At 37.8% G+C, this 112,565-nt stretch overlaps 2 protein-coding genes, 1 long non-coding RNA gene, 1 pseudogene and 10 gene segments (V, D, J or C); 6 read left to right on the plus strand and 8 right to left on the minus strand.

The window, feature by feature from the left end:
• Positions 1–3,244: 3,244 nt before the first annotated feature.
• Positions 3,245–12,155, minus strand: LOC137198169 (uncharacterized). 2 transcript variants are annotated; one of them, XM_067611833.1, is made up of 6 exons: positions 9,589–12,155; positions 8,691–8,939; positions 5,125–5,184; positions 4,680–4,775; positions 3,858–3,933; positions 3,245–3,603 (listed from the first exon to the last, which is right to left on the minus strand). In XM_067611833.1, exons 1-5 carry the CDS (start codon positions 9,860–9,862, stop codon positions 3,884–3,886), a joined length of 729 nt encoding a protein of 242 aa, XP_067467934.1. In that variant the 5' UTR covers positions 9,863–12,155; the 3' UTR covers positions 3,245–3,603; positions 3,858–3,883. The 2 variants fall into 2 exon arrangements, with proteins under 2 accessions (XP_067467934.1, XP_067467935.1); XM_067611834.1 differs by lacking the exon at positions 5,125–5,184.
• Positions 12,156–12,252: 97 nt separating this feature from the next.
• atf6b (activating transcription factor 6 beta) lies at positions 12,253–35,991 on the plus strand. Its single transcript, XM_067611832.1, has 17 exons — positions 12,253–12,555; positions 16,963–17,042; positions 20,460–20,541; positions 21,474–21,533; positions 21,716–21,795; positions 22,606–22,816; positions 23,320–23,481; positions 23,645–23,814; positions 25,009–25,188; positions 25,928–26,010; positions 26,903–27,124; positions 28,105–28,212; positions 28,314–28,413; positions 28,575–28,642; positions 29,302–29,401; positions 30,082–30,166; positions 30,917–35,991. Exons 1-17 carry the CDS (start codon positions 12,483–12,485, stop codon positions 31,222–31,224), a joined length of 2,172 nt encoding a protein of 723 aa, XP_067467933.1. The 5' UTR covers positions 12,253–12,482; the 3' UTR covers positions 31,225–35,991.
• A 12,607-nt stretch (positions 35,992–48,598) lies between these two features.
• On the minus strand, positions 48,599–53,171 carry LOC137198541 (immunoglobulin kappa variable 3-20-like; the record flags this gene model as incomplete). The annotated part of the segment is given in 3 exon segments: positions 48,599–48,795; positions 52,793–52,903; positions 53,120–53,171. Coding segments are annotated over 3 exon segments (360 nt in total), but the record flags the coding sequence as incomplete, so codon positions are not given.
• Positions 49,612–51,387, plus strand: LOC137199090 (Ig kappa-b4 chain C region-like). The segment is given in 2 exon segments: positions 49,612–49,682; positions 50,944–51,387. A coding segment is annotated over 1 exon segment (255 nt).
• Positions 53,172–55,798: 2,627 nt separating the features above from the next.
• Positions 55,799–57,651, plus strand: LOC137198542 (Ig kappa-b4 chain C region-like). The segment is given in 3 exon segments: positions 55,799–55,837; positions 56,122–56,197; positions 57,218–57,651. Coding segments are annotated over 3 exon segments (441 nt in total).
• Positions 57,652–58,861: 1,210 nt separating this feature from the next.
• Positions 58,862–59,434, minus strand: LOC137198543 (Ig kappa chain V-III region MOPC 63-like). The segment is given in 2 exon segments: positions 58,862–59,166; positions 59,383–59,434. Coding segments are annotated over 2 exon segments (357 nt in total).
• A 10,962-nt stretch (positions 59,435–70,396) lies between these two features.
• LOC137198544 (Ig kappa-b4 chain C region-like) lies at positions 70,397–70,887 on the plus strand (the record flags this gene model as incomplete). The annotated part of the segment is given in 1 exon segment: positions 70,397–70,887. A coding segment is annotated over 1 exon segment (345 nt), but the record flags the coding sequence as incomplete, so codon positions are not given.
• Positions 70,888–72,013: 1,126 nt separating this feature from the next.
• LOC137198545 (immunoglobulin kappa variable 1-39-like) lies at positions 72,014–72,655 on the minus strand (annotated as a pseudogene).
• Positions 72,656–76,484: 3,829 nt separating this feature from the next.
• On the plus strand, positions 76,485–78,155 carry LOC137198546 (Ig kappa-b4 chain C region-like). The segment is given in 3 exon segments: positions 76,485–76,493; positions 76,804–76,879; positions 77,731–78,155. Coding segments are annotated over 3 exon segments (411 nt in total).
• A 1,223-nt stretch (positions 78,156–79,378) lies between these two features.
• On the minus strand, positions 79,379–79,945 carry LOC137198547 (immunoglobulin kappa variable 1-39-like). The segment is given in 2 exon segments: positions 79,379–79,683; positions 79,900–79,945. Coding segments are annotated over 2 exon segments (351 nt in total).
• Positions 79,946–95,864: 15,919 nt separating this feature from the next.
• On the minus strand, positions 95,865–96,458 carry LOC137199096 (immunoglobulin kappa variable 4-1-like). The segment is given in 2 exon segments: positions 95,865–96,208; positions 96,334–96,458. Coding segments are annotated over 2 exon segments (384 nt in total).
• A 3,346-nt stretch (positions 96,459–99,804) lies between these two features.
• Positions 99,805–100,377, minus strand: LOC137198548 (immunoglobulin kappa variable 2-28-like). The segment is given in 2 exon segments: positions 99,805–100,109; positions 100,326–100,377. Coding segments are annotated over 2 exon segments (357 nt in total).
• Positions 100,378–105,457: 5,080 nt separating this feature from the next.
• Positions 105,458–106,006, minus strand: LOC137198182 (uncharacterized). Its single transcript, XR_010931603.1, has 2 exons — positions 105,735–106,006; positions 105,458–105,642 (listed from the first exon to the last, which is right to left on the minus strand). It is a non-coding gene; the product is annotated as an uncharacterized lncRNA (long non-coding RNA).
• Positions 106,007–106,321: 315 nt separating this feature from the next.
• LOC137199095 (Ig kappa-b4 chain C region-like) lies at positions 106,322–108,094 on the plus strand. The segment is given in 2 exon segments: positions 106,322–106,379; positions 107,636–108,094. A coding segment is annotated over 1 exon segment (249 nt).
• Positions 108,095–112,565: the final 4,471 nt, after the last annotated feature.

Below are 112,565 nucleotides of genomic sequence, written 5' to 3' on the forward strand. Positions count from 1 at the left end.
TGTACACCATCTTGCCACCCACCCCCACACACATACATACACACACACTCTCACCTTCATAGCTGTTATGTATGTTTGCTTTGGCAGGATTAGATTTTACTCCTCACAGACCCAACAGTTGGTGCCCTGTGTGAGGCTCCCAATATATCAGCCTTTTTTGCATATATACAGTGTAGTTTTGTATTGTATACAGTGTGCACTAGTGGTTGGTTAGCAGAGAGTTGTTAGCATTTTGCATGCTAGTTTTTTAGTCCCCTACCACATTACCCAACTATTACTCCCCAGAGGTGCTGAAGCCACCTTATGAACATCCTAATAGGATAGGCTGTAGGGTAGAGTAGGTAAGTTAGAATAAATCCTTAGATCTGCTACTACCACTGTTATGCAACCTTCACCAACACATCTGACATATGGTCTTGGCAGTGCACCTCAAATCCAGTTATGACCAGGATTCACACATCACTTACAGGTACATTCAAACACACACAGGCCAGACTGGACTCCCTCCACTCCCTCCTTCCCATTCAGCACACCAGTCTGCGCCATTCCACTGGCAATCTCTTTTCAGGAGTTAACCTAACCACCTTTCCTTCTTTCTTTTTCCTTTTTCTTTTTTATGATTTTGTGTTGTGTTATGGGTGATAACCAAAGACCAGCAAAAGTATTTGTGCTGATTAATGCTTTGTGTACCTGGAGATAGTTAGAACACTACCCAGATACTGCCTGAGTAACTGCCCAGACAAACCTGTTGGGCCGTAACCAGGGTCACACAAAGAAAGGCCTGCATGCAAGCCACAGAGCCTGATAAGGCTCCCATCGTTAGGACACAATGGGAGTCCATTTTGGACTCCATATCCCACAATGCACCCAATTCACACCTAGGTGTTTTGTATCAAATTGTTGCAGAAAAAGGTACCAGAGCAAAAAACTCTCTCTTTGAAAATAAAAGGGAGTCAGAGGTCCAAGCAGCAAAGTGTTCTTTAATGCCGGCAAAAAAGGGGAGCAATCAGCACTTTACAACGAACCAAATCGCTCCAAAGGTTTTTCTTTGGGGCATTGTTTTTATGCCCTTGGGTCGGCTTAGGTCACACCTTATCATCCACCCTCCCTAATTTTTGACCAATTATTATGTTACTTTTATCTCCGTCACTCGTTGTTGGTCAAAACTCTTCAAAACAGGTTTTGAGGTGTTTGAGGATATGTACTGGCATATTCAATTCTACCTGATTATATCCAATTTTTATATAAGTATTGGGAATCATTTTACACCATTATTGCCAAGTTGTCTTCTGGCCAGTTATTTTTTTTTATAAGTTATTCTAGTCATTTTACACCCTTATTTCTTGATCTCCTCCAGAGAGTATTTTTTGAAAGGTGAAGACTTTAGCAGACCCAAGCAAAGTGACATGTAATACAAACACACTCAAATTTCTCCAGTGTATGATTATGATTCTTCTACCGTGCCTCTATACGTACAGTGTGATTAAATATGGCTCATGAGATTATAACTACACCAATACAAATTGTATCACACTAGCCCTTATTGCTTATAAACTTATAAAATCAATCTGCATAGCCTAATATTGTCTTTAAGCACACCAATGACTTTTAATGAAAATACACCACAGGTGCTAATCAGGAAGTGTCAGGCTACTGTCTCTGATTGGCAGAGACACATCAACATTACCGGCAGCCATGGCAACACAGCAGTGACGTAACGGCCCCATAAATAGGGGCGGAAAGAAGTCTCTGTCTCTTTCAGTATTATCCATGCTCAGGAGAAGGCTTGCTTTTTCCATCAGCCAGATTTCCAACAAAAGTAACTTGTACACGTGTTTCCCCACTGAAGTCTTTCCCCTCGCCGGACGAGACAAGATTTCACCCGTGTTCACCCAAACACCATCTCTGGATCCAAGAGAGATCGCTGCTGCAACCAGCTCTCTCACTACCTGCAGAAGGAAGAAATGGAGTTTCCTCATAAAGACACGGTTAACGTCTCTGCCCCGCTCTTCTTTAACTGAGTTGACTCCACTGTTTTCTCCGCTACACCGCCAAGAATCAGCCTGCCATGAAACCCGCACAGCGCAAGGATAGCATCCGTCAGCATCCGAGCCGAGGAACCGAGCCGGACCGAAAGACGGAGTTAACACACACACCCTGCTCGCTTTCTGAAGCGACCAAGTAAGAGGCTTAAGTCAGGGCAGAGGCAGTGTTTGTGTGTTTACCTTCAGCTTCAGTGCTGTTGTTGTTTTGTTTAGCTTTTAGCTTTTTAAGCTTTATTGCTACTATTGTTTCGTTGGGTGGATTGACGGACCGCCAAGTCCATTTGCTCTGCTTTACTCTGAGGAGTATTTAAAGTTGCTGCCTCTTCAGTTGTGTTCACCACGCTAGACCGTTTTGTGTTTGTCCCGCTCGGGACTACCGCTGTGTTTGTGCCACCATGAGTGAGAGAGTAAGTTGCTTTGTCGATCAGAAACCAGACAACGTGCGTTACAGACTGCCGTCCGTAAGCGCGCTCTCTGTGGACAAAGGAACCGCCTCTCTACCATCAGACACGTGTTTTTCATACATTGGATTGGGTGAGTGCAGAGACACCGGCCCCCGGTAGCACCATCTTGCTATTGTCTAACCAAGACACTGCAGTCACTTCTGCCATTTAGTTCTTGCATAATGTGACTTCCTCCCAATAGTCACATCCGCCATCTAAACTCTCACGGGACGTCATTACACCAGATCACGTCCACCATCTTGCCACCCACATACACACACACGCACGCACGCACACTCCCACTTGCATGTGTTTTCACTAACAAACCCGACCTCATATCAAGACCAGACAAAAAATATATTTGCCTGGTGAAATATCAGCATGCAGATGTTGCCTCGTTTGGGACTGTCTCATCTACTGTGAGGGAGACAGGAAGGTCAGTCTTATGTGATAATCAAATTATTCAATATCCTTATTTTCATCAGTAATTGCTTTGCACCTGCTGTCAGTGGCATCAAAACACTTAACTCTGATCCAGGAAACAAGGTGGTACAATAGAGTTCTCTGTGTAGTTCCCTTCACATAGAACAGAAATGACTTCTACATAAGTTTATTAATAATTGGTGCACAAAAACAGAAATAGGGAAGGATGTGGAACTCTAGTCATTGGTGTGTAGTGCAGAGTTGGGTGGAAAGTATGTGTGAAGTGTGACATCATGCAAAGGAAAGACAAACAACAACTAGAATGGACTCATACAAGTCTGCATAATCCTCTGAATTTATTCTACTGTATTCAGAAATTTCCAGATCTGCATGAAAATGCACAAAGTGAAAGAAAATGATGCTGAGCAGCTGATGGTGACTGATGATTGTTTGGAGTAAAGTTCACTTCTGTCCAGGAATATTAGAGCTCGGTCTGTACAAGGATGAATTGTGCAAAATTTCAGGTGAGTCAAACTCATGACTGCTGAGTTACGGCGACTTAAATTTGTCATGTAGCTGTAGCACCACCCATAGAGGAAATGCCCTTAACTCATATAAGTTTAGTGAGCATGAAAGAGAGAAAGAGACTGTTTAGTTGTGCAAGTTGTTCACCACCTCCGTCAACCAGACACCTGTGAGGAAACACAAGAAGACACAGCAGGAACGTCACAAACAGTTCAGAGCAGCAAATGTAAAAACTCTCATGGGTTCACACAAGTTTCTCAACTTTGAAGCAAACTTTAGAGTTTGGATTATTTATCATTATCAATAGTATCTGTAATAAATCTGTGAATGATGCTCAAATTGGTAGTTTTAACAGTCATATGAGTGAGTGTTTCCTGTCAGACTGTATGAGGATGAACACTGTTGACAGGTTGGTTTTTACCGCTCTTGTTTCTGTGTGATGGAGGATCAGAGATGATTTTCTGTTTCTGCTGTGTGTTGCTTCTGTATCTGTTGCACTACAATGGAGAGAAGGTAAACATAGAGATGATTAAAGATATTTTCAATTCACTTCTGTTGCAACTTCATCAGTCAGCATCACACATTTAAAAGAGTGCATTATGTTTATGTTAATGGTTACAGTAATGAGGAACATGACATGTCTGTCCATGTCTTTGTTAATTATGAGGATATCTCAAAGGCTACTTCTTCAATTTTAAAGATATCTGGTAAAAAGTTGGGCCTTAGGACAATGAATGTGAGAAAGAACCAATTATAGCAATAGCACCATCATGTGGCCGTTCTGAGGCACTTCACATTATCCTGAAACGTTAAGTGGAGAAGCTGAATTATTTTTCATGGTTAAAAACTGATTTATAAATAAAGAACATGCACATTTACACCCAAACAGAGTTTCACTACTCACATCTGATCAATTTGAATCAAAACTAATACATATAATATTTGAATGAGACTGAAAAAAAGTTATTATGACCATTTTCTATAATTTAAGTAAGTGTGACAGATCTGACATAAACTGCTATGACTCATAAATTCAAATTTAGATGACATGTGCACATTTCAACTTTGAACCATCCTGGTTCATTTGACCACATTTCACCAATAAGTGGCGCTACAGGAACAGGAATTAAAATGGCTGTCACTCAATATTTATTTTTAGTTTAAAAATATTATTTGACTGTATTTTTTTTAAACAATATTTGCTGCTCAACATTTTCATATCCACAACTTTCAGGTCATTCACCTCTTCTCCAGGTAGTGACGGTGATGCTGATCATCAGGATTAAATAAAGTATTACGATCACCACACGAACAGGCATCTGCCACAGGTAAGGAGAGGCTGGAAGACAAGGAAACATTCACAATCACTAATTAGTTTCTTTCATTTTAATCTTGGTATAGAGAATAGTACTGTAAATTTAGTGTCTTTTCCACATACTCTGAATACATATCTTCAGTGTTTTCACATCTTTGTTGTAAACTCTGACGTACACACAGATGAGAATTTAACATTTAGATCTGTTTTGTCAAAATCATTGTCAATCAACAACCTGTAGGTGATGTGTTACTCTGTTTGAACAATCTGTTTTAAAGTTTAATGACGTCACCTCTGCAGCCATTTAGATCTGTTTCATTTGACTCGTTTTCTTTTCAGGTTTCTTGATGTGACTTATTTATTGCAGTCATACCTGTGTTTGCAGGTGATGTTGTAGAAGTTGTTGTAGGCGATGTTGTTGTTTTTTTAACTTCTGTGCAGAATATAGAAAATGTATATTAGAGGGTAGAAAATGTATTTTACTACAGCTAACTGTTTGCAGAACGTCACAAAATGATGGTCTGTCAAGCTTTGGGAGTATTACGAGGCATTACGTAAGGAGGCGGTGAGATCCATCCTCGTTGTGCCCGGTCACTGAGATAAACTAACAAATCCTTGACTTCTTGACTTCTTTATGGCAATTTTCTCTATTATTAACAACACAATAACCCACATTTCAGCCCGTAAACCAGAACTGGAACAGATTTTTTCACATATTGGAGGAATTAGCAGACTTGGCAGCAACCTTCACCGATCATTACAACCAGTGCAAAATGGATACAACACCCGTTACCCCTCAGCAAGATTCCAATAAACAGAAGAAGACATCATCCGCAGATATAGATGATCTACAGACAACAGTAATCGAGTTCAGTGTCCTACAATCCATCAATAAAAAACTTGACATATTGGTTTCACTCCATGATGAAATAAAAGAGCTTCGCTCGAGCCTGGAATTTGCCCACAAATACATCGAAAAGTTAGAACAGTCCAACAACTCCTCTCTAACCTCTGTCAAAACACTCTATACTGGACATTCAAACCAGAAGCATGAGCCAAAACCTGATCTTTTTCGGCATCTCCGAACACTGAACTGACAATCCTGAAACACTGATAATGGTTCATGAGAACCCAACTCAAACTCCCACCTGACCCCATAAACCAGATCACTTTCCACCGTGTTCACTATCTTAGCTCTCACATTAACAAATTACCCATCGTCACCAAACTACAACTTAAAACACAAGCATTTTAAATATATTACTAATAAATCAGGGAAATTTCTCACAAATCAACACCAACAAAAGAAGGAAAAATACTTCACTCCAGCTATAAAAACTCAGTGGGGAAGACCCTGATCTCACCAGAAGAAATAAAAAACATCTTTCAAATATTCTACCATCAATTATACACATTAGATAATGAATCAGATCTTAGAGACATAAATAAATTCTTCCATAGCATAGACCTAACCACACTAACACTAAGTAGAAAAAACTAAATATCTCAGCATGGATAGACCTCCTCATAGTACACATAACCATGTAAAAACCAACTGTATCTATTAACCATAAAATACATCAGTTCCAGAAAGCATGGGAGCCGATCCTCACTGCATTACTTCCTCAATCACACACACACACACACAACACCCATCTACACCCCTGACCCCTGCTATCTACACCTTAATAATTAATAATTAATAACTTGATCATTTCTTCTTTGCTTTTTCCTCCTTTCTTCTTCTTCTTCTTATTATTATTATCATCACCATCATAACATCATAACATGCCTCCTCTTTAATACACTCACTCAATCACTCATCCACACACACACACACACACACACACACACACACACACACACACACACACAGACACCACTATTCCTATTATATCTGTCTTTTGTTGATATTATTGTTATAAGGGTTATCTTTTATTTAGGTATTTTTTTTCTTTATTATCATTATTGGTATTATTATTGCCATTGTTGTTATTGTTATTAGCTTTATTGTACTACTGTTCACTGCTACCATTGCTATCCTTATTATTACTCTCATATACTACTATAATACTATCTTATTTGCACTATTGTCACTCTCACTCCTCTAGATACCATCAACATGTGTATTTATTTGACTTTTTATTCATTCTATATAAGTTTTGGTTGTGAATTTTGTATCATTGCTTTTACTCTATTTTATTTTATTTTTTCAGCACAATAAGTAGTTATACTATTATTATTACTTTTGCTTATTGATATTATGATAACAATCATTATTATTATTATTATTATTATTATTATTATTATTATTGTTATGTTCACTAACATTTTTATTACTTTCATATCTACTTATTTGCATTCTGACCAGCTATCATCAACATGTGTGTTTAAGCATTATCTTACTTTATTTCATATTATATATATATATATACTTATTTATTCATCTGTTTATTTAGTTAGTTATTTTTCTTTCTTTCTTTTCTTTATTGGCTGTGAATTTGCATTATTGTTATTTTATTTGTGTGTGTGTGTGTGTTTTTTTTAAGCAGAATTATCAGTTATATTATTATTAGCATCACAGCAGATGAGTGAAAAGGAAAGTCATAAAGTGGCTACTCCTGCCAAGAAAATTTAATGTAATTATCCTTTGTAATTCTAAAATTTCTCTATTTTCCTTTCTCTGTTCACTTTCTGTTCCTCTTCCTATTTATTTATTTACTTGTTTTTATTATTATTATCATGATTTTTTTTTTTTTTTTAATTAATCGAGTCATTTATTTACTTTTTTCTCTTTGTGCTAAGCACTCCCCTCAATTGCTCCTCTAACTTACACTCACAACTACACACACACAGGAATCCTAAATGCATGTTTTGTCTTGTTGCATGAATCCTGTAACGTCATCCGTCGTATTACGTTCTGTCTTGTCTTGTATCACTTTTGTTTTATCTCACTACATAAAAAAAGAAGAAGAAGAATTTCACAAAAAAAAATTCCCAGTTTTTGAAAAAGGAACGAGGTTAATTTAACATTAGCGGTTAGTCGTCTAGCAACAGTTCAACTTCTCACGACAAAAACCACCTGAATGTTGAGCATGTTGTGTGCTCGACTTCCTACATTGAAACTGTAGTTTCATTTGAACACAGTGTTAAAACTTTCCCAGGTTCTTATATCTCCGCATCTGTTTGTTTAATTACTGCATTTAAAGTGTTTTTTGCTGCTTTGTCGATCACCTTATAATCAGTTTAATTTAACATTTAGATCTGTTTCGTCTCACTCTCTCTCTTCTCCTTTTTCTTTCCAGGTTTCTTGGTGTGACTTTGTGTCATTGTTATAGTTGAGGTTGTTCTGTTTTCTTGTGTGGAGAAAATATAAACAAAATGTATTTTACTATAGAAAGTTATGGAATCACTCACCGGTTTTGAAATAGGGAAAATGGTAATGGCCAGGTTTTTTATATATATATGTATTACATACAAGGAATATATAGCACCTATAAAAATGTTATATGTCTTTTCACACACATCAATAGAAAATACTCTTATGTGTCAAAGTAGAAACAGATCTCTACAAAGTGATCTGAATTAATTACAAATATAAATACATCATCTGTTTTATTTGTAAAATATAGATCTGGAAAGACACTTGTAACTATCACATTCAAATAAATGTAGTGGAGTAAAAAGTACAATATTCTCCTCTGAGATCTAGCGGACAGGAAGTAGAAAGTAACATCAAATGGTTCCTAAAACTGTATTTAAGTAAATGTACTTAGTTACATTCCACCACCGGTTGATCTTCTCTTCTAACTCTCAGTAAGAAAGTTAAACATGTTAATAAATTTACCAAAATGTCAGATTATTCCTTTAAATAACTTCTTCTCTGTGCTTTACCTGCCTTCATATTTTTGTGTGTGTCTTTGAGTTCTTGTGTCTCACCTCTCTCAGACTGATCACCTTTGATCACATTTAGATTTGCAGCTGGTTTTCCATCACAGTAGTACAGTCCAGAGTCACCAGGCTGCACGTCTGGTATATTCAGATACTTGTCAACAGCTGAAACATGAGGCCTGATTTGTTGTTGTTTTCCATCAATCTCTCTGGTCCATGTTGGAACATGTGACCCTCCAACATCAGGACATGTCAGAGTGACGTTGGACTTCTCTGCAATACTGACTGTTGTTGTTCCTGTACGACAAACGACATGATTCAGTTCTTATAATGTACCAATATTAAATACTCTCACATACTCAGATTCAAATATGAGGCCATATGTGATGATTAGTCAACTTAAGCTCAAGTTTGTTTGTTTTTTACTTATGTCTTACTTAAAGTAATCGTTTGCAATTTTCCTACTGGCGCATGTTTGATTTTTCTTGGTGAGAATTAAAATAAGAATAAATATGAAGTTAGCTTAGCTTAGCACAGAGACTGTAAACAGGGGGAAACAGCTAGCCTGGCTCTGTCCAAAGGTAACAAAATCCAAAAAAACTAAATTCTTTGTGAAATTTAGTGAAAACCAAAATTTTCTGGAGTTTTCACTAGTTGCCTGGCAACTGCACATGACTGCAAATTTTTGTTTTTACACTCTGAGTTTGTACAGATTAAACAAACATTCAGTATGATATTAATGAATGAACTTTAGAGGTTTGATTTTGTTACCTTTGGACAGAGCAAGGCTAGCTGTTTACCTGTTTACAGTCTTTGTGCTAAGCTAAGCTTATTGGCTACTGGTGGTAGCTTCATATTTACTGTACAGATAAAAGAGAGGTGTCAATCATCTAACTTTAGGCAAGAAAGTAAATAAGCATATTTCTATTTCTAAGTTTAATGTTACCTGATGGGATCACTGTCAGTTCCACAGCTGGTTCATTACTACACAAGTATTTTCCAGAGTCTGAGACAGCAACTCTAAAGATGTGCAGTGACTTATCTGCAGTTGAACCGTATCGTCTGCCGGGGTCATTCAATCTTTGCTCTCTGTCACCATCAACTACAAATATATCAACTGTGTTTCCATTAATCTCTCTGCTCCACGTCACTTTACCCTCCACAGAGTGAGAACAACGCAGAGAGACTTGTTGCTCCTCTTCGACTATTTGATGGATCATTTCTGCAAAAGAAAAGAAAATTTTTAAATAAATAACAAAGTTCACATTTAACAGTCAAATGTAGCGATTTCACAGTGAATATGACCTTCAAGCTTCAAGCCCAGAATGTACCAAGTACCAAGCACTTAATGACAATAAACATATAGTTAGTGCATTAAATAAATGCAGTTTAAACAAGTTTATTTCAGCCAGTTATGTAGAAATATTCTTAAAGTGAAAATATTTTACCTGCACTGACATTAAAGCCCAGAACAAAAAGTAACCAGCAGCTCTTGATGTTCATCTTCAAACTACAAACTGAAATGATTCAATACACAGAATGAAGACTGACCTCATCTTCCATCTAAAGGCGGAGAACAGGAACTGTGTGGTTATGTTGCTTTATATACCTCAAACTTCTTTTTGCATTGATGTGAGTCATTTTCACAAAGTGTTGGAGCATCAAATGTAAATGCAATTTACATTATAAACAATTACAACAGATTCTGTTACCAAAGCTACCGTCCCTCTGACTGATATATTATTATATATGACATCATTAGATTATTAATAGTGAAGCATCAGTGTTAGAGCAGCATGTTACTGTTGTAGCTGCTGGAGGTGGAGCTAGTTTACACTACTTTATATACAGTTAGCTAGTTTAGTCCAGTGGTTCCCAACCTAGGGGTCGGGCCCCTCCAAAGGGTCAGCAGATAAATCTGAGGGGTGGTGAGATGATTAATGGGAGAGGAAAGAAGAAAAAACAAAGTTCTGATACACAAATCTGTTTTCAGTTTTTGGACTTTTTCTCTAATCTTTGATTTTTGCTGAAATATTGGATCATTTGAACATTTATTGAAATGAAAGCATGTGAGAAGTTTAGAGGGAAAAATCACTATTTGGTGGAGCTGTTAACAACTCATAGACATGTGGAAACCACTGGTTTCATCTTTAACAATGTGTTGTATTTTAAAAGCTTGTTATATTATCCATTGTGTCAAATCTTCATCTGAAAAGTAACTAAAGCTGTCAAATAAATGTAGTGGAGTAGAAAGTACAATATTTCCCTCTGAAATGTAGTGGAGTGGAAGTATAAAGTAGCATCACATGGAAATATTCAAGTAAAGTACAAGTACCTCAAAATTGTACTTAAGTACAGTAATTCCACCACTGGTAGAGTGCTAAATAAAAAAGTTGAGTTGAGTTGCTGTACAGGTATGAAGACAGAAAGCGATTTCATTCAAGCCAAAGTTGACCAATCTTTCTGGAAGGTTGATCAACCCTGGCAAGGTTCTAATTCTTCCTCCTCTTCCTCTTCCTCAGAGACACATAACAGGAATGAGATGAGAGCCGACGAGGCCGGCTTGGAGCAGCTGCAGCTGCAACAGGAGCAGATTTGTGGAGATCCTCCATGAGGAAACGATCACCACAAACCGAGGGTGAGTCGACACAGGCGAACAGTCATCTACCACGCTTTACAATCACAGTCAGATGTTTCTTTCTGTACATGACGCAGTAGTTCACATCATGCTGTATGGATTAAATGTAGTGGAATGGAAGTATGAAGTAGCATCAAATGGAAAGGTAAAGTACAACTACCTCAAAATTGTACTTAAGTAAATGTACTTACTTATTTTCTACAACTGTCATACTGTGTGAAACAGTGTGAATCATTTATATTTCTGAGCCTATAATACCTCACTAGAGGGCGCTTTGCTATAAATTCTTAATACATGAGAGGACAAAATCCCAGCAGGTAAATATTCACTCTGCATCTCACAACACCTGCCGCATCCTCGGCCACTTTAATTTGACTAAAATCAAACTACAATGCCAAAATTAGAGGTACAAGCTGCTGGCAGTGTTTCAGCATGTCCTCATTCACCCCTCACATGGGTTATGTAATAACTCCCCCTCCTCACACAGAAGAATTAAGAATAAAAATAATAGTCCCAGCAGCAAGAAAGTGACTTTTTAACGCACTATGAGTTTCCATAGCTTGGTTACGTACCGTGAGTACGTTTATTTTGTCGTACAAACTGAAATGACACGCTGTTATTTTTCGGGAAGAAGACCATCCCTGATTCAACGTGATTTTCACGGTGAACAATTTTTTTGACTTGGTAAACCATGATTGGCTAGTGCGCTTGTCAATTTAACACGAAGTAGGAATTCCTTCATGTTCATTGGTTGAGTGTTACTGTCACTCAAAATGCGGCCGTTCGATTGGGCCAAATCACGTTTAACCCCCCCTCAACAATACGTTAGCTGAGGCCCCCAATCGCTATCTCTCTGAATTAATCTCATTGGTCTTTTGACTAGTCAATCACAAAAAGCTTTGCTGTCATTGGCTGTCCCGTTACGAGTGGGCGGGGATTTTTCAGAGAGTACGTTTCCTTGTTTGTCATATGCGAGACTAAAAGCCAAAGGGAAGGACCGATAGATCGTCCGGAAAGACAAACGAAACAAAAATACCAATCTTACATTTTTAGAAAATTCTCAGTTAGCTTGTATTATAAATGCTATTCACGCCTTATATCATTCAGATATCTTAATGGTAAAGCTAGCGACTGTACTGTCTGTGTTTGTTTAGCTAACGTTAGCTGTTATCTTGCTCTCCAAACACTCCGCCTGTGTGGCGATGAGTACGGATTTACTGTCTGATTTGGACACTCGTTTCTTCGCTGATAACCTCCTGACGAGCGAAGACTGGGGTAAGTTATCATCTAAAGCCTCCATAAAGGGAAATAAACGCATATGTCAACGATATAAAGCGATAACGGCTGTGTGGATAACGATGCGACCCGTTAAAACGTCTTTAACGGTTCACTTTCACCTGCAGCGTGTGTGTGTTTTGGATATAAAATGGTTTTTATAGTAAATGAGGTGTTGAAGGTAGTTAGCTGACCGATACACGCGGGTTAAGTGTGGATGTGTGTGCGCTTCCTCAGTCTGCAGACCCGGATATGTCAGTTTATCTTTAACACAAGTGGGTGGAAGCGTGATCTCACATTAAAGGACAGATTCACAATTTTTTTTTTCAAGTGTCTTAAAACAACAGTCAGGAGCCTAAACGAACAGTGAAAGAGGTTTTCCTCTCTGTAATCATTCCTCCTGTTCATACATCACAAGAGTACTGCAAGACTGCCACCAACTATTACTTTCTTTAATAATCCATTGATTGTTCTGTGTATAAAATTGTTAAATAAGTGCCAAATTGTTGAGAGTACTATCATATACACTCACTGAGTACTTTATTAGGAACACCCATCGTCAGAAAGGTGATAATTCTACTTTATGTTTATTATTGAGGTTGTAGTTGGTGATGTAATTCACTCCTAATCCTAATATTCTTAATATTTTGTCTACTCCATTAACATACATGAGGGGGGCAGAATATTAGAAGCACTAGAGCTAGTTTATTGGGTGCATTAGATTGCACAGGTGTTTCTATTAAATGAGTGTATAGTGGGGGTCAATAGGGGCCCAACAACATAGGAGGTTAATCCAACTGTGCTTCTACTACAAACCTTATCTGGTTTTACCTGCTGAATCTGTCTGACATGCACCTATTTAGCTTCTCAAGTCTTCATTTTTACTTGCGTTAAAGTTCACAATGCAGCGTGTAGAACTGAACAATGAGAGTGTGATATCTCTCCTCCTATCCTCTATTACAGGGGTCAGCAGTCAGGCTCAACAATGGGCCAGTTTTCCTCAGCGCTGCTTACTGGGAATGGGGAGGTGATGATGATGTCATACCGGCGCGTGAAAACACATCCTGACATGTTGTTCATAAAACAGCTTCTGCTCAGATCTGCCAAATGATGTTATTTACCTTTTGTTATTCATCATGAGTCTTGTGTTTACATCTGTATCTACTGTAGATTCATGATGATACATGTAAAATATTTGATGTCATCTATAAGAGGGAAAACTTCAGCTTTTGTTAATGGGACAAATATTTTTATTGGAGGGCTGGATTTACCTGCCGCTGCTCCGTTATGTCGTACGAGTCACGATTATCATCATCATCATCATCATCATCGTGGCTGCAAGTTTACTGAGTTTCTTCATGCAGCCACTTAAAGGCAACATGTCAGCAGCAGTAAACAGTATAACATCACCTACTGTAAGCTGTAATATTCTCTCCTCTAATATCTCTCTGACTGTCACATGACGCCTCTCATATTAGTCACGGAGCGTTTTGATTCAGAAAGATGTTTTCCGGTTGTTTCCGCTCCTCTAATCCGACTACTGACTGTGATAAATGTGTCTGCTGATTTCTTCTTTTCACTCTTCGGGAACATTTTTGTGAATGAAACTTTGCGCACGGCTGTCCGCCTCATACAGACATTTTAGGGGCGTCGATGATGCTGATGATGAAATATCAAAACGTTCAACAGTTACCATTCATCAGGCTGAAAGCACAGATTGACACAGTTCGTGCAGTTGAGAGAGTTCATTGAATGCGACGTGGAAGAGTCGTACCAGCAAAACCTCAAAACGAAACAATAACGTTCTTGCATAAGATAAGTGATAATGTTGAGTTATCACACAGGCCTGCAGATAAGAGTTAACCTACATCTCATAATGAGACCTTGATTATTGCGATGTGAGAACCAATCACACACAGCTAAATGCTGCTAAATGCTGCTAAATGCTGCTAAATGCTGCTAAATGCTGCTAAATGCTAGCTGCTCCTGGTTTCTTACAATGAGCCATCTGGACAGATAAACATCCATCTCTACAAGTTCTCTCTGCTCTTTTAAGTAGATTCAGCAGACAAACAGTAAGAACGGTGAGATTTTCCACCTACTGTGACTGGTTGACAAAAGGAATTTTACTGCCCTGTTGTCGGTCTTCTGCAGTCAGGCAATAAACTCGATTAGATTAGATGAAACTTTAATGATCCTCATGAGAGAACTGGGTCAAAGCAGCAGCAGTGAGACTAATAGAGACGAGCTGTAAAACACAGCAGAAAGCTCTGAGGATGAGGACTTTAAAAAAAAAAGTTATTTTATCTTTTCAGTGTTAAGAGATTAAGACCAAAACCAACTAGAGCTGCATTTGAAATGAGCATTTTCATCAGCTGTGAATCTTTTTTGTCAATAAAATGTCTGACTAGAGACCACGCTGACGTCTTTACGTATCTAGTTTTTTTCTGATCAACAATCCAAACCACAAAGATTCAGTTCAGTTTGTTGTGTAAGACTCAGTCAAGCTTCAAATCCTCTGCAAATTTGGGCCATTTTTGCTGAACTAAAACAATTATTTGATTATCAGAATAGCAGCTGTTTAATCTTCTCTCAGTCGATTAATTGACTAACACCACGACAACACTACTACACACACAGCCTACAGTCTGAGTCGGACGTATTGTGGTGAAAAGATGCATCCGTTTCAAAAAAATCCACCTGTCCTGAACAAGTGGACTGTTGGGCTCTAAAACACCATATATATCAGAATATTATTGATATTTAGAGACGGTTGTTTAAAGGATATTTCAAACATGAATTTTTGTGGTAGTCTTGACACCGTGTGCAGCTGTGTGTCATATTTCCACTGATCTGCGGCGCCAACGTGTGAAAACGATATTAGCCGACGACGATCAACCACACGCTGCTGTGAAAGAACTTCATTTCACACCCGCACCTTTTGACAGGATGTGGGCTCAATAAAAAGCACAGTTTAGTTTAGTTTCAAAGTTCAGACTTGTTTTCACCCGTACCTGCTTTAAACACGCAAGGCATGATGGGAGAGACGATGGCACACAGGGTCGCGTTTACAGCCAGGCTGAGTGATGTTAAACATGTAGAGCAGTAAATCAGTTAGAGATCTGTGTGTCAGCAGTTGCATCGACAGAGATGCAGCTTGAACGTAGGGGTGGATAAAATCCTCCAAGAGGATCAATATTTTATATAAAGAGACGTCCCAAACCAGTCTGAAGGGTCGATAACAGGGCTGATCCAGGCATATTTCATATAACAGCAAGAAAAGTCAGATCCTCTCTGTGTCCTCTCCGTTCACCTCGGCCTGCCGGTGTCGCAGCGCTGCTCTTCTTCTAGTGTGTGAATGTGAAAAATAATTTGGGCAAACCGCTGCGAGGGACTCTGAGTTCAGAAACACACAGACTTGTTCCACTCCGACATTCACAAAGATCAGATCAGAGTAGAAAACATTCAGCCGGTTTGAGCCGCTACTAATTATGGCTTTTGATGGTTAAAGTGACAAACGTGTTGGACAGCAGCTCGTATCAGCTTATGACACTAATTCATTCTGTGAGGAACTCTGTAACACCGATGTACAATCGGGAGGTCAGGCTGGTGTGGTGATGGGTGTCAGCCGGCTAGAACAAGCTCTGGAAAAGCCACAAGTAGCAACAGTCGCTAGAAGTCTTCCCTTACAAAGAATAAACTATTTGTGGCAGCGGTTTCCCTCAATCAGCGATGTTTGTTGACGAGCCGCCAGCTTCTCCTAAATAATTTACTTACTGAGCTCTGATCACAGTGCAGGAAACAGCTGAGAAAACAAGAACGTGCTTTAACACCAGGTGTGAATGCAAAACCTGTGGATGTGATGTCATCATGCAGATACACATCACGTATTACAACCAACCTTCAGCTCAGTGTCAGGAGTCAATAAGTGTGAATGTTTTCTGCTTCTTTAGTCGTCTGTGACAGTAAACTGAACATCTTCAGGTTGTGGACTGCTGGTCAGAACAAAACATGTTTGAGAAACAGTGATCAACATATTTCACAACTAACTGATCAATTGAGAAGATAATCAACAGACTCATTGATAATAAAAATAAACAATTTGTGAAATTCAGTGAACGTCTTCCTGTAGTAAGTGTTTTTTATCCACCGATGGAGCCTGTATTTGCCACAAAATCAGATTAAATTGATGTCAAGTAACTTGAATCATACATTGAGTAACATCAGTGCTTGAATCACGTTTGTGCTGTTTTATTTAAAACTCCTCATCCGGTCCTCTCAGTCTCTTCTAGCGTGTGTTCATGTATTTCAGGGTAACCTGGATTGATAAATATTTGTGTTTTCTTCGCTGCATGTCGGTCAGTCTCTCTCTCATGTGTTTAAATGTGACGCTGTGTCTCTCCTCAGATGCCTGCCTGTACCAGTGCGAGAGCATGGAGGAGGGAGAGGACGGAGACTTCGGCCGAGGGATGAAATACGAAGCGTCGGTACGTGAGACAAAAGAAAGTGTCACAGCTCACAGCTCTGCTTTCTGTCCGGGACTGAGAGTGTAACTGACACCTTCACACGCTTCAGTCTGATACTTTCACTTAGTTACTGTCTTTTCAATCCCAGCGCTGCCATTTCAGTAGAAATACAAGAAAAATATGATAAATTGGAATCTTTACCTGGCAGGTTTTTTTTTATGCTTACAGCCACCAAAAAGAAAAGTAAAATAACATGTTTAGTCGGGTCTGTTGATCTGTCTGTTGGTGCAGAGTGAAATATCTCGTCAACCTTCGGATGGTTTATCATGAAATGTTGGACAGATGTTCAGGTTCCCCAGAGGATGAATCCTACTGACGTCTGTGATCAGCTGATCACCAGCTGCTCAGAGTTCCACTCAGCAAATGATACCATATGATATCAATTACAGCTGCAATGATTAGTTGATTAGTTGCTAACTAGTAAATTAATTGCAATTAACTATTTTGATAATCGATTAATCGTTTTGAGTTTCTCAAATGTGAATGTTTTTCTTTAGTCGTCTCTGACAGTAAACTGAATATCTTTGAATTGTGGACTGTTGATTTTTTTTCACCATTTTTTGACATTTTGAAGACCAAACAACTAATCGATTAATCAAGAAAATAATTGACAGATTAATCAATAATGAAAATAATGGCTAGTTTAAGCCATAAAATCTGAACTTCCTTCTGAAACTGTTCAGTGTGTAATTGGACATTTTCACTTTCTGTTTTTCTGCCTTGAAATGAATATTAACTTCTGGTTAATTGGGGCACCACCTCCATTAATTAATAATGAATTAATTAATTAATTAGGAGGAACAATAATTAAATGAAAATAATCAGTCTTATATCTGAACGTCATGAACTCTGAATATAGTGAGCTCCATCTGTGATATAAAGGAATACACAGATACAAAGACTTGGCTACAAACCAAGATATGTATTTAACTACTGACGGATGGAGATGAATGGGAAACACTAAGCATATATATATATATATATATATATATATGTGTGTGTGTATGTATGTATGTATGTATATATATATGTATGTATACTTATATACAACTAAAATGAATGAATGTGTAAATTAAATTAACAAGTTCTTGCTGACAGAATGAATGAACTCTACCTACAGCCAATGAAAATGTAATTTTAGTAGCTCTTGCATCTCTGAGACAGAACCATGGTAGATGGTTTTCCTGCTGTTTCCGTGGTGATGAAAGACTGATGATGAGGATGTTGCAGTTTGAGTGAAGCACTCTGGTTCAGCACTTCTTCAGCAGTTTGAGTCCAGTCTCAGACTAGCTGCGGCTGCGTAGTGGACACATGCAGCAGGGAGGCGTCTCAGTCTCGGTGGCTGCAGGGTTGGATGCATGGAGCTCTAGACGAAGATTTCACTACACAATAAAAATAATATATATTCAAATGGTGTGGTTTGGCTCGTGGCTGAGGCGTCTTGGCGGTCTTTGCTCTTTCTGGAGCTTTCAGCTCTCAGCCATAAAAAAAAGAAATAAGGACAACGTCCAGAATGCATGAACGACTATCACGACTATCTGATAAGACCGAGAGAAAACAGCAGCAGCAGCAGCGGTCAGCAGGCCAACGAGGCAGAAGTAGAGCAACAGCTGCCTGACAGAGTTGTAAAAGTTTTTCAAGGCGTGTTTCAAAAGAAACAGCATCCTCGGTGCTCTTTTGAAGGACTGCATTGATTACTAATTAATTCCTTTTGTGTGGAGAAAAAAACTGACCTTCAAATAAAAGGGAGATAATTTAATTTTATTTCTATTGAATATCTGAAAGTTACGCACTTACAAGTTGAATATTCACTCATTTCTGTCGCCAATGGCAATTCCACCAACACATCATGAAAAACTTAATAAATCTTAATTTCCTAATCTGTAATTAAATCTATTAAATCTAATGCAATAATATGTGTGAATTATAATTAACACATTTTGAAGCAGAGTTTAAGTTTCTATTATGTCAAAAAAATTAATAGTTCTCAAAAAAAAAAAACAGTAAAAGTTAACATTGGTCAGACAAGTCCAGATACATATTTTTACACATTTTTAGGGGCATTTCTGACCAACTCAGACTCTGATTGTATACGAAAGAGAAAGACAAGAGGAGAGCAGCTTAAAGGAAACAGCGTCTCCCAAAAATACGACTTAAGAGATACGACTTCAGAGATAGTGGGCTATAAGGGTGTAACAGTACGTGTATCCGTCCTGAACCGTTACCGTACGAACGTTACGGTTCGGTCCATGCGCTCTGAGACCCAAACAATATCTGTCATAATAGTTTAATAACCCACTTACTCCGACATGCAGAACAATAATTCTAGAGCACAAGTTCCACCTGGAACGTTTTGGCAGCGAACAACTAGTATGCTCATGTTAGCTTAGCCAAGACCCATAACATATGCTCCGTAGTGAAACAATAGCGTGACATCATTAGATTATTAATAGTGAAGCATCAGTGTTAGAGCAGCATGTTACTGTTGTAGCTGCTGGAGGTGGAGCTAGTTTACACTACTTTATATACAGTTAGAGCATAAATCAGCATAACACAGCTGTCAGCAGGTGTCCTGACTCCTCGTAAGAAACAGAAAGGTTGTTTTCTTGTTCCACTGCAGAACAACTGAACTGTTTGAGTAATAGTTACGACCAATGAGCCATAGATGGATCTTTACATTTTATCAAAATGAAAATGTTTTTTTTTTTTACCTTTCTTTTCCTTTCCTACTGTATCAAAATCATACCGAACCATGACCCCAAAACTGAGGTACATACTGAACTGTGAACTTAGTACATGGTTACTAGCAGAAGAAGAGAGGATGGTCCGTCCAGGTTCAGGTGGTCTGATTGTATCTGAAAATAAAAAGAAAGGTGTTTAATCTCCAATATTATTCATTTTCTCTCTGTGACTGCTGCTTAAAAGGCATTTTTAATCCTGTCCAATGTTTCCTTGACATCCTTATGCCTTTAGGTTAGAAGTCATTGGGTCTGTGTGTATGTGTGTGTGTGCGTGTGTGGGTGTGTGCACTCCTCCACCTACACAGACAGACTGTCAGGCCAAAATGAATCATTGTGTATCTTATAGCCGGCAGAGAAAAGACAGGTCTGTAACCATCAGTAGGTACAGATGATGGATCAGAAGATAATCAGGCTAATTGTTTGTCGGTTGGCTGAGTGGAGGAGGTGTACACACACACACACACACACACACACACACACACACACACACACACACACACAGGTGTTGACATACTGACTAATCCAGCAGTTGTTTGGTCTAATTCTCCTCCTGACTTCTTTTTCCACCCTCTCTGTCTCTCCTCCCTCTTCTTCTTCTTCTTCTTCTTCTTCTTCTTCTTCTCCCAACCTCTCGCAGTTTGACAACGACCTCGTGCTCACTCTCGATCCTGACAACCCCACGTCGCCATGGCAACACCTTGACGACAATCTGCTCACAGGTACAGAATGAAACACACTGGGAACGTTCCGCTCTCACGCCTCAAGCGTCCTCACGTCTGTGAAACATGAGACGCTTTGTTTTCTGCCACAGCGGCCGTCAGACCTGGAAAACCTTTAGTCACCTTTTACACAGCTGACTTGAACATCAACTGCTTCAATAACACATTTTTAAATATGTATTCTGTCACTTGATTGATTGAATCTCAGACAGCGTTTTACTGTGTGTGTGTGTATATATATGTAAGTATAATAGTGCAGTGAAGTCAGTTAAACTCCTGTTTAAACAGACAGGTACCAGTGTCTCTACCGTCCAGTACGATGGTCTCTCCGGCTGGCGGCGCTGTCAAAGCTCCGCGGTGTGTTTGGATTTTATAACCGAACCGATACCAGGACGTGAACTTTTTATTTCTCTTCCTCTTCACATCACAAACAACGAACAACAGCATTAAAACACGAGTCTCACAGGTAAAACACGCGACTCGTGTAGCTGTTATATCAGCTTAGTGTGGGGCGGCTGCTCTGCAGGTGCACTTGATTCGACTGTAACTTGCAGTAACTGGGCGGAGATAAACCTCCTGAATCTGCACCCAAAACGCTGTGAAAACTTTCATTTCCACCGCAGCCTCCGTGATCATCGACTGGGAAAGAGGCAGAAAAAAGGCTCATAGAAGCATGAAGAAGAGCAGAGGGAGTTCACAGATAATTAGCCATTAACCATGTCATGTGATGCTACTTGAGATTGTCACTAATGAGAATAGCAGGTCCACCTTAAAGGTCAGTCCATCTTAAGGGAGCCTGGTCAGGTCAGGCTAACCCATCGTCGCTAACTTCGAGGCTAACCCCCTTCACTTTAACCAGCGGGTGGCAGGACACGGGTGATGCTGATATATTCACTGTTTCCTGTCTGTGTGTCTTGTCGTTTTGTCTGAAGGAGACGCTCCTGTGATAAAAAGTGAGATGACCATTGCTCAGGCTTTACCGGTGGAAATGTGTAAGTTCTTCTCTGGTATTTTCAAACCCAATGTATCTATCGAACAAAAACAGTTACGCTAAAATATGTGTCTCTTTTTTTGGGGGGGGGATTTTATTTCAACTTCAGCATCACATACAAAGCTGTCACAGCTTTCAGCATTGAGTAATGATAATAATTCATCTTCCTGTGTTTGTGTCCAGTGTTCCAGGTGAAAGCAGAGCCTCCGTCTCCCGCCTCCTCTCTGGGGTCCGACTGCTCCGCTTCATCTCCAGACCCACAGGTGTGTTTATGTTTGAGTTTGACTCTGAAAGACGCTGCTGCGGCTTATTAGACTCACATTCAGGCTGCTTTATTGTCACGACTATAATCAGATGATGCAGTATTGCCAAAACACATGAATTTACAATAAATTCAGAACATTGTTACTGAAATGAAAAAAGGAAAAAAGTCCTTCATGTATGAAATAAACTGAACAGCAGATTAAACATATTTCCCTTTTTAGCCAAAGGTTGCAGTGAAAAGAACAAAAAACAATTACATATTTTTTCAAGATAAAAAAAAAAATTGAAAATCTAAAATTAAAATGACTAATAAAACATCTGAGTAAAAATATACTTTTATATAATACAAAGTTAAAAAGTTTGAGAGGAATCAACTCATTTATTTCCTCTAGTATAGTTTGTAATTTTTCATTATTAGAGCAGCTGATAAACAGTTGATTTTTATTGATAAGTTGAAGAAGTGATCAGTGAGCAGCTCATGTTCTCTTATATCTGCCTGTTTGTATCTTCAGTGAAGGCTTAAAGAGTAACTCGACACTCCCTGACAAGTTGACCTCCAGTAGTTTAACATCTTCTTTTTAACAAGGACTTTAAAGTTACTCTTTAACTTCCTACGATGAAGCAGCTCGTTCTTCAGGCTTAAACTGAACAAAGACGAGTAACAAATTAAGACGACAAGCAAAGATTGAGGTTAACGAGACTTAATTCAGATCACAACCAGCTGTAAAATTAAACACAGCAAAACACATAAAATGACAAACAAAAACAGCTGCAGACACGTCGATCTGACTTGAGTCTCCGCTGTCCAGATCACAGTCAAAGGTGAAAACCCTCCGACTCCTCCGTACATGTACGGAGACGTGCTGTCGCCTCCGCTGGGATCCATGGAGGTCACCGTGGCGACGTCGGCAGTCGGCCCGCGGCAGACGCAGATTACCGCGGTGACGCAGACGCAGCTACAGACGCCGCTGACGACGCAGATCCCGGCGGTCATCGGCGGGATCCAGACGCAGGCCACCGGTAGGTTCCTAACCCGGGTCGGGTCTCGTCCCAGCTGACCTCCCCTAGAGATCAGAGATGAGTGATTTATCAAATTAACGTAGCTCTACCATCGCTGTGAGGGATAACGTGTAGTTTTTTGATAACTAGGTGTAATGTTTCCTCTCCGTCTGGTCCTAGTCAGCACTCATGCAGCAGAATTATGAATTAATTGTAGCTGATTTATTGTATTGATCAGTCGATCAGTGTTACAGTGTTCCAGCCTGCTTGTTATGCGTGTGTTTATCAGTCTTTACAGATGTTACTCAGATGATAAAATGCTGTTTTGATGATGATGGAGCCTCAGTCATCATTTGTGTTGATGGTGTAAATAGTGTAAAGCAGTCAAAAGTGTCTAAAATCTACACTAGATGTCTAATATTAGATGTTTATGTTATTCTACTGTTTGATTTGCTTTAATTAAATCAGAATAAAAATGCGATGTGTCTCAGATGTAAAGATTATTTCTAACGTCTCTCCTTCAGTCCTGCCTTCGTCCACGCTGAAGGCCAGCACCATCCTGAGCGCCAAACCTCCCATCCAGCCCAGACCTGTGTGCGTCACCTCGCTCCCCGTCCCCCAGACCCCCGCACCGGCCAAGACCCTCATACTGCAGGGCCTCCCCTCCATGGACCAGACCAGACCTGGTGAGAGAGAGAGTTTAGTCGATTTTATGTGCAAAAATATTAGAAACAGAAACATGTTAGTAACGTGTTTATCGGTTACTTGGAAACATCTTTTTAACGCCGTCCAATAAGAAGCAACCAGCTATGTAAACAGGAAGTGTAACGTCAACCCTTCCTCCTCCAGTCGTTCTGTCTCAGTCCGTCTGCCTCGGTTCGGCTCCAGCCATCGTCAAGATGGAGCCCGTCTCTCCCAGCATCCCCCAGCACTGCTCCAGCCCCACGGCCCAGCCCGCCAGCAAACCCATCGTCCCAGCGACCACGACGTTACCCGGCAACAACTCGAACGATATCGATGTGAGTAGGGTTCATCACATCACAACCAGACACACAAACTAAAGAATCTGTTTGTCATTACTTTAGTTTGGGAAATATAAACATGGTTAAAGTCTTTTCTATTTAACAAAATATACCAAACTGCTGAGTGTGTCAGTGTTTGGCTTGATGAGATATAATATACAATAAGGAAAGATGGAGGTCTTTATTGGATCCACTTTAGCTTCTGCTATAGTCGCTAACCTTCCTGTGATCTACACATTCAAATATCAAGATTAACATTAAAACAATCAAAGCAAAATCCAAACAAATACAGAATAACAGCAAAGAGCACAGACAAATGAAAACTAATAATTACAACAAGACAGCTGCATATAAATACAAAACCATAACATAAAGTTAATGAAAACTAAGACGAGTAGTAAAGTCTGCTTCAGATACATCTGTGTTTGTTTCTGTGATGTTGGTTTTATAACTGCTGATAAAAGCAGTGAATCAAAACCAAAAGATGATAAATAAGAGATGGTTATTACATTCATTCTCTGCTGCTTATCTGGTCCACGTCACACCAGTTGATTGATTATATTATTAGGAATTATAGTTATTTACAGCTCGGAAGTGTAGATAAAAATGTCAATAAATTCATGTACTTAATAAATAATTGTAGGTCTACTGGTTTAGACCTGTATGACATATGTATATGAGTGGAAAATGGTGTTAAATAGCATTCTATGTGGTATGAAAGTATTGTTTAAAGTTTGAGACGAGCCTTAGTTTTGATAAAACGGCTGAACTAAAAAATCAACTCTTGTCAGGTCAGGTGTCTGTATCTGTTTCTAAGGTTCAATCATTGTAATCAATCTGGAAAAAATACACAGCAGTGCTGCAGACAGCCGCCTGTTTGGAGTCATATATATAAGATTTAGTGAGAAACACTGTGCGCTGTACGGACACGTGTGAGGGGAAGTTTGGTAACAGACTGCAGCAGCTGTCTTACATAAAGGTTGTGATATATGAAGAGTCTCAGCCTCAGGGTGTCACGTTATCTAACACCTATTCAACTCTAGTTTACTCTACTTTTGTTCTCTCTCTCCTCTTCTCTTCCCTCCTCCTCCTTACTCCTCTCTACTCCGCCCGCCATCTTTCCCCTCCTCCGCCTTCCCCCTCTCTCTCTCTCTCTCTCTCTCTCTCTCGCTCCTCCTCCTCCTCCTGCAGATGAAGGTGCTGAAGCGGCAGCAGAGGATGATAAAGAACCGGGAGTCGGCCTGCCAGTCGAGGAAGAAGAAGAAGGAGTACCTGCAGAACCTGGAGGCCCAGCTCAGGGAGGCCCAGCAGGAGAACGAGCGGCTCCGCAGGGAGAACCAGGCGCTGAGGGAGAGACTGGCTGGGAAAGAGGTGAGGAGACGACGACGCCTTTAGTGCTTCAACCGACTCAGTGTGAAGTTGTAAACTCTGCAAAGTCCTCAAAAGCACTGAATACTAAATAGATATTAAATAACCAAGATCTTAAATATTTTTAAATACATCTTATTTTGTCCAACCATCAGTCCAAAACTCCACAATAATTCATTTACAGTAATATATGAGCAAGAAAAGCAACAAATTCTCACATTTGAGAGCTTTGAACCAGCGAACGTTCTGCTTGAAAAACTATCAGAATAGTTGCTGATTCATTTTCTGCTGCTCGACTAATCAACTGATTTGTGATATATTTTGTTTCAGTCAAATAGAGTTCTGAAGTTCTTCACTCAGTATATTCTGATAAATCAGTAAAAGCTGTGATTAAAGGAGAGATTCTGAACAGGAAGAAATCAGTCAGAGAAGAAGAGAGATGAAGGTCAGACTGAGCTGCAGGAGGAGAAACCTGTAAACCTTTGATGCTGGAAATCACTAAATAAAACAACATTAAAGATTAAATGATTGACACGAGTAAATCTGGAGAGAATCCAGTTATAACAGGATAAAATACAACAAGACACAAGACATTTAAAGTTTAGTTTCTCTTTTCTGTTAAATGTTTTGAGTGTTTTTGCTTCTGTGTATGTTTTTCCACGTGTGTCTGTTTATATTCAGTATTTTATTAACAAAGAGCTTCATTTAAATCTAGTCGATCTCGTGTGTTTGTGGTTTTCAGGGCAGCGACTCTGCGACTAACAAGAGAGCCGTGTGCGTCATGGCCGTTCTGCTGTTCATGACCTTCAGCTTCGGACCCGTCAGGTATCCTGCAGCACTTTCTTCAGTTTCCTCCTCATCTGCTCTTCTTCTTCGTCTTCTTCTTCTTCTTCGTCGTCTTCTTCTTCTTCTTCTTCTTCTTCTTCGTCTTCTTCGTCTTCGTCTTCTTCTTCTTCGTCTTCTTCGTCTTCTTCTTCTTCGTCTTCTTCGTCTTCTTCTTCTTCGTCTTCGTCTTCTTCGTCTTCTTCTTCTTCGTCTTCTTCTTCTTCTTCTTATTCTCATTCTCATTCTCATTCTCATTCTCATTCTCATTCTCATTCTTCTTATTCTTATTCTTCTTTTGATGATATTCCAGCAGCTGTACCGCTATGAGGCGTGTCATCGCTGCCCTCTGCGTGTGCAGTTTTACCCTCGTCCGTTTCCGCTGCGCATTGCATTGTGGGAAGATAGCGTCCACTCAGAGCTTGCTGAGAAATCAGCTGTTTTTACTGTTTGGTCTGAGAGTCACATGTCAAGTCAAAAACAAAGAAACAACAAAAAAAAATCAGTTTCTTCTTTATCATCCATGAGGAATAAAATACAAAAAATATTTATTATAGAAAAACACTTTTAAAAAAATATTATATTTAAAAATATAAATAAAATAACATTTATAAAAAAATTAAATTAAAATTTTTTATTTAATTTAATAAATTAAATAAATAAATTAATAAAATTAAATATATAAATAATATATGTTGGTCTTTAAAATGACTGATAATATTTTCTGGAAAATTAATTTAGGGCCTAAAAAAAAGGTGCATTTCATAAATAAAGTCTCCAGAACTCTTAAAGTGTTTTATATAAGCAGCGATACATACAAACAGTGATTTATCTCCATGTCAACAGTGACACACAACCAAATGAAAGTGTATCTTTGTTGGTCTTCATCCGGCAGCATCACAGACAGGAAGCTGTCGACTGACCTACAGGAAGGTGTGGTGTCATATACAGGACGACGGCTGCTGGAGATCGAACAGGAGCAACAACAACAACAACAACAACAACAGCAACAGCAACAACAGGCGTCTGTTCAACCTCCGAGCAGAGAGGAGGACAAGACGGAGACGGAGGAGGACGGAGACGCAGAAAGATACACACAAGAGTCGTATCAGTTCAGGTGAGACGAATCAGCTCAACACCAGAAATCACCAGTCGTTGAGTTCAGACACTAAACTTCAGATTTACACCAAAAAACACTTCAAATGTTCCTCGTTGATTTCTTCTTCACTTTGTGTCTGGACGTCAGCGCTGCGGAGACGAGCATAAAGAAAGAAGAAAAGAAAACAAACCTTTTTTTAAAGGAGCAGTTCACCAGTTTTACACATGAAGATCAGTTTCATTCATTTGAACTTTTATTTAGACAAGACAGGCCAAAGATTACAATACAAATATAAAATATAAGAAACAAAAGCAATAAAACACATAATATGAAAACACATTAAGGCAATAAAAAGCAACATATGTAAATAAAAGTTAAAGCTCAATTAAAACACACGTTCACACAGTTAATGCTTCATAGTTGTATAATGTGCTCTGTAAAGTCTGAGGAAAAAACCCTGGTGATGTCACGGTGATGTCATCAGGGTTCCTCAACATGGACAAAGCTGAGGTGCATTATGGGAAGTGTAGCATCTGAGAGAACTGAACATTTGCAAGCTAGCGAGTAGCTCGTTCATTAGCAAACTTTGTAAGTAAACAACATACGACTAGTCAGGTGACTTTGTTGTTGTTGACATTTATCACTGAAGCGATGAACCTCGGGGACAATTTATCATTTTAAGCATGTTTTTTTTCCTGCAAAATGCTGGAAGAAAATTGAAACAAACTTTTTATGTGCTGCAGAGTTGAGCCAGAATAAATAAAAAGAGCTGCAGCAGCTTCACGGCTCTGATGAAACACAGGTTATCTCATCATCTGCTCTCCAACCACTGGAGAGAAAAGCAGACGACAGTTTAACAGAACTGGTTCAGTCACTCTTAACTGTCATCATGTTTCTCTGCTGGATTCCTCTAAACGCTGACGTGTAACTCACCGACTAATGTTACCGTACGTCTCAAACATGTGATTCATCTTTGTGTTTTTGGCGTGTCGTCGCAGGAACCTGAGTGATGTGTTCAGCGACATGAAGGATCTGGTTCTGCAGGACATCGACCGTTACTTCAGCTCGTCAGACTGCAGACAGTTTAACCGCTCCGAGTCTCTCCGGTCAGTCAAACGCTTCGGCTTCACACGTTCGCTTTTTTTTTTTTCAGACAGTCGATTTCTTCTCTGACCCTCCTCCTTCTCTTCCTCATCCTCATCCTCAGGCTGGCGGACGAGCTGAGAGGTTGGGTTCACCGACACCAGATCGACCGCAAGAAGTCTGGAGGGAAACCGAAGATCGCCAAGAAGGCAAAGATCGCCCAGGTGGAGACTCATCTTCATCCTCCTGTTAATACTGACGTTGTTTCTTCTTCTCTCTTCATAAAGCCTAATGTGTTGAATGCAGTCACTGTTTATTGTGTCTGTTGGAGATAAACTCATCAGATTAATTTCATATGAACTGATTTGTTTTTGACTTGATGCAGAAAGCTCAGCTGAGGAAGACGAACATCTCCAGATATCTGCCCATCCAGGCGCACCGCTCCATAGAAAGGTGATTATTACACAAAGCAACCAGAAAAAACAATAAACTACTGTTAAAAGATATTAGTTAATTTCTGTTGTAACTTCTTACAGCGGCAACGAGAAACGAGAGAAAGTTTCATCTTCAGGTGCAGTTATGTAATCGAAAAATGAGTGAAAAGTGAAGCAGCGTGTTTCTTTCCGCTGGATGAAACAAAAAAGTCACGATTGGAGAAAAAAAAACAGGAATAATTTATAAATCAATAATTATTTAGAAGGTTTGTTAAAAAAGGATGAAAAGAAAAACATTTTATCAAACCACAAACTTGCATATTTTGAAAACGTTAATATCATATTGTAAGAATTTCCTGAAATAGACGAGCTGATGAGGAGAAAAGATTTGAGCTGACAGATTTCGTGAAGAGTAAAAGTCTTTTTATTTAAGAGTCATTTTACATTATATCTGAAATGTTCTGGTCTCTCAGATGTGATGATGTAATGACAGCAAACAAGATGTGAAGATGTCACCTTTGACTTTAGGAAACTGTAACACTTTATGAAATTTAAGACAAAATGATAAATTGTTATAATAATCACTAGTTGCAGCTCTATTCAGACGGTGGTGGTGATGGTGTTGAGCGTTCGGTCTGAGCGTGACCGTGAACCTGACGTCTCCGTGTGTGTTTGCAGTCAGCTGCAGGTGCTCGCTGGTCCTGAGGTCACGTACAGCGACTTCCTGGATGCCATCGACCGCAGAGAGGACACCTTCTACGTCGTCTCTTTCAGACGGGTATGACAACACGAGAAGTGACTCAACAGCTCGATCCGGACAAACCAGAAAAACTCTGCAACGCTTCAACACCAACTAATCCTCCTGAGATGCAAAAAAACAAAAAAAAAACCCTTACAGTTAAAATGTGTTTATCTGACAGTATTCCTCATTTGATTAACTTGGTTTTTTTTTGTTGTCTCAGTCATAAAAAGTGTTTTCACACTTTGTGATCATTTCTAAAATCATTTGCATATTAAGACAGGATTCTTGAAAGTGGAAGAAAAGGTGGAACATGAGTTTTTCTCGGTTTTGCTGTTTTTATTTTCTACATTCAGCTCAATAAACGACAGATATGATTTATTTAAAAGCTCCCAGATGACAATAATTTAAACATGAGAACAGCAAGTTGAGGTGTCAGTGTGGGGAAAACAGCAAACACCTTTGACGTGTCACATTCAGTCAGACTGAAGTTTGAAGAAGACGACAAAGAAGTTACCCTGTAAAACACGTTGGAGGGATCTCAAAGATCTAAAAGTTAACAGCCGGAAGCAGAAGTATATCCTCATATCAAGCTCAAAATGAAAAAAAACAAGTGACCCACAGTGCGATGAGTAGTACACATACACACAAGACAAGACTGTCCTGTTTAATATTCCATCATAATAAAACCAGAATGTCTCCTCTGTTTCTCCAAACAGGACCACCTGTTGTTACCAGCCATCAGCCACAATAAGACCAGCCGACCCAAAATGTCTCTGGTCATGCCGGCCATGTCTGTTAACGGTGAGTCTGACAACACATCTGCTCTGTAAATCACTTCTCCTGTGTTTCCTTTTAAGAAAAACATCACTGATGTGTTCTGTCGTCGGCAGACGGTCACACTGAGCCTGATTGCATCCTGCTACACAACACAAGAGCCACAGACTCTGAACAACAACCCACATTAGCTTCCTGCTAAAGTCTCCTTCTCATCTAACTTATAAACATGAACGCACATGTTGTCCTGCAGCTCAGCTTGTTGAAGAGTCACCTAACAAATATTCACCAGGGAAAAGTGCACCGTTAACGTCAGTTAGCAGCTAGATAGCTAATTAGCTAATTAGCTGCTCAGCTGTATCACATTGAACAGCCTGTAAACACTCCTGCAGACGTCACTTTGGACACGTTAGATGTTGGTTTTGTCGTTACTTGTTTGTTTTACTTTGTCTCTGTTCATACGGTGTAACTATCAGCCTGCCAGCTGCTGTCAATCAAACACAGACACCGACACGCCCCCTCAGCTGCTGTCAATTAAACACAGACACCTACACATTTCTGATATATCCCCAAAGACCCAATGACCAAGTCTTTATTGTAACAGTAATTAACCTTGATCTGTGTCTCAAACTATGCCGTGTTGGGTCCTTGAATTTGAGGGAAATGGCCCTGGAAAGTCCTTGAAAAGTCTTTGAAAGTGATGTTTAAGAAGGTGTGAGAAGATAATCACTCTGTTGAAACTGTTTGTGTAACTTTATTTCCTCTTGTTGTCCGTAGAGAGTCTCTATAATTCCTCTCAGGGCTACGAGATGATGATGCAGGTCGACTGCGAGGTCATGGACACCCGCATCGTCCCCATCAAGTCCTCCGCCGTCCCCCCGTCCCTCCGTGACCCGCCTCCGCCTCCCCCCTCCGCCCACCACAACCCCCACCATCACCACGGCAACCACACCTCACTCCGAGGACGTCACCAGCATCACCCCTCCTCGTCGTCCTCCTCCTCATCGTCATCGTCTCAGCGGCAACCTTTACCTGTCCGACGACGGCCAGCGGAATATCTCATCAGCCAATCGGAAGGGGTCTGATTAGCCGTCGCCGTGGCGATCACAGCAGATGATGGGTAGAGAAGAGGCAGGCAGGCGGTTTTGGGAAGAAGAGGTGACAGTTAAAGGTTTGAGGCTTGGAACAAAGTCCAAGACGAACATTTAAACCTTGAGACACATTTCTTTAATAATAATCTCATCATCTTTACATCAGGTAACATTTCTCCTCTGGCTTATACACGTCGCTTCGTCCTGCAAAAGTTGAGTTTCCTGTAGTTTGTGGAAAGTGAAAATTCAGGAAAACCTCCATGAAACACATATGAAAAGGATTTTAATCAGTAATTGAAGCAGTTACTGTTTAAAACCTCAAGAGAGGGTTGAAAAGATTTTTAAAAAAAAGCCTCTTTAGAAGAAAATATCCTAATATATAAAAATAGATTCCTAAAAATGAAAGTTGGATGCAGACACGGCAGCACACTGCACTTAGAAACGGTGCTGCGTTTTAATATTTAATTGTGAAAATGTGCCGTTTGAATGAAGTGCGGAGCGGTCAGCGCGGTGTTCGTAGGTGAAGCTCAGAGACGATGAGCTGAAAGTTTGTTTCATCGGTTTGTTTCGGTTTTAACTCCTAAATGAACCGTTGCTCTTCGTCCGGCGGCGCTGCAGAGCTGCACAGTTACAGCTGCAACTAGAATCTTTAAAGTAGATCTGCAACTTACCGTTATTTTCATTATTGATAATCTATCTATAAAACATCAGAAGATAATGAAATATGATGATTACAATATCTAAATGGAGCCAAAACCATAAAATATTCAAGTTCCAATCATAAAAGACAAAGAAAAGCAGCAAATGTTCTCATTTAAGAACAAACAACCATTAATATTTTGGTATTTTTGCTTAAAAAACAACTTAAACACTGAATCAATGATCAAAATAGTTGCATTTTCTGTGGATGGATTATTAATGAATCGTTGCAGCTCTACTCTAAAGATTAACAGGATCGATGTCTTTTGCAATTTTCTATCTACACAATCAGCACTGTGTCTGTTCTCAGACATTCAGATCAGCAATAAAACCGTTTATTAATAACAAGGTGAAGTCCTGACACGGATGAAACGGTCGCGACTGTGCAGCTGCAGCAGGACGAAGCGCTGACGGCCTCACGCTCAGTCCCGGTCTCTGTGGAGTTTGTATATTTGTTGTGTTGTCGTCGTTACTCTCGGTTATAATCAGACTACATGTAGAGAAGAAAAAGAGAAGAAACATGCAGTCTGGACGTTTGATGTCGGCGCTGACGGCTGCTGCGTGAAGCAGGATCCTGTCAGCTGTGAAACGTGGCTGCTTTCAGCGAGTTGAAGAATCAGATATTTACAACTAAAGCTGCTTTTCAGTGAGGAAACACTGCGATGTGTAATCAGGATATTATTTTCATTATCAATATCGTCTATAAAATGTTAGAAAATAGTGAGAAAAAGGTCCAACATGACATCTTTAAGTGTCTGGTTCTGATCTACATCGTTAAGTCTATAACAGGTACATCAAGGTCCAAGATGACGTTTTGTCCACAACTCAAAGATCTTCAGTTTACTGTCATAGAGACGAAAGAAACCAGAAAATATTCACGTTTAAGAAGCTGAATCAGATAATTCTGACTTTTTTTTTTTCTTTAAAAAATGACTCAGAAATCAATTAAATAGTTGCTGATTAATCGAGTTATTGTTGCAGCTTTGTTCAGTTTATTATCATGTGTGACAAATAAAAGCTTCACATTTGAGAAGCTACTGAAACGATCATTCCACTATCAAACGATCAGCTGATTAATCGATTGATCGCTGCAGCTCTACGTTTTCCAAATAAAACAAAAAACCACTTCAGACGTCCTGCTTCACGTGGCCTCCGTCAGATTTCTCATGTTTCCCTTTTTGTTTTGTTTTTTTGTTTTTTTTTTTTAACAGAGAATCATGTTTGTGTTGAACGGAGGATTTTATTTAATAGCTGTAAATATCAATGTTCACTGTGTAGATATTTTGTTTATTTTTGTCACCTTTTTTTAAAATTTTTTTTATCTTTTATGTCTTTTTCACAACAAAAAGTAAAACAACAAAAAAAAAAAAAAAAGAAGATGTGTGTTCCTGGAATAATGAAACAAACAGGCTGATGGTGAATTTTTATATTTTCTGTCCGTGTTCAGTTCAGTGGACCAACCTTCACTCACAGTTTAAACTCAGGATCTTCTGTCCTGATACAAAATATTTATGGAAATATATAAAAACACTGATTTTTTTTTTTTTTTTTATTGTACAGAATCATCTTGTAGGAAACTTCAGTTCCTCCTTTAACTTTGTTTTCAAAATACTGAAACAGATCCAGAAAAGATATGACAACTGAATATTTCTTGGAAAAACCGTCAACCAACCAGTTTTTCTGACCAAAAAAAAAAATGCTTCTGAAGTTCTTTATTTCGTCTTTTCTTGTCTTTTGTTCTGATGCTGTTGAAACTGTTTTTCTGCCATTTATATGTTTGATCAAATCTGAATCATTTAAAACTCCTCCAACTTTATATACATCTATATAGATCAGTTTACCGGTCGAGGTTTGTTTTGCTCAGTGTGTGAAAACGGTTGTGATGATGTCATAGTGATGGCGGGATACTGACTGATACTTACAGATAAAAAAAATCTTGATTTAATATCAATCAACACATATCACATAACAGCTGCAGCCTTCAGACTTTTCATGAGCTAATTAATCAAAATACTGAAGTTCCTGATTAAAAATGACTCTACGGAGAAGACGTCTCACTCTGTCTGAACTACAGAAACACTCTGATTGTACAGCGGTGTGTTAACAGAGCGGAGCGTCTTCTCTCACAGAGGATCTTTGGACACACAAAGCGACAACAGACGAGTTTGATTTTGTCATCGAGTTACTGGCAGAGTGATTTACTGTCAGCTGATATGAGCTGCAGTTCTTCTGCTCAGAGTTTAGAGAATCTGAGTATTTAACAACTCAGAGTTAATCAAATAATAGAAAACATCTCTAGGACTTAAACTCCAGATATCTTGACCTCTGTTTGATTGATTTTCTTTAAAATGTGTCTCCTGTAAGTCCCCCAACATTATGAACATGCAACATCAAATAGCCGGAGATTCCCCCTTTTTAAGATTTCAACTTTAAAATAAAAACACAAAGATTGACAATCAAAGATCTAAAACTCCACATTCATCATCATCCTCTTCTTTACGTTTTTAGCATAAAAACTACCTGGATAATTTGTTAATGAAAAGAAAGATATAAAAGATTCATTAATGAGTTTATTGGACGTATCAGCGTCAGATGTAAACAGATCTAAAATAGTCAGAATTAAACCCTACCTCTGTGGAAACTATAATAAAATATATAAATATAAAAAAATAACGACATGAATTGCTGCCTCTGCCCTTTGGCCTGAACATGTTTGTTTTTGTCTTTTTTATATTTGTGAATCTCATCGTTTTGTTTTTTATACTGATTGAATTGTTACTTTTTGTGTAAAGAAAAGAGGGAAAAAAAAAAGAAATGTTGAAGTTAAATGTGGAAACAACTGAATCCTGATCTTATGAAACACCACTTGTTTTTTCTTGATTTAAAAAGGAACTCAGTGCAACTGTTTGTTTTTTTTTCTATTTGTTTGTTTGTTTTTATAATAACAGCAATATTTTCTCATCTGGTCGACGGTTCTTAACTGATGTGATTTCACTCTTTCCTCAAACTGTCAAAGTTAAAAATGACAGGAAGTTTGTTTTGTTTTGTTTTTTGTGAGGTTTGACTTTCTTCAGGTTTCTGGCTTTGCAGAAGAAGAATAACGACATTTATGTTGCATCAAGATTAATTTTTTCAGCCTTAAAATGTCTTCAGACGTCTTCAGAAGAGTAAAACACAAATATTCACGTGTGAGAAGCTGAAATGGAGGAATTTTTTTTGCCATTTTAACCAAGAAAAATCTGATTATTTCCATTATTGGTTAATTGTTTTTTCTGTAAAATTATGAGAAACATCTCTGATATTAGAGAAGCTGAAACCAGAGAGTTTTTGGCATTTTTTTTTTTTTTTTTTTTTTTTTTTAAAAAAGGACAAAATAGTTGCAGATTAACTTTCTAGTTGATTGACCTCTAATCTCTAATAGTTCCTTTAAGAAAACAGGAGACACTTAAAGAAGCAGTGTGAAGGATTTAGTGACATCTAGTGGTGAGATTGTAGATTGCAACCAACTAGAAATCCCCCCCTCCCCGCCCTCCCTACAGCCAGTGTTTGGTTTGTCCATTCTGGGCTACTGTAGAAAACATGGCGGTGCAACACGGGCCTCTGTAGATATAAAGACTCATTCTAAGGTACACTATAAGCTACACTATACACTAATTAAAACATACTCATGAATATTATATTCCATTTCTACCAGTAGATCTCCCTAAATCCTTCACACTGCTCCTTTAATAAACAAACTGAACCATCATGGAGGCAGAGTTTCAGTTTCAGAACCAGTTAAGAACCACCGACCTGATCTGAGACCAGATATCATTCACTTTGTCTTCTGCAGTGTGAAAGCATGAAACTGTGGTGACTAAAGGTAACAATGTAAATATGATGTGACCGTATGCCTTTTTGTCTTGTTTCTTTTTTTTTTTTTTATTTAAATGGAAAAATCATAAATATGTAAATACATCTTTCTAATTCCATCCCTCCAGATGAAACGAGGCGTTTGACCTGCTGCCTTTTATGTTTGTAGGAAATGAAGCGTTGAATTTGATAAAGATACAATAAACTGAAGCTGAGTGCTCGTTTTTATCAACTCTTTGAGTACAAAAACCTTAATGAACAATTTACTCACTTTACTCAATTTACTACTACATCTCAGGGGGAAATATTGTACTTTCTACTCCACTACATTTATTTGACAGCTTTAGTTACTTTTCAGATGAAGATTTGACACAATGGATAATATAACAAGCTTTTAAAATACAACACATTGTTAAAGATGAAACCAGTGGTTTCCAACCTTTTTGTCTTTTGACGTCTTACAAAAAGCAGTGTGTAGTCGGGGTCACATTTCACATGTCTATGAGTTGTTAACAGCTCCACCAAATAGTGATTTTTCCCTCTAAACTTCTCACATGCTTTCATTTCAATAAATGTTCAAATGATCCAATATTTCAGCAAAAATCAAAGATTAGAGAAAAAGTCCAAAAACTGAAAACAGATTTGTGTATCAGAACTTTGTTTTTTCTTCTTTCCTCTCCCATTAATCATCTCACCACCCCTCAGATTTATCTGCTGACCCTTTGGAGGGGCCCGACCCCTAGGTTGGGAACCACTGGACTAAACTAGCTAACTGTATATAAAGTAGTGTAAACTAGCTCCACCTCCAGCAGCTACAACAGTAACATGCTGCTCTAACACTGATGCTTCACTATTAATAATCTAATGATGTCATATATAATAATATATCAGTCAGAGGGACCAAACCACTACTTTTACTGCAATACTTTAACTACATCAAGCTCATAATACTTATGTACTTTTACTGCAATACTTTAACTACATCAAGCTCATAATACTTATGTACTTTTACTGCAATACTTTAACTACATCAAGCTCATAATACTTATGTACTTTTACTGCAACACTTTAACTACATCAAGCTCATAATACTTATGTACTTTTACTGCAACACTTTAACTACATCAAGCTCATAATACTTATGTACTTTTACTGTAGGAGGACTTTTCATGCAGGACTTTTACTTGTTATGGAGTATTTTTACATTGATGTACTGGTACTTTTACTGAAGTAAAGGATCTGAATACTTCCTCCACCAAACAGTTTCTGTCCTGCAGTCATCAAGGATTTACTCTGAATCAACTGAACACACCAGTAAAACTAGTTTAATAAATTTTAATATGAATTATTCTTAAGAATGAGAATAAAAGTGAAGAATATTTCACTTATATTAAACATCTTATGATAAACACCCTGAGCTCTGTTTAACCCTTCAGCTCTCTCTCAGGTGAAGCTGAAGAGTTTAACTACCGTTCACTAAAGACTTCAGACTCTCAGATTCAGCAGCTGATTGTGGAGCCGTAAAGTTTAAAAGTTTAACAGCTTGGAGCTCAGCGAGGTGGTGCAGATTCAAGTTTACAGTTGTAAGAACAGATGTTACAGATGTTACAGATGTTGCGTTGCTGCATGCTAAGAAGTAAACAGATCAGAGACAGAAGCTGAATTTGACTTAATATCGATTTTACTCACATAGTTTTAAACTTGTTTAAACTTAAAGTACTTAAATTACATCAAATATCTTCTTCTTTTTACATTTTCAAGCCAAAAACCCTTTTCATTGTCTTCCCAACAAACTGCTTTTAATTTAAAATACATTCACATAAAACTCAGGATTCATCAAAGTGATATCTGATTAATAATGATCAATTTAACCTTCTGTGAGCTCTTTCAACTGGACTGTAAGTATTTAAATTCATCTTTAAAATGTTTTATTTTGGGGTTTTTTTGCTTATTTTTTATTAAACTGTAAATTTGCAGCAGTGAAAATGATCAAATCCATCAAAGAAACACAAATGTATTTCTCCTTAAAGAACTTTAAAGGCTTTTCTTCCAGTGTTTAGTGTTTTTATGTCTTCCTCAGTTTTAAGGTGGATTTTTCCTTCTTGTTGTTGGTTGTTTGAGCAGCCGGAGGGCGACAGAGCGCTGCAGACAAACACTGCAGATCATCCTGCTGCTGCAGCTGCAAACTGACACGTACTTCACGTTTATCAGAGAATCAATGTTTTGTAAATGTTCATCATTTAACGTATCGTCTAGTATTTTAATCTTTTATCAAATCATTTTTATCAAATAGTCTTTGGTCATTTTCTCAAGTTTACACAGACAGAAAAGAGGAAAATATTTGTAACTTATGCAGAAGTCAGCAGAATGACTTTTAGAAACTTTTTTTTCATTTAATGAATATGATGTATTAATGTAAATAAAGATAATAAAGTCTGACTTTAACTGCCGTCAATCGTACATTCACACAAAATGATGATTGTAACTAAACTTCACTGCATCCGTTTGATTTTTCTGTTCTCTAACAACCACAACAGTTGTTTATAATCAGTTTTTATTTATAATCAGTAAACAAACATGTAATAAATGGTTTATAACACACTATAATGTACTTATAAGTAGATATAAGTGTTTATTAATGTATTTGTCAACAACTGTAATTACTGTATAAACAGATAATGAATGACAATATGGAAAAACACAGATACTGTACATTAATAAACACATAAAAATGTCCTCATATCTGTTTATAACTACATTATAGTTTGTTATAAACCATTTATTAAACATTTGTATACTGCTTATTAATGCTAAATAAAGGCATTTAAAGTAAAGTGTTATTGATGGTTTGAATAAAAAAAAACGTTTTGTGGTCTACAGAGAACAGAAAAATTACACAGATATAATTATCTATAATGATAAAGATATGCTTTATATGTTAAGTGTAAATCGTCTCTGATATTCAGTGTTACACTATAATCGTAATTTTTCACTGTCTTGTTAAAGTTAATTTAAAAGAGCGTCCACAGATTTAGAATTTGACTCCTTTAACACTGTCGGACTCATGATGGACAGTTTAAGAAAAAAGGAACCAGAGAAATTGTTTTGTTTATTTCACACGTTCTTCTTCACTGTCAAAACTTGACGTCTACGTTACCCACAATGCAACTCGACAGCTAAGTTATATCAGGGTGTGTTTTGCAAGACTGACTTTATTTCAGGGAAAGGCATCAAGTTTTAATGTGCAGAGTTGGACTGTTTTAATGTCTTCGAGCAATAAACTGAAGTTCAGAGGTCACTGCTCTTTAGCTGACCTCTGACCTCTGACCTCTGACCTCAGTGAAGAGGATCATCTACACACAGGGAAGTGTCACAGAGCTGCAGTGTAACCATTAAAATGTCTAATGACAAAAGAATTAGCTTCAGAAATGATAAATAAACTACAGATGGGAGAATATCACACACAGTGAAGTGTTCAGTGAACTGTATCAGTCTCTGCAGTAGCTTCCAGCTGCAGCAGTCAGTTCAGTTTCTGTTCAGTCTGACTGAGGGAGGTTTTTGTACGACGCTTTTTCACTGTGTGAACACATGCTGACTGTTGATATAGTGGAAACTCTGACAGTAATAAACTGCTGCATCTTCAGCCTGAACTCCACTGATGGTCAGAGTGAAGTCAGTCTTGGATCCACTGCCTGAAAAACGATCTGGAATCCCTGATACTCGCTCATTAGTGTAGCGAATGAGGAGTTTAGGAGTTTCTCCATCTTTTTGTTGGTACCACTGTAAACAGTAAGCACTGCTACAGCCCCAAACCTCACGACTGGTCCTACAGCTGATGGTTGTGGAGCCTCCCAGAGCAGATCTCACTGCTGCAGGCTGAGTCACTGTGACCTGGCCTCTGGACTCTGAGGATACAGAGACAAAAACATAAAGCAGCGTCATGGTTTTGATGGTTTTGATGGTTTTGTCGGCTTCATTTCAGAGGGACGGATGTTGATAGAGGAGAGGAGTTTGATTCTCTGGACTTTACCTGTGAAGCAGCAGCAGAGGAGAGTCCAGATGAGGACGGAGATCAAAGTCATGTTTTTGATGAGGAGGATTTCTGTGGCTTCTGTTGTGATGAAGGACAGCTGTCAGTCATCCAGTGTTCAACTCTCAGGACTATAAACTCTCCCAGAGCACTGGAGCATGGTGCTGCTGATGCAAAGTGGCTCTCTATGGAAATGCTCTGACTGAGGTTTTAACAAAATGCGTCAGTGTTCATGTTTATGCTGATTTCTATCAGTTAATTCACATCTTCAAATGTCTACTATATTATCCAGAACTGTAAAGGCTGTCAGTTTCATTTTACCACAAATTTAACATCATATACGAAACATAATAATTAAGTTTGGAAATTTGTGGGGTTTTGCTTTAGTGAGTTTCCGTATAAACCAGCTGTGTTTTACAAATACATAACGGTTTTAATGAGTTTCTTGACTTCATAACGCAGAGAGCCTGCCTTTAAAACACCTCTCTTATTACAATTACTGTTCCTCAGGTTTCTTCATCTGCACATTTTAAAGCTGCTGATCACACTGATATCATCATATATTGTTTTATATCACAACATTCCTTAGATACAAACATAATTGGTCTCACAGAAAGTCACAGTACAAACCTGCTGCAACATGAGAAACAGTATATGTAAGGTCTGACCATACAATTCCTTCTTCTGTAGTAACTACGTTCTTATCTCTCTATCTCTTTTCCTCATTATGGTATAATTAAAGATATAATGTGTATATTATCACATTACTGTAAGTTTGCCTGTTATGAGCTGCTGCAGTGCTGGACCAACATGGCTGCTAGGAACTATTTTTCAAAAGTATAGATCCATTTCTCGACTTGTTCCTATTCAAATTTAGACAATGAAGTAGACGACATAATGCATAATGAATCTCTGGAGTGTGGGTGAAGCTTACCTGCCAAACACACATGCATAAAAAATGATTGTCATAACTACCATGAGCAAAGGGCAAAAACATTTGATTTTATTCCTCTCATCCATATACATATGTACTGATTCATACAAGGAAGTTACACCAAAATCCATTTGTTCAGACAGGCATTTGGGTAGTATGTGCCATTTTATCTTAATTTGTCCATTTTATCTGCTCTCCTTGAATATTTTATCTGGTGTCTTTGCTTTTTATTTATTCAGATTTTATTTTATTTTATTTTATTTCTTTGACTGTGAAGCACTTTGTAACTGGTATTTGTGAAAGGTGCTATATAAATAAACTTTGCTTGCCGTAAATTCTGGGAAGTTATACAGTAAATTTTTGGAAGTTACACTCTAAATCCCCAATTGTTACTCCCTTGTTTCTCGTTGTTTTGTTTTCTTCCACTGTAACAACATTTAAGTACCAGTAAGAACTGGGAAGTATTTTAGATGTACGGATTCATACAAGGAAATTACACTGTAAATTCTGGGAAATTACACTGTAAAACGCAGGCTGTATTATAAAGTTGTACCAAAAATCTTAAGGGCGGATGAAAGAATCTAGCTCAGGGCAGTTTGCACTTCATTTAATTTTAACAGATGAAGAGTATCTGGAGCAAATTCTGCCAAGTTTACTATGTACTTTAGTTTACTAGATTGAAATGAGAGAAGACGTGAGGTAGTTTGGAAGCTTTTACAGTTGACTTTTATGAGTGAACATCATGAGATGATTATTCTATCTTGTCAGTTATGAAGTTCATCCAACTTTTTAATACAGAGAAAGATGATGATCGTGAAACTTTAAACTAATGTGATGAAGAGGATTTAACAGCTGAGGTGATGATGGGGCAGCATAAAAGAACAGAATGTCTCTGTTTGATAGATTTTACATTTTGGAGTCAAGATGAATCTTGAATGATTAAATATTTGTTTGACTCAGTAAGAGGTTGTTGAGGTGGGAGGTGGACTGTTTGACCTTCAGGAGGAAAACTGATAGAGACACTATGAACATCATAAATCATCTGTGTGTGTGTGTGTGTGTGTGTGTGTGTGTGTGTGTGTGTGTTCAGTGAACTGTATCAGTCTCTGCAGTAGCTTCCAGCTGCAGCAGTCAGTTCAGTTTCTGTTCAGTCTGACTGAGGGAGGTTTTTGTACGACGCTTTTTCACTGTGTGAACACATACTGACTGTTGGGATAGTGGAAACTCTGACAGTAATAAACTCCTGAATCTTCAGCCTGAACTCCACTGATGGTCAGAGTGAAGTCAGAGTCTGATCCACTGCCTGAAAAACGATCTGGAATCCCTGATTCTCGATAGGTAGCACCGTAAATGAGAAGTTTAGGAGCTTCTCCATCTTTCTGTTGGTACCAGGCTAAACAGGGGTCGGAAAAAGAACTGCCACAATATCCATAAACATCCTGACTGGTCTTACAGCTGATGGTTGTGGATCCTCCCAGAGCAGATCTCACTGCTGCAGGCTGAGTCACTGTGACCTGGCCTCTGGACTCTGAGGATACAGAGACAAAAACATAAAGCAGTGTCATGGTTTTGATGGTTTTGATGGTTTTGATGGTTTTGTCGGCTTCATTTCAGAGGGACGGATGTTGATAGAGGAGAGGAGTTTGATTCTCTGGACTTTACCTGTGAAGCAGCAGCAGAGGAGAGTCCAGATGAGGACGGAGATCAAAGTCATGTTTTTGATGAGGAGGATTTCTGTGGCTTCTGTTGTGATGAAGGACAGCTGTCAGTCATCCAGTGTTCAACTCTCAGGACTATAAACTCTCCCAGAGCACTGGAGCATGGTGCTGCTGATGCAAAGTGGCTCTCTATGGAAATGCTCTGACTGACTCCAACAGAGACTTGGATTACTCTGATGATTCTGCTTAATCAATGGATCAATCAATTTGCCAAAGTATTGATTAATTATTAAAGTGTCCAGCTGCTTATTTGAAGACAATATAATTCCGTTCTTAGGGTCTGAATTAAATAAAATATTCTTGATTAATTTAACATGGTGATTATATAATTTCATCTGAAGAAATCTACCAGACATTTATTTAGTGAGTGTTTTATCTGGAAACATTTCATGTGTTTAACTCAATCTTCCTCTCAGAGCAATGAATTTAATGACATGTCACATACTCATTATAACCAGCGAATACCATAATATCACTGTAGCTGATTTAACCTCATGTTGTATTAATAGGATTAATTTTGTAAGTTGGAAAAAGTATTTTAGTGCTTAAAATATTTGTCATTAGTGAAGTCTGTCTGTTTTCATAGTTCAGTAGTGATGCCTGTGTAAATGAGGAGATTAAACACAAACTGTCTCTTTAACGTTTTGGTTTCAATTTAAAAATATGGATGCTCAAATAAAAGTATTTCTGCCTTTCTGTAATGCATAATATTTACTTCTTTAACACTGATGTTTAAGTTTTTGAGTAAATTAAAGTAGTTGAAGAGTTGTTTGCTTGGAACTTTTTATCTTTAGTACTGAAACCTGTCTGTTGCCATGGTTCATCAGTGATGCCTGTCTGTTGCCATGGTTACTGAGCTCAGAGAGGGAAGTGAAACACTGAAGACCAGTTTTATCCAGTCTGAGGAAGACCAACAGAACCAGCAGCCTCCTCTGCTGCAACCAACAGGGTGGAGTTTATTTTCTCTTTGCATGAACTTTCTTCATGTTGTCTCTCTGTCTCCTCCTCCAGTGGGTCGAGTCACCCCCACCCTGACGGTGCTGCCCCCCCTCCAGCGAGGAGCTGCAGCAGGGGAAGGCCACGCTCGTGTGTCTGGCCAACAAGGGCTACCCCTCAGACTGGAGTCTGGCCTGGAAGGTGGACGGCAGCAGCAGCAGCAGCTTGGAGCAGAGCAGGAGCCCCGGGGTGCTGCAGAATGACGGCCGCTACAGCTGGAGCAGCACCCTGAGGCTCCCTGCAGACCAGTGGAGGAAGGTGGGCTCTGTGACCTGTGAGGCCACCCAGGGCTCCCAGACTCCAGTCTCAGAGACACTGAGGAGAGACCAGTGTTCCCAGTCCTGACCTGACTCACTGCTACTGCTTTTACTCTGCTACTGCTCTCACTCTGATCTCTGCAACTATCTCTCTCTTTTATTTCACATGTTTCAGTAACAGTATTTACTTGCTTGTTGTAATGTTTCAATATAATTTCAGTATTTCCAGACAATAAAGATCTGTTCATCAAATCACTTGTTTTCATCTTTATTATTATAAAAGTGTCTTAATTATTTTCTCTTAATGGTAACAGTAATGATATTAAATCCTGATAAAAACTGAGTTATAAATGTTTCAACTACTCTATGAAGACTTCAGAAGGAAAATGTAAGATCACATAATGTATTGATTCATATACTGTATATTAGGAAAGTATTTACACTCAAACAACACTCTTAGATATTATGTGATTAATGCTACACAGTCAGGGTGGTAGTAAGTCCATGATTCTTTTCATGTTTTACAGCAATATCATCATAATTATGGAAAATGCTTTGCTGGAGTCATTTCAGATTTGTCTGTAATAATTAGTTATTGATTAATTTTAATGAAAAGTCCTCCAATCATCTTATGTTACTGAAGTGTGTCAGTGCAAAGAGTCTAATATTTTTATTTTTTCAAATGTATTAGAAGCATATACATAATATTTTAAACAAATTCAGAAAACCCTCAGAAATATGTTCTAATTCTGAAATAAAAAGCAAAATATCATCAGCATAAAGAGATATAAAATGAGTGTGATCTGACATTTTAACCCTGGACATTTTTACAAACTGCTTCTACTGAAGAGCTGAAACACAAAGACAAATGAAAGAGATGAAAAAGGGAAAGAATTCAATTCTTAATTAATTTCATAATCAATTAAATGTTTTTTGGTTTATATTATAAATACTTGCTACTGGAATAAAAACATGCAAAATGACAAATATATGTCACATGACATGATTAGTAATTTACAACACAAATGATAGTAAATATTATCATGATAACATTTTGTAATTTATATCAATACTGTACTTTACGACGTAATACGTACTTTGTACGACGACTCGGTCAGTTTGTATCACAGTGGTGGACTTTTGGTGGAGGAACCAGACTGGATGTTAACTGTAAGTACCTTTAATTTCTACAAGAATTTAAATTCTTTTTTTATTCTATTTTCAGTTGATAAATTCAGGCTTTACTTGATACAAATAGTTTTAGTGTTCATGTGTTGTAGTCAGTAGATTAAACTTATTAAAGAATTGAAATCATACTTCAACAGAGGTTAGATTTGATGTTCAGCCAAATGTTTTATATTCTGTATTAATGAGAGTATTAAAATAAATCTTTTTTCTTGTTAAATACAGAATATTTAGTGTTAAAATGTTCAAATGAAATTATTAAAACCTCTGTTGTTTTAGTTTGAGTGCAGCTGTTGAGTCAGATCAGTTCCTCTTCAGCTGAGGGAGGTTTTTGTACGACGTTGTATCACTGTGTGAGTGGCCAGCTGTTACTCTGCTGACAATAATAAACTCCTGAATCTTCAGCCTGAACTCCACTGATGGTCAGAGTGAAGTCAGTCCGAGATCCACTTCCACTAAAACGATCTGAAATTCCAGGCTGAAGGGTTGAGGCATATCTAATCAGGAGTTTAGGAGCTTCTCCAGATTTCTGAAGGTACCAGTGGAGGTAGTTACTAATACCTGTACTGGTTTTACATCTGATGGAGACAGTCTGTCCTGGAACAACAGACTGAGATCCAGGAGACTGAGTCAGGATTTTTTGTCCTGATGAACCTGGAAAACATGAAAAAGAGGAGAAGGGTTATTGATACAAATCCAGCTTGGAGAAAGATGATCAACATGAAAACAGAAGAGTATCATTTCTTTAACATGGAGAATAGATGGAAGAAGGTAAATGCTGCTTGTTTCAGTGTTTCTCCATCACAGCAGAACATCATTGTGGTGAACCTGGTTGCATCCTGAAGCAAAGTTTTCACAAGAGAGTCTCACCCTGAACAAGGAGCCCCAGGGTGGCCAGCAGTAGAGTCAGTGACATCATCATTGTGCTGCCGGCGTGTCAGTGGCTCTGAAAGGTCTGGACAGCCACTGATCAACACTGGCCTCTTAACGGCTGGGAGCAGAGAGGCAGGACAGATATGCAAACACACAGAGTCAGTCAACTGTAGCTGTCCTCAACATATCATGCTGTTTCCTCCTCACTGCTGGGAGAACTCAACATTTACATCATCCTCATGTAGATTAAAAAACTAAAGATGTTGTCATTTGTTATCCTCAACAATCAAATCCTAACAGCAAATGATCTTTTATGTGAAATTGTTTTTCTTATTTAATCAGATCAAACTCCAACAAAAAATAAATCTGGCCATGAAGGAAGCACAAAAACATTTTTACAGCATCAAACACAATACAGGCAATAAAAAGGAGCCAATAAACCTGTCACTCATTACACTAAAAATTATATATAATATACAGTTAACTTGCACATTGTACAGATATTTTAACTTTAAAGAATGGAGCTTAGCATAAGTTCAAGCAGGAAGACTATCTACTACTCATTCATTCATTCTCATTCCTCTCTCTCTCTCTCTCACTGCTTCTCCTGCTCTCGTATCAGTTGTTCATGGACATTACTCTCAGTTAACAAATCAGATTCTGCCAGTATTTCTATCAGACTATCATGTCTTAGCTGCCAAACTTTAAATCTGATCTTCTCTCTGTCGTTGTCAGCTGACATTTCAGTGTGAATTGTTGTGACCTTCCTCCACCCTGTTCACCTCCACTTCATCACGTCAGCACACAAGATCACCAGAAGCAGCTCCTCTTCTCATCATCCAGATCCCAATATTCCCATATTCATCACCACCACCAGTGTCTAGACTCCATCGAGGGGATATCCTATTCTACTCATGCCTTAACTGCCCCTTTATAAATGACATCACAATGGGGTCTAATCACCAAAGACTTTTCACATTATGCATGTTCAATAAAATCATTGTCACTTAAAAAATTGAAGTCTCTCATGATTGAAATATTTTTAAGCAGATAACTGCATTTAACATCAATCCCACTCCCACTAAAATGATCTGAAGCTCCAGATGTAAGGCTTGTAGCTCCATAAATCAGGAGTTTAGGATCTCCTCCAGATTTCTGAAGGTATCAGTGCAGGTAGTAGGGATGTGCAGAGAGTCCAGTATTTGTATTTGTATCTATATTTGTTGAGGCAGCAAAATTATTTGTATTTGTATTTGTAATCTAATAAAAGTTGAAAGAGGCTTAAAAATCCTGTTTTTGTTTTTATTACTCTTTTAATTTTAGAAAATTAAAGTGTTACAATAAGTGTTCATGAATAAACTACCTTACGATGGAGGTCCCCACACCAGGTCTCGAACTGCAGTCTCCTAGATCATAGACGACTGCGCTGACTACTGAGCTAAAACTTTACTCATCACCTCATCAAAGGCAGACCTCTACCTATTTATACACCCATTATTTTTATTTCCTTCCCGACAGCACAGTGTGTAACGTATACGAGAGTACTTCAATGGCGATTCTTGCTTTCCACTTTTCATTTATTGCCTATTTTTTACAACCTAACATTTTTGAAAAGAGAAGGGGAACAACAGGTTATGGAGAGTCCCTTGAAAGCACTTTGTCAGTAGTTCAGCTTTATCTCTGGGGAACACCCCCAACTCCAGGAGTGATGTCCAAATTAGGAAATGTGCGTCATGTAGCAGGTGGATGTGACTCCCCTCGTTGAGACCTGCTGATAGACGTAACAGCGGAGCAGAGGACAGACACTGAGATAGTGATGTAACCGACCTGCACGCTGGTATTTGACATGTTTTTTTTTCTTCTCAAAAACAAATACTTTTTAAAATATTTGTATGGAACAAATATTCATAAACAAAAAAACAAAAAAAACATTATTTGTGCTTTGCTGAATAACGTGTTTGTATTTGGGCCCAACCCTAGCAGGTAGTCATTATATGATCTGACTTCACATGCACTGCTGGGAAAATTCACTGTTCAAATGTCTACATTGTATTTAAATGAATGAACTATAATCACATTATTTTCTTTTAGTGATTTTTGTATTGGGGTGAATACACTGTAATTAATTTGTAGCTGATACATCAGATTTTTACGTTGCACATACTGTAAATAATTGAAGTTTAAAAATCTTCAAGGGGAATGAAAGAATCTAGCTCGGGGCAGTTTGCACTTCATTTAATTTTAACAGATGAAGAGTATCTGGAGCAAATTCTGCCAAGTTTACTATGTACTTTAGTTTACTAGATTGAAATGAGAGAAGACGTGAGGTAGTTTGGAAGCTTTTACAGTTGACTTTTATGAGTGAACATCATGAGATGATTATTCTATCTTGTCAGTTATGAAGTTCATCCAACTTTTTTATACAGAGAGATGATGAGTGTGAGATGTGTCATAACATAATGTGATGAAGAGGATTTAACAGCTGAGGTGATGATGGGGCAGCATGAAAGAACAGAATGTCTCTGTTTGATAGATTTTACATTTTTGAGTCAAGATGAATCTTGAATGATTAAATATTTGTTTGACTCAGTAAGAGGTTGTTGAGGTGGGAGGTGGACTGTTTGACCTTCAGGAGGAAAACTGATAGAGACACTATGAACATCATAAATCATCTGTGTGTGTGTGTGTGTCTGTGTGTGTGTGTGTGTGTGTGTTCAGTGAACTGTATCAGTCTCTGCAGTAGCTTCCAGCTGCAGCAGTCAGTTCAGTTTCTGTTCAGTCTGACTGAGGGAGGTTTTTGTACGACGCTTTTTCACTGTGTGAACACAACCTGACTGTTGATATAGTGATAACTCTGACAGTAATAAACTGCTGCATCTTCAGCCTGAACTCCACTGATGGTCAGAGTGAAGTCGGAGTTTGATCCACTGCCTGTAAAACGATCTGGAATCCCTGATGCTCGACTGGTAGCCCTGTAAATGAGAAGTTTAGGAGCTTCTCCATCTCTCTGTTGGTACCAGGCTAAGAAGTCCCCATTATAAACATTCTGACTGGTCCTACAGCTGATGGTTGTGGAGCCTCCCAGAGCAGATCTCACTGCTGCAGGCTGAGTCACTGTGATCTGGCCTCTGGACTCTGAGGATACAGAGACAAAAAACATAAAGCAGCGTCATGGTTTTGATGGTTTTGATGGTTTTGTCGGCTTCATTTCAGAGGGACGGATGTTGATAGAGGAGAGGAGTTTGATTCTCTGGACTTTACCTGTGAAGCAGCAGCAGAGGAGAGTCCAGATGAGGACGGAGATCAAAGTCATGTTTTTGATGAGGAGGATTTCTGTGGCTTCTGTTGTGATGAAGGACAGCTGTCAGTCATCCAGTGTTCAACTCTCAGGACTATAAACTCTCCCAGAGCACTGGAGCATGGTGCTGCTGATGCAAAGTGGCTCTCTATGGAAATGCTCTGACTGACTCCAACAGGGACTTGGATTACTCTGATGATGCTGCTTAATCAATGGATCAATCAATTTACCAGATTATTGATTAACTATGTGTCAGTGATCATTTTATGTGTTTCATTTATGTTCTGTGAACAGATTGTCTTCAGAAATGTCTGTTTTGATTCATTTTACATCTACAACACTCAGTTTTAATTCAAGACATAATTAAAATACAGTAAACATGAAACAAATTTATTAATTTTAGAATAAAAATATAAATTATTGGCCTACTGTTATATATTTTCATATCATCCAGTTGTGTTTCACAGACTGAGACTGTTTTTGTTGAGTTTGTTGTGTTCAAAGTCAGAGAGCCGTGTCTCTCTACAGTGAGAGGTTTTTGTACGACGACTCAGTCAGTTTGTATCACTGTGGAACACGTTCGGTGGAGGAACCAGACTGGATGTTGGAAGTAAGTTAAACTTTTAAAGTATTTCATTAAATCCTGAGTGATATTTAGTTTTTTGCACATATGTTTTCTCTAGAAATTGAAATTTCTGATTTTATATCTGAATTTCTAATTTTTGACCAACAGTTGTCCACCAGCAACAAAAATAAGAGTTTTGTGTTTGAAATTTAAATTATGAATCAATATATTCTAAGTGTTTGGTCCACAGTAGAAATCATGTAATCATGTAGTTTTAGATTCAGGCTGAAATTTGAGGACTTGTAGTTTTAGTTTAATGTGACAAAGTCAGAGAGCCGTGTCTCTCTACAGTGAGAGGTTTTTGTACGACGACTCAGTCAGTTTGTATCACTGTGGTGGACTTTTGGTGGAGGAACCAGACTGGATGTTGGAAGTAAGTTTTTGCTCAAATATTAAATATCGAATCATCAGTTAAGTTTATAATTTCTGTGTCTTAACATTTGTAGTCGATATAAGTTTCCACTGAGCTGATCTAAAACACTTTAAAGTCTCAATTTTATTGTTCATTTCTCCTCTTTAACCTTGAAGTTGAATTCAAAGCAGCTTTACTGAACTTTTCTTTACATGTTCCAGTTAGTTTGTTAAATGTGAACAGCAGAGAGATTAAAGAACAACAATCCTACTTTAAACATGTTTTTCAATTTAACCTTTAAATCTCCAATTTGAGTGAAAGTTGAGTTAAATTTATTCTGAACAGTGTGGGTGATGATAAAAAAAAAATGCTGAACGTCTCTCATCATTTAAAATGACAGAAATTGTCTTTTAACTTCAGTTTCGAATATTTATTTGTTCTTAAAGATATTTGTTTCTTTAATATGTCTCAACATGTTGTGTATATTACGGCTGTCTGTTCGTTTTTGCTCATAATGTCCTTTAACACTGAATCTGATTAACTGTTGCTCATTTGATAGTTTTGTCAGTAACGTTGTTGGTATAAATTCTAAAATTAAATCAAGGATGTCTAAGATATATTTACAAACTTTATATCTTTATTTTCAGTAAATAGTGTAATATAAAATGCAGTAAAGAGTCATATGAGAACTCTTTCTGTGCTGATCTGCATGAGAGGTTTCTTAAAGGGAAGTGAAACAATGTGTGAGTGAGTGACTGGTGGAGCAGAAAAAACATCTGACAGAAACTCCTTAAAGGGGAAAATCCACTCTCACACAGTAAAGGTGTCCAAGTGTCTGGTGTTTGATTGACAGCTGTGTGGTCCCTGTCCTCTAATGTGATTGGTGTCTCCTAGGTGATGTCCGTCCCACCCTGACGGTGCTGCCCCCCTCCAGCGAGGAGCTGCAGCAGGGCAAGGCCACGCTCATGTGTCTGGCCAACGATGGCTTCCCCTCAGACTGGAGTCTGGCCTGGAAGGTGGACGGCAGGAGCAGCAGCAGCTTGGAGCAGAGCAGGAGCCCCGGGGTGCTGCAGAAGGACGGCCGCTACAGCTGGAGCAGCACCCTGAGGCTCCCTGCAGACCAGTGGAGGAAGGTGGTCTCTGTGACCTGTGAGGCCACCCAGGGCTCCCAGACTCCAGTCTCAGAGACACTGAGGAGAGACCAGTGCTCGCAGTCCTGACCTGACTCACTGCTACTGCTTTTACTCTGCTACTGCTCTCACTCTGATCTCTGCAACTATCTCTCTCTTTTATTTCACATGTTTCAGTAACAATATTTACTTGCTTGTTGTAATGTTTCAATATAATTTCAGTATTTCCAGACAATAAAGATCTGTTCATCAAATCACTTGTTTTCATCTTTATTATTATAAAAGTGTCTTAATTATTTTCTCTTAATGGTAACAGTACTGATATTAAATCCTGATAAAAACTGAGTTATAAATGTTTCAACTGCTCTATGAAGACTTCAGAAGGAAAATGTAAGATCACATAATGTATTGATTCATATACTGTATATTAGGAAAGTATTTACACTCAAACAACACTCTTAGATATTATGTGATTAATGCTACACAGTCATGGTGGTAGTAAGTCCATAATTTGTTTTCATAGTTTACAGTAAAGTCATAATAATTGTAGAAAATGCTTTGCTGGAGTCACTTCAGATTTGTCTGTTATAATTAGTAATTGAGTATTTTTAATGAAAAATCCTCCAATCATCTTATGTTACTGAAGTGTGTCAGTGCAAAGAGTCTAATATTTTTATTTTTTCAGATGTATTAAAAGCATATACATAATCTTTTAAACAAATTCACAAAACCCTCAGAAATATGTTCTAATTCTGAAATAAAAAGCAAAATATCATCAGCATAAAGAGATATAAAATGAGTGTGATCTGACATTTTAACCCTGGACATTTTTACAAACTGCTTCTACTGAAGAGCTGAAACACAAAGACAAATGAAAGAGATGAAAAAGGGAAAGAATTCAAGTATCAATTAATTACATAATCAATTAAATGTTTTTTGGTTTATTTTATAAATACTTGCTGCTGGAATAAAAACATGCAAAATGACAAATATATGTCACATGACATTATTAGTAATTTTACAACACAAATGATAATAAATATTATCATGATAACATTTTGTAATTTATTTATAAAAACATTTAGATGTTTGAGTATTTACGAAAAATGGTAAGAGATTAAATAAATAAATAAATAATAATAGTTTTAGTGTTCATGTGTTGTAGTCAGTAGATTAAACTTATTAAAGAATTGAAATCATACTTCAACAGAGGTTAGATTTGATGTTCAGTCAAATGATTCATATTCTGTATTAATGAAAGTATTTAAAATAAATCTCTTTTTTGTTCTTAAATACAGAATATTCAGTGTTAAAATGTTCAAATTAAATGATTAAAACCTCTGTTGTTTTTGTTTGAGTGCAGCTGTTGAGTCAGATCAGTTCCTCTTCAGCTGAGGGAGGTTTTTGTACGACGTTGTATCACTGTGTGAACAAGTTGTTACCCTGCTGACAATAATAAACTCCTGAATCTTCAGCCTGAACTCCACTGATGGTCAGAGTGAAGTCAGTCCGAGATCCACTTCCACTAAAACGATCTGAAACTCCAGGCTGACGGTTTGTAGCATAATAAATCAGGAGTTTAGGAGCTTCTCCAGATTTCTGAAGGTACCAGCCGAGGTAGCTACCAACACTTGAACTGGTTTTACATCTGATGGAGACAGTCTGTCCTGGAACAACAGACTGAGATCCAGGAGACTGAGTCACAGTGATTTGTCCTGATGAACCTGGAAAACATGAAAAAGAGGAGAAGGGTTATTGAGACAAATCCAGCTTGGAGAAAGATGATCAACATGAAAACAGAAGAGTATCATTTCTTTAACATGGAGAATAGATGGAAGAAGGTAAATGCTGCTTGTTTAAGTGTTTCTCCATCACAGCAGAACATCATTGTGGTGAACCTGGTTGCATCCTGAAGCAAAGTTTTCACAAGAGAGTCTCACCCTGAACAAGGAGCCCCAGGGTGGCCAGCAGTAGAGTCAGTGACATCATCATTGTGCTGCCGGCGGCGTGTCAGTGGCTGTGAAAGGTCTGGACAGCCACTGATCAACACTGGCCTCTTAACGGCTGGGAGCAGAGAGGCAGGACAGATATGCAAACACACAGAGTCAGTCAACTGTAGCTGTCCTCAACATATCATGCTGTTTCCTCCTCACTGCTGGGAGAACTCAACATTTACATCATCCATAACATAAAGGAGTGAAAATCTGAGGGAGAGAACTTCATTAAGCAGTTAGAAAGACTGATGTGAAATGTGTAAAGGAAGAATTTTGAGGCTTATTTCACAAAATTGTTTTCAGTCTTTTTTAAACATGGTTGATATTTTGTTTTTCTCAAGTGCAGAATGTGCAACTAGTGATGTGAAAGGCCTCAAATCCAGAGTTTTACAGATATATGGAGGTGTTTCTTCATTAAATGTGTTTGATTTCTTAAATGTGTATTCTATTGAATACACATTTATTTAAGATATGTATCATTTCTTTATGTCCTTCGAGAATATAACTTCTCATTCATATTATTTTCAAACATATTGGAATGATGTGTTTGATACTCCTCTTCCTTGGTTAAACATTTTTAGATGTATTTACTCGTCATCTTGCTCTACTTATTTATGGGCCTTTCAGTTAAAAATGTTTTATAAGATGCTACCAACAAGAAAAATGCTTAAGATATGGAGAATGACTGAGGATAATATCTGTAGATTTTGTGGTGATGAGGAGGAGGATATTATGTGTTTATTTTGGTATTGTCCAGTGGTTTCATCCTTTGGGCAGCAGATGGCAAATTGGTTATCTGAACAAGCAATCCTTTTACCTTTATCCCCTCTCAATATTATTTGGGGTTATCAAGATGATAAAAACATGTTATTGAATATTATTGTGCTGCTTGGCAAGCTTTATATATTTGATTCTCCAAAAAAGCTGGTTTTGAGTTCCTTCATATTACATTTAAAACCTTAATATTTGCAGGAAAAGATCATTATTAAATAATCATATATTATTATTAAAGGCAGAGCAAAAAGCTCAGACATAAATAAATGGGAGATCTTGACAATATCAAAAACTTGGGATACAGAACTATGATTATTCTATGTTATCATAAATTAACATTATCTCTTTTTTATTTAGTTCCTTCTATAAAATGATGTGTTTAATTTAAATTGCTGTATAAGTGAATGTTTTTGAACCACAATCACATATAGTGCTTGACATGTATGTACATATATGTATGTTTGTATATGTGTATATATATGTATATATGTGGTATGTCTGTTGTTTTTGTTTATGTGTGTGAGTATTGAATATGTGTTTTATGTTTGTGTAAAATAAAACAAGAAAAAAAAAGATCTCATGCAAATTTAAAAATAGGAGTGAGAATAGTTAGAACACTTTTTATAACTTCTGATCTGATTAGTAACTGAAAGAAGGAAAAATTTGGATTTTGTGTTGTTTGGTTGGATGTCATCAGCATACAAGCTGATCTTTTTAATGGTGTGAATGAAATGATGCCTGAGATGCCAGCCCGTTCTCACTCCCAACTAACCCTAACCCAAGCTTCCGTATGTGACGAGTTGGAGTGAGAACATGTTGGAGATGCTGATGCATTTCCTAACGGAAGAAACCAGGAGTCCAAAAAAATCTAAAGAGGAGAAGAGAAACAAGTCCTCCATGTCTAATAAACATTTGTAATTATATTTGTATTGATATATATTTACATTTATGATGAAAGATAGTGAACGATCTGCATATACTTGTTAAAGACCTACTGGTGTGTGTGTGTGTGTGTGTGTGTGTGTGTGTGTGTGTGTGTGTGTGTGTTCAGTGAACTGTATCAGTCTCTGCAGTAGCTTCCAGCTGCAGCAGTCAGTTCAGTTTCTGTTCAGTCTGACTGAGGGAGGTTTTTGTACGACGCTTTTTCACTGTGTGAACACATACTGACTGTTGATAACATGGAAACTCTGACAGTAATAAACTGCCGCATCTTCAGCCTGAACTCCACTGATGGTCAGAGTGAAGTCAGAGTTTGATCCACTGCCTGTAAAACGATCTGGAATCCCTGATTCTCGAGTGGTAGCCACGTAAATGAGAAGTTTAGTAGTTTCTCCATCTCTCTGTTGGTACCAGGCTAAAGTGGTGGAACCAAAAACATCCTGACTGGTCTTACAGCTGATGGTTGTGGATCCTCCCAGAGCAGATCTCACTGCTGCAGGCTGAGTCACTGTGACCTGGCCTCTGGACTCTGAGGATACAGAGACAAAAACATAAAGCAGCGTCATGGTTTTGATGGTTTTGATGGTTTTGATGGTTTTGTCGGCTTCATTTCAGAGGGACGGATGTTCATAGAGGAGAGGAGTTTGATTCTCTGGACTTTACCTGTGAAGCAGCAGCAGAGAAGAGTCCAGATGAGGACGGAGATCAAAGTCATGTTTTTGATGAGGAGGATTTCTGTGGCTTCTGTTGTGATGAAGGACAGCTGTCAGTCATCCAGTGTTCAACTCTCAGGACTATAAACTCTCCCAGAGCACTGGAGCATGGTGCTGCTGATGCAAAGTGGCTCTCTATGGAAATGCTCTGACTGACTCCAACAGGGACTTGGATTACTCTGATGATGCTGCTTAATCAATGGATCAATCAATTTACCAGATTGTTGATTATTTATGTGTCAGTGATCATTTTCTGTGTTTCATTTATGTTCTGTGAACAGATTGTCTTCAGAAATGTCTGTTTTGATTCATTTTACATCTACAACACTCAGTTTTAATTCAAGACATAATTTAAAATACAGTAAACATGAAACAAAATGATTAATTTTAGAATAAGAATATAAACTATTGGCCTACTGTTATATATTTTCATATCATCCAGCTGTGTTTCACAGACTGAGGCTGTTTTTGTAGAGTTTGTTGTGTTCAAAGTCAGAGAGCCGTGTCTCTCTACAGTGAGAGGTTTTTGTACGACGACTCAGTCAGTTTGTATCACTGTGGTGGACTTTTGGTGGAGGAACCAGACTGGATGTTAACTGTAAGTACCTTTAATTTCTACAAGAACTTAAATTCTTTTTTTATTCTATTTTCAGTTGATAAATTCAGGCTTTACTTAAACATTTTGGCTGCTAGTTTTATAAATTTTATATTTTTGCAGTGATCACTACAGTCTTCACTGTGATACAGATAAAAATCCCTCTGATCAAAGAAGTCTTTAGTTACAAAGAAATTTTAGTTGAGACAGTTTCTACATTCATATCATTTATACTGTTATTAAAAAGTACAACTGCTTATTTGAAGACAATATAATTCAGTTTTCAGATTTTGAATGACAGAAAATATTCTTGATTAATTTAACGTAGTGATTATATAATTTCGTCTTAAGAAAACTAACAGACATTTATTTAGTGAGTGTTTTATCTGGAAACATTTCATGTGTTTTTATCTCAATCTTCCTCTCAGAACAATGAATTTCATGACATGTCACATCCTCATTATAACCAGTGAATACCATAATATCACTGTAGCTGATTTAACCTCATGTTGTATTAATAGGATTAATTTTGTAAGTTGGAAAAAGTATTTCAGTGCTTAAAATATTTGTCATTAGTGAAGTCTGTCTGTTTTCATAGTTCAGTAGTGATGCCTGTGTAAATGAGGAGATTAAACACAAACTGTCACTTTAACGTTTTGGCTTCAATATAAAAATATGGATGCTCAAATAAAAGTATTTCTGCCTCTAAGTAAGGCATGATATTTACTTCTTTAGCACTGATGTTTAAGTTTTTGAGTAAATTAAAGTACTTGAAGAGTTGTTTGCTTGGAACCTTTTATCTTTAGTACTGAAACCTGTCTGTTGCCATGGTTCATCAGTGATGCCTGTCTGTTGCCATGGTTACTGAGCTCAGAGAGGGAAGTGAAACACTGAAGACCAGTTTTATCCAGTCTGAGGAAGACCAACAGAACCAGCAGCCTCCTCTGCTGCAACCAACAGGGTGGAGTTTATTTTCTCTTTGTATGAACTTTCTTCATGTTGTCTCTCTGTCTCCTCCTCCAGTGGGTCGAGTCACCCCCACCCTGACGGTGCTGCCCCCCTCCAGCGAGGAGCTGCAGCAGGGGAAGGCCACGCTCGTGTGTCTGGCCAACAAGGGCTACCCCTCAGACTGGAGTCTGGCCTGGAAGGTGGACGGCAGCAGCAGCAGCTTGGAGCAGAGCAGGAGCCCCGGGGTGCTGCAGAAGGACGGCCGCTACAGCTGGAGCAGCACCCTGAGGCTCCCTGCAGACCAGTGGAGGAAGGTGGGCTCTGTGACCTGTGAGGCCACCCAGGGCTCCCAGACTCCAGTCTCAGAGACACTGAGGAGAGACCAGTGTTCCCAGTCCTGACCTGACTCACTGCTACTGCTTTTACTCTGCTACTGCTCTCACTCTGATCTCTGCAACTATCTCTCTCTTTTATTTCACGTTTCAGTAACAATATTTACTTGCTTGTTGTAATGTTTCAGCATAATTTCAGTATTTCCAGACAATAAAGATCTGTTCATCAAATCACTTGTTTTCATGTTTATTATTATAAAAGTATCTTAATTATTTTCTCTTAATGGTAACAGTAATGATGGTAAATCCTGATAAAAACTGAGTTATAAATGTTTCAACTGCTCTATGAAGACTTCAGAAGGAAATGTAAGATCACATAATGTATTGATTCATATACTGTATATTAGGAAAGTATTTACACTCAAACAACACTCTTAGATATTATGTGATTAATGCTACACAGTCATGGTGGTAGTAAGTCCATAATTTGTTTTCATAGTTTACAGTAAAGTCATAATAATTGTAGAAAATGCTTTGCTGGAGTCACTACAGATTTGTCTGTAATAATTAGTAATTGAGTAATTTTAATGAAAAATCCTCCAATCATCTTATGTTACTGAAGTGTGTCAGTGCAAAGAGTCTAATATTTTTATTTTTTCAGATGTATTAACAGAATGTACATAATCTTTTAAACAAAATCACAAAACCCTCAGAAATATGTTGTAATTCTGAAATAAAAAGCAAAATATCATCAGCATAAAGAGATATAAAATGAGTGTGATCTGACATTTTAACCCTGGACATTTTTACAAACTGCTTCTACTGAAGAGCTGAAACACAAAGACAAATGAAAGAGATGAAAAAGGGAAAGAATTCAAATATTAATTAATTACATAATCAATTAAATGTTTTTTGGTTTATATTATAAATACTTGCTGCTGGAATAAAAACATCCAAAATGACAAATATATGTCACATGACATGATTAGTAATTTACAACACAAATGATAGTAGATTTTATCATGATAACATTTTGTAATTTATTTCTAAAAAATTGTATGTTTGAGTATTAATGAAAAATGGTAAAAGATGAAATAAATAAATAATAATAGTTTTAGTGTTCATGTGTTGTAGTCAGTAGATTAAACTTATTAAAGAATTGAAATCATACTTCAACAGAGGTTAGATTTGATGTTCAGCCAAATGTTTCATATTCTGTATTAATGAAAGTATTTAAGATCTTTATTTCGTTATTGTTAAATACAGAATATTTAGTGTTAAAATGTTCAAATTAAATTAATAAAACCTCTGTTGTTTTTGTTTGAGTGCAGCTGTTGAGTCAGATCAGTTCCTCTTCAGCTGAGCGAGGTTTTTGTACGACGTTGTATCACTGTGTGAACGGGAAGCTGCTACCCTGCTGACAGTAATAAACTCCTGAATCTTCAGCCTGAACTCCACTGATGGTCAGAGTGTAGTCAGTATTTGATCTACTTCCACTAAAACGATTTGAAACTCCAGGCTGAAGGTTTGTAGCTTGATAAATCAGGAGTTTAGGGGCTTCTCCAGTTTTCTGAAGGTACCAGTGGAGGTAGCTGGTACTATAACTGCTTTTACATCTGAGGGAGACAGTCTGTCCTGGAACAACAGACTGAGATCCAGGAGACTGAGTCAGGATGATTTGTCCTGATGAACCTGGAAAACATGAAAAAGAGGAGAAGGGTTATTGAGACAAATCCAGCTTGGAGAAAGATGATCAACATGAAAACAGAAGAGTATCATTTCTTTAACATGGAGAATAGATGGAAGAAGGTAAATGCTGCTTGTTTCAGTGTTTCTCCATCACAGCAGAACATCATTGTGGTGAACCTGGTTGCATCCTGAAGCAAAGTTTTCACTAGAGAGTCTCACCCTGAACAAGGAGCCCCAGGGTGGCCAGCAGTAGAGTCAGTGACATCATCATTGTGCTGCCGGCGTGTCAGTGGCTCTGAAAGGTCTGGACAGCCACTGATCAACACTGGCCTCTTAACGGCTGGGAGCAGAGAGGCAGGACAGATATGCAAACACACAGAGTCAGTCAACTGTAGCTGTCCTCAACATATCATGCTGTTTCATCTTCACTGCTGGGAGAACTCAACATTTACATCATCCATAACATAAAGGAGTGACAATCTGAGGGAGAGAATTTCATTTGATTTCCATCAAGCGGTTAGAAAGACCAATGTGAATTCTGTAATTTAATAATTTTGAGGCTTATTATAGAAAATTGTTTTCAGTTCATCATTTTGTCTATTGTGTATCTTGTTTTTTCCAAAGTACAAAATGTGAAACTACTCGTGTGAAAGTCCTCAAAATCACCAAGTATTTAAATAAAGAGTTTATAGATAAATTTAGGAGTTTTCCTCATTAAAATCTATCGAATACACTCAACATTATTATTATTGGTTTTGAACTTAACAAACCTTGAGCTGAATAATGCAACGATGTACAAAAATATAATAACATAGAAGTCATATCAGCCCGACCCTCCCTCCATCCCTCCCATTCCCACCCACCCCTTCCAGCCTGGTCGCCAGAATAAAACGTTGGCAGTTTACGTTTCTGCAAACCACAGAAACGTTGAACATCTACGTTTCAACATGTGTAATACGTAGCATATTAACATTTCAACAATACGTATCATCTCACCATTTCTAAAGTGACGTAGTTCACATGTGATCTATATGAGCTGATCTTTCCTATTATTAGGAGGAGGAGGGGTCGGTGGATGGTTAGTAAGTTTCTTGGCAGCAAGTTGGAAATCAGCAGAGAACACGGTTCGAGACCACCTCAAAACCAATGTCTGCTTCCAGTTTCAACCGACAAAAGCCGGTGTTTTTAGCGAGACATCAGGACATTTGCAGCCGTTTTTCTGGTGAGAAAACTGGCTTTTTTTTAGTGAGACATCGGCCGTTTTTATTTTATTCTTCATTTTTATTTTAACCCAAACCATGATTTTTCCCTAACCCTAGTGGTCTTTGTACCTAAACCTAACCAGACCTTAACCACAGCGTTGTCACACCATAAAACATCATTATTCAACAGGTAGAAATGTTAATATGCTACGTTTGTAGAAGTGTTGATATGATGCGTATTACGCGTGTTGTAACGTATATATTCAATGTTTCTGTGGTTTGCAGAAACGTTCAATGCCAACGTTTTCTTCTGGTGATTGGGTTGCTCCTTCAGGTCCAACTCCTAATTACTTCAGGATATGTACCTATACAAAGAGAGAGGGATAAGTTACAACAGTTCAGACTATTAAGAAGAAACAAAAAAACAGTATAGTTGCAGAGAGGGAATAGATGACAGCTCTTGTGTATCAGTTTATTTAAAAGAGTGGGATAGAGCAAGAAATAAATAAATAAAATATAAATTAAAAAAGGAAATAAAAAAACTGACTCACACATGACAGTTGGATTCAATACTTATGTTGAATGTTAGAAAACCTCCCCAAATCTTTTTAAACTCTCCAGGCTTTCCCTTCAAGTTATACATTATCTTTTCATTTGCTAGACACGATGCTAATTCATCAGTTCATCTAGCAGATGTAGGTGGATGTTCATCTTTCCATTGCATAGCTATACATTTGTTGGCTATGATGAGGGCAATGCTAATAAATTTGAGTTTGTTTTTATTGACTTTTATCATGGAGGTATCACCCAATAGAATTATTCTTGGTTCTGTGGGGATGGTTGTTCCTATGATGTCACTTAGCTCATTAACTATAGAGATCCAGGATGTATTTAGACATGGGCAGGACCAGAACATATGTATCAGTGTTCCTGTTCCAGTTTTACATCTTGGGCAGAACTCAGAATACTGAGGTTTTATTCTGTGCAACCTGTCAGGGGTGTAGTATATTCTATGAATGAGACTGTATTGTATAATTTTATGTCTACTGTTAAAAGAGAAATACTGACTACCAATACACAGTGATTCCCATTCCGCTTCTTCAAAATTACACTCAAGGTCTTCTTCCCATTTACGTTTCACTCCTAACAATTCCCATCCTATGATTTGATAAATTCCTGAGTAAGTATAGGATATAAACCCTCTTCCTCCTGAATACACTTTTAAGAGAGCCAGTCTGAATGTGGGATGGAGCTGGTGAAGCAAATAAGAAACTGATTCTAGGACAGACATGAAGACATCTATCAAGATAGACAACAGGAAAAATGATTCCAACATTCATATTGATCTGTGATATCTTTGACATCAGGGAAATACTGGAGTTGTGACTATTTTATCTCAGTTTATTGAAATGTGGATTCCAAAGGATGTAGGAAGGACGATGACAAGAAGCTTGTAGACAGATTGTGGGATTGACTGGTGTAATGCTGTACTGATGTGCTGCTGAATAATAAAGGTTGTTTTACACCTCTCTGTCTGAGCGTCTATATTTACACCAGCAGATGTTTGTGCTTCATCTGTTGGAGCTCAGAGGATCATAATGTAAGTTATCTGCAACTTTTCAAACAATAATCTTCATGTAGCTGCGATTCACAAACTGTAGACACCACGAGAGCTTTGATCAGTCTGCAGCTGCTTCCACATGTTCAGTGTTCTCACTGAATATCTGCTCTTCCAGTGGATCTTTTTCTATTCATTAATGCTGCAACAAATATATTATCCTCATCTAACAGATCCACTACTGCCAGTCCAAACTTTCTCTTCAGCAACGTTGTTACTGCTCTGTATAACAAAGTGAATATGAGAGAAAGTAAACACAGCTAGAACAGGTAGCAGGTAGAGTCTACACAGAACTGTCAATCACCTGCTGAGCTGTGGAGACACCTTGATACAGAAGATTATTTCAAGCTTTAAGGAATCTGATGTTCTCAATGTATAACTTCATATCACATTTCATATGTTTTAATAAAGGAACAAAATACCTGTTTCGCCTCTTTTTTCATTTACTTCAATGTAACTAATTTGTTTCCTTCAGTTTCTATCAGGTCATCAGTACAAAGTTGTTACTGTGTTTGTACCACTGTGAGACCAATCATGAAAAGTATTGTGATTATTATCTGTGATAGATTTATATTTATTACTACAGACATATGAATGTCTAATGGTTTAATCTGAAAATGTGTGTGTGTGTGTGTGTGTGTGTGTGTGTGTGTGTGTGTTCAGTGAACTGTATCAGTCTCTGCAGTAGCTTCCAGCTGCAGCAGTCAGTTCAGTTTCTGTTCAGTCTGACTGAGGGAGGTTTTTGTACGACGCTTTTTCACTGTGTGAACACCCACTGACTGTTGATTTTATGGAGACTCTGACAGTAATAAACTGCTGAATCTTCAGCCTGAACTCCACTGATGGTCAGAGTGAAGTCAGAGTCTGATCCACTTCCTGAAAAACGATCTGGAATCCCTGATGCTCGTCTGGTAGCCTCGTAAATGAGAAGTTTAGGAGCTTCTCCATCTTTCTGTTGGTACCAGGCTAAAAAGTGGTATGGGCCATCAACATAAACATCCTGACTGGTCCTACAGTTGATGGTTGTGGATCCTCCCAGAGCAGATGTCACTGCTGCAGGCTGAGTCACTGTGATCTGGCCTCTGGACTCTGAGGATACAAAGACAAAAACATAAATCAGCGTCATGGTTTTGATGGTTTTGATGGTTTTGTCGGCTTCATTTCACAGGGACGGATGTTCATAGAGGAGAGGAGTTTGATTCTCTGGACTTTACCTGTGAAGCAGCAGCAGAGGAGAGTCCAGATGAGGACGGAGATCAAAGTCATTTTTTTGATGAGGAGGATTTCTGTGGCTTCTGTTGTGATGAAGGACAGCTGTCAGTCATCCAGTGTTCAACTCTCAGGAATATAAACTCTCCCAGAGCACTGGAGCATGGTGCTGCTGATGCAAAGTGGCTCTCTATGGAAATGCTCTGACTAATTAACATAATCATCACATTCTCAAGTGATACTTCTTTAATGCTTGCAGTAATGCTGATCATTTTTGTATGTATGAACAATAAAGAAACTTTCATCAAATCATCTGTGTACAAACATATTATTACAATAATAAACTGCTGTCACATGTTACTGTGTTCAATGAATCTACAGATACTGAGTTTGTCTCTGGGTATATTCACAAGGATTTTATCATTTTTTCTCACCATTTCACTCTTAAATTATGGTAGTTTTTAAAGCATGTCAAAGTAAAGGATGAAAGGAGAACATTTTAACAGAAACAGTGAGTCTGCTCTACATGGTGTCCCTCACATGTGGCCTCTCTGTCCTGCTCTGTACTATATTGTTCTGTATTTCAGCATGGGGATGGAGGAGCAGAGACAGGAAGTTTGTAGGCAGATTGTGGGATTGACTGGTGTAATGCTGTATTGATGCTGATTTATACCTCTGTGTCTGAGTGTCTGTATTTGCACTACCAAATGTTTGTCATTCATCTGTTGGAGCTCAGAGGATCATAATGTAACTTATGTGCAACTTTTCAAACAATAATCTTCATGTAGGTGCGATTCACAAACTGTAGACACCACGAGAGCTTTGATCAGTCTGCAGCTGCTTCCACGTGTTCGGTGTTCTCACTGAATATCTGCTCTTCCAAGTCATGTCACATTTTCTTATAGAGCAAATTTCATACAGAAAGCAACACAATGAGCTTCACAAGGGCAAGAGCAATACAATTATAAATACATAAAATACAAACATACATATCATCATACATAAAAGCAAGCAAACATATGATTGTATACATGGATGCATAGGTAATTAAAGTACATAATAATTCAGTTAAAACAGGAGCAGATAGTTGCTCAACCTAGTTAAACACAACAGTAAACAGAAATGTTTTAAGTCTACTTTTAAGGAACTAAGTGTTGGGGCATCTCTAATATCACTTGGAAAGTCAGTCCATCTGTATGGAGCATAATAGCTGAATGCAGCTTCTCCTGCTTTAGAGCACTCACATGGAGGACAACAAGGAGACCACTGGCTGATGATGTGAGGCTTCTTGTTGGTTCATATGGCAAAAGCAATTCCTTAATATAATTTGGAGCAGTGCCATTCAGTGCCTTGTAGACGAGTAGGAGGACTTTAAAATCAATTCTAGCATTTACTGGAAGCCAGTGCAAGGAATTAAGAACAGGTGTGATATGTGCACTTTTCTTAGTCTCGTCTAAAATACGTGCAGCATCATTCTGTATAAGCTGCAGGCGCTTAACAGTTTTTCGAGAGTCCAGAAAAAATAGTATTGCAATAGTCAAATCTGCTTGTGACAAATGCATGTACTAGTTCTTCAGTGTCTGAATTTGACAGAAAGCCTCTGATTTTTGAGATATTTTTTGAGGTGATAGAAATCTGATGTTGTGACATTATTGATATGACAGTGAAAGTTAAGCTCAGCATCTATGATAACATCAATGTATCATGTCATGTAGCAGGTGGATGTGACTCCCCTCGTTGAGACCTGCTGATAGACGTAACAGCGGAGCAGAGGAGAGACACTGAGATAGTGATGTAACCGACCTGCACGCCGGTATTTGTCATGTTTTTTTTTTCTTCTCAATAACAAATACTGTTTAAAATATTTGTATGGAACAAATATTCCTAAAAAACAAACAAAAAAAAAAAACAATATTTGTGCTTTGCTGAATAATGTATTTGTATTTGGGCCCAACCCTAGCAGGTAGTCATTATATGATCTGACTTCACATGCACTGCTGGGAAAATTCACTGGTCAAATGTCTACATTGTATTTAAATGAATGAACTATGATCACATTATTTTCTTTTAGTGATTTTTGTATTGGGGTGAATACACTATAATTAATTTGTAGCTGATACATCAGATTTTTACGTTGCACATACTGTAAATAGTTGAAGTTTAAAAATCTTCAAGGGGAATGAAAGAATCTAGCTCGGGGCAGTTTACACTACATTTAATTTTAACAGATGAAGAGTATCTGGAGCAAATTCTGCCAAGTTTACTATGTACTTTAGTTTACTAGACTGAAATGAGAGAAGACGTGAGGTAGTTTGGAAGCTTTTACAGTTGACTTTTATGAGTGAACATCATGAGATGATTATTCTATCTTGTCAGTTATGAAGTTCATACAACTTTTTAATACAGAGAACGATGATGAGTGTGAGATGTGTCATAACATAATGTGATGAAGAGGATTTAACAGCTGAGGTGATGATGGGGCAGCATGAAAGAACAGAATGTCTCTGTTTGATAGATTTTACATTTTGGAGTCAAGATGAATCTTGAATGATTAAATATTTGTTTGACTCAGTAAGAGGTTGTTGAGGTGGGAGGTGGACTGTTTGACCTTCAGGAGGAAAACTGATAGAGACACTATGAACATCATAAATCATCTGTGTGTGTGTGTGTGTGTGTGTGTGTGTGTGTGTGTGTGTGTGTGTGTGTGTGTGTATGTTCAGTGAACTGTATCAGTCTCTGCAGTAGCTTCCAGCTGCAGCAGTCAGTTCAGTTTCTGTTCAGTCTGACTGAGGGAGGTTTTTGTACGACGCTTTTTCACTGTGTGAATACAAGCTGACTGTTGATATAGTGGAAACTCTGACAGTAATAAACTGCTGCATCTTCAGCCTGAACTCCACTGATGGTCAGAGTGAAGTCAGAGTTTGATCCACTGCCTGAAAAACGATCTGGAATCCCTGATGCTCGATAGGTAGCCAAGTAAATGAGAAGTTTAGTAGTTTCTCCATCTTTCTGTTGGTACCAGGCTAAAGTGATGGAACCATAAACATCCTGACTGGTCCTACAGCTGATGGTTGTGGATCCTCCCAGAGCAGGTCTCACTGCTGCAGACTGAGTCACTGTGACCTGGCCTCTGGACTCTGAGGATACAGAGACAAAAACATAAAGCAGCATCATGGTTTTGATGGTTTTGATGGTTTTGTCGGCTTCATTTCAGAGAGGAGAGGAGTTTGATTCTCTGGACTTTACCTGTGAAGCAGCAGCAGAGGAGAGTCCAGATGAGGACGGAGATCAAAGTCATGTTTTTGATGAGGAGGATTTCTGTGGCTTCTGTTGTGATGGACAGCTGTCAGTCATCCAGTCTTCAACTCTCAGGACTATAAACTCTCCCAGAGCACTGGAGCATGGTGCTGCTGATGCAAAGTGGCTCTCTATGGAAATGCTCTGACTGAGGTTTTAACAAAATGCGTCAGTGTTCATGTTTATGCTGATTTCTATCAGTTAATTCACGTCTACAAATGTCTACTATCTTATATAGAACTGTAAAGGCTGTCAGTTTCATTTTACCACAAATTTAACATCATATACGAAACATAATTATTAAGTCTGGAAATTTGTGGGGTTTTGCTTTAGTGAGTTTCTGTATAAACCAGCTGTGTTTTACAAATACATAACGGTTTTAATGAGTTTTTTGACTTCATAACCAGAGAGCCTGCCTTTAAAACACCTCTCTTATTACACTTACTGTCCCTCAGATTTCTTCATCTACACATTTTAAAGCTGCTGATCACACTGATATCATCATATATTGTTTTATATCACAATATTCTTTAGATACAAACATAATGGAATCACTGGTTAATTCACTGACAGACTTCATTCATGTCAGTGTTGCTCTAAGCTCAGTTTGGTCTCACAGAAAGTCACAGTACAAACCTGCTGCTACATGATAAACAGTATATGTAAGGTCTGACCATACAATTCCTTATTCTGTAGTAACTACGTTCTTATCTAGTTCTGTGAAGACTGTAAACATGTGATAGTGCTCAAAAATAAAAATAATAAGAAAAAATGTTTCATTGTTTTCTGTGCAGCCAGTTGATTTAAAAGCATCTTTCTCATATCTCAGTGTGTTACTGCTAATGATGAAAAAACCCCAAAGTTTTGCCTTTATGCAGATGATATAATTTTCTACACTCAAGTAGTTTAATTGATTGACATTTGAATGATCTGCAATTACACTGAGGCTGGTTTTAGTGAAAGTGGTGCAAGGTTTGATAAAACTAAGAATATATATTTTTCTGGCTTCTGTAGCCAAAATAGAAAATAAACATACGTTCTCTGTATTTGACTTTGTTAAAATCTAGTTCCTGCCTCTGTTGCTACAGTATAAATCATGTCTCATTGATTGTGGTATGAATGTGAACTGCCTGAGCTTAGATTTGTAGATTTGTCAGTCTGGGTAATGTCCACAGATGAGTGATGCAGGGATGATAAATAACAGGAGTGAAGTACTGATAAGGTATTGTTCTTTGTCTGTTATTAAAAGTGTTCTTTGCTGAAAGAACCACAGTTTATGTCCTCAAATGGAAATATGGGTCTTAAAATAACAGTTTTTTCAGTCTAGTGAAAGAGTTAGGGTTAGGCTGTTGGTTGCAATGGTTAAGTTTAGGTTAAGGGGCAGAGGGATGCATTATTTCAATTAATATCCTCAGTAAGGTAGAAATACAAACATCACTGTTCGAACGTGTGTGTGTGTGTGTGTGTGTGTGTGTGTGTGTGTTCAGTGAACTGTATCAGTCTCTGCAGTAGCTTCCAGCTGCAGCAGTCAGTTCAGTTTCTGTTCAGTCTGACTGAGGGAGGTTTTTGTATGATGCTTTTTCACTGTGTGAACACATACTGACTGTTGATATAGTGACGACTCTGACAGTAATAAACTCCTGAATCTTCAGCCTGAACTCCACTGATGGTCAGAGTGAAATCAACTCCATTCCCTGCTCCACTTCCACTGAATCTGGAGGAGATTCCTGTAACTCTGTCTGATGTTCCATTTAGGAACTTCAGGAAGTTTAGGAACTTCTCCAGTTTTCTGATGGTACCAGGACAGAAAGTATTTTGAACCATACCAGTGTTCAACTTGTCTATTAGCTTTACAGTCAATAGAGACAGTTTGACCAAGCTGCAGTGATTTGGCTGCTGGCTGAGTCAAGACAACATTTTGTCCAACAGACCCTGAGGAGAGAGAAGAAACACTGGACATGAGATGGTGAAACTCAGCTACACTCCAAATGATTTTCACATGACAGAAAAATGATTTTCCTCACCCTGAGTGAAGCAGAGGAGAGTCCAGATGAGGACGGAGATCAAAGTCATGTTTTTGATGAGGAGGATTTCTGTGGCTTCTGTTGTGATGAAGGACAGCTGTCAGTCATCCAGTGTTCAACTCTCAGGACTATAAACTCTCCCAGAGCACTGGAGCATGGTGCTGCTGATGCAAAGTGGCTCTCTATGGAAATGCTCTGACTGACTCCAACAGGGACTTGGATTACTCTGATGATGCTGTTTCATCAATGGATCAATCAATTTACCAGAGTATTGATTACCTATGTGTTAGTGATCATTTTCTGTGTTTCATTTATGTTCTGTGAACAGATTGTCTTCAGAAATGTCTGTTTTGATTCATTTTACATCTACAACACTCAGTTTTAATTCAAGACATAATTTAAAATACAGTAAACATGAAACAAAATGATTAATTTTAGAATAAAAATATAAATTATTGGCCTACTGTTATATATTTTCATATCATCCAGCTGTGTTTCACAGACTGAGACTGTTTTTGTTGAGTTTGTTGTGTTCAAAGTCAGAGAGCCGTGTCTCTCTACAGTGAGAGGTTTTTGTACGACGACTCAGTCAGTTTGTATCACTGTGGTACACGTTCGGTGGAGGAACCAGACTGGATGTTGGAAGTAAGTTAAACTTTTAAAGTATTTTATTAAATCCTGAGTGATATTTAGGTTTTTGCACATATGTTTTCTCTAGAAATTGAAATTTCTGATTTTATATCTTAATTTCTAATTTTTGACCAACAGTTGTCCACCAGCAACAAAAATAAGAGTTTTGTGTTTGAAATTTAAATGATGAATCAATATATTCTAAGTGTTTGGTCCACAGTAGAAATCATGTAATGTTTTAGATTAAGGCTGAAATTTGAGGACTTGTAGTTTTAGTTTAATGTGACAAAGTCAGAGAGCCGTGTCTCTCTACAGTGAGAGGTTTTTGTACAACGACTCAGTCAGTTTGTATCACTGTGGTGGACTTTTGGTGGAGGAACTAGACTGGATGTTGGAAGTAAGTTTCTGCTCAAATATTAAATATCGAATCATCAGTTAAGTTTATAATTTCTGTGTCTGAACATTTGTAGTCGATATAAGTTTCCACTGAGCTGATCTAAAACACTTTAAAGTCTCAATTTTATTGTTCATTTCTCCTCTTTAACCTTGAAGTTGAACTCAAAGCAGCTTTACTGAACTTTTCTTTACGTGTTCCAGTTAGTTTGTTAAATGTGAACAGCAGAAAGATTAAAGAACAACAATCCTACTTTAAACATGTTTTTAAATTTTAATCTTTAAATCTCCAATTTGAGTGAATGTTGAGTTAAATTTATTCTGAACAGTGTGGGTGATGATAAAAAAAAATGCTGAACCTCTCTCATCATTTAAAATGACAGAAATTGTCTTTTAACTTCAGTTTCGAATATTTATTTGTTCTTAAAGATATTTGTTTCTTTAATATGTCTCAACATTTTGTGTATATTACGGCTGTCTGTTCGTTTTTCCTCATAATGTCCTTTAACACTGAATCTGATTAACTGTTGCTCTTTTGATAGTTTTGTCAGTAAAGTTGTTGGTATAAATTCTAAAATTAAATCAAGGATGTCTAAAATATATATTTACAAACTTCATATCTTTATTTTCAGTAACTAGTGTAAAATAAAATGCAGTAAAGAGTCATATGAGGACTCTTTCTGTGCTGATCTGCATGAGAGGTTTCTTAAAGGGAAGTGAAACAATGTGTGAGTGAGTGACTGGTGGAGCAGAAAAAACATCTGACAGAAACTCCTTAAAGGGGAAAATCCACTCTCACACAGTAAAGGTGTCCAAGTGTCTGGTGTTTGATTGACAGATGTGTGGTCCCTGTCCTCTAATGTGATTGGTGTCTCCTAGGTGATGTCCGTCCCACCCTGACGGTGCTGCCCCCCTCCAGCGAGGAGCTGCAGCAGGGGAAGGCCACGCTCATGTGTCTGGCCAACGATGGCTTCCCCTCAGACTGGAGTCTGGCCTGGAAGGTGGACGGCAGGAGCAGCAGCAGCTTGGAGCAGAGCAGGAGCCCCGGGGTGCTGCAGAAGGACGGCCGCTACAGCTGGAGCAGTACCCTGAGGCTCCCTGCAGACCAGTGGAGGAAGGTGGTCTCTGTGACCTGTGAGGCCACCCAGGGCTCCCAGACTCCAGTCTCAGAGACACTGAGGAGAGACCAGTGTTCCCAGTCCTGACCTGACTCACTGCTACTGCTTTTACTCTGCTACTGCTCTCACTCTGATCTCTGCAACTATCTCTCTCTTTTATTTCACATGTTTCAGTAACAATATTTACTTGCTTGTTGTAATGTTTCAATATAATTTCAGTATTTCCAGACAATAAAGATCTGTTCATCAAATCACTTGTTTTCATCTTTATTATTATAAAAGTGTCTTAATTATTTTCTCTTAATGGTAACAGTAATGATATTAAATCCTGATAAAAACTGAGTTATAAATGTTTCAACTGCTCTATGAAGACTTCAGAAGGAAAATGTAAGATCACATAATGTATTGATTCATATACTGTATATTAGGAAAGTATTTACACTCAAACAACACTCTTAGATATTATGTGATTAATGCTACACAGTCATGGTGGTAGAAAGTCCATAATTTGTTTTCATAGTTCACAGTAAAGTCATAATAATTGTAGAAAATGCTTTGCTGGAGTCACTTCAGATTTGTCTGTAATAATTAGTAATTGATTAATTTTAATGAAAAGTCCTCCAATCATCTTATGTTACTGAAGTGTGTCAGTACAAAGAGTCTAATATTTTTATTTTTTTCAAATGTATTAAAAGCATATACATAATATTTTAAACAAATTCAGAAAACCCTCAGAAATATGTTCTAATTCTGAAATAAAAAGCAAAATATCATCAGCATAAAGAGATATAAAATGAGTGTTATCTGACATTTTAACCCTGGACATTTTTACAAACTGCTTCTGCTAAAGAGCTGAAACACAAAGACAAATGTAAGAGATGAAAAAGGGAAAGAATTCAAGTATTAATTAATTTCATAATCAATTAAATGTTTTTTGGTTTATATTATAAATACTTGCTGCTGGAATAAAAACATGCAAAATGACAAATATATGTCACATGACATGATTAGTAATTTACAACACAAATGATAATAAATATTATCATGATAACATTTTGTAATTTATTTCTAAATTAATGTATGTTTGAGTATCTATGAAAAATAGTAAGAGATGAAATAAATAAATAATAATAGTTTTAGTGTTCATGTGTTGTAGTCAGTAGATTAAACTTATTAAAGAATTGAAATCATACTTCAACAGAGGTTAGATTTGATATTCAGCCAAATGTTTCATATTCTGTATTAATGAAAGTATTAAAATGAATCTTTTTTTTGTTAAATACAGAATATTTAGTGTTAAAATATTGAAAATTACATTATTAAAACCTCTGTTGTTTTTGTTTGAGTGCAGCTGTTGAGTCAGATCAGTTCCTCTTCAGCTGAGGGAGGTTTTTGTACGACGTTGTATCACTGTGTGAACGGGAAGCTTTGATCCTGCTGACAGTAATAAACTCCTGAATCTTCAGCCTGAACTCCACTGATGGTCAGAGTGAAGTCAGTCCCAGATCCACTTCCACTAAAACGATCTGAAACTCCAGGCTGAAGGTTTGTAGCTCTATAAATCAGGAGTTTAGGAGCTTCTCCAGATTTCTGAAGGTACCAGTTGAGGTAGCTATTAACACTTGAACTGCTTTTACATCTGATGGAGACAGTCTGTCCTGGAACAACAGACTGAGATCCAGGAGACTGAGTCAGGATGATTTCTCCTGATGAACCTGGAAAACATGAAAAAGAGGAGAAGGGTTATTGAGACAAATCCAGCTTGGAGAAAGATGATCAACATGAAAACAGAAGAGTATCATTTCTTTAACATGGAGAATAGATGGAAGAAGGTAAATGCTGCTTGTTTCAGTGTTTCTCCATCACAGCAGAACATCATTGTGGTGAACATAGTTGCATCCTGAAGCAAAGTTTTCACAAGAGAGTCTCACCCTGAACAAGGAGCCCCAGGGTGGCCAGCAGTAGAGTCAGTGACATCATCATTGTGCTGCCGGCGGCGTGTCAGTGGCTCTGAAAGGTCTGGACAGCCACTGATCAACACTGGCCTCTTAACGGCTGGGAGCAGAGAGGCAGGACAGATATGCAAACACACAGAGTCAGTGAACTGTAGCTGTCCTCAACATATCATGCTGTTTCCTCCTCACTGCTGGGACAACTCAACATTAGATGATCATCCTCATGTATATTAAAAAACTAAAGATGTTGTCATTTGTCATCCTCAACAATCAAATCCTAACAGCAAATGATCTTTTATGTGAAATAGTTTTTCTTATTTAATCAGATCAAAGTCATGAAGGAAGCACAAAAACATTTTTACAGCATCAAATACAATACAGGCAATAAAAAGGAGCAAAGAAAACTGTCACTCATTACACTAAAAATTATATATAATATACAGTTAAATTGCACATTGTACAGATATTTTAACTTTAAAGAATGGAGCTTAGCATAAGTTCAAGCAGGAAGACTATCTACTACTCATTCATTCATTCTCATTCCTCTCTCTCTCTCTCTCACTGCTTCTCCTGCTCTCGTATCAGTTGTTCATGGAAGTTACTCTCAGTTAACAAATCAGATTCTGCCAGTATTTCTATCAGACTATCATGTCTTAGCTGCCAAACTTTAAATCTGATCTTCTCTCTGTCGTTGTCAGCTGACATTTCAGTGTGAATCGTTGTGACCTTCCTCCACTCTGTTCACCTCCTCTTCATCACGTCAGCACACAAGATCACCAGAAGCGGCTCCTCTTCTCATCATCCAGATCCCAATATTCCCATATTCATCACCACCATCAGTGTCTAGACTCCATCGAGGGGATATCCTATTCTACTCACGCCTTAACTGCCCCTTTATAAATGACATCACAATGGGGTCTAATCACCAAAGACTTTTCACATTATGCATGTTCAATAAAATCATTGTCACTTAAAAAATTGAAGTCTCTCATGATTGAAATATTTTTAAGCAGATAACTGCATTTAACATCAATCCCACTCCCACTAAAATGATCTGAAGCTCCAGATGTAAGGCTTGTAGCTCCATAAATCAGGAGTTTAGGATCTCCTCCAGATTTCTGAAGGTATCAGTGCAGGTAGTAGGGATGTACAGAGAGTCCAGTATTTGTATTTGTATCTATATTTGTTGAGGCAGCAAAATTATTTGTATTTGTAATCTAATAAAAGTTGAAAGAGGCTTAAAAATCCTGTTTTTGTTTTTATTACTCTTTTAATTTTAGAAAATTAAAGTGTTACAATAAGTGTTCATGAATAAACTACCTTACAAAGGAGGTCCCCACACCAGGTCTCGAACTGCAGTCTCCTAGATCATAGACGACTGCGCTGACTACTGAGCTAAAACTTTACTCATCACCTCATCGCAGACAGACCTCTACCTATTTATACACCCATTATTTTTATTTTCTTCCCAACAGCACAGCGTGTAACATATAGGAGAGTACTTCAAAGGCGATTCTTGCTTTCCACTTTTCATTTATTGCCTATTTTTTACAACCTAACTTTTTTTGAAAGGAGAAGGGGAACGACAGGTTATGGAGAGTCCCTTGAAAGCACTTTGCGTGTGTCAGTAGCTCAGCTTTATCTCTGGGGAACACCCCCAACTCCAGGAGTGATGTCCAAATTAGGAAATGTGCGTCATGTAGCAGGTGGATGTGACTCCCCTCGTTGAGACCTGCTGATAGACGTAACAGCGGAGCAGAGGAGAGACACTGAGATAGTGATGTAACCGACCTGCACGCTGGTATTTGTCATGTTTTTTTTCTTCTCAAAAACAAATACTGTTTAAAATATTTGTATGGAACAAATATTCGTAAAAAAAAACAAACAAAAAAAACAATATTTGTGCTTTGCTGAATAACGTATTTGTATTTGGGCCCAACCCTAGCAGGTAGTCATTATATGGTCTGACTTCACATGCACTGCTGGGAAAATTCACTGTTCAAATGTCTACATTGTATTTAAATGAATGAACTATAATCACATTATTTTCTTTTAGTGATTTTTGTATTGGGTTGAATACACTGTAATTAATTTGTAGCTGATACATCAGATTTTTACGTTGCACATACTGTAAATAGTTGAAGTTTAAAAATCTTCAAGGGGAATGAAAGAATCTAGCTCGGGGCAGTTTACACTTCATTTAATTTTAACAGATGAAGAGTATCTGGAGCAAATTCTGCCAAGTTTACTATGTACTTTAGTTTACTAGATTGAAATGAGAGAAGACGTGAGGTAGTTTGGAAGCTTTTACAGTTGACTTTTATGAGTGAACATCATGAGATGATTATTCTATCTTGTCAGTTATGAAGTTCATCCAACTTTTTTATACATAGAGAGATGATGAGTGTGAGATGTGTCATAACATAATGTGATGAAGAGGATTTAACAGCTGAGGTGATGATGGGGCAGCATGAAAGAACAGAATGTCTCTGTTTGATAGATTTTACATTTTTAAGTCAAGATGAATCTTGAATGATTAAATGTTTGTTTGACTCAGTAAGAGGTTGTTGAGGTGGGAGGTGGACTGTTTGACCTTCAGGAGGAAAACTGATAGAGACACTATGAACATCATAAATCATCTGTGTGTGTGTGTGTGTGTGTGTGTGTGTGTGTGTGTGTGTGTGTGTGTGTGTGTGTGTGTGTGTTCAGTGAACTGTATCAGTCTCTGCAGTAGCTTCCAGCTGCAGCAGTCAGTTCAGTTTCTGTTCAGTCTGACTGAGGGAGGTTTTTGTACGACGCTTTTTCACTGTGTGAACACATTCTGACTGTTGATATAGTGGAGACTCTGACAGTAATAAACTCCTAAATCTTCAGCCTGAACTCCACTGATGGTCAGAGTGAAGTCAACTCCATTCCCTGCTCCACTTCCACTGAATCTGGAGGAGATTCCTGTAAATCTGTATGATGTTAGGTAGATCAGAGGTTTAGGAGCTTCTCCAGTTTTCTGATGGTACCGGGACAGATAGTATTGTGGTCCAGAGTGGTGATACACTTGTCTATTAGCTTTACAGTCAATAGAGACAGTTTGACCAAGCTGCAGTGATTTGGCTGCTGGCTGAGTCAAGACAACATTTTGTCCAACAGACCCTGAGGAGAGAGAAGAAACACTGGACATGAGATGGTGAAACTCAGCTACACTCCAAATGATTTTCACATGACAGAAAAATGATTTTCCTCACCCTGAGTGAAGCAGAGGAGAGTCCAGATGAGGACGGAGATCAAAGTCATGTTTTTGATGAGGAGGATTTCTGTGGCTTCTGTTGTGATGAAGGACAGCTGTCAGTCATCCAGTGTTCAACTCTCAGGACTATAAACTCTCCCAGAGCACTGGAGCATGGTGCTGCTGATGCAAAGTGGCTCTCTATGGAAATGCTCTGACTGACTCCAACAGGGACTTGGATTACTCTGATGATGCTGTTTCATCAATGGATCAATCAATTTACCAGAGTATTGATTAACTATGTGCCAGTGATCATTTTCTGTGTTTCATTTATGTTCTGTGAACAGATTGTCTTCAGAAATGTCTGTTTTGATTCATTTTACATCTACAACACTCAGTTTTAATTCAAGACATAATTTAAAATACAGTAAACATGAAACAAAATGATTAATTTTAGAATAAGAATATAAATTATTGGCCTACTGTTATATATTTTCATATCATCCAGCTGTGTTTCACAGACTGAGACTATTTTTGTAGAGTTTGTTGTGTTCAAAGTCAGAGAGCCGTGTCTCTCTACAGTGAGAGGTTTTTGTACGACGACTCAGTCAGTTTGTATCACTGTGGTACACGTTCGGTGGAGGAACCAGACTGGATGTTCGAAGTAAGTTAAACTTTTAAAGTATTTCATTAAATCCTGAGTGATATTTAGGTTTTTGCACATATGTTTTCTCTAGAAATTGAAATTTCTGATTTGACATCTTCATTTCTAATTTTTGACCAACAGTTGTCCACCAGCAACAAAAATAAGAGTTTTGTTTGTTTTTGAAGTTTAAATGATGAATCAATATATTCTAAGTGTTTGGTCCACAGTAGAAATCGTGTAATGTTTTAGATTCAGGCTGAATTTTGAGGACTTGTAGTTTTAGTTTAATGTGACAAAGTCAGAGAGCCGTGTCTCTCTACAGTGAGAGGTTTTTGTACGACGACTCAGTCAGTTTGTATCACTGTGGTTGACTTTTGGTGGAGGAACCAGACTGGATGTTGGAAGTAAGTTTCTGCTCACATATTAAATATCGAATCATCAGTTAAGTTTATAATTTCTGTGTCTGAACATTTGTAGTAGATATAAGTTTCCACTGAGCTGATCTAAAACACTTTAAAGTCTCAATTTTATTGTTCATTTCTCCTCTTTAACCTTGAAGTTGAACTCAAAGCAGCTTTACTGAACTTTTCTTTACATGTTCCAGTTAGTTTGTTAAATGTGAACAGCAGAAAGATTAAAGAACAACAATCCTACTTTAAACATGTTTTTAAATTTTAATCTTTAAATCTCCAATTTGAGTGAATGTTGAGTTAAATTTATTCTGAACAGTGTGGGTGATAATAAAAAAAGCTGCACATCTCTCATCATTTAAAATGACAGAAATAGTCTTTTAACCTCAGTTTGAAATATTTCTTTGTTCTTAAAGATATTGGTTTCTTTAATATGTCTCAACATGTTGTGTATATTACGGCTGTCTGTTAGTTTTTGCTCATAATGTCCTTTAACACTGAATCTGATTAACTGTTGCTCTTCTGATAGTTTTGAAAGTAAATATGTTCAAAATCAATTTATAAGATATATATTCAAACTTTATATCTTTATTTTCAGTAAATACTGTAAAATGAAATGCAGTAAAGAGTCATATGAGGACTCTTTCTGTGCTGATCTGCATGAGAGGTTTCTTAAAGGGAAGTGAAACAATGTGTGAGTGAGTGACTGGTGGAGCAGAAAAAACATCTGACAGAAACTCCTTAAAGGGGAAAATCCACTATCACACAGTAAAGGTGTCCAAGTGTCTGGTGTTTGATTGACAGCTGTGTGGTCCCTGTCCTCTAATGTGATTGGTGTCTCCTAGGTGATGTCCGTCCCACCCTGACGGTGCTGCCCCCCTCCAGCGAAGAGCTGCAGCAGGGGAAGGCCACGCTCATGTGTCTGGCCAACGGTGGCTTCCCCTCAGACTGGAGTCTGGCCTGGAAGGTGGACGGCAGCAGCAGCAGCAGCTTGGAGCAGAGCAGGAGCCCCGGGGTGCTGCAGAATGATGGCCGCTACAGCTGGAGCAGCACCCTGAGGCTCCCTGCAGACCAGTGGAGGAAGGTGGGCTCTGTGACCTGTGAGGCCACCCAGGGCTCCCAGACTCCAGTCTCAGAGACACTGAGGAGAGACCAGTGTTCCCAGTCCTGACCTGACTCACTGCTACTGCTTTTACTCTGCTACTGCTCTCACTCTGATCTCTGCAACTATCTCTCTCTTTTATTTCACATGTTTCAGTAACAATATTTACTCGCTTGTTGTAATGTTTCAATATAATTTCAGTATTTCCAGACAATAAAGATCTGTTCATCAAATCACTTGTTTTCATCTTTATTATTATAAATGTGTCTTAATTATTTTTCTCTTAATGGTAACAGTAATGATATTAAATCCTGATAAAAACGGAGTTATAAATGTTTCAACTGGTCTATGAAGACTTCAGAAGGAAAATGTAAGATCACATAATGTATTGATTCATATACTGTATATTAGGAAAGTATTTACACTCAAACAACACTCTTAGATATTATGTGATTAATGCTACACAGTCATGGTGGTAGTAAGTCCATAATTTGTTTTCATAGTTTACAGTAAAGTCATAATAATTGTAGAAAATGCTTTGCTGGAGTCTCTTCAGATTTGTCTGTAATAATTAGTAATTGAGTATTTTCAATGAAAAGTCCTCCAATCATCTTATGTTACTGAAGTGTGTCAGTGCAAAGAGTCTAATATTTTTATTTTTTCAGATGTATTAAATGCATATACATAATCTTTTAAACAAAATCACAAAAAGCCTCAGAAATATGTTCTAATTCTGACATAAAAAGCAAAATATCATCAGCATAAAGAGATATAAAATGAGTGTGATCTGACATTTTAACCCTGGACATTTTTACAAACTGCTTCTGCTGAAGAGCTGAAACACAAAGACAAATGAAAGAGATGAAAAAGGGAAAAAATTCAATTCTTAATTAATTACATAATGAATTAAATGTTTTTTGGTTTATATTATAAATACTTGCTGCTGGAATAAAAACATGCAAAATGACAAATATATGTCACATGACATGATTAGTAATTTTACAACACAAATGATTTTATCATGATAACATTTTGTAATTTATTTCTAAAAAAAATGTATTTTTCTTTATCTGTAAAGATAGTTAGAGATCAAATAAATAAATAATGATAGTTTTAGTGTTCATGTGTTGTAGTCAGTAGATTAAACTTATTAAAGAATTGAAATCATACTTCAACAGAGGTTAGATTTCATGTTCAGCCAAATGTTTCATATTCTGTATTAATGAAAGTAAAAAAAAAAAATAAATAAATCTTTTCTTGTTAAATACAGAATATTTAGTGTTAAAATGTTCAAATTAAATTATTAAAACCTCTGTTGTTTTAGTTTGAGTGCAGCTGTTGAGTCAGATCAGTTCCTCTTCAGCTGAGGGAGGTTTTTGTACGACGTTGTATCACTGTGTGAACGGGTTGTAACCCTGCTGACAGTAATAAACTCCTGAATCTTCAGCCTGAACTCCACTGATGGTCAGAGTGAAGTCAGTCCCAGATCCACTTCCACTAAAACGATCTGAAACTCCAGGCTGAAGAGTTGAAGCTCTATAAATCAGGAGTTTAGGAGCTTCTCCAGATTTCTGAAGGTACCAGTTGAGGTAGCTACTAACATCTGAACTGCTTTTACATCTGATGGAGACAGTCTGTCCTGGAACAACAGACTGAGATCCAGGAGACTGAGTCAGGATTTTTTGTCCTGATGAACCTGGAAAACATGAAAAAGAGGAGAAGGGTTATTGAGACAAATCCAGCTTGGAGAAAGATGATCAACATGAAAACAGAAGAGTGTCATTTCTTTAACATGGAGAATAGATGGAAGAAGGTAAATGCTGCTTGTTTCAGTGTTTCTCCATCACAGCAGAACATCATTGTGGTGAACCTGGTTGCATCCTGAAGCAAAGTTTTCACAAGAGAGTCTCACCCTGAACAAGGAGCCCCAGGGTGGCCAGCAGTAGAGTCAGTGACATCATCATTGTGCTGCAGGCGTGTCAGTGGCTCTGAAAGGTCTGGACAGCCACTGATCAACACTGGCCTCTTAACGGCTGGGAGCAGAGAGGCAGGACAGATATGCAAACACACAGAGTCAGTGAACTGTAGCTGTCCTCAACATATCATGCTGTTTCCTCCTCACTGCTGGGAGAACTCAACATTTACATCATCCATAACATAAAGGAGTGACAATCTGAGGGAGAGAACTTCATTTGATTTCCATCAAGCGGTTAGAAAGACTGATGTGAATTCTGTAATCTAATAATTTTGAGGCTTATTATAGAAAATTGTTTTTAGTTCATCATTTTGTTTATTGTGTATCTTATTTTTTCCGAAGTACAAAATGTGAAACTACTCGTGTGAAAGTCCTAAAAATCACCACAGAGATAAATAAACAGTTTGTAGATAAATTTAGGAGTTTTCCTCATTAAAATCTATTGAATACACTCAACATTATTATTATTGGTTTTGAATTTAACAAACCTTGAGCTGAATAATGCAACGATGTACAAAAATATAATAACATAGAAGTCATATCAGCCCGACCCTCCCTCCATCCCTCCCATTCCCACCCACCCCTTCCAGCCTGGTCGCCAGAATAAAATGTTGGCAGTTTACGTTTCTGCAAACCACAGAAACGTTGAACATCTACGTTTTAACATGTGTAATACGTAGCATATTAACATTTCAACAATACGTATCATCTCAACATTTCCAAAGTGACATAGTTCACATGTGATTTATATGAGCTGATCTTTCCTATTATTAGGAGGAGGAGGGGTCGGTGGATGGTTAGTAAGTTCCTTGGCAGCAAGTTGGAAATCAGCAGAGAACACGGTTCGAGACCACCTCAAAACCAATGTCTGCTTCCAGTTTCAACCGACAAAAGCAGGTGTTTTTAGCGAAACGTCAGGACATTTGCAGCCGTTTTTCTGATGAGAAAACTGGCTTTTTTTCAGTGAGACATCGGCCGTTTTTATTTTATTTTTTATCTTTATTTCAACCCAAACCATGATCTTTCCCTAACCCTAACCAAGTGGTCTTTGTACCTAAACCTAACCAGACCTTAACCACAGCGTTGTCACACCATAAAACATCATTATTCAACAGGTAGAAATGTTAATATGCTACGTTTGTAGAAGTGTTGATATGATGCGTATTACGCGTGTTGTAACGTATATATTCAACGTTTCTGTGGTTTGCAGAAACGTTCAATGCCAACGTTTTCTTCTGGCGATTGGGTTGCCCCTTCAGGTCCAACTCCTAATTACTTCAGGATATGTACCTATACAAAGAGAGAGGGATAAGTTACAACAGTTCAGACTATTAAGAAGAAACAAAAAAACAGTATAGTTGCAGAGAGGGAATTGATAACAGCTCTTGTGTATCAGTTTAGTTAAAAGAGTGGGATAGAGCAATAAACAAATAAATAAATATAAATTAAAAAAAGGAAACAAAAAAATTGACTCACACATGACAGTTGGATTCAATACTTATGTTGAATGTTAGAAAACCTCCCCAAATCTTTTTAAACTCTCCAGGCTTTCCCTTCAAGTTATACATTATCTTTTCATTTGGTAGACACGATGCTAATTCATCAGTCCATCTAGCAGATGTAGGTGGATGTTCATCTTTCCATTGCATAGCTATATATTTGTTGGCTATGATGAGGGCAATTCTAATAAATTTGAGTTTGTTTTTATTGACTTTTATCATGGAGGTATCACCCAATAGAATTATTCTTGGTTCTGTGGGGATGGTTGTTCCTATGATGTCACTTAGCTCATTAACTATAGAGATCCAGGATGTATTTAGACATGGGCAGGACCAGAACATATGTATCAGTGTTCCTGTTCCAGTTTTACATCTTGGGCAGAACTCAGAATACTGAGGTTTTATTCTGTGCAACCTGTCAGGTGTGTAGTATATTCTATGAATGAGACTGTATTGTATAATTTTATGTCTACTGTTAAAAGAGAAACACTGACTACCAATACACAGTGATTCCCATTCCGCTTCTTCAAAATTACACTCAAGGTCTTCTTCCCATTTCATTTCACTCCTAACGATTCCCACCCTATGATTTGATAAATTCCTGAGTAAGTATAGGGTATAAACTCTCTTCCTCCTGAATACACTTTTAAGAGAGCCAGTCTGAATGTGGGATGGAGCTGGTGAAGCAAATAAGAAACTGATTCTAGGACAGACATGAAGACATCTATCAAGACAGACAACAGGAAAAATGATTCCAACATTCATAGTGATCTGTGATATCTTTGACATCAGGGAAATACTGGAGTCGTGACTATTTTATCTCAGTTTATTGAAATGTGGATTCCAAAGGATGTAGGATGGACGATGACAGGAAGCTTGTAGACAGATTGTGGGATTGACTGGTGTAATGCTGTACTGATGTGCTGCTGAATAATAAAGGTTGTTTTACACCTCTCTGTCTGAGCGTCTATATTTACACCAGCAGATGTTTGTGCTTCATCTGTTGGAGCTCAGAGGATCATAATGTAAGTTATCTGCAACTTTTCAAACAATAATCTTCATGTAGCTGCGATTCACAAACTGTAGACACCACGAGAGCTTTGATCAGTCTGCAGCTGCTTCCACATGTTCAGTGTTCTCACTGAATATCTGCTCTTCCAGTGGATCTTTTTCTCTTCATTAATGCTGCAACAATTATATTATCCTCATCTAACAGATCCACTACTGCCAGTCCAAACTTTCTCTTCAGCAGTGTTGTTACTGCTCTGTATAACAAAGTGAATATGAGAGAAAGTAAACACAGCTAGAACAGGTAACAGGTAGAGTCTACACAGAACTGTCAATCACCTGCTGAGCTGTGGAGACACCTTGATACAGAAGATTATTTCAAGCTTTAAGGAATCTGATGTTCTCAATGTATAACTTCATATCACATTTCATATGTTTTAATAACGGAACAAAATACCTGTTTCGCCTCTTTTTTCATTTACTTCAATGTAACTAATTTGTTTCCTTCAATTTCTATCAGGTCATCAGTACAAAGTTGTTACTGTGTTTGTACCACTGTGAGACCAATTCGTTATTATAGACATATGAATCAATTGTCTAATGGTTTAATCTGAAAGTTGTATGTGTGTGTGTGTGTGTGTGTGTGTTTGTGTTCAGTGAACTGTATCAGTCTCTGCAGTAGCTTCCAGCTGCAGCAGTCGGTTCAGTTTCTGTTCAGTCTGACTGAGGGAGGTTTTTGTACGACGCTTTTTCACTGTGTGAACACACGCTGACTGTTGATATCGTGATAACTCTGACAGTAATAAACTCCTGAATCTTCAGCCTGAACTCCACTGATGGTCAGAGTGAAGTCAGTTTTTGATCCACTGCCTGAAAAACGATCTGGAATCCCTGATGCTCGTCTGGTAGCCCAGTAAATGAGAAGTTTAGGAGCTTCTCCATCTTTCTGTTGGTACCAGGCTAATATGTAGTCAGAGCCATCCTAGTACACAGCAAGATTAGTTTTACATTTGATGGTTGTGGATCCTCCCAGAGCAGATGTCACTGCTGCAGGCTGAGTCACTGTGATCTGACCTCTGGACTCTGAGGATACAGAGACAAAAACATAAAGCAGCGTCATGGTTTTGATGGTTTTGATGGTTTTGATGGTTTTGTCGGCTTCATTTCAGAGGGACGGATGTTCATAGAGGAGAGGAGTTTGATTCTCTGGACTTTACCTGTGAAACAGCAGCAGAGGAGAGTCCAGATGAGGACGGAGATCAAAGTCATGTTTTTGATGAGGAGGATTTCTGTGGCTTCTGTTGTGATGAAGGACAGCTGTCAGTCATCCAGTGTTCAACTCTCAGGACTATAAACTCTCCCAGAGCACTGGAGCATGGTGCTGCTGATGCAAAGTGGCTCTCTATGGAAATGCTCTGACTAATTAACATAATCATCACATTCTCAAGTGATACTTTTTTAATGCTTGCAGTAATGCTGATCATTTTTGTTTGTATGAACAATAAAGAAACTTTCATCAAATCATCTGTGTACAAACATATTATTACAATAATAAACTGCTGTCACATGTTACTGTGTTCAATGAATCTACAGATACTGAGTTTGTCTCTGGGTACATTCACAGGGATTTTATCATTTTTTCTCACCATTTTACTCTTAAATTATGGTAGTTTTTAAAGCATGTCAAAGTAAAGAATGAAAGGAGAACATTTTAACAGAAACAGTGAGTCTGTTCTACATGGTGTCCCTCACATGTGTCCTCTCTGTCCTGCTCTGTACTATATTGTTCTATATTTCAGCATGGGGATGGAGGAGCAGAGACAGGAAGCTTGTAGGCAGATTGTGGGATTGACTGGTGTAATGCTGTATTGATGCTGATTTATACCTCTGTGTCTGAGTGTCTGTATTTGCACTACCAAATGTTTGTGGTTCATCTGTTGGAGCTCAGAGGATCATAATGTAACTTATGTGCAACTTTTCAAACAATAATCTTCATGTAGCTGCGATTCACAAACTGTAGACACCACGAGAGCTTTGATCAGTCTGCAGCTGCTTCCACATGTTCAGTGTTCTCACTGAATATCTGCTCTTCCAAGTCATGTCACATTTTCTTATAGAGCAAATTTCATACAGAAAGCAACACAATGAGCTTCACAAGGGCAAGAGCAATACAATTATAAATACATAAAATACAAGCATACATATCATCATACATAAAAGCAAGCAAACATATGATTGTATACATGGATGCATAGGTAATTAAAGTACATAATAATTCAGTTAAAACAGGAGCAGATAGTTGCTCAACCTAGTTAAGCACAACAGTAAACAGAAATGTTTTAAGTCTACTTTTAAAGGAACTAAGTGTTGGGGCATCTCTAATATCACTTGGAAAGTCAGTCCATCTGTATGGAGCATAATAGCTGAATGCAGCTTCTCCTGCTTTAGAGCACTCACATGGAGGACAACAAGGAGACCACTGGCTGATGATGTGAGGCTTCTTGTTGGTTCATATGGCAAAAGCAATTCCTTAATATAATTTGGAGCAGTGCCATTCAGCGCCTTGTAGACGAGTAGGAGGACTTTAAAATCAATTCTAGCATTTACTGGAAGCCAGTGCAAGGAATTAAGAACAGGTGTGATATGTGCACTTTTCTTAGTCTCGTCTAAAATACGTGCAGCATCATTCTGCATAAGCTGCAGGCGCTTAACAGTTTTTCGAGAGTCCAGAAAAAATAGTATTGCAATAGTCAAGTCTGCTTGTGACAAATGCATGTACTAGTTCTTCAGTGTCTGAATTTGACAGAAAGCCTCTGATTTTTGAGATATTTTTTGAGGTGATAGAAATCTGATCTTGTGACATCATTGATATGACAGCGAAAGTTAAGCTCAGCATCTATGGTAACATCAATGTATCATGTCATGTAGCAGGTGGATGTGACTCCCCTCGTTAAGACCTGCTGATAGACGTAACAGCGGAGCAGAGGAGAGACACTGAGATAGTGATGTAACCGACCTGCACGCTGGTATTTGACATGTTTTTTTGTTCTTCTCAAAAACAAATACTGTTTAAATTATTTGTATGAAACAAATATTCGTAAAAAAAAAAAAAAAAAAAAAACAATATTTGTGCTTTGCTGAATAACTGAATATCAGATTTTTACGTTGCACATACTGTAAATAGTTGAAGTTTAAAAATCTTCAAGGGGAATGAAAGAATCTAGCTCGGGGCAGTTTGCACTTCATTTAATTTTAACAGATGAAGAGTATCTGGAGTAAATTCTGCCAAGTTTACTATGTACTTTAGTTTACTAGATTGAAATGAGAGAAGACGTGAGGTAGTTTGGAAGCTTTTACAGTTGACTTTTATGAGTGAACATCATGAGATGATTATTCTATCTTGTCAGTTATGAAGTTCATCCAACTTTTTTATACAGAGAACGATGATGAGTGTGAGATGTGTCATAACATAATGTGATGAAGAGGATTTAACAGCTGAGGTGATGATGGGGCAGCATGAAAGAACAGAATGTCTCTGTTTGATAGATTTTACATTTTTGAGTCAAGATGAAACTTGAATGATTAAATATTTGTTTGACTCAGTAAGAGGTTGTTGAGGTGGGAGGTGGACTGTTTGACCTTCAGGAGGAAAACTGATAGAGACACTATGAACATCATAAATCATCTGTGTGTGTGTGTGTGTGTGTGTGTGTGTGTGTGTGTGTGTGTGTTCAGTGAACTGTATCAGTCTCTGCAGTAGCTTCCAGCTGCAGCAGTCAGTTCAGTTTCTGTTCAGTCTGACTGAGGGAGGTTTTTGTACGACGCTTTTTCACTGTGTGAACACAAGCTGACTGTTGATAGAGTGAGCACTCTGACAGTAATAAACTGCTGAATCTTCAGCCTGAACTCCACTGATGGTCAGAGTGAAGTCAGTTTTTGATCCTCTGCCTGAAAAACGATCTGGAATCCCTGATGCTCGAGTGGTAGCATAGTAAATAAGAGGTTTAGGAGCTTCTCCATCTTTCTGTTGGTACCAGGCTAAATAGTGGTATGGGCCACCAGCATAAACATCCTGACTGGTCCTACAGCTGATGGTTGTGGATCCTCCCAGAGCAGATGTCACTGCTGCAGGCTGAGTCACTGTGACCTGGCCTCTGGACTCTGAGGATACAGAGACAACATCGTAAAGCAGTGTCATGGTTTTGATGGTTTTGATGGTTTTGTCGGCTTCCTTTCAGAGGGACGGATGTTCATAGAGGAGAGGAGTTTGATTCTCTGGACTTTACCTGTGAAGCAGCAGCAGAGGAGAGTCCAGATGAGGACGGAGATCAAAGTCATGTTTTTGATGAGGAGGATTTCTGTGGCTTCTGTTGTGATGAAGGACAGCTGTCAGTCATCCAGTGTTCAACTGTCAGGACTATAAACTCTCCCAGAGCACTGGAGCATGGTGCTGCTGATGCAAAGTGGCTCTCTATGGAAATGCTCTGACTGAGGTTTTAACAAAATGCGTCAGTGTTCATGTTTATGCTGATTTCTATCAGTTAATTCACGTCTACAAATGTCTACTATCTTATCTAGAACTGTAAAGGCTGTCAGTTTCATTTTACCACAAATTTAACATCATATACGAAACATAATTATTAAGTTTGGAAATTTGTGGGGTTTTGCTTTAGTGAGTTTCTGTATAAACCAGCTGTGTTTTACAAATACATAACAGTTTTAATGAGTTTCTTTACTTCATAACCAGAGAGCCTGCCTTTAAAACACCTCTCTTATTACACTTACTGTTCCTCAGGTTTCTTCATCTACACATTTTAAAGCTGCTGATCACACTGATATCATCATATATTGTTTTATATCACAACATTCTTTAGATACAAACATAATGGAATCACTGGTTAATTCACTGACAGACTTCATTCATGTCAGTGTTGTTTTGAGCTCAGTTTGGTCTCACAGAAAGTCACAGTTCAAACCTGCTGCTACATGATAAACAGTATATGTAAGGTCTGACCATACAAGTCCTTCTTCTGTAGTAACTATGTTCTTATCTCTCGATCTCTTTACCTCATTATGGTATAATTAAAGATATAATATGTATATTATCACATTACTGTAAGTTTGCCTGTTATGAGCTGCTGCAGTGCTGGACCAACATGGCCGCTAGGAACTATTTTTCAAAAGTATAGATCCATTTCTCGACTTGTTCCTATTCAAATTTAGACAATGAAGTAGATGACATAATACATAATGAATCTCTGGAGTGTGGGTGAAGCTTACCTGCCAAACATACATGCATAAAAAATGATTGTCATAACTACCATGAGCAAAGGGCAAAAACATTTGATTTTATTCTTCTCATCCATATACATATGTACTGATTCATACAAGGAAGTTACACCAAAACCCATTAGTTCAGAGAGGCATTTGGGTAGTATGTGCCATTTAATCTTAATTTGTCCATTTTATCTGCTCTCCTTGAATATTTTATCTGGTGTTTTTGCTTTTTATTTATTCAGATTTTATTTTATTTTATTTTATTTCTTTGACTGTGAAGCACTTTGTAACTGGTATTTGTGAAAGGTGCTATATAAATAAACTTTGCTTGCCATAAGTTCTGGGAAGTTATACGGTAAATTTTGGGAAGTTACACTCTAAATCCCCAATTGTCACTCACTTGTTTCTCATTGTTTTGTTTTCTTCCGCTATAACAACATTTAAGTACCAGTAAGAACCGGGAAGTATTTTAGATGTACGGATTCATACAAGGAAGTTACACTGTAAATTCTGGGAAATTACACTGTAAAACGTAGGCTGTATTATGAAGTTTTACCAAAAATCTTGAGGGCGGATGAAAGAATCTAGCTCGGGGCAGTTTGCACTTCATTTAATTTTAACAGATGAAGAGTATCTGAAGCAAATTCTGCCAAGTTTACTATGTACTTTAGTTTACTAGATTGAAATGAGAGAAGACGTGAGGTAGTTTGGAAGCTTTTACAGTTGACATTTATGAGTGAACATCATGAGATGATTATTCTATCTTGTCAGTTATGAAGTTCATACAACTTTTTAATACAGAGAACGATGATGAGTGTGAGATGTGTCATAATATAATGTGATGAAGAGGATTTAACAGCTGAGGTGATGATGGGGCAGCATGAAAGAACAGAATGTCTCTGTTTGATAGATTTTACATTTTTGAGTCAAGATGAATCTTGAATGACTAAATATTTGTTTGACTCAGTAAGAGGTTGTTGAGGTGGGAGGTGGACTGTTTGACCTTCAGGAGGAAAACTGATAGAGACACTATGAACATCATAAATCATCAGAATTGAAATCATACTTCAACAGAGGTTAGATTTGATGTTCAGCCAAATGTTTCATATTCTGTATTAATGAAAGTATTTAAAATCAATCTTTTTTCTTGTTAAATACAGAATATTTAGTGTTAAAATGTTAAAATTAAATTCTTAAAACCTCTGTTGTTTTTGTTTGAGTGCAGCTGTTGAGTCAGATCAGTTCCTCTTCAGCTGAGGGAGGTTTTTGTACGACGTTGTATCACTGTGTGAACGGGTTGTAACCCTGCTGACAGTAATAAACTCCTGAATCTTCAGCCTGAACTCCACTGATGGTCAGAGTGAAGTCAGTCCCAGATCCACTTCCACTAAAACGATCTGAAACTCCAGGCTGAAGGTTTGTAGCTAAATAAATCAGGAGTTTAGGAGCTTCTCCAGATTTCTGAAGGTACCAGTTGAGGTAGCTACTAACACTTGAACTGGTTTTACATCTGATGGAGACAGTCTGTCCTGGAACAACAGACTGAGATCCAGGAGACTGAGTCAGGATGATTTCTCCTGATGAACCTGGAAAACATGAAAAAGAAGAGAAGGGTTATTAGCGTCATTTTTCAACGAGCAGGGTAGTCCGACCGACTTCTGTTGAACTCCCACAACGTCTGAAATAGACGCCATGAGACCGATGACGTCTATAAGGTGACAAATTTCAGCCTGGTCGCCAGAATAAAACGTTGGCATTATATGTTTGTGCAAACCACAGATACATTGAATATCTACATTTTAAAACCTATAATACGGAGCATATTAACATTTCAACAATACGTTTCATATCAACATTTCTGAAGTGACGTACTTCACATGACATCTATATAAGCTGACTTTCTTATTAGGAGGTGGAGGGGTTGTAACGTTGTTGGCAGAAAGTTGGAAATCAGCACAGGGCATGGTTCCTTACCAGTTTTATTTTATTTTTTATTTTAACTCAAATCATGACCTTTCCCTAACCCTAACCCAGTGGTTTTTGTGCCTAAACCTCACCGGACCTTAACCACGGTGTTGTCACACCATAAAATATGATTATTTTTTAACAGTGACTGCTGTGATACTGTACGTTGCTAAAGGGGTACCCAGTGCGTTAAAAGTGAGGCTACGGGGTCCTGACCAAGCTTCCATATGTGACCAGTTGGGAGTGAGAACGTGTTGGAGATGCTGATGCATTTCCTAACGGAAGAAACCAGGAGTCCAAAAAAATCTAAAGAGGAGAAGAGAAACAAGTCCTCCATGTCTGATAAACATTTGTAATTATATTTGTTTTTTATTTATGATAAAAGATAGTTAACGATCCGTATATACTTGTTAAAGAACTACTAGTGTGTGTGTGTGTGTGTGTGTGTGTGTGTGTGTGTGTGTGTGTTCAGTGAACTGTATCAGTCTCTGCAGTAGCTTCCAGCTGCAGCAGTCAGTTCAGTTTCTGTTCAGTCTGACTGAAGGAGGTTTTTGTACGACGCTTTTTCACTGTGTGAACACAAGCTGACTGTTGATATAGTGATAACTCTGACAGTAATAAACTGCCGCATCTTCAGCCTGAACTCCACTGATGGTCAGAGTGAAGTCAGTTTTTGATCCACTGCCTGAAAAACGGTCTGGAATCCCTGATTCTGGAGTGGTAGCACCGTAAATGAGGAGTTTAGGAGCTTCTCCGTCTTTTTGTTGGTACCAGGCAAAACAGGGGTCAGATGCAGAACTGCCACAATCTTCATCAACCTCACGACTGACCCTACAGCTGATGGTTGTGGATCCTCCCAGAGCAGATCTCACTGCTGCAGGCTGAGTCACTGTGACCTGGCCTCTGGACTCTGAGGATACAGAGACAAAAACATAAAGCAGCGTCATGGTTTTGATGGTTTTGATGGTTTTGTCGGCTTCATTTCAGAGGGACGGATGTTCATAGAGGAGAGGAGTTTGATTCTCTGGACTTTACCTGTGAAGCAGCAGCAGAGGAGAGTCCAGATGAGGACGGAGATCAAAGTCATGTTTTTGATGAGGAGGATTTCTGTGGCTTCTGTTGTGATGAAGGACAGCTGTCAGTCATCCAGTGTTCAACTCTCAGGACTATAAACTCTCCCAGAGCACTGGAGCATGGTGCTGCTGATGCAAAGTGGCTCTCTATGGAAATGCTCTGACTAATTAACATAATCATCACATTCTCAAGTGATATTTTTTTAATGCTTGCAGTAATGCTGATCATTTTTGTATGTATGAACAATAAAGAAACTTGCAATAATGCTGATATTCTCTTTATGTTAAATTATTTAAAACATAGTCATCTAATCATATGTGTCCGAGGCAACATATAATTTAAAGAATGACTGCTGTCACATGTTACTGTGTTCAATGAATCTACAGACACTGAGTTTGTCTCTGGGTGATGATTTTTTTTTAAAGCCTGTCAAACTAAAGGATGAAAGGAGAACATTTTAACAGAAGTATTGAGTCTGTTCTACATGGTGTCTTTCACATCTGTCCAGCTGTGTACTACTACAGGAGACATGGATTACTCTGATCATGCTGTTTGATCAATGGATCGATCAACTTTCAGAGTATTGGTATGGATGTGTTTATATTCATTTTGATGTGATTTGGGCTTTTTTTAGGATGTAATTTCTTCCATCTAAATATATTACCACAAAATACGTCAAACCAATTAAATTTAAAATGGATATGGATCAATCAAGTTATGAGGTTAATGTACAGAATGTTTTTATGGTTTCAGCTTCCTCTCACTGAAAGAAAGTTATTTTACAATGTTTCATATTTATTTCAATATATTTCTACAGAAATGAAAATCAAATTCACTTAACAGTAAAATATAGAAAATATAATGACACTCAGTTGATGTCAGAGAGCCGTGTCTCTCTACAGTGAGAGGTTTTTGGTGGAGGAACCGGACTGGATGTTGGACATATGATTCTCCGCAAATATTACATGTAATTTTCCATGTAATACATAAATGTGTTTTTGTGTGTTTAAATAACCTTTGCCTTGACTTATATGAAAGATCTTCTGTTTTAATTTTAACACTTTGGTCATTTAGTTTAACTCAGATCACCTTCAATGAACTGGTCTTTACACATTATTGTCAAACTGAAATGTGAACAGCTTGAAATGAAGAAAAGATAAAAGAAAAAGAAAAATAATTTTAAAATGATTACCAAATTTACTTTTACATTTTGCATTTAATAGTTAACTATTATTAAGTTAAATTGAAATTAATTTCAACAATGTACATTAAAAATGAAAAATGTTTTCATATCTCTGATCCTCTTACTGTAATTAGTTTCTTACTGTAAGATAATATTTAGTGTGATTTATATTTTTTGGTGGTGGGAGCTGTGATTATGAAAGATTCTGATGCTGATCTTCATAATTTCTCTTAAGGGGACATATTTGAGATAGATGTGATCCAGTAGGAGGCTGAGGTCAAAGGTCATGACCAAGACATTTCTTACCAGTCAGGTCAAGAAATGGGTTCATTATCATTTAAAGACATTGGATGAAACCGTAACAGGCTAAGAATGAATGATGAGAAGCTGTGATGAAGAACTTTGTTGATTTCCACAAAGACAATCATTGTCCAGAAACCGTTTTACTTAAAAGGTTTTTACATATTTTCATTTATCTTAAAAGCTACAATGTGCATGTTGTTTAATCCATTTAATGAAATGTGTGTGTGTGTGTGTGTGTGTGTGTGTGTGTTCAGTGAACTGTATCAGTCTCTGCAGTAGCTTCCAGCTGCAGCAGTCAGTTCAGTTTCTGTTCAGTCTGACTGAGGGAGGTTTTTGTACGACGCTTTTTCACTGTGTGAACACATCCTGACTGTTGATATAGTGATAACTCTGACAATAATAAACTGCTGCATCTTCAGCCTGAACTCCACTGATTGTCAGAGTGAAGTCAGTCTTGGATCCACTGCCTGAAAAACGATCTGGCGTCCCTGATACTCGCTCATTAGTGTAGCGAATGAGGAGTTTAGGAGTTTCTCCATCTTTTTGTTGGTACCAGGCTAAACAGTAAGCACTGCTACAGCCCCCAACCTGACGACTGGTCCTACAGTTGATGGTTGTGGATCCTCCCAGAGCAGATCTCACTGCTGCAGACTGAGTCACTGTGATCTGGCCTCTGGACTCTGAGGATACAAAGACAAAATCGTAAAGCAGCGTCATGGTTTTGATGGTTTTGATGGTTTTGTCAGCTTCATTTCAGAGGGACAGATGTTCATAGAGGAGAGGAGTTTGATTCTCTGGACTTTACCTGTGAAGCAGCAGCAGAGGAGAGTCCAGATGAGGACAGAGATCAAAGTCATGTTTTTGATGAGGAGGATTTCTGTGGCTTCTGTTGTGATGAAGGACAGCTGTCATTCATCGCGTGTTCAACTGTCAGGACTATAAACTCTCCCAGAGCACTGGAGCATGGTGCTGCTGATGCAAAGTGGCTCTCTATGGAAATGCTCTGACTAATTAACATAGTCATCACATTCTCAAGTGATACTTTTTTAATGCTTGCAGTAATGCTGATCATTTTTGTATGTATGAACAATAAAGAAACTTTCATCAAATCATCTGTGTACAAACATATTATTACAATAATAAACTGCTGTCACATGTTACTGTGTTCAATGAATCTACAGATACTGAGTTTGTCTCTGGGTATATTCACAGGGATTTTATCATTTTTTGTCACCATTTTACTCTTAAATTATGGTAGTTTTTAAAGCATGTCAAAGTAAAGGATGAAAGGAGAACATTTTAACAGAAACAGTGAGTCTGCTCTACATGGTGTCCCTCACATGTGGCCTCTCTGTCCCCCTGTACTATATTGTTCTGTATTTCAGCCTGGGGATGGAGGAGCAGAGACAGGAAGCTTGTAGGCAGATTGTGGGATTGACTGGTGTAATGCTGTATTGATGCTGATTTATACCTCTGTGTCTGAGTGTCTGTATTTGCACTACCAAATGTTTGTCGTTCATCTGTTGGAGCTCAGAGGATCATAATGTAACTTATGTGCAACTTTTCAAACAATAATCTTCATGTAGCTGCGATTCACAAACTGTAGACACCACGAGAGCTTTGATCAGTCTGCAGCTGCTTCCGCATGTTCAGTGTTTTCACTGAATATCTGCTCTTCCAAGTCATGTCACATTTTCTTATAGAGCAAATTTCATACAGAAAGCAACACAATGAGCTTCACAAGGCAAGAGCAATACAATTATAAATACATAAAATACAAGCATACATATCATCATACATAAAAGCAAGCAAACATATGATTGTATACATGGATGCATAGGTAATTAAAGTACATAATAATTCAGTTAAAACAGGAGCAGATAGTTGCTCAACCTAGTTAAGCACAACAGTAAACAGAAATGTTTTAAGTCTACTTTTAAAGGAACTAAGTGTTGGGGCATCTCTAATATCACTTGGAAAGTCAGTCCATCTGTATGGAGCATAATAGCTGAATGCAGCTTCTCCTGCTTTAGAGCACTCACATGGAGGACAACAAGGAGACCACTGGCTGATGATGTGAGGCTTCTTGTTGGTTCATATGGCAAAAGCAATTCCTTAATATAATTTGGAGCAGTGCCATTCAGCGCCTTGTAGACGAGTAGGAGGACTTTAAAATCAATTCTAGCATTTACTGGAAGCCAGTGCAAGGAATTAAGAACAGGTGTGATATGTGCACTGTTATTAGTCTCGTCTGACATACGTGCAGCATTATTCTGTATAAGCTGCAGGCGCTTAACAGTTTTTCGAGAGTATAGAAAAAATAGTATTGCAATAGTCAAGTCTGCTTGTGACAAATGCATGTACTAGTTCTTCAGTGTCTGAATTTGACAGAAAGCCTCTAATTTTTGAGATATTTTTTGAGGTGATAGAAATCTGATGTTGTGACATTATTGATATGACAGTGAAAGTTAAGCTCAGCATCTATGATAACATCAATGTATCATGTCATGTAGCAGGTGGATGTGACTCCCCTCGTTGAGACCTGCTGATAGACGTAACAGCGGAGCAGAGGAGAGACACTGAGATAGTGATGTAACCGACCTGCATGCTGGTATTTGACATGTTTTTTTTCTCTTCTCAAAAACAAATACTGTTTAAAATATTTGTATGGAACAAATATTCGTAAAAAACAAACAAAAAAAAGAGCAATATTTGTGCTTTGCTGAATAACGTATTTGTATTTGGGCCCAACCCTAGCAGGTAGTCATTATATGATCTGACTTCACATGCACTGCTGGGAAAATTCACTGTTCAAATGTCTACATTGTATTTAAAGTAATGAATTATAATCACATTATTTTCTTTTAGTGATTTTTGTATTGGGTTTAATACACTGTAATTAATTTGTAGCTGATACATCAGATTTTTACGTTGCACATACTGTAAATAGTTGAAGTTTAAAAATCTTCAAGGGGAATGAAAGAATCTAGCTCGGGGCAGTTTACACTTCATTAAATTTTAACAGATGAAGAGTATCTGGAGCAAATTCTGCCAAGTTTACTATGTACTTTAGTTAACTAGATTGTAATGAGAGAAGACGTGAGGTAGTTTGGAAGCTTTTACAGTTGACATTTATGAGTGAACATCATGAGATGATTATTCTATCTTGTCAGTTATGAAGTTCATACAACTTTTTTATACATAGAAAGATGATGAGTGTGAGATGTGTCATAACATAATGTGATGAAGAGGATTTAACAGCTGAGGTGATGATGGGGCAGCATGAAAGAACAGAATGTCTCTGTTTGATAGATTTTACATTTTGGAGTCAAGATGAATCTTGAATGATTAAATATTTGTTTGACTCAGTAAGAGGTTGTTGAGGTGGGAGGTGGACTGTTTGACCTTCAAGAGGAAAACTGATAGAGACACTATGAACATCATAAATCATCTGTGTGTGTGTGTGTGTGTGTGTGTGTGTGTGTGTGTGTGTGTGTGTGTGTGTGTTCAGTGAACTGTATCAGTCTCTGCAGTAGCTTCCAGCTGCAGCAGTCAGTTCAGTTTCTGTTCAGTCTGACTGAGGGAGGTTTTTGTACGACGCTTTTTCACTGTGTGAACACAAGCTGACTGTTGATTTCATGATAACTCTGACAGTAATAAACTGCTGCATCTTCAGCCTGAACTCCACTGATGGTCAGAGTGAAGTCAGAGTTTGATCCACTGCCTGAAAAACGGTCTGGAATCCCTGATGCTCGACTGGTAGCATAGTAAATGAGGAGTTTAGGAGCTTCTCCATCTTTCTGTTGGTACCAGGTTAAAAAGTGGTATGGGCCACTAACATAAACATCTTGACTGGTCCTACAGTTGATGGTTGTGGATCCTCCCAGAGCAGATCTCACTGCTGCAGGCTGAGTCACTGTGACCTGGCCTCTGGACTCTGAGGATACAGAGACAAAAACATAAAGCAGCGTCATGGTTTTGATGGTTTTGATGGTTTTGTCAGCTTCATTTCAGAGGGACGGATGTTCATAGAGGAGAGGAGTTTGATTCTCTGTACTTTACCTGTGAAGCAGCAGCAGAGGAGAGTCCAGATGAGGACGGAGATCAAAGTCATGTTTTTGATGAGGAGGATTTCTGTGGCTTCTGTTGTGATGAAGGACAGCTGTCAGTCATCCAGTGTTCAACTCTCAGGACTATAAACTCTCCCAGAGCACTGGAGCATGGTGCTGCTGATGCAAAGTGGCTCTCTATGGAAATGCTCTGACTGACTCCAACAGGGACTTGGATTACTCTGATGATGCTGTTTCATCAATGGATCAATCAATTTACCAGAGTATTGATTACCTATGTGTTAGTGATCATTTTCTGTGTTTCATTTATGTTCTGTGAACAGATTGTCTTCAGAAATGTCTGTTTTGATTCATTTTACATCTACAACACTCAGTTTTAATTCAAGACATAATTTAAAATACAGTAAACATGAAACAAAATGATTAATTTTAGTATAAAAATATAAATTATTGGCCTACTGTTATATATTTTCATATCATCCAGCTGTGTTTCACAGACTGAGACTGTTTTTGTTGAGTTTGTTGTGTTCAAAGTCAGAGAGTCCTGTCTCTCTACAGTGAGAGGTTTTTGTACGACGACTCAGTCAGTTTGTATCACTGTGGTACACGTTCGGTGGAGGAACCAGACTGGATGTTGGAAGTAAGTTAAACTTTTAAAGTATTTTATTAAATCCTGAGTGATATTTAGTTTTTTGCACATATGTTTTCTCCAGAAATTGAAATTTCTGATTTTACATCTTCACTTCTAATTTTTGACCAACAGTTGTCCACCAGCAACAAAAATAAGAGTTTTGTGTTTGAAATTTAAATGATGAATCAATATATTCTAAGTGTTTGGTCCACAGTATAAATCATGTAATGTTTTAGATTCAGGCTGAAATTTGAGGACTTGTAGTTTTAGTTTAATGTGACAAAGTCAGAGAGCCGTGTCTCTCTACAGTGAGAGGTTTTTGTACGACGACTCAGTCAGTTTGTATCACTGTGGTTGACTTTTGGTGGAGGAACCAGACTGGATGTTGGAAGTAAGTTTCTGCTCAAATATTAAATATCGAATCATCAGTTAAGTTTATAATTTCTGTGTCTGAACATTTGTAGTAGATATAAGTTTCCACTGAGCTGATCTAAAACACTTTAAAGTCTCAATTTTATTGTTCATTTCTCCTCTTTAACCTTGAAGTTGAACTCAAAGCAGCTTTGCTGAACTTTTCTTTACATGTTCCAGTTAGTTTGTTAAATGTGAACAGCAGAAAGATTGAAGAACAACAATCCTACTTTAAACATGTTTTTAAATTTTAATCTTTAAATCTCCAATTTGAGTGAATGTTGAGTTAAATTTATTCTGAACAGTGTGGGTGATGATAAAAAAAATGCTACACATCTCTCATCATTTAAAATGACAGAAATTGTCTTTTAACCTCAGTTTGAAATATTTATTTGTTCTTAAAGATATTTGTTTCTTTAATATGTCTCAACATGTTGTGTATATTACGTCTGTCTGTTTTCCTCATAATGTCCTTTAACACTGAATCTGATTAACTGTTGCTCTTTTGATAGTTTTGTCAGTAAAGTTGTTGGTATAAATTCTAAAATTAAATCAAGGATGTCTAAGATGTATTTACAAACTTTATGTCCTTATTTTCAGTAAATAGTGTAAAATAAAATGCAGTAAAGAGTCATATGAGGACTCTTTCTGTGCTGATCTGCATGAGAGGTTTCTTAAAGGGAAGTGAAACAATGTGTGAGTGAGTGACTGGTGGAGCAGAAAAAACATCTGACAGAAACTCCTTAAAGGGGAAAATCCACTCTCACACAGTAAAGGTGTCCAAGTGTCTGGTGTTCGATTGACAGCTGTGTGGTCCCTGTCCTCTAATCTGATTGGTGTCTCCTAGGTGATGTCCGTCCCACCCTGACGGTGCTGCCCCCCTCCAGCGAGGAGCTGCAGCAGGGGAAGGCCACGCTCATGTGTCTGGCCAACGATGGCTTCCCCTCAGACTGGAGCCCCGGGGTGCTGCAGAAGGATGGCCGCTACAGCTGGAGCAGCACCCTGAGGCTCCCTGCAGACCAGTGGAGGAAGGTGGGCTCTGTGACCTGTGAGGCCACCCAGGGCTCCCAGACTCCAGTCTCAGAGACACTGAGGAGAGACCAGTGTTCCTAGTCCTGACCTGACTCACTGCTACTGCTTTTACTCTGCTACTGCTCTCACTCTGATCTCTGCAACTATCTCTCTCTTTTATTTCACATGTTTCAGTAACAATATTTACTTGCTTGTTGTAATGTTTCAATATAATTTCAGTATTTCCAGACAATAAAGATCTGTTCATCAAATCACTTGTTTTCATCTTTATTATAAAAGTGTCTTAATTATTTTCTCTTAATGGTAACAGTACTGATATTAAATCCTGATAAAAACTGAGTTATAAATGTTTCAACGGCTCTATGAAGACTTCAGAAAGAAAACGTAAGATCACATAATGTATTGATTCATATACTGTATATTAAGAAAGTATTTACACTCAAACAACACTCTTAGATATTATGTGATTAATGCTACACAGTCATGGTGGTAGTAAGTCCATAATTTGTTTTCATAGTTTACAGTAAAGTCATAATAATTGTAGAAAATGCTTTGCTGGAGTCACTTCAGATTTGTCAGTAATTTTAATGAAACATCCTCCAATCATCTTATGTTACTGAAGTGTGTCAGTGCAAAGAGTCTAATATTTTTATTTTTTCAGATGTATTAAAAGCATATACATAATCTTTTAAACAAATTCACAAAAGCCTCAGAAATATGTTCTAATTCTGGAATAAAAAGCAAAATATCATCAGTATAAAGAGATATAAAATGAGTGTGATCTGACATTTTAACCCTGGACATTTTTACAAACTGCTTCTGCTGAAGAGCTGAAACACAAAGACAAATGAAAGAGATGAAAAAGGGAAAGAATTCAAGTTTTAATTAATTACGTAATCAATTAAATGTTTTTTGGTTTATATTATAAACACTTGCTGCTGGAATGAAAACATGCAAAATGACAAATATATGTCACATGACATGATTAGTAATTTACAACACAAATGATAGTAAATTTTATCATGATAACATTTTGTAATTTATTTCTTAAAAGTTGTATGTTTGAGTATCTATGAAAAATAGTAAGAGATGAAATAAATAAATAATAATAGTTTTAGTGTTCATGTGTTGTAGTCAGTAGATTAAACTTATTAAAGAATTGAAATCATACTTCAACAGAGGTTAGATTTGATGTTCAGCCAAGTGTTTTATATTCTGTATTAATGAAAGTATTTAAAATAAATCCCTTTTTTTGTTGTTAAATACAGAATATTTAGTGTTAAAATGTTCAAATTAAATTATTAAAACCTCTGTTGTTTTAATTTGAGTGCAGCTGTTGAGTCAGATCAGTTCCTCTTCAGCTGAGGGAGGTTTTTGTACGACGTTGTATCACTGTGTGAACGGGTTGTAACCCTGCTGACAGTAATAAACTCCTGAATCTTCAGCCTGAACTCCACTGATGGTCAGAGTGAAGTCAGTCCCAGATCCACTTCCACTAAAACGATCTGAAACTCCAGGCTGACGGTTTGTAGCATAATAAATCAGGAGTTTAGGAGCTTCTCCAGATTTCTGAAGGTACCAGCTGAGGTAGCTATTAACATTTGAACTGCTTTTACATCTGATGGAGACAGTCTGTCCTGGAACAACAGACTGAGATCCAGGAGACTGAGTCAGGATTTTTTGTCCTGATGAACCTGGAAAACATGACAAAGAGGAGAAGGGTTATTGAGACAAATCCAGCTTGGAGAAAGATGATCAACATGAAAACAGAAGAGTATCATTTCTTTAACATGGAGAATAGATGGAAGAAGGTAAATGCTGCTTGTTTCAGTGTTTCTCCATCACAGCAGAACATCATTGTGGTGAACCTGGTTGCATCCTGAAGCAAAGTTTTCACAAGAGAGTCTCACCCTGAACAAGGAGCCCCAGGGTGGCCAGCAGTAGAGTCAGTGACATCATCATCGTGCTGCTGGCGTGTCAGTGGCTTTGAAAGGTCTGGACAGCCACTGATCAACACTGGCCTCTTAAAGGCTGGGAGCAGAGAGGCAGGACAGATATGCAAACACACAGAGTCAGTGAACTGTAGCTGTCCTCAACATATCATGCTGTTTCCTCCTCACTGCTGGGAGAACTCAACATTTACATCATCCATAACATAAAGGAGTGACAATCTGAGGGAGAGAATTTCATTTGATTTCCATCAAGCGGTTAGAAAGACTGATGTGAATTCTGTAATCTAATAATTTTGAGGCTTATTATAGAAAATTGTTTTCAGCTCATCATTTTGTTTATTGTGTATCTTGTTTTTTCGAAAGTACAAAATGTGAAACTACTCGTGTGAAAGTCCTCAAAATCACCACATAGATAAATAAACAGTTTATAGATAAATTTAGGAGTTTTCCTCATTAAAATCTATTGAATACACTCAACATTATTATTATTGGTTTTGAACTTAACAAACCTTGAGCTGAATAATGCAACGATGTACAAAAATATAATAACATAGAAGTCATATCAGCCCGACCCTCCCTCCATCCCTCCCATTCCCACCCACCCCTTCCAGCCTGGTCGCCAGAATAAAACGTTGGCAGTTTACGTTTCTGCAAACCACAGAAACGTTGAACATCTACGTTTTAACATGTGTAATACGTAGCATATTAACATTTCAACAATATGTATCATCTCAACATTTCTAAAGTGACGTAGTTCACATGTGATCTATATGAGCTGATCTTTCTTATTATTAAGAGGAGGAGGGGTCGGTGGATGGTTAGTAAGTTTCTTGGCAGCAAGTTGGAAATCAGCAGAGAACACGGTTCGAGACCACCTCAAACCAATGTCTGCTTCCAGTTTCAACCGACAAAAGCAGGTGTTCATAGCGAGACGTCAGGACATTTGCAGCCGTTTTTCTAGTGAGAAAACCGGCTTTTTTTAGTGAGACATCGGCCATTTTTATTTTATTTTTTATCTTTATTTTAACCCAAACCATGATCTTTCCCTAACTCTAACCCTAGTGGTCTTTGTGCCTAAACCTAACCAGACCTTAACCACAGCGTTGTCACACCATAAAACATCATTATTCAACGGGTAGAAATGTTAATATGCTACGTTTGTAGAAATGTTGATATGATACGTATTACACGTGTTGTAACATATATATTCAACGTTTCTGTGGTTTGCAGAAACGTTCAATGCCAACGTTTTCTTCTGGTGATTGGGTTGCCCCTTCAGGTCCAACTCCTAATTACTTAAGGATATGTACCTATACAAAGAGAGAGGGATAAGTTACAACAGTTCAGACTATTAAGAAGAAACAAAAAAAACAGTATAGTTGCAGAGAGGGAATTGATAACAGCTCTTGTGTATCAGTTTAGTTAAAAGAGTGGGATAGAGCAAAAACAAATAAATAAAATATAAATTGAAAAAAGGAAACAAAAAAACTGACTCACACATGACAGTTGGATTCAATACTTATGTTGAATGTTAGAAAACCTCCCCAAATCTTTTTAAGCTCTCCGGGCTTTCCCTTCAAGTTATACATTATCTTTTCATTTGCTAGACACGATGCTAATTCATCAGTCCATCTAGCAGATGTAGGTGGATGTTCATCTTTCCATTGCATAGCTATACATTTGTTGGCTATGATGAGGGCAATTCTAATAAATTTGAGGTTGTTTTTATTGACTTTTATCATGGAGGTATCACCCAATAGAATTATTCTTGGTTCTGTGGGGATGGTTGTTCCTATGATGTCACTTAGCTCATTAACTATAGAGATCCAGGATGTATTTAGACATGGGCAGGACCAGAACATATGTATCAGTGTTCCTGTTCCAGTTTTACATCTTGGGCAGAACTCGGAATACTGAGGTTTTATTCTGTGCAACCTGTCAGGTGTGTAGTATATTCTATGAATGAGACAGTATTGTATAATTTTATGTCTACTGTTAAAAGAGAAATACTGACTACCAATACACAGTGATTCCCATTCCGCTTCTTCAAAATTACACTCAAGGTCTTCTTCCCATTTGCGTTTCATTCTTAACAATTCCCACCCTATGATTTGATATATTCCTGAGTAAGTATAGGATATAAACCCTCTTACTCCTGAATACACTTTTAAGAGAGCCAGTCTGAATGTGGGATGGAGCTGGTGAAGCAAAGAAGAAACTGATTCTAGGACAGACATGAAGACATCTATCAAGTCAGACGACAGGAAAAATGATTCCAACATTCATATTGATCTGTGATATCTTTGACATCAGGGAAATACTGGAGTTGTGACTATTTTATCTCAGTTTATTGAAATGTGGATTCCAAAGGATGTAGGAAGGACGATGACAGGAAGCTTGTTGGCAGATTGTGGGATTGACTGGTGTAATGCTGTATTGATGTGCTGCTGAATAATAAAGGTTTTTTTACACCTCTCTGTCTGAGCGTCTATATTTACACCAGCAGATGTTTGTGCTTCATCTGTTGGAGCTCAGAGGATCATAATGTAAGTTATCTGTAACTTTTCAAACAATAATCTTCATGTAGCTGCGATTCACAAACTGTAGACACCACGAGAGCTTTGATCAGTCTGCAGCTGCTTCCACATGTTCAGTGTTCTCACTGAATATCTGCTCTTCCAGTGGATCTTTTTCTCTTCATTCATGCTGCAACAATTATATTATCCTCATCTAACAGATCCACTACTGCCAGTCCAAACTTTCTCTTCAGCAGCGTTGTTACTGCTCTGTATAACAAAGTGAATATGAGAGAAAGTAAACACAGCTAGAACAGGTAACAGGTAGAGTCTACACAGAACTGTCAATCACCTGCTGAGCTGTGGAGACACCTTGATACAGAAGATTATTTCAAGCTTTAAGGAATCTGATGTTCTCAATGTATAACTTCATATCACATTTCATATGTTTTAATAAAGGAACAAAATACCTGTTTTGCCTCTTTTTTCATTTACTTCAATGTAACTAATTTGTTTCCTTCAGTTTCTATCAGGTCATCAGTACAAAGTTGTTACTGTGTTTGTACCACTGTGAGACCAATCATGAAAAATATTGTGATTATTATCTGAGATAGATTCATATTTGTTATTACAGACATATGAATCAATTGTCTAATGGTTTAATCTGAAAGTTGTATGCATGTGTGTGTGTTTGATCCACTGCCTGTAAAACGATCTGGAATCCCTGATTCTGGAGTGGTAGCACCGTAAATGAGAAGTTTAGGAGCTTCTCCATCTTTCTGTTGGTACCAGGCTAAAAGGTGGTATGGGCTACTATAATAAACATCCTGACTGGTCCTACAGCTGATGGTTGTGGAGCCTCCCAGAGCAGATCTCACTGCTGCAGGCTGAGTCACTGTGACCTGGCCTCTGGACTCTGAGGATACAGAGACAAAAAATTAAAGCAGCGTCATGGTTTTGATGGTTTTGATGGTTTTGTCGGCTTCATGTCAGAGGGACGGATGTTCATAGAGGTGAGGAGTTTGATTCTCTGGACTTTACCTGTGAAGCAGCAGCAGAGGAGAGTCCAGATGAGGACGGAGATCAAAGTCATGTTTTTGATGAGGAGGATTTCTGTGGCTTCTGTTGTGATGAAGGACAGCTGTCAGTCATCCAGTGTTCAACTCTCAGGACTATAAACTCTCCCAGAGCACTGGAGCATGGTGCTGCTGATGCAAAGTGGCTCTCTATGGAAATGCTCTGACTGACTAACAGAATCATCACATTCTCAAGTGATATTTTTCTTTGCTTGCAATAATGCTGATATTCTCTTTATGTTAAATTATTAAGGACATAGTCATCTAATCATATGTGTCCAAGGCAACATATAATTTAAAGAATGACTGCTGTCACATGTTACTGTGTTCAATGAATCTACAGACACTGAGTTTGTCTCTGGGTGTATTCACAGGGATTTTATCATTTTTTTGTCACCATTTTACACATAAATAATGATTTTTTTTTTAACACCTGTCAAAGTAAAGTATGAAAGGAGAACATTTTAAGAGAAGTATTGAGTCTGTTCTACATGGTGTCTTTCACATCTGTCCAGCTGTGTACTACTACAGGAGACATAACTCAGACCACCTTCAATGAACTGGTCTTTACACAATATTGTCAAACTGAAATGTGAACAGCTTGAAATGAAGAAAAGATAAAAGAAAAATAAAAAATAATTTTAAAATGATTACCGAATTTACTTTCACATTTTGCATTTAATAGTTAAGTATTATTAAGTTAAATTGAAATTAATTTCAACAATGTACATTAAAAATAAAAATGTTTTCATATCTCTGATCCACTTACTGTAATTAGTTTCTTACTGTAAGATAATATTTAGTGTGATTTATATTTTTTGGTGGTGGGAGCTGTGATTATGAAAGTTTCTGATGCTGATCTGTGTCTTCATAATTTCTGTTAACAGGATATATTTGAGATAGATGTGATCCAGTAGGAGGCCGAGGTCAAAGGTCATGACCAAGACATTTCTTACCAGTCAGGTCAAGAAATGGGTTCATAATAATTTAAAGACATTGGATCAAACCGTAACAGGCTAAGAATGAATGATGAGAAGCTGTGATGAAGAACTTTGTTGATTTCCACAAAGACAATCATTGTCCAGAAACTGTTTTACTTAAAAGGTTTTTACATATTTTCATTTATCTTAAAAGCTACAATGTGCGAGTTGTTTAATCCATTTAATGAAATGTGTGTGTGTGTGTGTGTGTGTGTGTGTGTGTGTGTGTGTGTGTGTGTGTGTTTGTGTGTGTGTGTGTGTTCAGTGAACTGTATCAGTCTCTGCAGTAGCTTCCAGCTGCAGCAGTCAGTTCAGTTTCTGTTCAGTCTGACTGAGGGAGGTTTTTGTACAACGCTTTTTCACTGTGTGAACACACGCTGACTGTTGATATAGTGATAACTCTGACAGTAATAAACTCCTGAATCTTCAGCCTGAACTCCACTGATGGTCAGAGTGAAGTCAACTCCATTCCCTGCTCCACTTCCACTGAATCTGGAGGAGATTCCTGTAACTCTGTCTGATGTTCGGTAGATCAGAAGTTTAGGAGCTTCTCCAGTTTTCTGATGGTACCAGGACAGATAGTATTGTGAACCAGAGTATTGAGCAACTTGTCTATTAGCTTTACAGTCAATAGAGACAGTTTGACCAAGCTGCAGTGATTTGGCTGCTGGCTGAGTCAAGACAACATTTTGTCCAACAGACCCTGAGGAGAGAGAAGAAACACTGGACATGAGATGGTGAAACTCAGCTACACTCCAAATGATTTTCACATGACAGAAAAATGATTTTCCTCACCCTGAGTGAAGCAGAGGAGAGTCGAGATGAGGACGGAGATCAAAGTCATGTTTTTGATGAGGAGGAATTCTGTGGCTTCTGTTGTGATGAAGGACAGCTGTCAATCATCCAGTGTTCAACTCTCAGGACTATAAACTCTCCCAGAGCACTGGAGCATGGTGCTGCTGATGCAAAGTGGCTCTCTATGGAAATGCTCTGACTGACTCCAACAGGGACTTGGATTACTCTGATGATGCTGTTTAATCAATGGATCAATCAATTTACCAGAATATTGATTACCTATGTGTCAGTGATCATTTTATGTGTTTCATTTATGTTCTGTGAACAGATTGTCTTCAGAAATGTCTGTTTTGATTCATTTTACATCTACAACACTCAGTTTTAATTCAATACATAATTTAAAATACAGTAATCATGAAACAAATTTATTAATTTTAGAATAAAAATATAAATTATTGGCCCACTGTTATATATTTTCATGTCATCAAGCTGTGTTTCACAGACTGAGGCTGTTTTTGTTGAGTTTGTTGTGTTCAAAGTCAGAGAGCCGTGTCTCTCTACAGTGAGAGGTTTTTGTACGACGACTCAGTCAGTTTGTATCACTGTGGAACACGTTCGGTGGAGGAACCAGACTGGATGTTGGAAGTAAGTTAAACTTTTAAAGTATTTTATTAAATCCTGAGTGATATTTAGGTTTTTGCACATATGTTTTCTCTAGAAATTGAAATTTCTGATTTTACATCTTCACTTCAAATTTTTGACCAACAGTTGTCCACCAGCAACAAAAATAAGAGTTTTGTTTGTTTTTGAAGTTTAAATGATGAATCAATATATTCTAAGTGTTTGGTCTACAGTAGAAATCGTGTAATGTTTTAGATTCAGGCTGAAATTTGAGGACTTGTAGTTTTAGTTTAATGTGACAAAGTCAGAGAGCCGTGTCTCTCTACAGTGAGAGGTTTTTGTACGACGACTCAGTCAGTTTGTATCACTGTGGTGGACTTTTGGTGGAGGAACCAGACTGGATGTTGGAAGTAAGTTTCTGCTCAAATATTAAATATCGAATCATCAGTTAAGTTTATAATTTCTGTGTCTGAACATTTGTAGTAGATATAAGTTTCCACTGAGCTGATCTAAAACACTTTAAAGTCTCAATTTTATTGTTCATTTCTCCTCTTTAACCTTGAAGTTGAACTCAAAGCAGCTTTACTGAACTTTTCTTTACATGTTCCAGTTAGTTTGTTAAATGTGAACAGCAGAAAAATTAAGGAACAACAATCCTACTTTAAACATGTTTTTAAATTTTAATCTTTAAATCTCCAATTTGAGTGAATGTTGAGTTAAATTTATTCTGAACAGTGTGGGTGATGATAAAAAATGCTGAACGTCTCTCATCATTTAAAATGACAGAAATTGTCTTTTAACCTCAGTTTGAAATATTTATTTGTTCTTAAAGATATTTGTTTCTTTAATATGTCTCAACATGTTGTGTATATTACGTCTGTCTGTTAGTTTTTGCTCATAATGTCCTTTAACACTGAATCTGATTAACTGTTGCTCTTTTGATAGTTTTGTCAGTAAAGTTGTTGGTATAAATTCTAAAATTAAATCAAGAATGTCTAAGATATATTTACAAACTTTATATCTTTATTTTCAGTAAATAGTGTAAAATAACATGCAGTAAAGAGTCCTATGAGGACTCTTTCTGTGCTGATCTGCATGAGAGGTTTCTTAAAGGGAAGTGAAACAATGTGTGAGTGAGTGACTGGTGGAGCAGAAAAAACATCTGACAGAAACTCCTTAAAGGGGAAAATCCACTCTCACACAGTAAAGGTGTCCAAGTGTCTGGTGTTTGATTGACAGCTGTGTGGTCCCTGTCCTCTAATCTGATTGGTGTCTCCTAGGTGATGTCCGTCCCACCCTGACGGTGCTGCCCCCCTCCAGCGAGGAGCTGCAGCAGGGGAAGGCCACGCTCATGTGTCTGGCCAACGATGGCTTCCCCTCAGACTGGAGTCTGGCCTGGAAGGTGGACGGCAGCAGCAGCAGCAGCTTGGAGCAGAGCAGGAGCCCCGGGGTGCTGCAGAAGGACGGCCGCTACAGCTGGAGCAGCACCCTGAGGCTCCCTGCAGACCAGTGGAGGAAGGTGGTCTCTGTGACCTGTGAGGCCACCCAGGGCTCCCAGACTCCAGTCTCAGAGACACTGAGGAGAGACCAGTGTTCCTAGTCCTGACCTGACTCACTGCTACTGCTTTTACTTTGCTACTGCACTCACTCTGATCTCTGCAACTATCTCTCTCTTTTATTTCACATGTTTCAGTAACAATATTTACTTGCTTGTTGTAATGTTTCAATATAATTTCAGTATTTCCAGACAATAAAGATCTGTTCATCAAATCACTTGTTTTCATCTTTATTATTATAAATGTGTTTTAATTATTTTCTCTTAATGGTAACAGTAATGATGGTAAATCCTGATAAAAATTGAGTTATAAATGTTTCAACTGCTCTATGAAGACTTCAGAAGGAAAACGTAAGATCACATAATGTATTGATTCATATACTGTATATTAGGAAAGTATTTACACTCAAACAACACTCTTAGATATTATGTGATTAATGCTACACAGTCATGGTGGCAGTAAGTCCATAATTTGATTTCATAGTTTACAGTAAGGTCATAATAATTGTAGAAAATGCTTTGCTGGAGTCACTTCAGATTTGTCTGTAATAATTAGTAATTGATTAATTATAATGAAAAATCCTCCAATCATCTTATGTTACTGAAGTGTGTCAGTGCAAAGAGTCTAATATTTTTATTTTTTCAGATGAATTAAAAGCATATACATAATCTTTTAAACAAAATCCCAAAACCCTCAGAAATATGTTCTAATTCTGAAATAAAAAGCAAAATATCATCAGCATAAAGAGATATAAAATGAGTGTGATCTGACATTTTAACCCTGGACATTTTTACAAACTGCTTCTGCTGAAGAGCTGAAACACAAAGACAAATGAAAGAGATGAAAAAGGGAAAAAATTCAAGTATTAATTAATTACATAATCAATTAAATGTTTTTTTGGTTTATATTATAAATACTTGCTGCTGGAATAAAAACATGCAAAATGACAAATATATGTCACATGACATGATTAGTAATTTTACACAATCACACAAATTTCACAAATGATGATAAATATTATCATGATAACATTTTGTAATTTATTTCTAAAAAATAGTATGATTGAGTATCTATGAAAAATAGTAAGAGATGAAATAAATAAATAATAATAGTTTTAGTGTTCATGTGTTGTAGTCAGTAGATTAAACTTATTAAAGAATTGAAATCATACTTCAACAGAGGTTAGATTTGATATTCAGCCAAATGTTTCATATTCTGTATTAATGAAAGCATTAAAGTAAATCTTTTCTTGTTAAATACAGAATATTTAGTGTTAAAATGTTGAAAATTACATTATTAAAACCTCTGTTGTTTTTGTTTGAGTGCAGCTGTTGAGTCAGATCAGTTCCTCTTCAGCTGAGGGAGGTTTTTGTACGACGTTGTATCACTGTGTGAACGGGGTGCTGTAACCCTTCTGACAGTAATAAACTCCTGAATCTTCAGCCTGAACTCCACTGATGGTCAGAGTGAAGTCAGTCCCAGATCCACTTCCACTAAAACGATCTGAAACTCCAGGCTGACGGTTTGTAGCTGAATAAATCAGGAGTTTAGGAGCTTCTCCAGGTTTCTGAAGGTACCAGTTGAGGTAGTAACTAACACCTGTACTGGTTTTACATCTGATGGAGACAGTCTGTCCTGGAACAACAGACTGAGATCCAGGAGACTGAGTCACAGTGATTTGTCCTGATGAACCTGGAAAACATGAAAAAGAGGAGAAGGGTTATTGAGACAAATCCAGCTTGGAGAAAGATGATCAACATGAAAACAGAAGAGTATCATTTCTTTAACATGGAGAATAGATGGAAGAAGGTAAATGCTGCTTGTTTCAGTGTTTCTCCATCACAGCAGAACATCATTGTGGTGAACCTGGTTGCATCCTGAAGCAAAGTTTTCACAAGAGAGTCTCACCCTGAACAAGGAGCCCCAGGGTGGCCAGCAGTAGAGTCAGTGACATCATCATTGTGCTGCCGGCGGCGTGTCAGTGGCTCTGAAAGGTCTGGACAGCCACTGATCAACACTGGCCTCTTAACGGCTGGGAGCAGAGAGGCAGGACAGATATGCAAACACACAGAGTCAGTCAACTGTAGCTGTCCTCAACATATCATGCTGTTTCCTCCTCACTGCTGGGAGAACTCAACATTTACATCATCCATAACATAAAGGAGTGACAATCTGAGGGAGAGAACTTCATTAAGCAGTTAGAAAGCCTGATGTGAAATGTGTAAAGGAAGAATTTTGAGGCTAAATTCATAGAATTGTTTTCAGTTTTTTTAACATGGTTGATATTTTTTTTTCTCAAGTGCAGAATGTGCAACTAGTGATGTGAAAGGCCTCAAATCCAGAGTTTTACAGATATATGGAGATGTTTCTTCATTAAATGTGTTTGATTTAATAAATGTGTATTCTATTGAATACACATTTATTTAAGATACGTATCACTTCTTTATGTCCTTTGAGAATATAACTTCTCATCCATATTATTTTCAAACATATTGGAATGATGTGTTTGATACTCCTCTTCCTTGGTTAAACATTTTTAGATGTATTTACTCGTCATCTTGCTCTACTTATTTATGGGCCTTTCAGTAAAAAAAGTTTTATAAGATGTTACCAACAAGAAAAATGCTTAAGATATGGAGAATGACTGAGGATAATATCTGTAGACTTTGTGGTGATGAGGAGGAGGATATTATGTGTTTATTTTGGTATTGTCCAGTGGTTTCATCCTTTTGGCAGCAGGTGGCAAATTGGTTATCTGAACAAGCAATCCTTTTACCTTTATCCCCTCTCAATATTATTTGGGGTTATCAAGATGACAAAAACATGTTATTGAATATTATTGTGTTGCTTGGCAAGCTTTATATATTTGATTCTCCAAAAAAGCTGGTTTTGAGTTCCTTCATATTACATTTAAATCTTTAATATTTCCAGGAAAAGATCATTATTAAATAATCATATTTTATTATTAAAGGCAGAGTAAAAAGCTCAGACATAAATAAATGGGAGATCTTAACAATATCAAAAACTTGGGATACAGAACTATGATTATTCTATGTTATCATAAATTAACATTATCTCCTTTTTATTTAGTTCCTTCTATAAAATGATGTATTTAATTTAAATTGCTGTATAAGTGAATATTTTTGAACCACAATCACATATAGTGCTTGACATGTATGTACATATATGTATGTTTGTATATGTGTATATATGTGTATATATGTGGTATGTCTGTTGTTTTTGTTTATGTGTGTGAGTATTGAATATGTGTTTTATGTTTGTGTAAAATAAAACAAGAAAAAAAAAAAGATCTAATGCAAATTTAAAAATAGGAGTGAGAATAGTTAGAACACTTCTTATAACTTCTGATCTGATTAGTAACTGAAAGAAGGAAAAATTAGGATTTTGTGATGTTTGGTCGGATGTCATCAGCATACAAGCTGATCTTTTTGATGGTGTGAATGAAATGATGCCTGAGATGCCAGCTCGTTCTAACTCACAACTCGTCACATATTGAAACTTGGTCAGGACCCTGTACTGTCACATTTTAACGCACTGGGTACCCCTTTAGCGTCATTTATCAACGCGCAGGGTAGTCCGATGCACTTCTGTTGAACTCTCACAACATCTGAAATAGACGCCATGAGACCGATGACGTCTATATAAGGTGACAAATTTCAGCCTGGTCACCAGAATAAAACGTTGGCATTGTATGTTTGTGCAAACCACAGATACGTTGGATATCTACATTTCAACACCTGTAATACGGAGCATATTAACATTTCAACAATACATTTCATATCAACATTTCTGAAGTGACGTACTTCACATAACATCTATATAAGCTGACTTTCTTATTAGGAGGTGGAGGGGTTGTAACATTGTTGGCAGACAGAAAGTTGGAAATCAGCACAGAGCACGGTTCCTTGCCAGTTTTATTTTATTTTATATTTTAACTCAAATCATGACCTTTCCCTAACCCTAACCCAGTGGTTTTTGTGCCTAAACCTCACCGGACCTTAACCACCGTGTTGTCACACCATAAAATATAATTATTTTATAACGGTGACTGCTGTGATACTGCACGTTAAAAAACGACACTAAAGGGGTACCCAGTGCGTTAAAAAGTGACGCTATGGGGTCCTGACCAAGCTTCCATATGTGACGAGTTGGGAGTGAGAACGTGTTGGAGATGCTGATGCATTTCCTAACGGAAGAAACCAGGAGTCCAAAAAAATCTAAAGAGGAGAAGAGAAACAAGTCCTCCATGTCTAATAAACATTTGTAATTATATTTGTGTTGATATATATTTACATTTATGATGAAAGATAGTGAACGATCTGCATATACTTGTTAAAGACCTAAGACCTACTGGTGTCTGTGTGTGTGTGTGTGTGTGTGTGTGTGTGTGTGTTCAGTGAATTGTATAAGTCTCTGCAGTAGCTTCCAGCTGCAGCAGTCAGTTCATTTTCTGTTCAGTCTGACTGAGGGAGGTTTTTGTACGACGCTTTTTCACTGTGTGAACACATTCTGACTGTTGATATAGTGATAACTCTGACAGTAATAAACTGCTGCATCTTCAGCCTGAACTCCACTGATGGTCAGAGTGAAGTCAGTTTTTGATCCACTGCCTGAAAAACGGTCTGGAATCCCT

Source organism: Thunnus thynnus, chromosome 15 (genome assembly GCF_963924715.1).
Source record: "Thunnus thynnus chromosome 15, fThuThy2.1, whole genome shotgun sequence".
NCBI lineage: Eukaryota > Metazoa > Chordata > Actinopteri > Scombriformes > Scombridae > Thunnus > Thunnus thynnus.

Coding starts and splice junctions, on each gene's coding strand:
- atf6b (XM_067611832.1), top strand. CDS start 12,483: ATGAGTACGGATTTACTGTCTGATTTGGACACTCGTTTCTTCGCTGAT. Junction 12,556..16,962: donor CCTGACGAGCGAAGACTGGG/GTAAGTTATCAT, acceptor GTCTCTCCTCAG/ATGCCTGCCTGTACCAGTGC. Junction 28,213..28,313: donor AACCGCTCCGAGTCTCTCCG/GTCAGTCAAACG, acceptor CCTCATCCTCAG/GCTGGCGGACGAGCTGAGAG.
- LOC137198169 (XM_067611833.1), bottom strand. CDS start 9,862: ATGATCCATCAAATAGTCGAAGAGGAGCAACAAGTCTCTCTGCGTTGT. Junction 8,940..9,588: donor ACTGACAGTGATCCCATCAG/GTAACATTAAAC, acceptor TTTGTCGTACAG/GAACAACAACAGTCAGTATT. Junction 4,776..5,124: donor AACATCACCTGCAAACACAG/GTATGACTGCAA, acceptor CTTGTCTTCCAG/CCTCTCCTTACCTGTGGCAG.